General features: G+C 43.4%; 3 protein-coding genes and 1 long non-coding RNA gene across 5 annotated transcripts; 3 read left to right on the forward strand and 1 right to left on the reverse strand.

The window, feature by feature from the left end:
• The first annotated feature begins 19,000 nt into the window (after positions 1–19,000).
• Positions 19,001–23,600, forward strand: SPP1 (secreted phosphoprotein 1). Its single transcript, XM_056326583.1, has 7 exons — positions 19,001–19,157; positions 20,405–20,471; positions 20,576–20,626; positions 21,532–21,636; positions 21,776–21,820; positions 22,094–22,333; positions 22,815–23,600. The coding sequence occupies exons 2-7, from the start codon at positions 20,418–20,420 to the stop codon at positions 23,292–23,294; spliced, it is 975 nt and encodes a 324-aa protein (XP_056182558.1). The 5' UTR covers positions 19,001–19,157; positions 20,405–20,417; the 3' UTR covers positions 23,295–23,600.
• Positions 23,601–23,970: 370 nt separating this feature from the next.
• On the forward strand, positions 23,971–51,058 carry PKD2 (polycystin 2, transient receptor potential cation channel). Of its 2 annotated transcripts, none has more exons than XM_056360197.1 (15): positions 23,971–24,393; positions 30,766–30,879; positions 33,746–33,879; positions 34,236–34,486; positions 35,221–35,445; positions 35,997–36,225; positions 38,012–38,182; positions 39,351–39,532; positions 40,570–40,690; positions 43,102–43,200; positions 44,199–44,320; positions 45,160–45,277; positions 45,526–45,689; positions 46,474–46,621; positions 47,643–51,058. In XM_056360197.1, the coding sequence occupies exons 1-15, from the start codon at positions 23,982–23,984 to the stop codon at positions 47,874–47,876; spliced, it is 2,724 nt and encodes a 907-aa protein (XP_056216172.1). In that variant the 5' UTR covers positions 23,971–23,981; the 3' UTR covers positions 47,877–51,058. The 2 variants fall into 2 exon arrangements, with proteins under 2 accessions (XP_056216172.1, XP_056216180.1); XM_056360205.1 differs by having other exon boundaries at positions 45,529–45,689.
• Positions 51,059–63,426: 12,368 nt separating this feature from the next.
• On the forward strand, positions 63,427–65,036 carry LOC130143953 (uncharacterized). The gene is made up of 3 exons (XR_008819940.1): positions 63,427–63,574; positions 64,400–64,543; positions 64,902–65,036. It is a non-coding gene; the product is annotated as an uncharacterized LOC130143953 (long non-coding RNA).
• A 6,872-nt stretch (positions 65,037–71,908) lies between these two features.
• ABCG2 (ATP binding cassette subfamily G member 2 (Junior blood group)) lies at positions 71,909–85,209 on the reverse strand. Its single transcript, XM_056326746.1, is given in 13 exon segments — positions 71,909–72,029; positions 72,725–72,814; positions 73,736–73,890; positions 75,019–75,143; positions 75,778–75,867; positions 77,014–77,096; positions 79,540–79,790; positions 81,295–81,399; positions 81,843–81,994; positions 82,775–82,932; positions 83,348–83,500; positions 84,666–85,100; positions 85,102–85,209. Coding segments are annotated over 13 exon segments (2,007 nt in total). The 3' UTR covers positions 71,909–71,927.
• Positions 85,210–109,459: the final 24,250 nt, after the last annotated feature.

Here is a 109,459-nt window from a genome sequence, read left to right on the forward strand (position 1 = left end):
AAGACGGGGACAGGCTGCAGAGGGTCCAGAGGAGGGGCACAAAGATGACCGGAGGACTGGGAAGGCTGCCGGGTGAGGAAAGGCTGCGAGGACTGGGGGTGTTCAGCCTTGAGAAAAGGCCGCTCAGGGGAGACCTTATCACCGTGTTCCAGTATTTGAAAGGTGACTGCAAAGATGGAGACTCCCTTTTTACAGGGAATCACATGGAAAAGACAAGGGGTAATGGGTACAAGTTACACTTGGGGAGATTCTGGTTGGACACACGAGGAAAACTTTTTGCAGTGAGAACAACAGGAATTGTTCAACCACTGGAATGGTCTCCCCAGAGAAGTGTTGGATTCTCCAGTATTGGACACTTGTAAGATTTGGCTGGACAGGGTGCTGGGCCATCTTGTTTAGACTGTGCTTTTGCCAAGAATGTTGGGACCAGATGATCCTTGAGGTCCCTTCCCATGTGGTATTCTGTGATAGTTTTGTCGCCTACCTTACCCCACCTTTAGCCAAAAGTTACAGACAGAGGAGTTAGCATTGCTGGCTGCAACATACTGCACTGACATGCCTGCAGCCACTAATTCCGGCATTAAACACCTGACTTCTGTCTGAGCTGTGGAGCTTGCTTTGGGAATATATATTAAATGTTTATATGGTTTTCAGTTGGAGCATTAAGTCCTGAAGGTCAAAGATTTAGCAGTGCAAAGCACCACTGTAAAAAGCAACTTACTCGGCTGAAAGTCAGAGAGGGTTGAATCTGTAAGGATGGAAATAGACACTTGGCTGGAAAGGGGATGCCTGTGCTCATGCAGGATCAGTTGTGCAGCTGAGGAACACACTGGCTTTTGACTTTTGCCCATTTGTTCTATTAGAGCAGCTTGAATGCATACATTAATGGCAGCGAAGCGCTGATCACTGTTGTCTCCTGAGCAAAGTGGGGCTGAGCTGCCTCCCTGCAGGCAGTTGGGGGCACCCCGGAGGGCTGGCAGGAGGTGGCACGTCCCCAAGAGCCTGTGCAGGAATGAGGTGATGCTCCAGCACAGGGTTTGCTGATGTATAGCAGAGGAACAGGATGGGGTGTGCTGGTATGTGTGGAAAACCCCTTGGGAGAAATTGGATAAAATAGTTGCCATTGGCCACGTATTTGAGTGGAGTTTTGGTGACAGCGTGCTGACAGTGTATGCTGTACGGGCCAGTGATAGCGGGGGCACCTTTAGGTAAGTTACAGACATTCAGAGTACTGCGTGAACACCAAGATTTGTGCCACAAACAGCACTTAAGTTTACACTCCACATTTTTTATTCAGATCATACCAAGCTCTGAGGCAGAGCTTGTAAGTTCATTCCCTGAGGACAGTATGTAATTAAGTGATCTGGCTCATGAAAACAAGCTGTGCAGTAGCGTAGATGCTGGCAGACCTGCCCCAGCAGGGACTGTTGCCACAGGCTTGGGCAGAAGGTTGTGCAGCACTGGTGGGGACAGGGTGGTTTGGGGCCATGTTCTTTCCCTGTGCTTCAGCTCTGCCTCTGACTAACCAGCTCTGCCTTTTGGAGTGGATTCCGCTTTCTTATTTTGCTTTCCCTCCCTCCCTTTCCAGCTCAATTTCCTTAGCTACCTGTGCTTCAAGCCTTCTGCCCTGCCAGCCTTCTGACTTTTCTCCTCTATTTGCATTTTTCCCTTTAGGCCTTTTTTCCACTCCTGTTTCTCCAGCCTTGGCTTTCCCATTATGCATTTCCACCCTGGTGTTTAATTTCTCCCTGCTCTGCCTTCTGTCAGTGCTTGCTGCCTCTGTTCCCATCCTCAGTAAACCGGTGCTGGCTTCTTACTCCGACTGTCTAAAATCCCCAGACAAACGGAGGTCAGGGATTCCTTAATGAAATTCCTTAGATATCAATTTTGTGGAATAGTCTTCTGCTTATTCACCTATCTGGTTCTTCTATGCTTCCAAGCGTCATTTTCTGCTTTCTGAAATGAGCCAAAACAGGAGTGAATGGAAGATGCTGTGGGAGACACCCAAGAGATCCAGTGCTGCTGTGGCCTGGCAGACTCCTCGGAGCCTCATTTGCTGCCTGGAAAATATTTCCCTTTATTCCTTTTTGTTATTAATGCCTCTGATTCAAGATCATTAGTGCTAATTAGTTCTTGCTGTAAAATAGTTGCCAGTAAAAAGTAAATAACTGTTATACCGGTGAGAAGTTGGATGCTGAAGACCTGTAGGTTGGTTTGCACAGGTTCAGTCTCCACTTAGCAGGAGGAGGCTTGTGCTACAGATAATGAGGGACCTCAGGCCGGGTTTCCCTGGCTGGGCTCCCTGGGTTTCACAGACAGCTCCCATACACACAGGTTAAGGTATTATGAATGTAAATCACTAACAGGCAGGTATGTTGATCTCCAAGCTAATTGCCTGAAGCAAAGTCGCTTGAGGTGGGTCACAGGCAGCTGATGATTTCATCACCTCATTTGGACCCAGTGACTGTGCTGCTGCCTCCAGGCTTGCATGGGCTTCCTTTGGCGGCTGGAAACCAGCTCTGACACGCGCCTGGGGGTAAGACGGGATGTGCTGTGCAAGAGCTGGGGAACAGCTGCGGCTCTCAGCACTTCCCAGCAATGAGTAAGTCATCCTGGAAGCAGGTGACAGGAAACTCTGCCTTTCTCCTGGGGAAGAAGTGATCTCTGTCACCTCTGCATGCCCTCTCTTGTCACCAGACGTGGCTGTGGTGGGTACCAGATATATTTAATCTGAGATGCTGTGATACGTGAGGTCTAACATGTTCTTGCCCTCTCCCAGCTCCCTGCTTGGGAGGATGTCCCTGCTCCCTGTTGCTGCCCTGCACAGCCCCTCTCTGTAAGCCCTGAGTGCTTCCCTCACTGCCCCTACAAAAGAAAGGGGCTTTTGTGAAGGTGTGCTCGAGGGAGGTAGTTAATTTTTAGCTTCCTGTTCGCTCAACCAGGAGTAAGATTTTAACAGGGAGTGTGCTAGACCAGAGCTGTTTTGCTATTGCTTAACTAGCGCAGCCTGGCTCGGGGCCACTTAAAACAGAAGACCAGACCCCAGAAAAGAGCAGAGCATCAGGCTGGTCACTGGAAAAACAAAACCGGGCCCTTTGAGTGGCTTAAACGTAAAGAAACCTCCCCCAAATTGGTAGGTGGAGGCATTTGTTGGAGCGGGGGCTTGTGTTTCTCCACTCGGGGATGTGGAGGGGAACTGGGGGGCATCCATGCCATCCAGCAGAGCTTTGTGGTGAGAGAGAAGCTTTGAACCTCTCTGCTACAACCGCCAGCCACTGCCTCCGCTTCTCGGGTGGGGAAACCGAGGTGCTGATGCCCCAGGGACTGAGCTCTGTGGCCAGGCACTGTCCTGGGTCGTGCCGTGTGGGCAGTCTGCTCTGGCACACCTAAAGGGAGGGGATTCTAGCTGGGTTTGGCAGCAGCAAGTTATGCACCACACTTCACCCCTGAAAGCCCTGTTCATTTAAAGGAATGAATGCAGCCTGAGAGTTTATGACTAACTAGAATATCAAATTAAGTTAACAAGGTATGCATTGGGACACCAGTGAGATTAAATCTCTGGATTTTTAATGACAGCAATAAAATACTTCTGCCTCATGGTGCAAAAGCCTCACTAGTAGCTGATGTTAGCCTCTGTTTCTCTCCCGTTCAAAGACTATGCTGTCAGGGACAAAGTGACTAGTACGCAACTTTGTCAAGGCCTTATCCAGGGCACCATAAAGGAGAAAGCAAGGGAGTCCATTGCCCGGAATGCTGGGCTCAGGAGGCAGAGCTGTGCAGGGCTCTGGCATGGAATTGTTCTGTCGGGCTGTTCTCAAAACAGCTACTCTGCTTCTCGGACTCTGCAGAAGATTTCCAATAGCCATGAGGACCATGGAAAAGGCTTTTAAGGGCTCAGAGTTGTAGGACATGCAAGGGCACAGGTCAAAAGCTAACCTCTTCAGGGGGAAAATAAAGCCCTGAGGCTCAAGGGCTCAGTGTGGGACAGGTGGGTCTGTGTGCAGGTGACAACCCAAGTACCTAAAGCAGCCACTGTGGTGTGCTTTTCCAGGAGATCAGAAACAGCTGAGAAAAAGGTATTTTACTTATTTTCTGTCTCTTTGATCCTCCGCTGTTGCTAACCAAACCCTTGATGTGACTTGTATCAGGAGCAAAATGGTGATTTCTAACCATTTTTGCATGTAGGACATGCATTTCCAAAGTTTGCTGCAGGCTCTGACCCTTAGCAAGGGCCGGTGACCCATCAGCATGCCAAGCACAAGGAGAAGGTTTTGCTTGAGGTATGTGGCATGGCATGCTCTTTTTACCTCCCTTTCTTGTAAAAACTACAAAGGAATTATTATGCGGTATAGGTAGAAAAGTGCTGGTATAATTCAGTTCATATACAGGTATCTACTGAGAGCTACTTGTGTTTTCCTAACACTGCTGGATATTTAGTGTTTGTGTGCTTGAGAGAGACTTGCGGTTGTTCTTGGCCTGTGATGGCATGCTGTCATTAAAGATCCTCAGGAAGGCAAAGCTTGTACTGGAGAGATGTTCTGTTGCTGGTGTGAGCATCTTCCTCTTTCTTTAAAGACAGTGAAGCACTTCTCAGCCTGGAGCCTGCGCTCATTAGGGTGAGCAACAGAGAGCTTTAACCCCCTTTGCTGCAGGAATTGATATACTTACCTTGCTGAAGTGAGAGACAAAACATGATTCATAAGGCACCAGCCTGGCACTGGAGGGCTGCTGGAAAATCCCAGTTTAAAAGCTTTACATGTTACTGAAACAAAGCAGTCTGTCACACTTCTGGATTGCTCAGAATTGGTTTGTATTTCTTTGTGTTTGCTATACAAAGGGGCAGTCTGGACCTCAGCTCCTCCTGATGGTCAGGTTGTTTCTCCAAAACTTGCAGGTGTGCCAGGTGTTTGGTCTGAGAGGTGTGTACCTGCAACAGGCTTCAAGCAAACAGGGCCTGTGGATGGGGGTCATGGGCAAGCAGAGCTCCCCACGTGCTGTGCATGAGGCAGAACCCTTACACAAGCAGAGATATGCAACGGTTGGCTTAAACCACCTCCCTGTGAGTTGGCTGGCCCCGTGATTTGCCTGAAAAATTTCATGTGCCTTTCTCTGTTTGTTTTTCCCAATGGAAAACTCCAAGCCTTTTTGTACACCCTGACAGGCCATGGGGGTGATTGTGATCCTGCAGCAATTCCTGTGATCACGATCAGTGTTGGACAAATGCTAAATCCATGCTGTGCCCGGCACCCCCACTCTTCTCAGACCAGCTTGCCTGTGTTATCCCCTTGGACAGGCGAGGGCTGCATGGCCTGGGTCTTAACAGATACATCCCCTGCTGTCAGCACCCTGCTTGAGCCAATGTGACACACAGCAGGACCTTAAAGCCTTGCCAAGTAACAAGGCTGGTTTAGGATTTGGTGCCTTGTGTGTGTAGAAGGAAGGAAGGGACTTGCATACTTGTGATTGGATTTTCCTTGCAGGTTTGTGCTGGCAGGCAAGAGCAAAATGTGTCTGTTGCCTCAGGCTGCTTGCAGCTTGCTGGCACTTGCCCAGCTATAGGTGGCCAGAACTGGGGTGGGCAGGAGGGCAGCTGCTCGCAGCAGCACCCTGATGGTGTTGCAGGAGGGTAGGGGTGTGCATTGGCTGTGGAGAGAAACAGTCTCAGCATGTCTGTCCTTGACATCTGCTTCTGACACAAGGCCAGACCTGTCACGGGCTCTACAAACAGGGCTAGAAGAGTAATCAGGTACTAAGTGCTTGCTGGAAGTGTCAGGTCTCTGGGAAAACCCTTTCTGATCCATAGCTGTCAGTGTTGTGTTGTGACAAAGTAAGTTGCCAGACCAAATGAGCCGAAACATTATAAAACACATGGTGAGGGGATACCTTTCAGGTTCCCATCTTTCAGCAGGAATTTGGTTCAAGAAACTCTTCAGGTTTTGTCCAGTGGTCTCTGTGCAATTACCGGGAAATCAAAATATTTAATCTTCTTTCCAACTTCCCTTCTTTCTCCTTGTTGCTTCTCTTGTCTTGGATCCTTCCAGGCAGGATGGGGTTACCTTCTGATAGATATCTAGAAAATTAATTTTAAAAATAGATACTATATGCATATATTGCTTCTGCTTAGTCATGTGCACTCCTATAGCCTTCTAACACATGCCTTGACTGTTGGAAGATGCAGCCTCAATGTCCCTAGGTCACTTTGCCACCTCCCTGGGCAGTGGCAGTGATGCTGCTCCCTAAAGCTCAGCGCATTTCTCACCAAGACGTGCAAGCCTGTGTGGAGCCCCCGGGCCCTGGCAGCACAGAAGGATGGCCAGGCAGGTGCTGCAGAACTAGGGGAGGGCCACCACAGTGTACACCCCTGTGTTCAAGTGTCAGGGGGAGCAGCTTTCAGGCAAACTGGTATTGCTCCCGTGTGGTCCCTGCCAAATCAGCCTTGGTTTGTTTTACCTGAGCCACATATAATGCAAGAAGCTTGTTGCCAGCTTTTGCTCAGTGGTTTATTCAGCCATGTCATTTGTGCTGCAGTGTCTTTCCTTATGGATGGAGGCCCCTAACATTTATTTGTAAATTCCTGCAGTGACTTAAGAAAATAAGACAGGAAGCAGCAGATATTTTGTTCAGGTACATTGGCTCAGAAAGCTTTATAGTAATGACTGTTGAGCCCAAATCCAAACAAGTTCAGTAACCGTGTTAGACCTACTTATACTAGTGAGGCTTCCCGCTGGCAGAACATAGTTTTTCATTGTTGTTTAATGATTGACCTTGTTTGGAAAGCAGGGGAAAGTAAACTATTTGTTATTTCAGTCCTCTGTTTCCGTCTTGGATTATATGTCTTGTATGTGGGGACACGTTGCAGGGAATTACGCATTTGAGTAAAATGACCTCCAGCCAGGAGGTGCCTCACCAGTGCTGCTTTCCTAGGTTGTAACCATGCAGCCACATCACACTGCACTCCAATTCTCTCAACAGCTCCTGGGGCTGTTGTATGTGTCTTTAAGCGCTTTGCCACCTCGAGAGCAATTGCAAATACACAGTGAAACGTGAAAATGGTCCCGTGTTTGGTCAAGTTCTTCCATGGTTAGGAGAGGCTTTTTCAGAGGAAAGTTTGACTCATTGCTTTGAAGAAATATTCCACATCTTTGTGTGAGCTGCCCATGAGTAAGTATATGTATCAGGTTTGTCAGAACTGAGTATTTCTATGTAAGTTTTAATATTACTTGAGATCAGAACAGGATTTGCCATGTCAAACAGGATCACAAAGCATATGCATGTTGTGGCATATGTTCAGTCTTTGGAAAACTGCATTTATAGATTGGGGGAAACAAGTTGCTTTTGGTGAGCTGACCGTCATTATAGGTTACAGCAGCCCTTCCCAGACCACTGGCTTAAACAGGAAGGGAGAGAGACGTCTGCCCTGTCTTCTGTTTGACAAACCAAACTCGTCACAGTATTTTGATGCACAAACCGTTGCCCAAAATAACCTCATTCTTGTGCTTCGGTTTATATTTGCAATTATAGTTCGCAACAGGAAGAAAACTATGTTAATTACATTTCAGAGAAGAAACATTTCTCTTGTGCTTTCCTAGAACGTTTGGTAGGGAGATTACGATGTTGAAATAAAAAGAACACACAAATAAACCCATAGATCTTTTTCATTGGAGGGCCTGATTTCTGCCTTGCTGCTCATTAGAGTAGGGGTTCTGCGGGTGAAGACATTTTGGAGAGTAATAGCTGAATAACCTGCACAAAGAATTGCTCCTGCTGGGCACAGGCTCTGCATGATAACAGTGTACAGCAGAGCTGGTAGCTCCAGCGTGACAGATGCCAACCCTACCAGACCCTCACCGAGCGGGAGTGTGTATGTGGGTGAGACCCACTGAGGTGGGCACCTCGCACGGGGCAGGTGGGTTACACTGTGCTGAGTAACCTGAAAAACTCTGATGTTGCTTCCCACGTACAGAGATGCTGAACAGGTGTCAGGCAGGAAGGATCCTCCGCTTGTGGATTTCCCCCCACATGTCTGCATTAATTCCATTGAATCCAGAAAAGTTATTCTTCTGTATTTCTACGACAAAAACTTGGAACAGGATAAAAAGACAGTGGACAACAGGCAGTCTGTATTGCATTCAGAGAGGAATGGAGAGAGACTGTCAGTGGTCACCTCAAGAACGAGTGTCTAGTTTTTTTAATACCTATGCGTTTCTAATCCCTTTTCTGTCAGTGGCTTGGTTACTTTGACCATCTTGTGGTATTTCTATATATTGATCACTGGGAGGCGAAATGTTATTTGCAGAAAACCAGATGTGCATGCAGCCTAATGGAGCTGGGAAGCTCCTGTTTCCCTAGAGGGCTCAGACCTGATCACCATACAGTAAAACAAAGATTTCTTGGGCAGAAAACTCTGAAAATGGAGCAGGGTGAGAAGCCAGTGCTCTGGGGAGCCTTTCTCAGCTGTGAGCAGAAGGGTGCTGAAAAATCCTCACCAGCACCTCCGTCAAGTGTTGTCTCTGTTGAAACCAGAACACAACTTGTTAATACCAGTACTGGAGGGGCTGGAATACAACTGATAATTGTGAGCCAGCCTGCTGTGTTTGTGCATGGCTGAATTGTGTAAATGGCATGAATAATTTCTCCCCCACAAAAAACAATGGGAAAGCCTGTGCATAATTTAATTCTTGAAGTTAGATGAGCAGCATAATTAGAGTTCATCAATGTGACTTTATGGAAAACAGCTTTAACCCAGAATAACCCCAGTTCAGGAGGAATAACTGCATTTGGCCAAATGCAAGCTGTTAAGCTCAGCAATATCTGGAGTTGGTCCTTTGGTCTGATTTGTGCAGGGAGTTAAAGTAGAAGATGGTCTGTTTTAGCTTTAAAAGTCCACAAACCCTCACCCTCTGGTACGTATCATCTGTACACTGTGGTAATTGACTCTTTCAGTCTCTGTATTACAAATGCAGGCCTTTGCATTTTGTAGAGTTGTCAGCTTTCCAGGGAAGACCTTACGGGTATTGACCTGGACCCCCTGGACAGACCAAGCCACACATAACAAGGGAGCGCACAGGCCTGCTTTCACCCCTGTCAATTGCTACGAAGGGATGGGATAGGGAAGAGAAGCAGCCCAAGCAGACAGGCTAATTGTCAGCAGGCCATACCGTGGTGAAACAGGAGCAGCCCTGGTGTCTTAAGCTTCAATTTGCAGTGTCTGTGTAGCCCACGTAATGAAAAAAGCCACCCTCTTCCCCACCTCCAGTGTGCAATCTGAGTTATGTGCAAACATAGCTGTTTTCCACCAAAGTCTATGGGGAAGGCTTCCTGTTAAAGAAAGATATTTAAAACCCACATCCAGGGAATGCAAATACGGGGCCAGGTTGGGTTTTGTTGTTTGGTTGGGTTTTTTGTTTGGGTTTGTTTTTTTTTATTTTGCCTCTGTATTGTTCCTTGCTTTCCATGATGTTAATGATGGGAAATCAATGTGTTAAGAGAAATGCTAGCAGAACTGTGAGTTCAGAGTGAGATATTTAGTATCTCTTGGGCATCTATGCCTTGTCTGGTGTGTGGGCAGTATCGGTCCAGGAGCTGATAGACAAAACAGGCAAGTTATTGCATCAGGTCTTATAGTTGCCTCTTTTTAAAACATATATATATTGAATAATCTTTCCCCAATAGATGTATGATCAATAAGAGAAAGCTTGTGCTCACACAGTAGCTTTGCAAGATCAGACCCATATTTAATATTATTTTTGCTGAAAATTATTTAAGTCACATGATGCAACGTCAGCATGGGAAGGGAAGGTATGGTAGACATGGAGTTAAATGAAAGGCTACTTCAAAAAATCTCACCATAGTAGTTTGCATTTCTTACTACTTTGATGCTACTGTGTTTTTTAGTCATCATTGGGAAATCTACATTATTTCTATCATCTTGAGAGCTCAGACAAGCCAGCCAACATGCCTTGTAACTAGCCTGTAAAAGCAGCTGTGTTATATCCCAGAAATGACACTCATGGCACTGGCCGAAAAAAGCCATGGTGAATGTCCCCTGGACAGCCCACCTCCTCTCACCCTTGCTCTGAGACTCAGTCCTGAGTTTCCTCTTGCAGGAATCTGTGTCAAACGGGACTGCTGCTCTGTTACGCTGCTCCCTCTCACAAGAGCCACCACCTAGCAAAGAGGTAAGATGAATGAATCAGCTGATCAGAAAGACTGGAAGGTATAACTAGAAATGGGCAGTGCATCAGCCTGGCTTCTTTGCCCGGGGCAGAGGCAAAGGAGACATCCGTGGCCATGCATGTTTGTTGAAATTAAGCCGCCCTCCTTCATTCTTTACTGAACTCTCAAACATGGGGCTTGGCCTAGCCTTGCTAGGACTTGCCATGGTCCGCTGCTCTCTTGTTGGTTTTTTTGTGTTACTTCCACAGGACTCAGAACTCCAGCATGTCATTTGGTTCAGGAAGTAGAATTTCAAATATTAATGGTATTTGCATATGTATGTTAGTACATACGTGCATCTCTCTGTGGGTGTATTGCTGTGGCTGAGCCAGCTGTAAGCCTGTTCTGATCAGACTTTCAGCCTGGGATATAATTAGGCCTCTAATTTTCAATCAGTAAAATTCTAGCCACCTTGTGCATGGATGCAAACAAGGTTTGCTTCTGAGGGTGTCTGTACTAAAACCTGCCCCAGGGAAAGTTAGCTTCTTTTTGTAAAAGGTTACTATAGAAGAACCTGTCCTGCAGAAGTCATTCATACTAAGGAGCTTTGCTAGCCACATGCTGACCTGCAGCCAGCTGTGTTTTTTGCTGTAGCCACCACACTATTTCTTTTCCTCTGTTTAGGAGCTGGGTTGATATGCAGTTGCCATCACTATTAGCGTCCTGCAGGAGCAAGAAGTGTCAGGGATGCGGGCAGCGGTGTGGTCGTGCAGGGCTTGGACAAACAGATTCCTGTGGGCTGTCTGCAGCGGTGCCAATGAAGATGCACGTGCCAGAGTTTCTATAGTGCTTCCTTCAGGGACCAGGTGCTATAATAAATGCTTTTCAGCAGCCTGCTGAGGGCACAGTTATCTGTTGACAACCTGCCTCCTTAGATCTGCAGTTGCCAGTCTGGCTCAGCCCACGTGTCTCTGCCCTGTCACTGCCCTGCTGCCTGAGGTCAGACCAACACAGCTCCAACAAGTACTTGTGCTTCCTCATTTTGTCTAATCAATTGCTTAGATGAGATTCAGACTGTGTTTCAACATCAGTTATTTTGGGTATAGCAGATCAAGTTTCTCCATACAGAACGGATGTTGCTTCCCAAAATTGCTTGTCATCCTCTGTGTTCACATTTTCCATGGGTAAGGAGAAGTCACTTGACTTTGTGATAAACAAGACTCAGTAAGCAAAACAGCAGTTCTGGCTTGTTATTTATTGACTGGCAATGCTCTTCTTAATGCAAAGAGCCCTGATACTGCCTATGCTCCTCAAGTGTTAGTTACCTGTCCTCTGCCCCTTATTACTGTTTGCTTCAGAGCCTGTTATTTACTCAGTTTCTTAGGTTTTCCTTTCCCCTAGTTAATGTATAGCTGCAGTTTGCTTCCTGCTTTGCATCCATGTGCCAACCACAGTTTGCCGTTTATTCTGCCAAATTTATAGCTACATGCTCAACCAATAATCTGTCTAGGTAGCCAGCATGAATTATGTGCAAAATGTTATTTCCTAAATCTGGATGTGATTATCTCTCAACTGTGTATTTCCAAAAAAGCAACTCCCTTCCAAAAAGAGATGGTTAGCAAGGAAGAAGAGCAGGGGCTTGCCAAAAGCGTTGATGTTGCTCCTTTACCTCACAGGCTGTCTTTCCCCCTGGCTGGCCAAGCTCAGCGTGCCTCTGTGCAGTTCCCTTGTGTCGCAGGCTCTGGAGCTCTTGGTGCTCGGTGCTGGGCAGGGTCAGGGACTGGCCAGTCCAGGAGATGACAAATCTGGGGAGTAAGGCCACCTGCCCTGTGTATGTGAGCCGCCAGTTCAGCAGGTACTTTACAAAACAAAATATTTTTTGCGTTCCAGTCCTGTTAAAAGGGAGGCCAGAAAGGAAAAGAAAACTGACTGAACACGAGGGGTGTAGGGTGGGGTGTGGAAGGTACCTTTCTAATGAAAATAAATCTTTTTGATTTTTCCCAGACATTTGTTTCACCACATCATCTGAACTATTTCAGTATTTCAATTTATCCTATTTACTTGAAGAATTATACAATTAAGAAAATTAATATTTCCTTTGACTTGCTGATGGTAATACCTGTCAGGTGCGAGTTACTACTTCCCATTCCATCCAAACAACCCCCAATTTTTAAAAACTGAAAGGATTAATACCACTGTAATATGCAAAACACAAGGAGAAAGTGCTAGGTCTGAGTGCAACATTTATGGAACATTGTACATACGATGTACAACACTGACTGCTTGTTGTACAAGATGTGGCTACCTCAATACCAATTAAGATGAAGTATCCTGACATGCAGGAGATTTCCTGACCTTCCAAGCCAGAACAAAAGTCATCCATTGCTGCAGTGAAGCCTGGTGCCTGCAGAGCTCCTGCCTGGATGGACTTAGAGGGAAAACAGCCTCATCGCCTCCGAGCTTGAGCAAACTGTGGGGAATCTCCCTGTGACTCAGTCGAGATGGCAGAGGCCATGACTCTAGCCTGCTGGTTTTTGGTTTCCCCACAAAATCAAATCAGCTTCTCAGCCAAACAACTTCCTCCCTAAATCCAGTCTCCAACTTTTTAATTTCCCTTCATCAGGCCCACAGATGATTTTTTCCTCCCACGCCGCCAGCGGGGGCTCCACACACAGGCACACAGTGCCTGGGAGATATTTGCGTTCACACTGAGTCAGGTCTGCATCCGTCTCACCTCAGACCACAGTAGTCCTAGACTGAGAGTTAAGAAAACCGCTCACAACAAAACCTGAAGCTACGTGAAATCTGAAGGGTTTGTGGTGTGTAGCCCAGCCTGAGTGTGAGGTCAGGTTTACTGACAGGGTCACAAGCGCTGTTAGTAGTCCTGGTCGTAGAACTCATGCTTTACCTTCCCCAGACCTTCTGAAGATAGAAAAATCCAGGCAGGCTGCAGAAAACATGCCTTGTGTACAGATAACCACAGATATGCAGGCTGCAATCCTGTGTTGCGTAATGGCCGGCAGGCACCTCTCCAAATCATCTATTTTGTGCTGGCCCCTTCCAGGAGGGATTCCTAAAGTATGCCTTGTAAAAGGTTTGTCTCTGCGATTGGTAGCAACCTTTTTTTGGACTCTCTTCCTCATGCTGTGAGCCTTGTGTGGAAATGTGACATGAGCTCAGCATGGTATATGTAGGATGCAAAATCAACGCTGCTGTGTGATAAGGATTATGATGGCAGTTAGGATTCTCCCTCTGTCGTGTAGTATAGGGTTGCAGTGCTCATCTCAGTTATGCACAGAAGCAGTGTGTGGGTGACTGCAGAGGAGGAGTTGGCCCATCCTCTTCTCTGCACACCTCTTCTTGTACTGTACAGTCATGCTGTACTGTAATCTGCTCTTTTCTTGCAGCGAGAGGGTGGCTCTTCGTGCTTTGCTAGCAGAGCTTAGTGAAGTGGAGGGGTACTGGGTGTGCAGAATCATCCCTGTAATGCCCTGCCAAAAGTCCCTGCCTAGGTGGAACAAGCATCTTGTGACTTTCCAACAGTTGCACAATGCAGAGCAAGAAGATGCTGTTCTTTCCATACCCGTTCTGCATATTCAGACGTTTCCATTAGTGTCCTTTCTCACTGTGAGGATAAAGTTTTGCAGTAGGATAGGAAATGGAACTGCGATAGTAGGGGAGGGAGAGAGGGAAACAACTTGTCACAGTGTTTTTGCAATGCTTGTCCAAAACGCAACATACTGTGATGCTATTTCCTACTATCAAACTCCCCTCAGTACTCAGATTGTGAGCCCCGAGCCAACAAACTGATGATTAGTTTCTTATATACATATAGAGGATTTAAGCACATGCACCTTGTGTGCTTTGCTTCATCCTGGACCGTTATCTCTGCAGCGGTGTTCAGGCTTCAGAGCCAGCATCCTGAGAGAGTGGATTGAGCTCAGTTCCCATTGAGATGGTGAAAGTCTCGTTGTCCTGTTCTCAAACAATTGCTTTTTGAGGGTTACATACATCACAAAACTGCACAGTCATTGAAAACATAATGTACGCCACATATATTTTCATTGGTTGCTTTTGTTTCTAATTCAGGCTACTTTTGTGTTTATTAAATTTTCCAGTTGAAACAAATGCAATTATTTTTCTGTCAATTCAGAGGTGAAACACAGCAACACAACCAGCACTGGAATGTCTGGTGTTTTGCTCTTTGCACTAGTAACTACAATGACCTAAAAATAACCTAATGTTTCCGTGTTGGTTTAATTCCTGCTGCCGCTCCATGGATTTCAGTGTTAAAATATATTAATTTCAACAGGAAAAAAAAAAAAAGGTCTGGAAAATTTGGTTTCTTTAGCTGGCTGTGAAAGTCAAGAGAGAGAGGAAACATCAGCAGGGTTCTGTTTTAGGCAGCTACAGGCAGCTGGACTGTATTTATGCTGTAGTAGGAGCAACTGCTCAGCTCTGTGAAAGCTGGGATCTGACTGATGCTGTTCAGCCTCCAGGATTTGTGGGCCACAGCTGTATGGCGGTTTCTCAAAATTATTTTTTTTCTTCAGTTTCCAAAGCTGTTTCTAAAAAGGCATTTGAAATTGTGAACAGGTAGCAACTAGTGTCAGAAGTCAGAGACAAGCAAGTGGGCTCTCTTTATGCAGAGGGAGATAAAGACAGACCAAAAGACTGCGCTATCTGCCAAACACTGGCACTTTCTAACACGCTGGCTGCTTACAGTGGGGTTGTTTCCCAGAAAGTCTCTGTTCTGTCCCAATTAATCACCTACTGCAGCTCTAGGTCAATGGTCTGCCTAGTTCCACAACCCTTCCCGGAACGGCTAGGGCCAGCTCTGGGAAAGTAAGATACCATAACCCCCTTATTGCCTTAATGAGGGTGAACTAGATCTCACCTTGCCAACTAGTCATCTGAGCTGCATTGCAGGTTGGAAGTGGAAGGGTGGCTGGAAGGTCATGAGCCTCACATCACTCTGAACTGCCCTGTTTGCTCCACAAAAGGTTTTGCTGGAGAGAAACTTGCTGCTGCTTGTTTGATTGCTGCTCTGTTTTGGAAACGCTCTAAGTGGTGCAAAGCAAAAGATACACAGTTGTGCTGCACTGCATGCATTATCGGGCTGCCCTGCTCATGGGTGTAAGGAGCAAACCTCTGTTGTAAATTCTTTACTGAACAGATCTGAAACCCATATCCCTTCTGCATACCGAGTACTGTCCTAGGCCTGGACACAAACGCTGTGGTGCTCTGAGGCAGAAGGTTTTTTGAAGCCTACCAACTGCTGAGTGTAAGCTTTTCCCCACTTTTGAACCTTCAATTAGGAAAATTCAAAGGCTTTTGAGGACATAGTGTATTGGCTGACATGCTGAGTTTCCAAGGTACTTTTTGGAAGTATTTTATGGAAGCAATGCCAGAAAGTTTTGCTTTTCACCTGTTCCTCACAGAAACCACTGTTTGTACTAAGTCTGCTTTTCTTTGGGACACTCTAGATGGAAAACAGTTGTTTCTAAGAACACTGCTAAGCTGTGGCTTCTTAGGGCTTTTACTTGATAACATTCTTAATGCTGCTGAAGAAATTAATCTCTCTCTCCTAGTCTTGGTCTTTGCCACCTAAGGCTGCTCTGGTGTTACCTGAGACTTGCTTTTTGGTGAACAAGTCTAAACAAAAGGCAGCTTTCCTGAAAGACTGAGCATTACAGGTCACTGCAGGCAGGTTGGGATGTCCCACGCTGGCCAGAGATATCACCGGGCATCACACTTATGCCTCAGCTCAGGATCTTTGGTATGTGTCCAAGGTTGCACAGGCAGGCACTGATAGTGCTTCTTGACGACACGAAATGGCAGCCTAACCACATGTTTCTAAGGCAGCCCGGGATGGAAGAAATTGTGGTCAAAAGCTCTGCTTGACAGGATAGCTGAGTAGAAAATGTCACCTACATGCAACAAATTACAGCCTGTCACAGTTGTGCTCTGCACAGACCCTGACAGCTCTTGAAAGCTAAAATCATGTACCCTCCCACTTGTACAAATTTGAGTAAGTTGCTTCTGCTGTGCCACCGCCAGCCAAATGCTCTCTCCAGAATTAGGCATTTTAATGTGGGAAGTGAAAATCGTGAAAGTTCTCCCCTTTCTGCCCTGCTTGTTCCTTATATCTGAGAGGATGAGAAGCACAGCCTCCTACCAAGGCAAAGGATTTCTCAGCTAGACTAACTGATTTACAGGATGAATAACCACATAATGACAGGCATGAGACAAGTGCTAAATTTACTACAGCTTTGTACTGGCTGACCTTGCATAAAATGAAGCCATTTAGTAATAACTGTCGCTTCACATCCTGCTTCTGGGTTACTTCAAAACATCACTGTTGTTCCCTAGTTCTTACAAAATCAACCATATAGCTTTGGCGACAGTACTCAGAAACGCTGCTATCTCCCACCACACTGGAAATACCAGTTGTTTGCCAGAAACCATTCCCTGGGGGTCACATAGCATCTCCGCTGGGAGACAAGTGTTCCAGGTACTTGCAAAAACATGTCTTGAAAAGCCACAGGGATAATTGACCTGTACACAAACTGCAGGAAAACTGTGTTTCTAATGGCTCTGGGCTTCTCAACCAGCATGACTGAAGACAGCTGCTGAACTTGGTGAAACAGGTTGTTTACAAGTCCTGACATAATACGTGTTTTCCTGAAAGTCCGATAGACAGTAATATGCCATTATGCAGACTGCAGATGCTAGAAGGTTTGTTGTTTTGGCCAGACATCAGCTCTAGGGAATCTTTCAGTATAATGTTGTTTTTCAGTTCCGTGTCTCTTGATGAATGGTGGGTAGAGAAAGTAGGTTTTTGCAGGCTTAAAATTTGATGCAGTGTGTAGACAGGAGAGCAGGACCCAGCATACCCAGTCCCATATTCAGTGGTGTGAGCCACCAAGCTTGTCTCTGTCGGATGGAAGTACTTTTTTCTTAGCAGTCAGGGGAGCTGCAAGTTGGGCTATTCATTTGTATCGGTGTTTGGGATCAAAGGTACATGGCTACCTATGGACCTGTTTTGGGGTTCCCTGGAGTCAACAGCAGTGGTGTTTTGAAACAGTCCTTATTACTAAGTTAATTGTCGTGTATTACAATGTGGATATATGAGCTACTACATAATGCTTAAGCCAAAACTTCTAAATAGCATCCACTTACAGCTTGAGTCCTGTATCTGCGTATAAGGGCTTCAGTAAACTGGCTTCCAGAAGCACTGAGCTGCAGATACAGTGGGAGATGATGTAGGTTATCTAAATCTGCAGAAGATCCCACTACTGAAATGCTAGTTACTGAAGGCTTTTTTTTGCTTGAAAAGTCTTTCCTGAGTTAGTAAATAATAATGGTCACATAGCTCCAGAAATAAAAGTGTGGATAGTCCTTATTCAGGTGGATGCATACACGGGTTTAAGGACATGCAGAACTATTAATATACTATCTTATTATCCAGTTCTCCTCCTGGGATATTAGAATTCTCTATTAAGCAGACTACGTTAAACTTCTAGCTGTTGCTGATCTCAGCTCAAAAATATAGTTAGATAGGTCTGTGTGATGATGTGATGGGCAGTTGCTGAGTTTACCTGGGTATGTTCCTCAAGGTGTTTCTAAACGTGCCACAGAAGTGTTAGCAGCACAGGAAAATTGGTAACACAGGCTGGGACAACAAGGTGTCTGTTTCACTGCTGCTTGACTAAGGACACATCAGCCATCAGCTGGGCTGGAGAAATGAGGAGAAAGAGAACTTCTTTGAAACAGTTATAAATATTCTGCCTTCTAAAAGGACTGTTTGGAATGTTTTCCTGTGTTTGAATGACACCTCATTGTCATTTTAAAGACCAAATAGAAGAGGGTCTGAGAGGCTTACAGCACGTCACAGATGAGGCAGAATCTATCCAAAGCTATGGCCATCCAAGCGAGGCAGAACAGATCTGTTGCCCATCAGTAGGGCCATGCACTGCTCCGTAGCAGATATGGAATTTCATCCCATGATGTCCCTTGCTTCCTGATGCTGGTCATGGCGCTCCTTGTACTGGAGCTATAGATGCTTTCCCCACCCCCCTTCCTTTTTCTTTTTTTAATTTGAAAAATTTCTGGCATCTGATTCCTGAAAAGGGTTCTGGAGCAGGTTTGGTGAGCAGACAGCTGTAGCAGGTGACTCAACCAAACCACTCGAGACAGTAAATGAAACTAGAAAGGACCCAGAAGGGATACAAATGAATAGAAAAGAAGTGTGAATTTCTGATAACGGTGCACAAACCCTTTTAAATTACCAGTGGCTCTTGTATACTTTTAGAAACAAGTTTCTGGCTACAAAATGCCTATTGCGACACACTAATTTTTCTTTTTCTTTTTTATTTTTTGACCCAACTCAGACCAAAAAGTCAAAAGGCCATGTTCTGAACCCTGTCTTTGTGATTCGTGTTGCAACATGTATTCCCCGGAGAGAAAATCTACAACATTGTGGAAGCGTTAACACCTTTTTGGGGAATTTTGTGTTCAGATCTCTTTCTTCCTGCATACATTACATAATTCTACCATCCTACCCCCTAGAGAACAGGGCATGAAAGGTTTCTGGGAAAGCCGGTTCTGCCTTTTCACAAAAGGAGGACAGACAGGCCCTGAAGTCCTCCTACACAGTACCAAATGCTGTGCATTCAAGAGACCTGCTGGTTAATGATCTTGCCCATAAGTGATGTTTTAACCATAGAGTAGGTTTTGTTTGCTTCAAAAGCCACAAAGCCAAAGAGGAAGCATCGGAGAACGTGGGCAGGACGGCGGCCAGGAGCCTCATGACCTCATCTTTTTCCGCCACATCGGGATTGGTGGCTGTGCCTGGGACAGGGTTTAAATTCCCCGAGGTCAGAGATGTCAGGCAGTCGGGGAAGGGGAGAAAGCCAGAGTTCCTGGGAGCCAACTGGCTGAAGCTGCCACTAGGATCACTAAAAGCACTCTTGCAGCAGCTGACTCCTGCACCAGAAAAGGTAATTTTGTTCTGCTTTTTTACCTGACATGTGCCATTCTGTCTGCAGCTTCATTCAAGAAAGCGTTGGGCAGGAGATCTTTGAAAACTCCTTCACTGGACAGGGACATTTGATGTTTCTCTGTGGAAAAAGGTGTGCTTTCATAGGAGCAAAGTTGCTTTAGCGATGCAAGGTATGATACATGATCACAATTTTAAATCTGTGTGCTGATAGATGTCAGAAGGAGGTTACTGAAAAGCTGGAAACTCAAAGCTGGTACTTGAACACAGAAAGCTTCCTCCCTCATGTAACCACTACCTGGCAATGTCCCTGTTTCTCCTGGCAGGTTTGCAGTTTGTGCTGCATGCTACTGAACGGACAGGACACGCACCCTTCTCAGTGTAACCCTTGAAACTGTAATACCTCTATTAGAGTGTCCTGTCTTAGGCCCAGCCTTACTAATGCATTTTAAATATGCCCTTAGTAGCCTTTTTTCCCTGCTATGATTTACTAAAGTTTTAAATGCCTCTTTTTCACCAGTAAATCAGTTTCATTTCTCAGGAATGTTCCTTATCCTGGGAATTGGTCTGTCAGCACCAGAATTTACTGCAGCTCAGCACCCTCCTAATTTCAGCAGGAATCACTCATTTATTAAATTGCTAAAACTGCCATATGAGCAGATACTTCACTTAATCTCCTGCTTGGAGAGACAGGTTATTCTGTTCAAACTTCTGGAGGGGGAAATAAAGGTCTATCAATAAGAGCAGTTTATGTTCATATAAACGGAGGTTACTCACAGCGACTCCAGTTAATAACCCTGAAAACTAGTTTTAAAATAACTGAAAAGAGAATCCAAGCCAAATCTGTCATGTCTTGTCTCTACTGACAAAACTGTGTTAAATGATGATAAACCAAAGCTGATCTTTATAGCACTTCGTTTTTCACAAGGCTTTTCCTTTGCCAGTGCAAGTCAGTAGATGACAGAAGGAATCTGCTCACCTTCTCAGTGCAGCTATTTGCACCACGGCTCTGCACTTCACAGTACCTGCTTTTAAAATTCTTGCAGCTTTTGAGTTGCTAAGTCATTACAAAACTAGCTGGGTGTGGAGTGGTAATGGAGGACAGAGGAAAAAGATTGACATGGGTAGTTTGAATCCTTAGCAGAGAGCTAGTCTCAGCACAGTGAAGTACACCAGGAGAAAGTAAAAGCTTATGGGATTTTTGTGGTATTTTACCTTGCTGACTCACTGTTCCAAAATATTTTCTAGGTAAATCGTTACGATGAAGGTGGCAGTTCTGTGTTTATGCTTTATCAGTATCACCGCTGCATGGCCAGTGAGTAAACCACAAATGCGTATCACCAATGACTTGCATATTTTCTTTGTATATTAGAAAGAAATCAATACTGACAAATGCTTTTTCTCTTTTCTCCCTTCAAGGTGAGTAAATCCAAGCACCATGCCATTTCTGCCAGCTCCGAAGAAAAATATGTAAGCTCCTTTTGTCTTTCTATGAGTTTTCTTTAATAAATTCTTCCCCCCCCCCCCCCTCTATTACACATTAGTATCAGAATACCTGTTTTACAATTGTAGCTGCTAGCAGAACATGTCCTCACCTGGCTGTTGTGAGCCAGTTTCTCAGACAGTCAAAGCAGAGAGCCACTGATGTCAGTAGACTTTTGCCATGTTAGATGTCCTGGCTGTGGACTTTTGTCAGCAGCATCTCTGGACTAGCACTGGAAATCTTAACGAAAAAAGTGTAAGCTGTCAGTTAAAAAGAGAAAAGGACTGCAGCATGGCACAGCTACTATAACCCACATTCATTAGTGTGGATCAGATGACAATATTTGGTGTTGGAAGAGCACTTTAATACAATTTCCATGATTTTTTGGAGTGGTGTAAATGAACTCTATTAAATAGTCTTCTATATAGCTATTTGATTTATACTCCATTTCCAGCTACTACCCATGTAAAATTAATTCTTTGCTCTGCTACTGCATTTAGTTTAGAGCCTTCATGATGTGGGAGATAAATCACTCTTGGTAAAAGGACCTGAGAATTAGCATAAACAATGGTCACTAGATATAGCTCCAAATTTCACTGAACAAAAAATGAGCTAGAAAAACTGATCTGAAATTCCCCAGGCTCTGCCAGTGGGAAAGGCACATCTGTATTATATTGTTTGGGTATAATGTTCATCTGGGATCATGGCTTGTTCTGAGTCCTCTTCCTACTGCAATGAATCGCTGAGGATTTGCAATTGCAGGGGGTATTGATGGCACGTATTGCAGATGCCACCTCTGCCTGAAAACAGAGGTTGTGATGCAGACAGCTTTGCTTGCTCCTGTATGCTCCTCTGTGGATTAACCCCCCCCCTTTTTTTTTTCATCTTAAAGGATGCCAGGGGCCATCACTCACACAGGTATCGACACCACCACGTGAATTCTCAGTCTTGGGAGAGTCTGGAGCACCCACAGAATGACCTGGCATCACCTCAGCAGGTAGGGGAAACTAACTGGAAGAGAAAACAGAGCACCTTTCAATGCCAAGATTTGCAAGTTAGGATTAAGTGCTTAAAGAATAGTCAACATGCTGATCAGCTCTACTGTGTACTAATAGTGAGTTTTATGTTGTTTTCAGACTCTTTACTCTTCAGAAGAAAGTGTGGACCTCCCAGTAAAACCAGTAAGTGTTCTGAACAGCAAAATGTCAGTTGAGTGCTGCAGGGCAGCCAGTGTGTAACAGCACTCAGTTTTTCCTCAATGAAATGATTTTTTTTTATGGTAACATCTCTCCTTAAACAAACCTCTCCCTTTGCTTCACCAAAGCAGGGTGAGGCAAATTCAGAGTGATTTGTGCACATAGCCCCTCAACAGTGCATAAGCGAACAGGACAGATACCAGTCTGCACATCTCAGATGTATGTTCATTTGCCTCATGCATAATAAATGTTTTCTAGCACTTCCCTGATGTGTCAAGCAAAAGCCATGAAGATGTGGATGATGATGATGATGATGATGAAGATGATTCCAATGACACGGATGAATCTGATGAGGTTGTCACAAGTTTTCCCACAGAAATTCCAGTAACTGTACCATTCCCCCCTTTCACCCGGGGAGACAATGCCGGCAGAGGTGACAGCGTGGGCTACAGGGTGAGGGCAGTGAAGTCTAGCAAACTCCGCAAAGCTGCAAAAAAGGTAAATAGTGCTGAGCAGTGGTACCCAGGTTTTTGGAAAAGGGTAGCGAACTTGAAAATGGACATGTTATTTTGTGGGAGTCAGTTTTCAAAAGGATTGTTGAGGGGAAAATAGGCATAAGTGAAGGAATGTGTTTCCTTTCTCTGGACACTTTAAATCAGGGGGTATTGATAGCTGTCAACGTGGTGAGGCAGGACTGTAGCCTGCTGCTGCAAGCTGTGCAGTACTGCAGTTTGCACTATCGTGCTGTACTTGCACATGTGAAATTTGAGGCCAGGGTCAAACCTGAGTTCCTTGCAACATGAAATGTTCACGTGACACCATAAAAGACCATGGTGTCTCCAGGCAGAAATGAATCATGCAGGCTTTGAGTGTCCCTGCAGCCTATGCAGCTCACTTTGGTGAGGTACTGCAGCACCTGTTGACGGATCAGTTCCTCAGGAGTGACGACGGCTCTCTCTTGTTTTGCTCTCTAACACAGCTTATTGCGTATGATGCCACGGAGGAGGATGAGAGCGTTCCAGATGCAGACAGCCAGCAAGCAGGGCTCTCCCAGGAGGATTCTGCCACCCGCCACTCCCTGGGGAAGCACACTGTCAGCGGGGAATGGGCTGACAAGAGCCACGGGCAGGACAGCAGCGAGCTGGACAGCAAGCACTGTGACCAAAGTGTGGAAAATGACAGCTGGCAGAAATTCGACAGCCGTGAGGCAGAAGCTGATAGCAAGGCTAGTGTCAGAGGGGATAGCCACCAGAGCGTGGAAAGCAGGGAGAGACAGCAGAGCGTGGAAAGCAGGGAGAGACAGCAGAGCGTGGAAAGCAGGGAGAGCCAGCAGAGTGTGGAAAGCAGGGAGAGCCGCGTCTCAGCTGAGAGTCCTGACGATAACAGTAACCAAACATTGGAGAGTGCTGAGGATGCTCACGATCGTCACAGCATTGAAAATAATGAAGTCACCCTTTAAAAGGGGACGAGTGTCATGTTCCCCTTTTTCAGTTCCTGCCTAAGGGGAGGGGGTTGCAGCTTCATTTTGGGTACCTGTACAGCGTAGGGCATATGGTGACTTCCTGGGTTTGGGGCTCTTCTTTGCCCAGTGGCCTCCCCTTGGCCGCCAGCAGTGCCCACGCCCCACATGCTGTGCCGGCCTCGCGGGACGCGGTGACGGCGGTGCAGGGCGGCCAGACGACACTGTGGGCACGCTGCTCTCCGTGCTGCCAGCCTGTACTTTACTTGCTGTAACTGGATTGCAATAAAGCCACAACAACTCGTACCCGCGGGCTGCGCTGCTGTGTGCTGGGGCGGGGCGGGGGGCTCTCCCGCCGCGTGAGGGGCTTTGATGCCTCTCCAGGTTGCGTGGAACAGCCGTTCCGCCGCCATCCGTGAAGTAAAACCCCTCCACCGGGCCGACTCCTGCTCGCACCGAGGCCCGGCTGGCCTGAAATACCCGGCGGCAGCCTTCCACCGCTACCGCCGCGGTGCCGCAGGGCGTCCGCTGGGCTCGGGCCCTCAGGGGGGGCGGCGGGGGTACGCGGCCGCCGCTGGACGCTGGACGGGAGGGCGACTACATCTCCCTCCGTGCCCCGGGCGGCGCGGGAGGGCGGGCGCGGGGCGGAGGCGGCGGCGCTCCGCCCCGGGCGGTGGCGGCGGGCTGATGGCGGGTCGCGGCGGCTGCCGGCGCGGGCGGGAGCAGCTGGAGCTGGAGCGGCTGGGCCAGGCGGCGGGGCCCGGCTCCTGCCCGCCGTCGCCGCCGCTCTCCGCCTGCTCGCGGCAGGCTTGGAGCCGGGACAACCCGGGCTTCGAGCCTGAGGAGGAGGAAGCGGCGGCGGCAGCGGCAGCGGCAGCAGGGTCGGTGCTGGAGATGGACGTGGAGTGGGGCGGCCCCGCGGCTGGCGCTTCGTCGTCGTTGGGCAGCGCGGCGGCGGGCCAGGCCGGCGGGCGGCGGCAGCGCCGGGGGCCGGCGGGGCGCGGCGGGGCGGAGGTGCCGGGCCGCCACCAGGTGCCGCCGGAGGGCGCCGCGCCCCGCCGGGCGACCTGGGCCAAGCGCCTGGCGCGGCGACTGCGAGGTGAGCGGCGGCCCCGGCCCTGTCCCCAGCCCTGTCTCCCTGCCCCAGCCGGGCTCCCCGGCCTTGCTCGGCAGCCTTCGCCGAGAGGAACCGTGGCGAGCTGTTGGTAGCCCCGCCTGCCCCCTCTCCCACCCGCCCCTTCGCTGCCTGCCCGGTTTTCCCGCTCCCCGCGTTCTCTGCCGCCTGCCCGGCCCCTGTCAGGCCGCGTCTCTCCGTGCGCGCCCGTGGCTGCTCCCTGGGCTGGCCATGCCGCCAGCACACGCACCTCACCTCCTTTGGAGCACGGCGCTCTCTGCCCCCCGGGGCTTTTCCCCGGCTGCTTTTAGTGTAAGAGACTCTCCCGAGTCACTTTTGGATACATGTGGGTCAACGCCAGGTCTTCGAAGAGTTGGAGCGGAATAATTGTCCTCTCTTCATCACCCTCCCTATAGAAGAGGTGGTTAGGCTGCCATTTGTGCATAGAGTGGGGTCATTGTGGGGGTGTTTTACTCATGTTTTGCTCCTGCGCGCTGCCCTGGGCTGCCCTGGCCTGCTGGGAGCCGCCGGTGGATGCCATGAGCAAGGGACATAGCAGGAGAACGTCGGTGGGACCGTGTCAGGCGGGCACTGGGAGCATCACTCTGAGCTTGCAGCATTACCTCTGCGCTGGGCCGGGCCTGTCCGGGGCTGATTTGACCCAGCAGAGAAAATGGTAGATGGGGAGTTTGTTGGATTCAAGGGTATGGGAGCACATGTCAGGAACCCCCCCATCCTTTTCTGGGCACCTTAAAATGTCAGCATCAAATTGTGAGGGTTTTAAACGTGGGCTGGTTAACTGTCAGGCAGAATCTTTATAAACCTGCAGGAAAAGTCAACACATTTAGAAAATAAGGTTTCCTCTTCTAAAATGTGAATTTTCTAAAGTGACAGTACTGTTACTGGCTGGCACAGCCTCAGCAGAGGTGTCAAAACAAACAAGATTTTAATCAGGGACTTGTAAATTAGGCTATTGTATGTTCTGTACGTCTTCACTTTGATTTTCACGTGCATTCAAAAATCATTTGCTGTAATGATTTCTCTGCACCATAATAAATCTTTCTTGATCATTGCAGTGTTTTACTTGGATGCAAGTCAGACTTGCAGAAACTATGGAATAGGGCATGTTTTCTTTTCAGCAGATTTTATTGGGGAAGTTTTCAGTGGTCTAAGTCACTTCATAAGGAGACCAGAATGGCCAGGAAGAATATCAGTGATAATTACGTGTTATGCATGAACTGGCACTGCTCTGTTCGAAGTCTTCAACGGTGTGTTTATTTTAGTCTGTTGCTGAGATACATAAATGCCTAGGAAAGGAGCTGCTTCACATGGAGAAAGTGAAGTCCTTTTATAAAAGTTCTTATCAAAGTAGACTGTTCAGTTGCTCCCTTCGTACTAGTTGTTGCTGAGAAGGAACGTCCTGTGTGTGCTTTTAGCTGTGGTGAAAAATAGTGGTATTTGAACGTGACATGAGAGTGTCTTTGTGATGCTGTGGCATAAGTTACTACTGTTCCATCTCAGTCATGGTTTCTGCAGTAATATTCCAGACAGATTATCCACACTAGGACTGATTTTCATGTGGGTTTCTGAGCCATTTTGAACCTGAAGGCAGAGGTTAATACCAGGTGATTTCTGTAACGTCAGAGTATTTGCAGATGGAAATAAAGTCCATCAGGCAGACTTTCCCCCCACACCGCCACCGCCTTCCCCTGTGAGCTACCGTTCTAATGAAGGCTTGGTAAAACACTTTGTTGAATCATCTATAGTTCATCTGCATCTACAGCTTAGGGTTGGTTTTGGATGGAGGAAGTTTGCTTGGTTTTAGTGTGCTTTTTTCAAGTAGTTTATTTGTCTTTAAGCCTATATATGTATTTTCACCTTGTTCAGCTGAGCAAGTAGCAGAACCAAGAGGAATGGGCTTTTGGTGACACTGCAGGCTGTGCTGGGCAGAGTGAGTGCAGCTGAGCCTTCAGCAGCATCAGCAGGCAGGTGTTGCCAGAGATGATCTGGCTGTGCTCTGATAAACGGATCCCTTACCTGTTCTGCTGCCTAAAAGCAACGTATCTTGTGCTAGAATAACTAGTTTGGGAGCTGATCTGGGACCATAGCTTTAACTTTTAATTTCTGCTTTCAGGCTGAAAGATGAGGACCACCTTTGACATGGTAACATCATGCATCCTTTTGACTTGTATGGTTCTCTTTACACTACTGGGTGTGAGCCCATTAAGTGTGCACTGTGTGGAGGACAGTGCAAAGTTACACATTTTTGCAGTGCAAGAAAACGAAAATTTTCAATAATGGCTGTGGACCAAGCTGCCTCTTGCTGTTTGAGACAGTCCATATACACTGGTAGTATTCTATTTTTAGCTGTAAAATAAAAAGACTTGGTTTCATGTTCTAGGAATGTTTGGAGTGGCTTTATCCCTGTGGTTGCTATCCACAGTTTCTGTTGATTTCTCAGCTGCATGTGTTTTCTGTTTATAGGCAAGTGTAGCTACAGTTGCTGTAGTAGACAGATCCTTTCCTGGCTTTTTCATGAGAATGCTGCCGTTAATTTATAGGCACAGTAAATGGCTAGGTGTGATTTTGATGCTGTGGAGGTACTGCAGGGTGCTGTACTTACCTTCTGCGTAAGTAACTAACCTCTGAAGAATGTGATTGCTGCAGGCTGCACAGCGAAAGGGCTGATTTCAAGCCTGACATTAATATAGGGCACTTGAAGGATAACTGAGGTTTTAATACTGGGAAGAGTACTCAGTAGCTCTTTTGACGTTTCGTGGATAATTGTGAGGGTCTTTGAAGACTAGAAAATGGCATGCTCGAGTACTCAGTTTTATTTCAAGATGACTAGAGGAAATTTAACATAGATTTATTTAATAAAATTCCATTTCACTACACAGAATTCAACAAGAGGGAGTAATCCTTTGGATATCAAAAGTGATAGTGTTACCATGGCTAAACAAGTAGCCGCGCATCAGCTGAAGGATATTGAGTGACACCTTGCACTTTTCTTGCTGTCAGTTGTGAAATAAAAATGCAGAGAGGATTTAAGGTAATGGGATTTTGGTACTTCCAATTACTGGGGAGACTGTAACTAGAGTTACTAAGTGAATAGAAAGTTAACTACTTCAGACTGTCTCCACTTCAGGTTCTTCTCTTTGTGGATTCTTCCCAGATTCTAATGTGAGTCTGGAGTAGATTTAGTCTGTTTGGTTTTGCAGATCTCTACAGCAAACATCCCAGATGCTGAGAAGAGAGGAGGGGATGACTATTCAACTCTGTTAAGGAGAAAGTGATCAGAAGTTTTTAATGGGTAAGAGCAAAGTCCATTTCCAGAGCCAGGCTGGAAAGATAATCTGCCCCTCGGATCTGTACTTGGTCACCTAGTGCTGCTGCGCTCCCCTGTGCATCAATACAAAGGAGCATTTTTTGAAAGGTTTTCTTAGTTATTGTTCAATGGAAGTATCAAATATCATTTCCAGTCACTCATTAATTGTTACTTCCATGAAGAATGCATCGTGGCATTATTACTGAGTTGAACTAGTGTAGGCTCCGATTACACTTTACTAAGGAATGTGAATTAAGGATGGTGAGGCTGTGTTTCCTTGTTGTTTTGGGACAGAGCATCTTTGCCTGAGGGTCACTTCACCCTCCTTCCCTCAGCCCACTCTTTCCCCAGCATCTGAGTTTCTGTGTAGTCAGATCAGTTAGTGATAGGTATCTTGGCTTGAGGGCGTTCAGAACTTAACTCTTACATAAATCTGAATTACTTTATATGCATTCTGTACCTCATAAACTGGACGTTATGATTACGTAGGTATGTGTGTATATGTAAGTACATATACACACATTTAATACATATAATGTATATGTATGTAACACTTTATGCGTAAACTAAACAGATTTTAATTGAGTACCGAACAAGCTAGACTTTATTGTAAGATGAAATTTTATCTTTTTTTTATTTGCATTTGATCATTATTTTTTAACAACTCTTCTGAGTTCATATACTTGTCCGGTAAGCCGTTTGGGCTATAGAATGAGTGAGACAATTTAGTTGCTTATTCATTTAATAAATGAGATCTGTCAGAAAGTTGATGAATAGCAAATTTATGTAAGGAATGAACAGAAAATTATTAATAGAGACTAGAAGTGAAACATTTTTGGTGCTTGCCGTAGATGTCAACTTAAATCTAGCAGGGCTTACTGCCACTGTTCTTGATGCAGTATTATAACAAAGAAAAAAGGGAATAATGGACCTAAATTTCTAAAAACATGGCAAGTAATGAAAGCTTCAACCTAGGTGATGAGCAAATGTAGAGTTCATTTAACACAAAGATCATTGTATGATCTCTGGTGCTGGTTTGTTGGTTTTTGGTTTTGTTTCTTCACATGTAACTTTCTGCTCCTTGCTGACTGACTCCTAAAAATATTGTAATATGACAGAATTTGACCTTGCAAGCTTTCTGCTCACCACATTTCTTATTGGTGAGTAATGTGCTGACAGCCGGGACTCAACTCTCTTGCCAGCTTAGCTCACTGGCTGTTTCCAGCCTTTTCTTCCTTTCTTAATGTTTTCTTGCTTTTATTATGAGGGTTGCTAGTGCAACGTAGTGCTGTGTTAAGAGGCTGAATTTGTTGCGTTCTTTATTATTAGTGATTCTGTAAATGGTTTTGTGTTTCTGTCTTCAAGAATGACCTAACGGTGAGGATTTGGCATGCTGTGTAGTAAAGTTGCAGTCTTTATCTGTAAATTTTCAGACTTAGCCTTAAAGAACAGCTTTGGAAAAGCTCTCGTTTTGGGGGCTGACACTAGTGAAAGTTATGAGTTACTAATTAAGGAGTGTGAACAGAGATTAAGGCTAAGGGTATTAGTGCTTGCTGTGCCTATGCAAGAGAAGTTTCCTGGTTGACTGCGGTTAGGTCACAACTTAAAAATGTGGTAGTTGAAAGGCTTCTGAAAACATCTAACACATTATTTTTTTTCTGAACACACCTTGTATTGGAGATAGAGGGAGGAGCTGCCTTATTCCTCTCCCTTTGTTAGGGAATGAAGTTCTGCAGCAGGCACATTAGCCCTTTGTCTTAGTCTTACAGCAGTGGTTGCAAAGCAAGTGAACTCTCTTCGTTGTCAGCTTTATAATGTGTTTTGGCTATCCCTTGTTGCTGTTCCATTTGACTTTGAATTACTGTGATACGTTTGATGGATTGAAGATTTTTACTTAGGGAGATTGAGGTTACTTAATTTCCATCTGCTGAGAACATAAAGGTGTTACGAAAGGTTGGCTGTTTAAAAAACCTGAAAAGGAGAAGAGTGGAAGTTTGGTGTGCTTCTGTAGGAGTGAAGTTTTATTTTTATATGCTTTGTCTCCCACCATAAACTAAGGTCAAGTCACTTTTTGTTTAGGATTAAATGGAGAAGTTCCCTGAAGGTAGCAATTATGGTCTGAGCATCAGCAGCCATTCCCAGCTTTTTTTCCTGTTCTGTATTAGGCATGAGAAATAAGTATGGTTACTAACTGCTTTCTGTTCTCAGACGGTTGTTTCTTTTAGAGACTCCGTTTAAAAGATCCTTTTGCTTTTCAGTTACCCTTTTAGAAAGGATCACTGAAGTCCAGTAACTGCTCTTAGGCTGTCTTCTTGACAATGTCAAGTACAATGTGAAGCTAGTAACAGGCAAAAATGGTTAAGCTAATGCAGTTCCTCAGTTTAACAACCAGATGGTGGTTGCTCCTTTAGGCTGCTACTAAAGTGTCAGTGATAATTCTTTGTTGAGCAGGGAAAGAAATCGTGTAGATGTACTTACCAAGATCCCTGCTGCATCTCTGTTGGACAAGCCTTGCCTATTTGAGAAAGGAAAGTTACGATTTGTTTTCTTTAAGAATGTTTGATGTATGCTCCTTTCAGGTAGAAAGTTAGTTAAGACTACTAATATAGGTTCAATACTGAATATCCGTTTTCATTCATCTAACAATGCTTTTCATATTTAAAAAAAGCCCCAAACACTGCACTTATTTCTTAAAGGATGGCTATCTGTGCATGTATTTGTATACTTACATGTGTTTTCATACCATGTGGTTTTATGTGACAGCACTTCTGGCAAATCTTCAGCAGATTCTGTTCTGCTGAGCTGTTACTAAATTATTACCGTGTCTCATGAATAGCTAATACTGCAGACCCCGTTCAGGCTATGGAAGAAGTTGTTCTTGCTTGAACTTTGATCAGGTTAAAATCCATAGAAGAACATGAAGCAGACATGACATAGGTTAAGCTTTCAAAACCACTGAACTTACTGTGCCATTTGTGTATGTAGTGTCAGACATCTGTGTACATCATGATGTGTGTTTTCCTTTTAAGGTCTGTGGGGGACAAGACTCATGGAAGAAAGCAACACCAGCAGAGAGCGCTATCTGAAAAGTGTTTTACGGGAGTTGGTCACATACATGATTTTCCTTATGGTCTTGTGTGTCTGTAAGTACTGCTTGGCACTACTGCATCCAGTTTTGTGCAATTTGCTTACTCTCTGTGATTCCAGAGTGAAGGTTGTTTCAGTGATGTGGGAGGAAAATTAATTAATAGGCAGGTGTGTAGGCAAATACTTGGAATTAAAGCTTTCTCTTGTTCCTGTGCTTGAATTGTTGCTTGAGATTTGAAAATGCTGCAACATTCTGTGCCATAACAAGTTTTGAACCTTTAAGCAGGATGATGATATACTTATTCTTTGTTTTTAGGGAGCATGTTTTTTAACGTAGTACTGCACTGCAGCGTAATGCTTCCGGTGTGCATTTTGAATTGCTGAACAGAACTGTTAAATGTGAAGAGTGGGAGTTAGTCAACTAGGACAGAAAATGAAATCACCGAGTTCCAAATTTATCACTGAGCTTATATACACATCGTTCTAAGAATAAAAGTTCTTCACAGTAACTGGAAAGGCAGAGATCATGCTACCTACTTAGAAATATCTGATAATTTGTGTTTGCATGATGATGGATATTTTAAATGCATCTGCAGCCTATATATACTCAAGTGTAGATGGATCACAGCTGGAGATTTCCATTATCTGTGTCATTTGTTTTGTTGCCTGTGATATCATGTGAAGTATTGTAACACTACAGAACACAGAATGGAGTAACATTCAACCTACCGTTTTTTTCTTTTTTTTTTTTTTTTTAATTTGGCTTTTAAGAAGGTGACTGATTTGAGTTAGGTGCTCTAGAATCAACACTGAAGGTAATATTAGCAGATTATGCTAAATACGGACTGACCAGAGGTGTGAGGAGCTTGATGGATCTTCAGCCTCCTGCACAACAATATTCCTGGATCCAAAGTTTAAGAAAGCAGCCTGAACTGAGTTTGCTGTTCTTTGGGTGAAGAACCTTAGTGATGCTGGAGCACAGATAGTATGGGATGTTTATCACAGGCCTCAGACAGCCCCATGAACGGCTGTGGCTGGTGTAATGTAATGGTTCTGAGAGCAGTCGTCTTTTCTGGCCTTGGGAACTTGAAGCTGTTATACAATTCAGTTTCAAGATCCCTAGGGTTCTTTAACAGTCAAAAGAAGTCGTGTTCATATATTTGCATAAAAATTAGTACGACAATGCAAAATAGAACTTACTATGGAGTTGTGAAGTAGATATTTTATTTGGTTACTACGGAGAATAACAACAAAATCTGTGTGCATTAAGTTAGTGTATCTTTGGAAAGCTGGTATGTTTCAAGCCTTCAATATTTAGCGTGGGCAGTTCTGTTCTAAATGCCTGAACTGTCAGTGACACTGAAGTCGTCATTTATGATCACTTGTAATAGAACAAGGTGATGGTTTTGCTTTTGGAGAGAGAGAATCTTGGAGTGGAAAAGAAAATGCAAAACTACATTGGTAGACTGGCTCTGAGAGCAGGTCTGCCTTGCTTGTCTGGAGTAGAATTACTGAAAAAACCCCCAAACTTTTAAACCACTGACACAACTGTTTTGGTCTTGTACTGCAAGCATGGTTATATACTAAATATCATGGGGTTTTCCTTCCTGAGTCCTTTAAGAATGTGTAGTGCAGGTTTATGGACAAAGTAGCATAAGACTGCTTGTGGCTGGTGTGCTTTACTACAAGGGGAGGTGTAGCAGTGAGAGACCTGAATTACAGTAAAGTGAAATTGGTTTCAGCAGAAAAAGGTTGATTGCAGGCTATTAACAATTTGGTTTACTACAGAAAAAGACTTTTGGTAACAGAATAAAGGAAAAGTATAGTGTGTTAAAGACCTACAGATACTGCTAACTCGTTAGTGGGATGTTTTTAAGTATTATCCTTTTTCATTTTAGATGTAAGCAGTAGCTATGGGACAGGCTGCTCTGTGGCTTGGCATGTCCTAGGAGAGAGATTTCCAGTGCAGGCTAAATGTTATGGACTTTTCTTGTGCTCTTGTATTTTTGAGAGTATGTATTTAGCGAGAATCCAGGTATTGCACAGTCATGTGATACATTCCATGTGCCACAGTAAAAGTCCATTAAAAATAGTTCTTGTTCTCTAGTTACTAAAGAGAACAGATTTTCTTCCCTGTTATAAGATGTTTTTATAAAATTGTTCAGTGTAGACTTAATCTTTCAGGCTTGTCTCAGTTTTACCCATAAAACAGTTTAAGTATTTATAGGTAGTAACAGTGCCAGAGACAGTTCTCTTAAGCCATCTTGGCTTTGTACATAATTTTATAATTTATGCTCTGTGTTCCTCAGCCAAATGCTTGGCTCAGTGTGAGGAAAAGTAGTAACACACAGTCATTTATTTTTTTGTGGGGAGACTGTCTTGGAAGCACTACATGTCTTGGGTAGAGTTTCATTGTCTAACCATAGGTGGCTAATGTCATTCACAGTGCCCTGTGATGTCCTGGTGACCATCATTATCTGCTCAAGCAGGGCATAGTTCTTCTGAGGTCTTGCGCCATCTGTGCTAGCTCTCTGGGGATGCTTGGATAGCACAAGTCACCTAAAAAGGCACTAGCTGCCTCTCTTCAGGCTGCTCAATTGTGCCTTTGTTTTTCTTGAAGTTAGCTTTTGTAAAAGCATTAATAATAGAATGAGGTGTGGGAAGGAGAACTTGAGTATTTTAAACTGATTGATCTGTCTATTGTTCACTGCTTTTTGTATTTTAATCACAGTTGACAGACAAATGATGCTTGGTGTGGATTTTATTTTGTTCTGAAGCTTAAACTTCTCAGTGCAAAATCTATATGAATGCAACTGGATGTATTCAAAACAGAGTACTCTCTCTTCTTGTTCTCCTTTCTTTTCTTCTTTTTTTCCCTTCTCTTACCTCTTTACCTCTCACCCATTACCAAATCTTTTGCAGTGACTTACGGGACAGTGAGCTCCAGTATGTACTATTACACAAGGGTTATGTCGCAGCTCTTCCTGGAAACACCTGTATCAAAAATGGAGAAAACTGATTTCAAAACTTTGTCCACAATGGATGACTTCTGGAAGGTAATCTAAGCCCAATTTTTTTTATATCTTTGTTGCTCTGATTTGTTTGTCCTGTCATGGCCTGTAAATTTAACCTCCAGGACCTTTTTGCTAATGTGGTAGGGGTTGTGCATGAAGATCTTTGTGCATGATGTCAAAGCTGTGGAACGAAGTAGGCCTTTAATATGTGACATTTTAAAACCCAGGTCATGCTAGTGGGGCAGAGTAGAGCCAGGTTGCAGGATGTTGTTGGAGAACAGGTAACAGTAAGGTCTTATGTCAAAAAAATTATCAACTGCAGTTCTAACTCGTCTACAGAGTGAAGATCTATGAAAACAGTGCTGACAACATGCAAACTAAAGTTCTGTCTTCTCCAGTTTGCAGAAGGACCTTTGCTGGATGGTCTTTACTGGGAGATGTGGTACAACAACAAAACTATGGCAGAAAACAAAAGCTTCATTTATTATGAGAACCTGCTCCTAGGGGTGCCTCGCATTCGGCAGCTGAAAGTGAGAAATGGTTCATGCTCAATACCTGAAGACTTAAAGGATGAAATCAAAGACTGCTATGATGTCTATTCTGTAGCTAATGAAGATACTGCTCCTTTTGGACTTCAAAATGGAACAGCGTATGTAGTATTCCTGTAGATACGCATTTTTATTTCCCCGCCCCTGACCTGGGTTATGCTGAATTGCACAGTAGGTCACTTGGCAGAAGCGACTCTGCATTTGCTGTATGTTCTGTCTGTAAAGCCAGGTAGATCCTGAGCAGCTGCCAGTTCTGCTCGTGGAGAAACCTTACTGAACTGGGAGGGGACTGTCCTCTGTATCCACTTGCGTTTAGGTGCTGTCATTGTGCCACTGGTAGCTGTTATGCGTATGCTGTGCGTACACTGTGCAACTCGGGAGCACCTCTGCTGTGATTCCGGATTGTATTGCTGCAGTGGGTTTTACCAACTTGTTTTCCCTGGCTAAAAATGGGAATAACATTGCCTTTCTTGGAGGCCAATGTGCGAGTTGAACTGTAACAAGGTGTCGGAGGTGGAACGTAACTATGTAAACGCCAATTTTCTTTCTTTCCCTGAGGATAGAAATTCTGTGTGAATGGATTTATGTGTTCTCTTTTCATAATCAATATACTTGTGACCCAGCTTTCCATCTTAATTTTGTTGTGTTAGTCAGAGGAATTTTGTAAGCTCTTTCCCCAGGGTACATCAAAACTTGCTACATGTACCTCTTAAATGAAAGTAGCTTTAAGTAACTGATACTTTTTTTTGGTCAGGTTTTATTTCTGTCTCTTTTGTTAATTTTAAGTTGAAAGTAGAAACACTTAAGTGCTCCCTCTGTTTCACCTCTGAACTAGCTGGACTTACACCAATGAGAAGGATTTGAATGGAAGCAGCCACTGGGGCTTGATTGCCACATACAGTGGGGCTGGCTATTACCAAGACCTCTCAAGGACCAGAGAAGTGACAGCTGTGCAGATTGCTAGCCTTAAGAAGAACCTGTGGCTGGACAGAGGGACCAGAGCAGCTTTCATTGATTTCTCTGTATACAATGCAAACATCAACCTATTCTGCGTTGTCAGGTATGAACAGAAGCGTGACGGCCTTAAGATTGCACAGTGTAGGTTGTAGACTTGGGGTTGTCTTGTGATTGCTTTGTTTTGAAGACATGGGTAAGCGTATGGTTTGTATAAAGGAGACAAACAATGGAAGCGGCACATCTCCCTGTCAAAGAAGTGGGAGTTCATGTGGTGGCTGCACTCGCCAGCTGGAGGCAGTTCTGACTTTCCTGATGCCACAACGCCTTGGTTGCAGTTTGCAGGCAACTTTTCTGGCAATCTGGCTCATTAAAATAAATACATGGATATAAAACATCAGTCTTTCAGACAGTGTGAAACAGATGCAGATGAAGACTGGTCTTTCTGTTCCTGAAATGATTTGGGTTTTAGTGAAAATGGACTGCGGTAAGGTTTACCTTCTGTTCTGTGTCGTGGCTTCTCTGAATCGTATGTGGGCTTTTACCTGTTTCCATTATTTAATTAATAATGTAAAATAAAACCATGTGTCTTTTAGTAGTGTTTTTCATCAGCGCTGTGTAAATATTTTTTTTTCTTTGCTTGTTTTTTAAATGCAGGCTGTTAGTGGAGTTTCCAGCAACTGGAGGCCTTGTTACATCTTGGCAGTTTCAGCCAGTGAGGCTGATTCACTACATCTCCACTTTTGATTTTTTCCTGGCAGCCTGTGAAATGGCATTTTGTCTTTTTGTTCTTTATTATATGGTGGAAGAGATCTTAGAAATTCACATTCATAGGCTGCGCTACTTCAGAAGTCTCTGGAACTGCCTTGATATCCTTATCATTGTGGTAAGTAATCTTTATAATAAGGCTAAAATTGCTTTCTGAAATGTTAATGACAGTATTGCTGTGGTGGGTTTAAGGGATAGACCCATTATTAGGGAGGATGCTTCCAGACTATTGGGCTATGAGTTTGAATAAGACAATTTTAATCTGTGTTGTAGTGTTGGTGTATTTTGCTAACTTGCTTGTTCTGTCTTTAGTGGTTTCGACCTTTACGTCCTGGTGAAAAGTTAGAGTATTTGTCCAGTATGCTTTTTCACAATTTTTGTCTATAAAGGCACAGCCGTTTATGGAAGGTGACAAACTTGCCCTCATTTCTATTCTAAGAATCTGATACAGACTATTACAGAGGCTTTCAAGAAAGAAAATCATTTGCTTTCAAGTAGTGGTTTGCATTTGGAGGAACGTGACTGGAATTTGAATATATTTGCGAAGAACCACAAAGAAATTTAATGGGAGTATTAAAATACCAGCTAATACCAAGTTTGAAGAAGGGTCTCAAAATTGTAGAGTGCTAGCAGCTGTCAGGGCTGCTTTCTGGGTTAAGCAGACAGTGTCGCATGTCAGTAATCCTGGTATAGCAGAAAATCTGAGCTTTGAATTTGAACTATGTAATATAATTCACTCTGGGCTTACATCAGGCTGTGCTTACCAGAAGTATACAAAGCCAGCAGTGCTAAAACAGTTCCAATCCCACACTTGTTTTGTGTCTTCAAGCTTGGATGAATCAAAGGTTTATGCCTAGAAGTTAGTATATGCAGTCTGGAGAAATCATACTTGCATCACAGTGCTTTGTAAATGAAGGACCATTTAGGAGGATGTTTACATGAACTGTGCGCTGTTGGTTATACGTAATGGCAGGGGTGTGAGTGTAAAATTCAGTTCACAGAAAGAGTCAAAATTCTATGCTTATACCTTGTCTGAAGGACATTGTTCTAGTTTAGGATTATGTACTTTATGACTCTGTATACATGATGAAGTGTTCATTTATGCTAATAAAAAGCATGTTTGCAGAGGTCAAAGCAAGAACCTTACCTGTATGGTAAAACTACATCTTTTCTGCTGTTGCCCAGAACAAGCAATATGGTTCAGTCTGTACTCCAGGGAAACTCTAGTCCCTTTTTGGCTACTGCTGGCTTTCTGCTCTTTACTCTTTCATCTTTACTCTTTTGAGTTGCTGTCTTCTTTCCTTATATTTCTTTCTCTGTGACAGCTTCATTTTTCTGAGCCTGCTAGGCTTCACCATCACGCTGTTCTTCAGCTGTGGTAAGGAAAATATTTCTAAATCTTCTTACTCCCAGGCTATTTGTCTGTAGTCTAGGACTGTAATGGTTCTGTTGTGAAATGCATTTCCTGATGTGTCCAGAAGTTCTAGTTTGGATCCTATTTCAAATAGCAACCACTGGACCATTACATTACTCCTGACTGAAAGGTGGTGAAACCCAGCCCCCTCTAGTCCTCACAACTGCCTGGCCCTAAACAGTAATGTGGTCAGTGACCAGCAGGGTTGACCCTGAAGGACTGTGAGAAGTTTGCTCCAGTGATTTATTTTTTTTTTTTTTTCCCTAGGCTCTGTGCAATCCGTAGCTGTTACTTACCTGTTTGAAACTAGCTTTGTAGTTAGGACACCTTGAAAACAATGTATTTGCTTTTACTTAAAGCTCACATCATGCTATTTGTAGCGCTACCATAAGGTTCCTCGTATCTTAACTTTACGATGTATGTGGCTAAACCAAGTTATTTTAAAACCCTAATCATCTTTCATGAATGTGTATGTTTTTTTTGTCCTCAGCTTTCTGTTGTAGCTATAGGAATTAGCATCTATAGGACATCAACCGTTGATACACTCCTGAAGAAGCTACTGGAAGATCAGAACTCATTCCCCAATTTTGAACCTTTGGCATATTGGCAAATGCAGTTCAACAACATTGCTGCAGTCACTGTGTTTTTTGTCTGGATTAAGGTAACTCCAAGACACGCTTATTCTAACATTAGAATGTAAGCAGCATTGTGAGTTTCAGCTGATATATTATTTGAGGTTTAGTTGTTTCTCCTAAAATTGGTTATGCCAGAAAGTCAAAGCACAGGAGTAACTTCTTGCAGATTAAAAGCAAGGTTGTAATTTGCCACAGGTTTGGTCAGCCCTTGTTTAAGCCTAGTAGAGGTAGTCAGTGCTAGTGCTTTGTCACAGCAGACGAGTAAAGAAATGTTTTTATTCCTGAGTTGATAAGTCAATAATTCTTACTGAGTACTGCTTTTTCCTAGCCTGGTTTAACTGTGCCCATTTTATCTATTCAAAACTTCTGAATCATTGGAAGGATTGGTAAAGCTAGTCCAATTAATTTGAAAATATATTTGATATTTGATTGATATATGAAAATAGATATATAAATTTAGTTAAACCTAATTTCTCTGTTTTACTGCCTCCTTTCTAGTGATACTTCTTTTCATGTCCATACTAATTTTCCTGTCCTCTGTATGTATAAAGCTGCAGAGGAGCACTTAGTTATTAATCTGTCGGGGGAAAATGTAAGACCAATGATAAGTGAATTTCTACTCTAGTACTCCAAAAGTGATACTTAGGTTTATCAAGGAACTTGGCTAATCTCTTAGTTTTTTATAAGACAAAACTGATCTAAATTTAAGAAATAAAGTGGCTTATAAGAAATACAGTAAACTGCAGAGTAACAGAATGATGTAGGTTGGAGGGTACGTCAGGAGGCCTGTAGTCCAATCACCTGCTCAGAGCAGTCAACTGTGACTTCTTCCATATTTTACTACTTCATAGCTGACATCTTCGTTGAAGATGAAGATAAATAAATAGGCTTTTGGAAGCATTTCGGTAACATTGCTCTGAAGCCAGGATGCCAGATAGAGGAGGGGAAAACAAACGGGCAAACAAAACACTACACCCAAACAAGAAGTTGGTGCTCCGACAGAATTTTGCATTTTGCAATCCTCAGCATTTTTAGGAAGTGATGTATTTTTAAATGTAAATTAACTGACTTTGTCTCCAGTCAAATACAGTAAGACATCTCATGTGTAAAAGGCTGGAGAGCAATTGTGTTAAGAAATTTTTGTCTTCCTTGTCTTTACAGTTGTGGATTTTTTTGTGTGTTTTGTTTTAACAGCTTTTCAAATTTGTTAACTTCAACAGAACAATGAGTCAGTTATCCACTACCATGTCTCGCTGCGTCAAAGATGTCATTGGCTTTGCTATTATGTTTTTTATAATTTTCTTAGCTTATGCTCAGTTAGCCTATCTTGTCTTTGGCACTCAAATTGATGACTTCAGCACTTTCCAGGACTGCATGTAAGTACAAGAAAAAAAATGCAAAGAATTTCTCAGTATATTGGTAAATGGATTTGGTTGCCTCGTCAGAGACCAAAAAATTCTATGACATCCATCTAAACAGATGTAGATATATCACTGTTGATGGAGCTCAGTAGCAAATACATTTTTTTTGTAACGTTTTTAGTACACAAACTGTCATTGCTGTGAGATTAAGGATATGCTATTGTTAGATCAGTGAGCTAAAAATGGCAGTTTCTGGTTGACATGGTTTTTATAACAGTTGGTCACATTCCTAGACAAAGCAATAACTGTCTTTAGCAGTTGAATGATCATATGCTTACGTATGTTTGTAATGCTTACTGCAGTGCTGTATGCGTGATAATGCTGTGTTCCCGATCGTATGTGTAGTTGGTTGACTCACAGAGTCCATATTAGACAGCCAACTAGTAAATTTTAAGTATCTGCTAGAATCCAGGAGAGAGAGAGAGGACTTAATACTGGGTTGGTAATCAGTTTTTTCCTTTATTAATTTGGTACAACATAACCTGATTCTGACTGAGGTAATTACCGGGTAGTTCAGTTACCAGTTTCCCCCTGCCCCCTTACACTGGGGCAGTGTTGCAAAAAGATTTTTATAGAGAAGCAGAGGAACTTGAAATATGCTGATGGTGCCGTACAGTGCCGAGCCTCTTCCAGCCTTGGCACTGGAAGAGTGCCGGAGGAGAGGGACAGGAGTGTGTCTTAAAGCTTCACAATGGTAATCACTGGTTTGCTCTGCTTCTTCCTGTTGCCCCCCATTATCAGTTGTAACTGAAAGTCAGAAGTAACCATCCTATGGCTTTGTTCTGTGCACGTGGCATCTGACTGTGAATTTGGTTATTCCTAGAGATGGGCTTGAGGAATTGCCTATTGCAGTGCCTGATAAAGTATTACAGTAGTGCAGACCTCTCTGCTGCCCATCAATCAGCCTGCTAGGGTAAAATAGTTTGAGAATTCTTGTACAGCTCCAGAAGTGTGTTTTTTTTTCAACTCCTGGATGTGTTTTGTTTTTTAAGATTTACTCAGTTCCGCATCATTTTGGGAGACTTCAACTTCACAGAGGTTGAAGAAGCTAATCGAATTTTGGGACCAATTTATTTCACTACATTTGTGTTCTTTATGTTCTTCATTCTTTTGGTATGTACGCCTTTGTTTATGTGGGGTGGGTAGGTGGCAGTTTTTGTATCTCTTGGGTTCTTAGTACTACTTGGGGCTTTTTTTGCTAATGGTGAGTGTGCAGCCCATGTGGGGGCCTGAATGTTGCATGTGTTGTCACTGCAATTATTTTTTTTTCATATAAATTTGCATTGTATGTTTGTTGTCATTCCCATATAGCGCTCCACATTGTGGTTTATTTTATTTTATTTTTTTATTATTATTGTAAAGCATTTTTTGTCTCTTAAAATCTGATTACTGCCTGGTTGGCATCCACAGCAAGCCCATATCTTTTGGTGAAAAGTAGCTGTAATGTTCCATGCAGCCTCTTAGTTTATAAAGTGCTCTAATGTGTGGCTGGCTGTGTTTACCTCAACCTAATTCATGCATGCAACACATGGCTTGTCTGCTAGAAGAGCCTAATTCATCAGCAGTACAGCAGCTTTCAGGTATGCAGGTTTGTCTGCAAAGGCCTCTTTTCTATCCTCTTTTCCTTCACCAGGGCACAGTTGAGCCCTGTCTTTCTCACCTTCCCAGTGCAAATTACCTGTACACTTTTTGACAAACAGTATGATAAGAAGCTTAACTTCTCTGAGAGGCAGGATGTAGATGTGATTGTCTGACAAATAAATTCAAACAGGGAGTGTATTGTGAGCAAGTACTCATCTTTTGTATGCTCTCTGTTAATACTAGTATTGAATTCATATTATAGTCTTACTAATAATTTATAAAGCAACGTAGAGGGAGGAGACCTGTCTCTTAGAAACCTAGGAAACCAAGTAAATTAGGGTTTTTTATGTCAGTATAAGCGAAGACCTCTAGTACCTTCTACCTGGATGTAGTTTTCAGTTAGTTTGGTGCTAACATTAATATGTAGTAATTTTGGTTTTGATGATACCACCAGACCAAAGCTGTTACACGAGCAAGAAATGCTCAGATTATTCCCCAAATTGTGTGTCTTTTGGTGACTTGATAAGGTGGCAAGCATTAAAGCAGGATGTTACTAACCTTAAAATTGTGCATCAGTCCTGTATCATCATAACTTTTTGAATTATTTAATGACCCTTGTACTTAATGAAGCTTTTTATTATTCTTTGACATGAGGAGAAATGGCATTCAGATAAAATTTGTGGGAGAAGACTTCATCTTGGTTATTCACTAGTAAGGAAGTGGAGAAATTTAATTGTTCCATCTGAAGATAACACAGGAGTCACTGTGGCCAAAGAAGCATGTGAAGCAGGTTTCATACTTGCTTTGAAGCACCTCACAAAATCTGTAGGAGCAGAGGCTAGTGTATAGCAAGGGAAAGAAATATTTTTTTTCTGAGGCATAGCAGAAAAGCACTGGGGTGTGAAGACACAGCAGGTTATCCAAAACACTCGCTATAATTTCTGTGCTTATTAATATCTGCACATCCTGTCATTTGGCTGTAAGCTCCTTGAGAACAGTCTGAGACCTGGCAACTAAGTTAGGAAAGATGGGCGGAAAGCACCAACTCTTAATGTTGGACAGTTGAAAACAAAATAGTAGCCAAGTGACCTCTTACTTCTCTGGTGTTGGGCAAGAATGCATAAAGATGCAGCATTGCAAGATTGTTCTCCTGAAGTATTAAGTCCATTTTTAAGTCCATGAGGAAACAGGTTAACACTGCCTTTCTGTATGAGAGTGGCGCATTGAACGTGCCAGTAAATTGAGTAATTCTTTTTGAATTTGAATGTCCAGCTTGCAATTCAGTCATGTTTACTCCCTGTTTAGCAGGACCCTTTCAGTGATGATAGTGTGTCTCAAGTAAATTACATGATTAGTACAGGGTTAGTGAGACCAATTTTTTCTCTTTTGTCTGAACAAGTGACCAAATTCTGAAAAGAGTTGGTGGCATACATGCCAAGTGTCTGATTTTAAGCTTTTTTGGGTTTATCTTTAGTCTGAAATGCAAGTAGAGCTCTAGTAGAGGTACGAATCATGTGTTTGTGCTGGTTATGGGATGAATAGTTAACTTGATTCCTCAGGCATTTTTGTTGCCAGCTGTGTTGCCTGTAATTCACACTGTTATCTGTGTAAGTTTGGCCTTGCAGGTAGGAGGCCAAACTTACATGTGTAATGTTAAACAGGCATGGTTTATTGCCGCTACTGCGTGTAAGTGTGAAACCTCTCTGGAAAGTAGTTCTTCAGTTATTGTTAGTAATAAGTAGTCGATTAAAAATTGTATACTGCAGTGCATCATATTTTGATATCTTAAGCTGTTGATGTTAGTGCTTTATAAACAGCCCACCATCTTCTCCTGGCCTTTTTTAAAAAATTAATGTATAGGCCTGGACATGGAGGTCATGGGGTAGTAGGGCTCAGACTTGTTGAAGTTTCAAAGTGGGCTTTTTCATTTTTCTCATGAACAGAACATGTTTTTGGCTATTATCAATGATACATACTCCGAAGTCAAATCGGATATGGCTCAACAGAAGGCAGAGATGGAACTGTCTGACCTTATCAGAAAGGTAAAAGTAACTTTTTGTTTGACATCTCATTCCTTGCATCTGAACTTACTCCATAAAATGCTATATAAACAGTACAAAATAAAACTGGCAGCAGCTAACAAAAATACACATCTCTTAGTTAAATGAATCTGAGCTGAGTTAAATTAAACGAATGAATACTTTCCGTCACAATGTATTTTACTCATCTGAGACTCTGCATTGAATCGTTAGCCTAGTGCATGCAACATAGGATTTGTCTGTCTAGGCACATACAGAAATATTTGAACTGATGAAGCTAAACTGCTCTTTGGTTTGGTGACAGAATTCAGAATTACCTCCTTTCAGGCAACAAGATGAGGCAAGTCTTGGATAATGTGATGAGAGCTCCTAGGGGCAGCTGCCTAGTAAGGTTGTTAAATACAAAGTTAAGAGTTTGACCCAAATCCCAGTTTAGGGAAAAACATGTGTTCGTGCACATGCTGTGGCATGGATGCAGTGCTGTACCGTGGTCAGAAATGTCTAAACGCATACTCAGCATGACCAGTAACTCAGAGTTTAAAACTTGAAACTGGTTATTAAAACAGAGCAGAGAAAAATGAAAAGTGCTTTGTTGGGATGAGGACTGTTTTTTTAAAAAAAAGGTCATTCCTACAACTGAAGAATAAGAGATAAGCAAAATGACCGTAGAAAGCTGTACCCATTTTGTCAGCAGTATTTAAAACTGTCACTTAACTGTCAGTAACTGCCCGAGTTCTCTTACTGGGACAAAATACTCCATTCCTATTGACCTGCAGTGCAAATTGAATCATGAAAACCTTACCTCTAACTGCAAAAGTATTTGTATGTTGTCCACTTAAACACTGAAATAAAAGGCAGATAAACTGGGGGAAAAGGCAAATTCTTGGAACACACTGAATGACAGTGTACACTAGCTGATTTGTGTAATCAGAAAATTTACTAGAAATCAAGTATTAACATTTCATAACAAGTAAAACACGAAATTTCACTTGTTCTTTTAGGGCTACAACAAAGCCATGATCAAACTTAAATTGAAGAAAACTACTGTTGATGACATTTCAGAAAGTCTGAGACAAGGTGGAGGAAAACTAAATTTTGATGAACTCCGGCAAGATCTAAAAGGGTAAGGAAGCTGTTACTTCTTACCTTGAGTAATATCCCCAGAGACATTTGATGTTAAGTCTTTAATGGAAGTTTCTCTTTCTGTCCTTTCTGTGATATAGCGAGAGTAGCTGATATGAATAAAGACAAGACAGCAGTGCTGCTCTTTTGGTTAGTGGGTGAGGAAGCGTGTGCTTTTCCTCTGTCTGGTGGGAGGTTTATGTAAACAAACAGATGTGTGAAGGTAAATGATCTTGGCATATGGGTCTGCAGGCATTGCACAAAGGAAAACTTGAAACTGTGGGATGGAACTGCAGAAGAAGAGAGGAGTGGGAAGAGAGTGGTCGGTTTGCAGTGGAAGAGAAGCCTTAACTAAGCAGCCCTGCTGAGCTCTGGCCCCTGGAGTCTGCCCTGTGGCTGGTGTTGCTGCAGTGGGGTGAACCCCACACCAGAGTACTCTGGTGCTCAACCTCCTTGAGTTGCTGTGTTGTGGGGGAGAAAGGGTATGAGGAAGCAGAGATCGAAGGCCTTTGAGGAAATGGTAATGTTTCCGTCAGAGCCACTGCAGGAGTTTGTGAACAGGTGGGAGTTCAAGGAAAGGGAACGAATCAAGGTCTAAAACAGATGGTTGTGAAGGAGCAGAATGCAGTCCAGGGGAGATTTGTGCTATTAACTAATGAAAAGTGAAGGTTGAGCTTTTTGTTGTCATCAGTGTTGCAAATTTGTAGGCAGCATTGGGATCAGTCATGCCTTTGGCTTGGGAATGAAAGTCTATTCAGAGTGTTGTTCTAGCAATTGAAGTTTGTTCAGCATCTGAAAAACGTGAAGTAAAGGAACTGGTTTTGCTACTACTTTTTTCAGGAAGGGGCACACAGATGCAGAGATTGAAGCAATATTTACCAAGTATGACCAGGATGGGGACCAGGAATTGACAGAACATGAACATCAGCAGATGAGAGATGACCTGGAGAAAGAGAGGGTGAGCTCAGCATTGGGAGTGGTGTGCCACCAGTGCCATCTGCCAGTTTTCTTCCCCTGCTGGTTTGCTGCCCCAGAAGACTCCTTTTATTTCCTTTCATATTTGCTCTCATCCCTGGCTGTCTGAGCAGAACTGTAAAAAGGCAAGGGGGAGAGCAGGAGGTCTTTGACCGTGACACCTACATCCCCTGTGTGCAGGTGAAATTCTTTATATCTTCTTCTCTGTCTGTGGCTTCTGTTTTCACAAAGGAGGACCTGGACATGGATAGGAGTTCTCTGCCACGTCCTCTGAGCAGCCGCAGCTTCCCCCGGAGCCTGGACGACTCAGAGGAGGATGAGGATGAAGACAGTGGACACAGCTCCAGGAGGAGGGGCAGCAGCTCAAGTGGGGTTTCCTATGAAGAGTTCCAAGTGTAAGTTTATCCTTCTGAGGGGAACAAACCTGCATGGTGGGATTTTTTTTGTTGATTTTTTTTTCTTGTGAGTTTTTTTCTTCTTTCAGTTACATAGTAGTCTTTCCTAGAACTCTGAATATTAATAAAATTATTCATAAAAGTAAATGTTATGTTTTTAAGGTGCTTAAGTCACTCCTTTTTAGTAGCTATCTGAACTGGAAATACTGTATAGAGGCTCATGGGAACCAGTTAGAAAACCAAACCCAAACCAAAACAAACAAAAAACCAAAACCTTCAACAAAAAAACCTGTGTCCTTAAATCCCGGTCATAGAAAAGACAGATAAAATGGTTACGCTACAATAATGCCAGGACACTTTTCTGGGTTTTTTTAGTAGTAAAACCTTGAGGTTATTTTAGTTTCTTCAGCTATTATTTTTAATAAGATCAAGTTATTTGTGACTATGTATTCTGTCTAAAATGATAGATCTCCATATTAATTATAGCAACGCTTGCTGAATGAAGAATTTGTGTAACCAGAACCAACAAATTTTGATGAGGATGCCCTAAAAGCAGAGAAAACAGTGGAATATGTGCTTCCCCTCCATCTGCTTTACCCTGTGTTACCTTCTCACTCTTGTGTACCTTCTCCCTTCCTAGACAGTAGGATTCGGTTGTGGAAGGTCAGATGCATGCTTGAATTAAAATGCTGTCTCAGCCTTACCTGCTGTGTGTGTTGACGTGGGAGAATGATAGTGACTCGGAAATGTGAGAGTCACTGAAGCTCACGCTTGTTGCCCTCAGACTCATGAGGCGGGTCGATCGCATGGAGCATTCTATCGGCAGTATTGTCTCCAAGATTGATGCGGTCATTGTGAAGCTGGAGGCGATGGAGAGAGCCAAACTAAAAAGGAGAGATGTGTTGGGAAGACTGTTAGATGGAGTGACAGAGGTAAGAAACTCCCGGTCTCCTGCCTGATCACAACCTGCATGGCTGGCTTACTGTTAGCACTTTTTCCTGCTGCTTGGCTTGGGAGTTGAGGGAGTGATGGTAAAGATGAGGTGGGTGTGTTGGCATTGGCCAAGTGCTTTCAGTTTTGCATTAGGAAAACAGGAGATTTAAACCGTGAAACGTTAGGGATGTGATGCAAGTTCCAGATATGACAGCTCATCTTATAGCAGGCCTGTGTCACACTGAGGGAACAGAGCACCATTTAAACCACTGAACTGGACAGCAGCGGTGGTCAGTAGTTGCTGAAGCAGCTTGTTCGTTCCTTGGTGTCTGTTGGGATTAATACAAAGATTTTATGGACTAGGCTGTTAGAGTCTGGGAAATCCAGCCCAGCAGGCCACGCACCCTTGTCTTCTCCCATGTTCCTTCTGGGATTGTGTGGCAGGTGGAAGCAGGTCACTTCTGTCACCAGGGTTATCTGGCTTCTATTGCCTGCTCTCCCACCCTCTCTTTCTTGAGGGCCCTTTGGAAGTGGCTAGTGGGACAAACGTTATGTCTGTGGATGCTAAAACCAGTTGGCTTCATGATGTGGCAAGACCAGCCAGAATAGGGCTGTTGAGGGGTGGGCGAGATGGACTGTCTTGGTGGGTTATACAGGTCAGACTTGCAGCTGCCCTGTCACGGATTCGGTGTTCCTGGCTATTACTGTTGTTCTAGCCAGTAATTCTGCTTGAGTCTTGAGACGGGGCTTTCTTGTGGGTGTGCTCTCCTCGTTGTGTTCTACGTTTCTGGAGATGGATTTAATGTTAGAAACTGTATTACAAATTGTGCTTTCCTAAGAGAAGGTGACAACCTGGTGGTGGATCACTGAAAGGAGAAGATTTTAATGCAGTAGCTGTGTTTCTCCACTAGCCTATCGAAATACTTGAGTGGTATAAGAATTTCCCTCATTTGTATAGGGTTTTGCTTTGACTGCAGTTCAGAAGCTGCACTTCCAGCTTGTGTCTTTTAATCTGTTTAGGATGAAAGACTGGGTCGTGACAATGAAATCCACAGGGAACAAATGGAGCGACTTGTGCGAGAGGAGTTGGAGCGATGGGAATCAGATGATACAGCATCCCAAATGAGCCATCGATTGGGAACACCCCTCGGACTGAATGGCCAGCCTCGTTCGAGGAACTCTCGGCCATCTTCCTCCCAGTCAGATGGTATTGATGGGGGAGGAGGAAATGGAGGGAGTAACGTCCATGTGTAGAATTAACTTTGCAGGTGGTTCTAAACATATCAGGTCAGTATTAAGCCAGCGAATACACTACTCCACTGTTGCCCAACCTGAGGTGATCATCCTGATCAGACCACTACAGGCCATTTTCACTGTAATGAAGTAAATATTCTTTTCATTAGGCATTTTCAGACCTATGTAAGCCATAGAATCGTTTAGGTTGGAAAAGACCTTTTAAGATCATTGAGACCAACCGTTAATTGAAGATAGCTTTTCACATCTCATCACATTAGTGAAGCAGAACAGAGGTATTCTTGGACAATCAATAACAAATGTAAAAATTCAGTTATGTGTTACCAGCAGTGAGACTGTCAGCCTTTGGAAATGAAAATGCAGGAGACAGGATGGACACTAGGTGTGACAGAATCTACCTGCAAGGAATCTTGGTTCCATAAATGTATTGTTATGAACACTTTCATGATGGCAGCAAGCTTCAGACAAAATAATGTGCTGTTACTAAAGCACTCAAATGAAAGGCTGTGAGTTTTCTGCCTTCTATTGGAAAATAGGATTTATAAATGCTTTTGAAAGCAGTTTTTAAAGGAAGATGGCATCAGGTTATTGTCTCGTTCATTTTAACAGCGGACGCTTTTCAAAGAGATAAAACAGCAAGCACTTTTTTTTAAGAGTTTTTCCTTATTCTGAGTTACTCTTGGTGTACTAAGATATTTTAATTAACTTAAAATGTTCATTTTTTTCTTGTCTTTGAGAAATACTGTTTCTTTAAGCAGAAGAAAGTGCACTTAGTTTGTACAACTGTAAAACACATTATTCCATAATAGAAACTGTACACATTGCATGTTTTTGCATTCCAGTAGCATTTCAAAAGTAATATTTGAGAACTGCCTCTTCGCACCCAACATAATGATTTTCAGCTTTGTTGCAAAGTGACCATTTTTTAGTGTTATGTTGTCATTATCTAAGTGTTACTGTGATAAACATTCCACAGGTTCTTAATTAAGTATGGTTACTTTGCAGAAAATATATTATTTAAAAGCACACAACATTGAAAAACGTTAACTTATCCTTGAGTGTGACAGAGAGGGGGGCAGAGAAGTTGCTGACAGTTGGGAAAATCTGATCTTATGCTCTATCAAGTTCTAATTACATCTTGAATATGTAGCCTGTATTTACATTTAACAGAACTACTTGTAAAATTATTGGGTATTTTTCTACATAGGCTTTTCTGCTGAGGGGCAACGCGTGATTGCTTTGGAAAGGTGTTTGTAGTATAATCACTGATTTTTAGTATTTAATTTTCTCTGCTTTCTGTGTCATAGAAGCTTTGGTTTTGAAAAGAGATGCAACACTGAAATTGCATTAGTTTCCTATACAACACGTAGAGGCATAGTGTTTGTAGTTTTGCCTAGCAACGTGTTTCCATATGTGGAATGCCAGTTTAGGAGGGAGGTTGTCAATTGTGCTTGTTTTCCTGAAGATGGCAGTTGCCTTGGATTAAAAGACTTGGAGTTGATGTAAAGGAAAATGGAAAGGTACATAATCACATCTTAGCTATTAGTAGAGTGTATAGAGGAAAAAACGCCTATTTAACGAAGTAGCACGTATATGTTATGTTGGTGCTTTTCGTTTCAAAAAACAGTTGTTGCCAGGGGTTAGCATCTCATTCTTGTGGTAGTACTGCTTGGGCAAAGCTTACATCTTGTATATGTTGTTAATATTGCATTGTCTGGGTGTACAGTGACTCAGAATGCCTTCCCTTTAACTAGAGAACTTGCTAAAACTATACAGACTTCATGCCTTTCCATATTTTTAGGTTTACAAGAAACCGTACGCACAGAAACTTAATTAACATAAAGGTGGAGAAGGAGGAAGCTCAGTGTGAAGGTTGGAAGTTCTTAGTAGGTTTGGCTGGAGAACAGAACGACTTAAGGAAACAGGCTGTGATTCTTGTGAAGTATTTTTTCTTTCTGTTGGTTATTTTGTCCTACACTAAGAAGAAATTCATAATCTTTCAGAAAAGACCCCGTCAACTTCCCAAAACGGCGCACAGCACAGTGGTTAGGGCGTTTGTGTGAAATGAGACACTCAGACTAAGCTCTGTCTTGCCTTGATTGAAAGTTTTTGGATGTTAGAAACCTTCCTCAGGAAGGTTTTCCATGTTGGACTGGCATTTCTGACTAAACAAACAAAGCAAAAACCCAATACTATACACATGGCCAGCTGATATGCAAGGAAAATAGAAAATAAATCCAAAGTAGTTTAAATATGAATACGAAAACAAGGCTATGTATATCCAAAATGTGTAGTGTGTTGCTATGTGACGTGATTTTCGGCTTGAACTTCGATGCATGCTAACTAATTACATGTGTGTAACATGTAATTGATGTTGGGTTTGTAGGGACAAGTGTTACCTAAATGCTAAGATAGTATTTAAATAATCATGTACTTAAAATCAATTACTTTGGCCAAATGGCCCAACTTGTGTTGTCCAGCAATCAGCTGGAACCTTGCTAAGAACACTTTGTGTTGAGGTTTGTGTCTGTGGCCTGTAAAGCATGTGGCGTGCTGAGGGTTATGGCAGCAGGGACCCGGGGAGTGTGCAGAAGCGATCTAGTTGGCGAGGCAGGGCCTTCCTGAGGGAAAGAAAGAAAGAAACCAGACCTATCAGTCTGGTTTTAAATAGGTTTCCTGTAAAAAAATTATCTTTCAAAATGTAAATTCAAGCAGGCAGTTTATCTTTTATGTGTAGTATATGTTTGTTACGAAAATACTTGCATTCGTAGCTCTATTTGTTGAGGTATATTTCTGTAACGTGTCGTTACTTAATAACAAACTTCATCTTGAAGTGCAGTGAGTTTTCATGGGGTACCCGTGTATGTTGACAGTGAGCCTTGCAATAGGTGCATGGCCACTTAACGAATGTTACAAACATTTTATTATTTCATTTTCCAACTTTAGATTATAATATCATTTGTCACTTATTACAAAGGTAAGATTTTTCCATAGTAATATACAGTGTTTGGTCTTATTAGGAAGCTTTTAATTATGCAAGTCTTCTACAGTGATCAAGAATGTATTGATCTGTAAAACTGAGCACTTTACTTCCTAATAAATGTTTTATATCATCTATTAAGCAAACATTGTGCCATACACTTGGTTTGTTTATAACAGAACATTAAAAATGCCACGTATTATTTGTGTGTGTCATTTCTATCTCGTACCTTATTCTCAGGTCTCCTAAAAGTGTAAAAGGGGAGTACAGGATGTAAATGAACAGAAAGGGCTGATCCTACTGCTTTTTTTTAATACTTTATTTCACATTTGTGTTTGTGCAAATGCATAGATCTATTTTTCTATTTCAGGTAGCAGCTCCGACTGCTAGTAACTCTGTCCCTTTATTACTTCACTGTTGCTAAGTTAACTGCTCTATTCTCGTTCTCTATTCCCTTGTGTTTTTTCCATCTTGTTTCAGAGAATCCTACAGCATCTGGAGGGTATAATGGTCCTTGGAAGTCCCAGGCTCACATATAAGCCCCATCATTCTGTCTGGGCAGCTGTCTCACCAGATCAAAAGTATACTATATTAATGAAAATGGAATGCTTAATGTAAATCCACCTCAGTCTTTAATGAAATACATACTGAGTTCATTAAGTACATTAAGCCTTTATCAGTGTGCTATAAAAGTCAGTGTGTGGGAAGTGGGAACCTTTTTTTTATTTAATACTGTGTCTGTGCTATAGTGTTGCTGACTTCTGAGAATTTCTTCAGGAAGTGCAGTTTGAGATGCATGGTTGGAATAGGAACCACATAATTCTGCCACATCCCGTGAGCATCACTTAGATGCCTTGTGTATCCAAATACCCTTCTCCAGTAAATCTACATCTGAAAAAAAAAAAAAAAAAAAGAAAAAAAAAAAAAAGAAAAAGGGAAAAAAGGAAAATTATGATAAAATGTCCGCAAGCAATTGTATATTTAGGCATTGATGGGGCTTTTTTTGGTTCCCCACTTAGAATGTGCAATGTGAGCAGAGAGGATGGTAACTGGAGGTGGAGGACTCCTTCTTCAGAGTCCGTTCTGCAAACACTCCTTCAGGAGAGGGTTTATGCTGTTTGTGTCCCTGGCCCCCCTCCCCATACAGCATCTCTGTCCCTGCTGGGGTCCTCAGGGCAGTGACAGGCCCCCTAGGAAACTCAGGTAACTGGTGGCAGGAAGATACATAATCTCCCTGCTTTCAAGAGAGAAGACAGAGTCAGACATTTCAGAGACACTTAAGTCATATCAGTCTGTTTTCCACGCTGAATTGCTGGAATTCTGTTGCTTGCAAACCATTCTTCCCTTTCTGCACACAAACAAATTAATTCAGAAACATGGCCGTCTTCTGTTTTGCTAAAAGTTTTTTAGTAGTAACTTGGATTATACTCTGGGTTTTTTTTTTTACCTGAAAGATGCTATGGATGACTGGAAGAAAAATCGCCTCTCAATTGCTAGCAAACAAATGATGAAGTATTATTTAGTGAAGCATGCTAAATAGAAGAAAACATTACTGCTGTATACCTCTTCAGTAAGAGTTTAGTTCGTGCTCTGGGTCTTCCAGAAAAGATAGAAAATAATATTTCAAAAGAAAATAGTTTGCAAAACAGTCTTCTACAATGAAGAAATGCAAAAAAAAAAAAAAGCTGTCAAACTTTTTCCCCTCTGTGCAATCTTAACAAAAATAGCAGCTTGTGTTCTGGCTTGTTTTCAGGAATATAGGAGCGCATGAGAAGATTTCTGATTCTGGTGTCACAGTAAGTCTGTGTACCTCCTGTGCCTTAAGGATCCTTCCAGGTTTTAAGCGCTGATTGTGCGAAGTAGGTACAGAAAGGTGGACGGACAGAGGCGGAGGGACAGCTTAACAGTTCGGGCAGTAGACTGACGTTCAAAAGGGTTGTCCCTCTTTTATATGTGTTGCCTCACCTTGATGTGCTAACACACAAACTCAGCCAGTCCCACCTCGCTTCCAAGGACTGTCACAAACATGCTAGTCCTTAAGTGTCAGTAATGCTAATATAAGCAGTGAGATCACAACAAGTCTTCCTCAGACTCAAGATTTCTGGCAGCTCTTTGCATTGCTTCTACTCCAAGGAGTAGTCGGGGAGACTGAAACTGCATCCCAGAAGGCAAAGAGCGGGCCTGAAGGCAGCAAACCTTGTGCTTTTTGTAACAGATGTGAACATGGACTTGGTGTGAGCAGCTTCCCTGCAGCCAGGTGTTGCGGTGTTTTGGAGCTGGCCTACCAGGAGTGGGATGCTAGGAAGAGAGCAAGAAGTCTTTTGAGACTGAAGGAGTGTACTGGGTTTCTGTGGCTCTCAAGAAGTTATCGGTAATAAATGCAATATTTAGCTTGTCAAAGGACTGGTGGTGACAATTTGCATCAGCCACAGTTTTGCTGGTGATATTCTGACAAAAGTATAGACCAGTAAACTCATTTGTTTGTGAAACCTTGAAATGAGTAAAAAAAGATTAGCAGATATTCACGGGGACTAGATGTTCACTGAAATACTAGTTACGGAAAACAAGTAAGTATTAAACTGTTACAGAGCTGGAATTTGTTTAACTGCTGTCCAGATTTTGAGACTTCTACTTGCGAAAAAAATCCTTCCACTGGGAAGAGCTGAGCTTTGTTTTCAGGTAAGTCATATTTAAGGTATTTTCAAATTGCTCTTAACAGTACCTTGACTGCCAAAAACATCTGAGTGTGCCTGCACAGGCTGCTGCTTTTCACTGTTGGATGAAGAGTGGTACAATGAAAACTCCGACAAATACTCACAAAAAAACCCTTCTTCTTTTGGGCTAGACTTGCAATTGCCAGTTCATTCTAGTGTCTGAGATAAGCACGCTTTCCCCTACTGTGGTCAGCTTTTCCTGCAGCAGGGATGGACGCTGTAAGGCTGAGTTCCCTGACTGCCCAGTTACAGATGGCTGTATGCCGAGAGATGCGCTCGTGAGGAACCTCCAGCTGCGGAGGAGCAGACCTGGCGAGCAGCATTTAGCTGTGAACCACTGGGGGCCACCGCTGGGGACCCCGAGGGACAGCCGGGGGCTTCCTGGGCACTCTCCTTCCCCAGCTGGCAGCACCCAGCCTCCCCGCTCCCTCCCAACTGTCTCCTGACGCAGGAGGAGGCAGCCCCAGACCTGAAAAGCTCTCAGCTGAAGCAGGTTTTCATATTTATCATATGGAAGAGTCATTTACCTGTTGTGGTTTGAAAACTGTTACATGTTACTGAGCTTTGAATACCGTCACTGTAAAGATGCTGGCCACGCTTGGCCGGTTAGTCCTGCTAAGCCAGGTAAATGTCAAGAGGAGATTCCTTTGGCAGGAATTCCTTTCCCAAGATGACCCATTTCATTGTAGTGACACTTCTGAAGGACTGAGGTGGATTTACTGAGGCATAGATTTAGAAATTTTAGAAACAGGTAATTTGCCTAAAAATTTGGGGCATTTCTCCCCCTTTTTCTAAGCAGGCAATAAGTCCCCTTGCAAGAGCCTCCAACTTCCATTTTGGAAAAATGGTTGCTTCGCCATCGCGACCCCCAGAAAGCGGGGACGAAATCCTTGTGTGAGTCATGCGTTTCTCCTGGTAAGAAATTTCTATTTCTCTCAATGTTCTTACGATGTTAGAGCTGTGTAATAAAGGCCAGTTGGGTGTCCTGGCTTAGTCATTTAAAACAATTAAGTGAAGAAACAGGTTTCACCTGTTTTAACTGTCCAACTGGCTGTTAATTCATGCCCAGCAAGCCATAGGAGGGAGGCTTGGACTGGGAGAGAAAAAGCACGTGTGTGACATTCAGAAGACATTTCAGAGCCCTTTCTCGATGGCTAGCAGCGAGATGAATGTGGGCTGTATCTGGCAGGAGAACACATTTGAAAAAAGGAGGAAAGTATTCAGACTGAAAGAAGTTGTTTGTGTCTGTAAGCACCAGAATCACACAGACTGAGATTATTTAGAAAATAGAAGTGTGTCACGTGGAGGATCCGGGGAAGCAGCTCCAGGGGTCCCTGTTGGCATTGCTGCTATTTACACGATCAGATTGTACTCTCTGTGCTGTGTCTTTTGTATAAAAATATACAGCTAAAGACAAAGTGAGTGATTGCACTTTACTGAACGTTCAAGAGACAGAAAAGTGATGTTTATGAAAATAGCATTTACCAGTTAATATTAGAAAACCGTTGCCCTTTTTTTTTTTTTTTTCCCCCAATTAAATTATGATCTCTTTTGGAAGATTATTTGAATAAAATGCACAGAAAACCTAGCACTATTAGGCTGTAGTGAGAAATACTGAAATTTTTCATCCAGGGAAAAAAAATAATAATTGAATACTTGTAATACTTACCAGTGTTCCAGAGAAAATCTGCCAACAGAAAATATATAACTACAAATCCATAACAGGGATTGTTTGAAGAGATTTGACTCACCTTGAACTGATGCCACTGTGTGGTTTAGAAACTGTTTTCATCACGTTACCTGAGGTGCCTGCCTGCAGTCATACAGAGCAGGGTATTGCATCCTAAGCACTTGACTCTGTGCCCACTAGGTCAATGGAAATATAACCAATGCCTTACAGGAGGCAGGTGGCTCTTTCATCATACTGGAGAGTGAGGGAATAATTGCAGTGTCGTATTCTTTGAAGAAGGAGAGTGCCCAGAATATTGGCAAGTCAGCTTTCTTGAGAATGAAATGGTCTGCTTGGACAGCATGACTCAAAGCGTTATGGAGGTAAAGATTATTTCTCTTAAAATATGAAGGAAATATATGAGACTGGAGAAGCGTGATTTATTTACTTATTTTAACAGACTAGGTTAGTCATTGGTGAGGTTTGGATTTTGCAGCAGGCATGTAGTCAAAAACCAGGGACAAGAACTGATAGAAAGTGTCTGGGTCCATGAACACGTTTTGACCTGCCTGTTCTTGGGTTCATGAGCTGTATGGGTTAATCAGTACGTCTGATAATGTTTTACCCTCGTTTTGTGATTATTTCAATTTCTTTTTGGATAAGGATGGTTTTCAGCAGCACAGCAGCACTTCAGTAATTGTGCAGCCTTGATGATGCGGTTGTGAAGCGCTTTCATCAGAGACCTAACTGCAAAATGACAGAGACTGCAGAGGCAGTAACTAGGCTGAGCATCAGATGTAAGTTTTCTGTAAGTTTTTTTCTGCAGAAGGCACCTTTGCCCTTTTGCCATGCTCTTTTTCAAGTATTATAGGCATCAGGTTTGGGGTGTGGTAAATATGACAATGTTGTCGGACATTGTACCAAATAATATTGTAAACATACTGAGGTTTGGGGTGTGGTAAATATGACAATGTTGTCGGACATTGTACCAAATAATATTGTAAACATACTGCAAATTTCCAGGGGTTGCACCAAGTTGTTTTAAAGTGTATGTTAGAAACTATTCTTTCAAGTAATCTAGTTGTGTGCCACATCAAAGACACAGGGGAAGAAACTGAAAAATCTTTTAGCACTCACAAATAAAAACCAAACGTTTATCAGGAGGTTAGCAACACTCACCACATTTTGTCCAGTTGCTTTTGCTAGAGCCATGAAATTGGCTGTATAGGTGCCAGGATGGCAGTAAATCACCATGGTGAAGAAGGCTGCAACTTTGGCTTGAAACTTTTAAAATAAAAACATCAGTTGGTCTTTCACCAGGCCAGAGCTTTCTGGTTTGCCTGGCAGTGTTGCATGTTTGTGTTGTAGTTTACGCTCAAAAAATTCTTTATAGCTGAAGTTTGTTGAGAGACAAGATAAAAATGGGAGGAGAACTGCTTCTGCATGAGGAACAGTAATTAGAGTAGTGTGTGGTTGCCCACATGGACTGATGGGTAGGTAAGGATTATATTCATGCATATTACTTTTGCAGAATACTTGTCTGTTGCAAAATAATTTATTCATGTGAAGATGATGCTTGGCAAAGTCCTGCTGGGTATTGAATCAGCCAATACCTTAGAGAAGAAATAAGCAGCTGCTCTGTAATATCCACATATATACTTATGCCTAGAACACAAAAATATGTTAGGATCATATTTTAGTAGCAAAGTCAGTATACTATATCCACAAGGACAGTGATTCTGGAAGAAACAGAATCATTCGAATCTTAAAATATTTTTAAAATTACAGTAACTATATTAAAAACCTGTTAAAAGAACTGCCGAGACTGATCCTACCAGGTAAGCGTAAAAATTAATTTATATTCCCAATGCTGCTTAATAAATGCATTGGGACTGAATCATCCCAATCTGTTCAGTCTATTGGTATATGTCTTAGTCCTTCCATACCTGAAATTCTATCGTTGTTACTCTTGCACTTCTGAAGCCGTGCATTTGTTTTCAGTCCTGCTTATTATAGCCATCTGTTCAGGCACTACATTGCCTTCCTACAATTTTTAATTTCCCTTGTAACCTTCTGTGGAATGCCTTGAAAATAAGTAATTTCAACTGTTTTTTTCAAGCCAGGGATTTGTTGATACAGAGTCAGAGAATCACAGAAAATTTGCAGTTGGAAGGGACTCATGGTTAAGGAATTCTGAGAAGAACTGGACAGAGATGCTTTTCTTCCATAAAGGTGGTTTGGACTTACTAATGGTTTAGACTCTAGAGGTTCATTCATTCAGTTATAGAGTAATAGTAAGTAAAGTAATAGAGGTATTACATTCATTCAGTTGAAAAAAATGTCATTGATCTGTCATTTCCAGAAACTCTGTAACTTCTGGGTTAGCTATCTGTGCATCTCCATTATCTGCCTCTTCCTCTTGTCTTCTGGCTTTTGGTAGTAGTCCATACATTCTGTCATTAAAAATACTTGGCTGACAATATTTTGTGGAGGCTACTTGCTGCCCTTGAATTCATCCAACTGTTCCCACATGTAAAGAAACTGTCATTTTGAGCTCTTAATCTGTAACTACTTAGTCTCTGTGATGAAAAGAGATGGACGTTCTTTTTTTGTGTGTGTGTGTGATGTTGCTATCTTAATTATTTTCTTTATTCTCTAGTCGATGTATTAATAAACTTTATTGGTTGTCAACGCCAAGTGTCTACCTGACATAAATTCCTCATGGCTTTTATATTTTATTTTTAATCCTTGCTCTGTAATGGAACAACCTCCTGAATTGCAAATCTCTTTATTGATTTTTTTTTTCGGGGGGGGGGATAAGCATACAATCACTGGTAGTAAGGAAGCATAAAGCACTGATTTTTTTAAAAAAAACAATTAAAAGTCACAAATTAGTTGTGTATGTTTGTTTTGTTGGGGTTTTTTTGTTTTGGTTTTTTTTTTTAGTTGTTGATGCAGAAAATATTGCAGTGGGACATGTTTACAGTAGAATAAAAATACAAGAGGTAACTGTATTGGTGATAACAAAAAGATCTCTTTTTCTTGTGGTAAAAATGTGTCCCTATCCTGAAACCAGACAGTGGCCAGCTAACTAGTTCTGTACGTTGTGTTCAGATCTGGCTTCAGTGGCTTACATGCTTCCTTATGCTCCACATTCCTTGCAGAATGGGTTGTCACTCTGTCCCTCAGTAGGGTGCTTTTCTACAATTACCTCGGTGCCTTCTGGAAAACTCAAATTAAACAAATATCTTTCCTCTCAGGTAGCGAATGTATGGCCTGCAAGTTTTTTATTGTATCTACCAGCACAGAAGTCAGGAAAGAAGATGACGCTTCTTACACAGCCCAAAGCAGCCAGACGGCCATAGTGACTTTGTCAGCAAAACATGTAAGTCCGTAGCAAGAACTACCAAGTCACTCAGGCACTTGCTACATCTTTGGTTGAACCAACACGATTTATAAAGCCTACGGACCCTGTGAAAAAGAACAGACCCAACTCCTGAGTCAGCGTAACTTGTGGGCCTTTTAGATGTGTCATTCGAAAAGTCAGTCGTATGTATCATGTAGGTGTCCAACTACATGTAAATATTTTGCAGAATCAATTAAATAACTTGCTTGCTAACAGCAGTTTTGAAAACAAGGCAGCAACTCTGAAAATGAGATTTGCTTTCTGTAGTGTCTAGCCTCCTGCTTGCTTCATCAAAAGCCATTCAAATTGTTCTACCACCAGGCTGACTAACCCATTTAAAGTTCCATTGGAATAATTCTTTATTCCAACAAAATTGTTCCAACAACTTATATTCTTGATTATTAAATACTTTTTTAGCTACTTCTCTGTGGCTAAAAAATAAGAACTGTGCCTTTCGTTAAAGGAAATAGCTTGTTGAAAGCTATATAAAGACATATAAATACAAATATAAACAAGCAAACAATTAAAAGGGAGTTATGAAATTTCAAATATTTTCTTCCTTGACGGAAGTAGCATAACAGTGTAATCTTAAGGTAAGTCACTCTTCAGTTAGTCTTACCAGACACATGATTTGCATAGTCAGTGAAGGCTATTTTTCTCTCTTTCATCATTTGTAATTAGGACAAAGTGCTTTCAAATGAATAAGCCTCCTTCCTTTGTAGCAAAACAAAACCCCTGTAGATAGTAAGCCTTGTTACTGTTTTCTGCGTGGGTAATATTTTTGAAGCTTCGCGTATTTCCTAAGTTTAAAGAACTAAAATTGTGAAAACTCAGTCTGAACTTCCACGCGTTACCCACAGTCTGTGACATAGTAAATCCTTAACAAAGTTTGCTGATACATCACAAATAAAATGTAGTTTCAGAAACGTATGCAAACTGGATGTATAAGTTTCAGGGCAATGGGAAATCCACTAGATCTTTAGCTACTTGTATAGTTATTGTAGTTGGTTTTTATTTTTGTTTTCTTTTAAACTGCATTTATTTCCAAATTGGATACCAATTATTTCAATTTTGTCAGTGGCCTTCTGCACACTGAAAGCTCTCATTTAATACAGGTTTTCTCCTTAGGCTGCTATCAGTACTTAGGTTACCTTTTACTTTTTTCCTCTTCTTAATAAATAAACGGAGCTTTTCCAGGCTTCTCCCAAGTGAGGCATTCAGAACCTGTGTAAGTTAAAATATTTTTCCTAAAATGTGAACACTTGAATTATGTATGCCAACACTGACTAACCGTTCCATTTTTGGGGTATTGTGTATGTAAATTCACAGTAAATTTCTTCTGTAAATGGTCTTAAGGATTATTCAGGCCATTTACACCTTCTGATGAGTGAGCTGCAAGACTACATCCCTACAGAACCAAATAAATAATTCAGTTGAGAGCGGTGTTATCAAATCTGTCACTAGTAATCTGTTTAGTAGGTGCTGTAATTGCACCTATTCTTCAACTGCAACAAAGCCTGTTACAGAAGTGAGAACTCTGATAGAAGTCTTAGCATATTGAACCCATCTTTATTTGACAAATGTATGTGTTTGTCAATAGTACTTTGAATTCCCTTGAAAAGATGCAGTTTTCTATTTAAAAAACCCACCTAATTGGATGTCTTTCCTATAATTATTTAGTACTTTGAAAACGGCACTGCAGTCATTTACTGTTGTAAAATAAGCCAAAGAGGAGGAAGTTGCTTCCCAAGCAGCACTGGGCAGAACGCTTGGAAATATTAGCTGTGTCTAGCCAGTTTAGTATCTGTTCTTGCCTGTTAGGCAGCGATACCATTAGGTGCTTGCCAGTAACAGAATCTATGGCTGGGAGATTGTAGCAGCTGATTAAACAGATTGAAAAGTTGAGCTTTAGGCAAGGAACAAAAAGAATGTTCATACTGAGCAAGTCAGAAATCAGTACCTCACCTGACTTATGCAGGTATTTGGGGGAAAACCCCTTCTCACTAGGTCCGTGGTTTGCTTAGGAGGAACAAGGGTTAATGAAAACATAACCCCCCTGCTATTTAGCAAAGCTATGCTATTAATTACAGCAAATGGAGCATTCATTACAAGGAACAAGGAATTACTTTCAGTTACTGGCACTGAAAATATAAAAACCTTACCTTCTGTACTGAAGGCAATAAAATTTAAAAGCATAAGCTTGTAAGATTGTTGTTATCTTAAAGCTTCCTTCAAACTAATCAATTCAAAGGAATTATAGTACCTCTTTAGAAAATAGCAACCCTCAGCTTGTGATTTATTTTTAATTATTTTAAGGTAGTTCAGACAGAGGATTTAAAAGAAAAATCTTCAACCAGATTGAGTAATTTCACATAAAACCTAAACATAAGTAAGTCTTTTTCCTAAAGTCCAGATTAAATCACTTACTGTTAAATGTAAGCAAACTGAAACAGGAATTTTCATATGCAGAAACACGTTTTCTGTCCAGTTAGTGATATAATCAGAATGATTAAATTCTGTACATCATGATTGTTTAAGGCTAAGTTCAAATGACAAAAATCTCAGGAAAACAATGGTATCAGGCAGTTCTGTCATTTTAAGCCCGAGCAATGCCTGAGTCTTAACACTATAAACCACTTGATCCACGGTACCCTATCGCTAAGGTCCTGCCAAAAGGAGCAAATGTCAGGGATAATTCAGCTCCTAAGCCAATTGCAGTGGAAACCAGGGATCATATCAAGACCAATTTGGAGCAGATTAATGAAAAAAGGGCTTAATGAGCCGTGTACCCCTAAAAGAATGCTTGTAAAATCCACCCCTAATGAGGGTGGGGAGATAGCCGAGATTGTGAGAAACAAGTCAGGACCATTAACCTTGGGGTATTACGAGATCCTTGGGACTCTAATTCTTGTCACAAGGTCAAGCTTTTACAAAGCAATTATTAAGGATCTTTATAGTATCAACATACAGACACACACACATACTCAAAGCCTTTTAACGTCGGGGATTCTGGACTCATTTCCCTTCTCCAACTAATCACATTTATTATTTTTTTTCCTGCTTTCCTTGTTCATAAAGGTACCTATACAGGTGATGTATCTCTTGGCTTGTGCAACCAGTATAATTGTACTATTCAGTGCCCAAACAAAAGCAGGGAACCAAAGTTTTATTTATTATTTCACTTCTGCCTTTCTCTCAGCTTGATTTGTATGCCTTTCTGTTGGAATGAATAAAGAAACGAAAATTCTCACCTCTGCCATGGTGGGTCTGCTGATCTAACTTTAATTTTGAATGAGGACAGGTTGGCATTAGTGCCCACTGCCAATTTGAATTTTTCCAAAGTACAAGAAAATAGTCTGTCATGAGTGATCACATTTAAGCATTTCATTAGTCCTACTACTTCTGAGCCAGATACATATGGAGAGTAGAACGTTAGATAAAAAGAGAAAAATATAACTTTAGTGTGACAGTGAAGTCTGGTATCACTACTACTGTAATTTCTGCTCATGCGACTAAGGTATAAAATGTTATAAATCTCATTATGGAGTTGCAAGAGCTCAGCTAACAGTTTGACGGCTAGATTGGGCTGCTGTCAGTTCGTTAGTGTGGGGGCATTCTCATTAAAATCGTTGGGAGCAAATAAGCTAAAAAGTGATGCGCTTAGGAGTAGCAGAGTCTACTTTCATTGAGATGAACAGGAATTCTTCCTGGGCAGCAGCTCTTGGGTTTGCTCTGGCCATATGGGCCACTTCAGTGGAAATGCAATCATACAGGCAGTATTTTAACTTCTCTGCAGAGTGAAATACAGAGTTGAGTATTGGACAGTGCAGGAAGAAACATTTGTTTTGCATAAATACATTCTTATAGATGGCCAACTGCTAAAATGAGTAGTGTAAAGCAAGAATAGCTTAGGAGTTGCCAAGAAACTGTGAAAGTTTTCAAAATGTATTTTAACCTAATTTGATTATTTCATTTCTCAGAAGCCACCATTGTATGCTGAAATTTATTTTATTTTCAGATTGGAACATAGTCTCTGTGATTACATTTATAACTCTTTAAACATTGAAATGTTAAGGACCACCTACAACTACCTGGACTGTAGAGTTTTACAGTTTTAAATCCAGGCTGATCAAACCCCCACCCTCACCCCCCACCCCCCCAGGCAGCTTTTCTAATTCCACTTTAATGTCTGTGTAGTACTGGGCCTGGAGTAGTTTTTCTGCCAATTTCTTTGCAGCAACCACATAGCTGTTATCTCCTCACTGTTTCTTTCTGCTTAAAAAGGAAAAATGTGTCAGTAAACTAAAGGTACAGAATACTTTTTGTACTTGAGGCTTTCATTTTCCCCAGCAGCACTTCATCTCACTATCAAGGCAATACAACAATTAGTGATTAGGTCAGCAAGAATCCTGAATTCATGTGTATCCGAATGTGAAGGTTAGAACACAGTGGCTGTCCAAAAGCTTAGATCCTTTCATTTCCTCATAAGTAGCATCCCAGCTCTGAATGTTCTGGAAAGATAAAATATGAATTGAGAACAAAGATTAATAAATCTGTTAATGCGAAACACAGCTGAAATAGTTGAACAAAAAGAGTTGAATTTTACAATCCACATTTTACCACTAAGAATGATGGGGCATTCTCAGAGGTATATGTCTCAGCATTCTAACCATTAGTTAGAATTCTAACTAATTTCATTCTCAAGAAAACAGTCACAGCACAAAACTGTTCCCTTGAAAGTTGTGTTCTTGATTTGCATCTCTGTAGTCTTCTGCATCAAGGAAGGAGTGAAAGGAGAAATTCACACTGGGGCAATTCCATCAGACAGAGGCTTAAATGAGGCAGGAATAAGGAATTCATAAAGCCACATTATCTTCTCTGTATGCTTCATGGTTTGTGATCATTGCCACTATCAAGGAAGCTGCACGGGTAAGTAACAAAGTATTTTTATTTAACACAGCACATATTTCTTTTGGGTTTCATATTTAATGATGCTGGATGTAGCTGATAGGATGAGCACTGTGATTCAGCTTTCAGAAATTTAACAAAGGACTTCCTATTTTCAGGATGTGAAGAAGTTCCCCTGAGTTCTTTAGGAGGCTAAAATACAGTATTATGTTACAGTCTGAGCAGTTCTGAGCCAAGCAGCAAAGTGTTAATTGTATCCACAAGCACTTATGGATGCAAGCTGCGAAATGTCAGCTTGAATATCTGCTTCAGTTTAATTATTTTAATAACGACTGACCTAATTCTTGAATTAGTCATCAAGTTTTAATATATCGAAATATCACGCAGTGTTTCAGTAGAACACTGAAATGGCAAGGTGAAGATTTTTTCAATTTTTTTAATAAAAAAGTTGGGGTTTTGAAGAAAACACATACAAAATGTCAAGAATTTCAAATCTCAAATGCAAACTTTTTCATTCTTTGTGAGAAAGATAGCAGAAGCTGGGAGGCTTTTAAACACTTGCAAACATGGAGAGGAGAAATCTTCAAAAATAATTCTGTGGGTCTTTTATGTATGATACCTGCCTGCTCTGACAGTTTGTTTACAGCTGTCTATATAAATCTCATACAGATTTTTAGACGTATCCTCTAAATCTGCAGTAAACCTAATTTAGCCTCAGAGATTTTTAACAAAATATTATTATAATTATACTGGAAGTAGATTAACATCTTGCAGATAACATATTATTGTTGGTTATCCTTAAGCTGTGAAAAGTTTTGTCATAAAGGAACCATCTTGTCTTACCAGAAGGACTGCCACGTGTGTATATTTCAATGCTCCAACAGTTGCATCTTCAGTAGTGACACTCTCCAAAAATTCAGGATTGTTGTGTGGCTCACATTCGTAACCTGCAAAACCCTGAAACAATACTGGGCATCAAAAATTCCTAAGGTAAGATTTAATAAAAGGGTACAGAATGCTCTAAGACTATGTTCTATGGAAAGTCTTGGAAGAGCAGTAACACAGGTACTATTGATAACAAAACAAAAAAGCCCTGGCACTGCCAAAAGGACCAAAGGGTGAAAGTCTTCAGGTTAGGACTTGATCTATGGTTCAGCGCGTTGGTTCATTCCATTAGAAAGATGTAAAGCGAAAAAGAGGACAGTTCAGTTATTACCAAGTTTGGATTTGAACGGAGATGGTACACTCCCCACATATTTTTAAAATTAATGTTAAAATAGGCCCTTGACTCAGAAACTGAACTATGTATACAATGAATAACATACCTGTATATATCTGTTCCCAACAGCTGCAACTCGATGGAAATGGTTGGCTGTTAATTCTAACCAGGGTCCCACTAAACCCTGAAGACGGAGGAAGGGCATTCGGACTTCAAAGCACCATTCACCAGGCCTTTCCTAGCCTGGGAGCAAGTGCCAGCGTATTTAGGTAAATTATTTCCTGCAAACCATTTCATAATAGACCTGGAAGATCTGAATTAAATGAAAAAAAAAAAAAATGTTGCCATTTAAATCGAAGTAGTCACATGGTAATGAAAGCAGCAACTTCCCATAAGCTGTATGGGAAGCTCTTGCCTTGAGGGATAGGTGTTTTACACAGCAGGGTAACGTCTCAAACGTTAGGGAGCCACAGCTCATTTAAGCAATATTTTATCTTTTATAACCAAATGGGGTCTAATTAAAATATAATATTTTTTTTCTTTACAAACACAATCAACATAGTGCAAAGGGAAAGTTTAAGTCTGTGTTAGTCAGTGCCTGTTGCTGTGACCAGGACCCCCAGTTGCTGAAGGCTCACCAACCTAAAGTACTGTAAAGCATTATGAGCAGTGCCCTGGGACACCTGGCCTGCTGTCAAACACTCTGAATATGGAATGGCAAGGTGAGGGAATGGAAAAGATGATTGTCCTCTCTTGCCTCAACATCCTGCATGTAAAAGCAAAACCAGAACTGACATTTGGTTTCTGCATATATCCTTCCCACCCTCCCTTCTGTGAGAAATCGTGCCGTGAATAACTAACACGCATGCAAATCTAAGAAGTATGAAGCATGTCAGTAGGAATCCTGATGTCCTTTTCCATGTCTAAATAGCTTTTATGAAATACATTACCACTGACTTTAAATGCTTATGTAAAATCTGAGGAAAAGAGTAGGTTAGGATTTAGTGCTCACATGATATTTGTCGAGGATAAATTATTTTCCTGGCAAGCAGCTGAATAAAATTTTTCCTGTTGGTGGTTTGATTGCTAAAATAACATTATAAATATTGTCCCAAGGAAGACTTGCAGAAAATACTGCTGAATCTCCAGCTTTTTTTCTTTCCAGAAATAATTGGAATCTCTTTATTAAAATATTATATATATTATTTATAAGTTCTAATGGTGTAAACGAAGCAGGTGAAAACAGAGGTTGGTTAACTCCTAAAAACAAAGCAGAGAGAAAGCTGTAAGGTAACACTTTGTATAAGGTAATACTATGACCTGTACAAGGTATTACTATGACTATTCTCCTGAATCTCAAACAGAAAAGACACTTTGAAGAAAAAGCAGATAAGCAAAAACTTCAAGATATAGCCAACCCGATGAAGCTATCCTAAATGGGTTGTTTAAGCCTCAACCAAATCGTTTCCATGGAATTACGGTATGGGAGATAGGACAACAATTCCATGTACAAAAATTATCCATAGATCAATATACAGAAATATATTCAATATATATTCATATATATTGATACCAACACATGGAAAATGTTATACAGAGGTTTTATCACAGTAAGCTTAATACCTGACATGTCAGTGCAAGTCTGCATGGAATGACTCATTTAATTTTAATGCAGAAGATGTCCCTTAGGGGACATAAACAGCAAAGGCAGTTATTTACCTCTACTGCATATCCAGAGGTACGCTTATCAAAATGTTTCCAGAAAGCTCATGTGCATCTTCCATTGCAGCCAAAATATCTAAAAGCCTAAGAATAAACAAAACCATTCTGAAAGAAGTCTGGAGAAGTAAATGAAATGATGTAAAAGCAAAGTAAAAATTGGCTTGCTTATCTAGATAACATAGATACTGTGCAGAGCGTGAAGTGAAATTCTGTCCAAATTAAAGATTTATTCAGTCACTAAGTACAGCTGGAACAACCATTTTGAGAAACCTGGTTTTCATTTTGCCAGTCTCTTCTAATTTTCTACCATCTTGGAAAAGTCTTGAATTTAAATTTATACTACAAATAATATTTCTGCTCTACAAAGTATGTCACTGAACATCAAAGTGCCTAATCTGAGCAAAGAAACGCCATGAAGATGCAATGTACGTGTCCCAAATTCTGGGCTTGATTGGTAGCCATGTAGAATGCTTAGGGTTATTATATCTATTCACCCATAGCAAAACCGTATAGTCATTTGCTGCTTGCTGACGTGTCCATAGATGGTAAATACAGCTGATGTGGAACAAATCTTTTGCTTGAACACTTTGGAATATTTGCCATGCCAGTGCATCCCACAATTGTGTAAAGGCTGCGTCTCGTAATCCCACGCAAAACAAAACCAGAATTATTCTATTTGTGTAATAATTTTGTTAATTTGAATGTCTGTCCATTTTGATATATTGTAAAATGAAAATCTGCCAAGAACTGATGAAAGCCCTGAGTACTAAAAAAATATGATTTCATATTTGGCTCTAATTGTTAAGTACATGCACAGAAATACGTGAGGTCAGGCTTACAGTTCAGCCACGCCAGTGTGAATGTAGAGAATGTCTGTAGAGTATTAAGGTGACTGCCTCCTGATAATCTAAGAAGAAATTTTTATTTTCAGAAACTTAAGTTATTTTACCAAAGTATAAATTAACAGCCAACTATTTTCCAATGCAAGAGTCAGGTAGAAGGATTTTAAGACTTACTAGTCTCATAACCTATTTTCTAAAAACTGAGTACATTTAAATAACTAAATACAGAAATATTAATGATCAAGCAAGTTCTGTACTTTCCTCAGTTTTTCAGGACTCTTTGTAATGTTGAGGATCTCTTTAGCGTTACTCTGTTTGTGCCTGTGTTCTCAAAGTCGCATGTGTGTTTTCCCTAAAATTCAGGTCTATGTCAACACCTTTCTGTACAAGGCCCCCTTCTAGCTAAACTGGAAGTTGAAAATGTCAGGTGTGCTATTGTGTCTGTGAACCTATAATTTTATCTCTATTACACTATTTCAACTTTTACTTTTCCGTTTGTTTGTTGGATGCTTATGTAGAGTTGTAACAAAGCTGAACAAAAAAGGGTATGAAGCAATGTTTTTTTGAAAACACCTACTTGATGATATCTGTTAAAATATCAGCTGATTTTTGACAACATCAAATGCCACTCCACAAATCTGTAGCAGATGCTGTGGAAAGTAACAGTGGCTTCTGCAGAAAATTCATGTCTTGACTATAGAAAAGCCACATCTTGACTACTGATTTGTGGGAAAGCTGTTGGTGCTGGGTCCCAACAACTGGCTGCTGCTGCTGTGCCACAGCTGGGGGCCGGCACTGCTGGCTGCAGCAAAAGCCCATGAGAGCATGGCTTAACAACCCCGCTCAGGGCAAGACATGTCTTTGTTGAGATGAGAAAACTCAATTTGCAGTTATGTTTGGGATGCAGTTCTACAGCTGTTTCCTTTCAGGCAGTTCAACTGTGAATAAGAGTGTTTGATTAATGTTATTCCACAGGAACCTGCGTCACTTGTTTCAAAACTCACAGCGAAATATTTCAGAGCGCAGCTGTGGGTTGCCCTTGCAGAAAGTCTCGTTCCATGGTACCCATCGCAAGGGTTGCAAAGGGAGGCTAGAGAACAATGTAGGTTTTTTTCCTATTCCCCTTCCCCCTCACTCCTCTGCCTGCTGCCATTGCCCTAGGTCTGCACTACTGCTTCCAACCCGAGTATCTCTGACAGGAGAGAGACGCGTGCCTTCAGACTGCTGTTCCAGTGCTGCCGTTCAGCCTTGAATCATTTTTGACTACAACCATCCTGGAAAGAGAGGTGTAAGTCTCATGGAGAAAGAAGATTTTGTTAAGTTTCTCGAAACTCTGCTCGAGGCAAAAGATGAAAAGTACTGAAGCGCAGAGAGAAAAAGGCAGAGGGACCTCGGCTGTCCTGGGTGTGTGACAGCAGCTTGTCCTGCGGTACCTCAGCACTTGCTGCCTTCTGCAGGAGCTGAGCTCACTGATGTTGGTGTAGAAAGAAAACCTGCAGGAAAATTGGCGGGACACCACGCTTCACCGGGCGAGTGACTGACTTTAACACACTGTCATTTAAACGCAACATTAATACATTTGGAGGTGGAAATGTGTAATGCTAATTTGTGCTATGGTTTACTTTATGTTTTCTATTAGTAGGAGAGCTGGCGCAGTTAACATTGGTTGATATCAAAACGAACCAGAGCCGGACAGTGCTAAGGCATTTCCATCCGCGGCTGTATGCCACCCACCCAGCCCAGGGCAAGTCTTGCGGCAGCAACAAGATGAACAGCGGACACCCAAGGAAGAGCTGCGCAGTTGGCCTCTGTGCATTTCTATGCATTTGCTTTATGCGTAACTAGGCAGGTAAAACCCGTTGCAGCACAATCACTGTTTTCCAGCAGTTTAATTCCATGTCAGATGGCAACGCCATTGCGGTCCTGCCCTTCCCCCTCACCTGCCTGAGGAGCAGGGGCGGGGCATAGAGCAGGCAGGCAGGCAGTGATTGGTTGCGGGGTGCAGCTGCTGAGTGGTGATTGGTGGCTGGCAGGCACCAAGGCTCTGCCCTGCTGCGTTATAGCTGAGAGCAACTGGGGTGCAGCAGGCCTCACCAGGCCTCGTCCCCTGCTCCCTCCATTCATCTCACAGGGCAAAACCTCACCTCAGGGCCACTGATGTAGCCTTGCTGCAATGTGCAGGCTGAGCTGTGTACAAGGAGATAACCAAGATAACCCCTCAGCTGTGAGGGGGAGGCTAAGCCCCAGGTGTGGGCTTGTCGTGGCAGAGGGGAGGAAACTGGTGAAGAAGTAGAGTTAGGCAAGTGTTCCCCCATGATGGTGCTGTACTGCCGACCTCCTAAACAAACGCAGGAGCAGGGATGTCCGGCGAGGAGTCTGTAGACCACAGACACAATAAGATGACAGGTCTTCAAAATAAAGCAAATTTTATTGCATGAAGTGACAAGGGGGAAGAGTGATAAGGGCTAAGATCCTTGTTGGAACTGCTGCTGCATCTGTGCCAAGTGGAAGGAGATGAACTACCATGGCTTGGGGGAAAAAGCTGCCCTGCCAGGAAAGGGTTACTGCAGCCTACAGACCCTTACAGATGTGGTAGCTGGTGGTAGGTGGCTGTACACCTGAAACTGGTCACCATAAAAAAAAAACAAAAACAGAAACAAACAACACCTTAAAAACTCACAGCAGCAGCAATAGCAGGACAGTGAAGATGACTTGCTGTTACACAGAGAAAATGCATGTTTTGATACAAGGGTTATGCAAACTGGCTGCGTAAGAAAGCACACAGTCACTTTTACTTAAAAAGTAGTATTTTTACCACTCGAGCTTGGTAAGAAAAAAACTTTCAGCATTAATCAAGTACACTCTAGAGCAGTAACGATTCCTAAATAGGAGAGGGCATGAGATGTGCACAGGGATGGAGAGGATGGTTTTGTTACTGTCTCACACGGACTGTGACCACGTTAGCAGTTGGGACTGCATCGGTGTCCTGATAACCATCACTTTGGACTGAATTACTTGCCAGCAAATGTAAGTGCTAATTAAAGTATGGAACCATTTTTTTGGGAGGGGTTAAGCTGTTTAACAATGAAACTAATATTTAACTAATTCATAGCTAGCACATGCAGAAAGAATGAGTAGTCTCTTGAAGAAATAAATAGTTGCGTACTTCTTATGGCAAAGAGAGCTGAGGCATGCTAGACATTTCAGCAAAGTGCATTAATACTATTTAATATACAAGGATGGCATTCACATTGTTGACTTGTGCAATCAAAAGTACAAAGGAAGGTCTCAAAAAAGAGTAAAGTCAATTGCACAGATGGTTTATCGAACTACTGAACAGTAGGAAATGCATTTTTCATTTTGGTTTTAAGAGAACTTCTTCATGAAGTGCAGTTTCAGGTATGCAATGGTAAGGAATATTACTGTCATGCAGGCAAGAGCCAGGTGGTTCTGCCACAGGCCCCAGCTACTCGCATCAATTCCTTGATTTTTCAGATATTCATCTCCAGTACACAACCTATGGATAAATACACATGCATATAAGCTTTGTCAGTCTGAAGTATCTAGGAAGATCCCTAGAAGTTGTAGTGTGATTTCATGTCTATAGTAAGCCAGGCAAACACCAGCTGTATGTTACTATTTTATTTTCTGTTTGTAAATGTTTCTTGTAGCTACAATCAGTTTCCTGTAGGAAGCTGAAATGGGGTTTGTGAGGCTGTATAATTGTAGTTTGTGTGTCTGTGTTTCAGTAAATGCAGTTTAAAGAAAATGGGAGGCATAATGCCAGATATTTCTAGTGTTATAAATACTAAACATGACAATAAGTAGAATAAATAGAATGTTCTCTGCAGACAGAATGCAAAAACCCAGTCAAAACTTAGTTTTCCATAGAAGAACTCACAGATTCTGCTGGTCTTCAGTGGGTATCTCACAAACAGATTAATTACTGGTGGTGGTATTATCATGGTTTAACCCCAGCTGGCAAATAAGTACCATGCAGCTGCTTGCTCATTCCCCACCCCTCCCTCCAGAGGGATGGGGAGGAGAATTGGGAAACAGGTGAAACTTGTGGGTTGAGATAAGAACAATTTGATAATTGAAATAACATAAAATAACAAGAACAACAATTACAATGAAAAGGAGGGAGAAGGGGAGAGGAACAAAATCCAAAGGGAGGGAAGAAAAGAAAGCAAGTGATGGACTATACAGATTCTCCTCACCCACAGACTGATGCCCAGCCAGTCCCCAAGCAGTGGTGGGCAGGCCCCAGCCAGCTCCCTGCAGTTTATACACTCAGCATGATGTCCCATGGCATGGAATACCCCTTTGGCCAGTTGGGGCCAGCTGTCCTGGCTGTGCCCCCTCCCAGTTTCTTGTGCCCCTCCAGCCTTCTCACTGGCGGGGCCTGAGAAACTGAAAAGTCCTTGACTTAGTATAAACACTACTTAGCAGTGGCTAAAAACATCAGTGTGTTAGCAACATCATTCTCACATCAAATCCGAAACACAGCACTCCACCAGCTGCTATGAAGAAAATGAACTCTATCCCTGCTGAAACCAGGACAGGGATTTATTTTAATATACCAAAATACTTACGACTGGTTTATCTGTTGATAGTTGTAATTGCTGATTAGGTTTGTGTTGCTAGTGATGTTGCAAAAGTTCAGGCCAGCCAATTCATTGATTTGTAAAGCCTTTTCAAATAAAAGAAACAATGACAACAGAAATTAGTAGGTAAACCGAAAGATACATGAACAAGAGGAGATATAATTACATTCAAATTTATTCTAAAAACATGATGGTATCACTGTTTATTATGTTGGCCAAATCCCCATTTTTTTTAACTGAGCAGCACATTCTTTTTCTTGTAAGAGAGGAATGTGTGCAGTCCACACCCTGTAATGCATGTGTGGTGCATCACCAGCCTTTAACACCTCCCCCAACTAGACTACTTCTGCATAGACATGTTAAAACCCAAATTTCTCTGTGAAACATCGCCCTGACTTAAATTAGCAAAAATGAGGAGAAAAGTTTTAGCTTGACAAGTTTTTGTTTGAATGATGGAAAAAAGAATTGTCTTTTAGGGATAACATTGTTCTTTACTCAGTATCAGTTTTGTCCAGCTGCATTCCAACGGATGTAGTTATTTAGTGTCGCTCATATTAGGTGTTTCCAGGTTACAGAAATGAGCTCTTCTAAGGAGCAGTGGGTGCCGGCTGATGAGAAGCCTTTCTTGTTCCAAGATACTGCACTACATTCTGAGGTTGCCGAATTTAATTAGCTTATCTTTTTTTGCCTATTAGCCCATAATGTTTTCTTTATCATGAGTAAAGACATCCTTTCTAGCAAATCTTTTCCAAGTCTGCACACAGGAACACACAGCACTTACTGTCATTCCGTATTGAGGGATGCTAAAGTATTTGAGCCAGGAGAGCCAAGACACGATGCTTGTGAGATTGACCAGCAACCCAGAGAAAATCTAGAAGCAAGGATTACAAAAAAGCCCCAACAACAACAATTACAAATTACATGCTGTTACCATGTGTTCTTTAGCTCTTGACTCTGCTTCTTCAGATTAAAATGAGTGGGAAGGCATTTCTAGAGGAAGAAACTCTTTCAGTGGAGGAACAGGGGAGAGGGAAGGAGTCATTTGTTACCCAGCTTTGGGCCATAACCCCATGTGGTCCTTCTCCCAAAATGAGTAACTAGGATTGCTTTAAATCTGCATTAAACAGATAAAATTTAAACATGCATTAAACCTGGATGCTTCCCATCTGTGGGTCTCACATGAACTGTCTGCTGTTGCTGGGGTGTGTGGAGCTGCAGGAGGTGTGCACTCAGTTTTGCTTGTGTGCCCCAAGTCTGAGGCAACGTGGGTTTGGCTGTAAGTTCAGCGCTGCCTCATTGTTTATGGTGCCTGCCTTCCAGCCGTAGCTCTTTGTGTGTTGCCTGTTGCTAACATGCCCAGTGGCTGGCTCTGCAGCTGAGGAGGGCAACTACGGTCATGGCCTCAGAGAGCAGGAGGCTGCAGGTCATGTCCTCAGGCAGCCCAATTTGTCTTTGGCAAAGCTAAAGGAGAGTGAACAAGATGTAGCTCTAGGCTGTATTTCTGCTTTCCAGGCAGTAGGCTGGCTGCCAGAGCCACAGAGAAGGGGGCAGAGGAACCACCATCCCTCCCCCTCACACCCAGCCCTCTGGTCCTTGTAAGTTAAAAGGACAAATCAGAATATTCAAGCCCAGAATATCAGAATATTCAAATCGGACAAATCAGGATGTTAGACATGCTTGACCCCACAGTCTTTTTGCAGAATTCAGCTGAACTCTGTGCTGTAGGGTTTCTAGATCTCAGCATTTCTAGGATTTCAGGATTCAGTCTAGAAAACTGAATAATGCTACTCACAATCATAAAAACAAATGTGATAGTCATGAGCAGGTTTGCTACAGCGACCACGCTCTGTCCTGCTGCAATGGCTAGCGCCATAGAAGTGGCTGTGTAGGACACCATCATAAGGGTAAACATCATTGTAAAGAAGGCTTCTACTGTTGGTTTCAAACCTTAAAGATCAGAACAAGAAGGGTTTCAGTATGATCCTTGCACAGCTCTACCCTAACCTGAACGCTATCCTGACTTACGTAGTGGATCCTGCCTACCGAGCACCTTTTGTCTGACAGCACAGGCTACATCACTGAGACGCAAGCCTGCAGTGAGGCTTGTGACAGCCCTTATGTCTATGCCCTGTCAGCAGAGGTGAGGATGAGTAAGTAGTCTGCCTGTAACCACCGTAACACTGGAGATATCAGAATGGGTATAAGTTACAGTACTGTACTCCCCACAGTCCAAGGTGAAGGCTTCACGTTGTCTATCAAAAGAGAAATCTCTCATGCACTTGCAGTAGTTGTACATTTCACTTGCTGGCAGCAGAGAGCTCTCCTAATGGACTTAGTGGCCTTTTGGTGGCTATGGATTTGGTAGCAAGGTCTGTCTTGCTCCAGTCTCCCAATCTGAGAGCCTCTTGCTGATGCAGCCTTGTTTCCTACTCCTTAGGGAAAAAAACTCAGACCAAAGCAAACCGTGATTATTTTAAATTTTGCTTGCACCTTCAAGCTTGTGGATTATCCCAAAAGGATGGAGTGATCTGAAACCTTACCCTAAGAAAATGGTCTGCCCCGGGACACATTTTAGGGATAACATTTGAAGGTGTTCTAGGGTTGTAAAATTTGGTGCCAGCAGTTTTCAAATTCTGCTCACTAACCAGAAGGCATTTCACCAAAAAGAACAGGCTGATATTAATTTACACAATATTAAGTTCTCAAAACAAAACTTTTCCTTTGATGAGTGTTCTTGCAAGGATGGAAAAAGTGTCTTGTTAAAGTGACCAGAAGCTAAGATGGCCATAAATGAAAAGGAATAAATCACACCTATGCAGTAATGATTATGACACACTTGCTTCTGGGGACAGTGGAGATCAGACATCACAGATTCTGGCATGAATGCTTAAATCTTTGAAAGTGTGTCTTTTCAGTAAACAGCATGGTGTGCTAAAAGCATGCACAGTAACCACCGCCTGCTAATAATAATAGTCCTTCAGCCTATATAAATATAGCTGTATACATGCACATCTATATGCACATGCCTTGTTGATTTATTCAGGTTGTAATGGGGCTGTAGGAGACCATACTTGCCTAACATGAAGTAAATTATGCAGGTGAAGATGATGCTTGGTAGAGTCCTCATGGGTATTAAATCAGCCAGTAGCTTTGAGATGAAATACACAGATGTTCTGTAGTACCCACTGATATATTCATGTCTGGAACAAAGAAACATGAACAGCATATTACAAATTTAATCACTTAAAAACAGTAAGATTATTTTCAGCTGGAGGCAAACAAATTTTAGCTCAAACTGGGTAAAAAAAGAATTCTTCCGTGGTTAGGTTGTAATGCAAATGTCCAGTCAGCCACATACTATAGTAACGGTGCCATCTTCATATGCAAATGAATATGGATACTTGTGCACATAGTTTTTAGTAAATATATGTGTCGAATCATCAAAACAGAGAGCAAGGGTACAACTTAAATAATTTTCCTTTTCTGTACAGTGTAATCTGCATAGCTTTAAAGAATCCAGTTAGATAGTATTTACTGTCCTCACTAGCAAGTCACAAGCTTATTAATCAATACCTAAATTGACTATTCAGGGGTTTTTTACTACATAAGTTAATAATTTTCAACCCTGAGCCGTCTGCAGTTGTAAGCACCATTTTAGGGATTCGTAGACAATTTACTAACAGACTAAAATAGTACTTTTGCAATGAGGACTAACAATGAAGTAACTTGAAAACTCTGTAGTAGGTACATTTAAATGACAATTAGGTACAGCAGGGCAAACAAACAAACTCTCTAACAGCAGTCCCTGACAACCTTTTTGTATGTTTTACTTACATAAATATCTTTTTTTCCACTACAAAGAGTTCAATAGCTGAGATGCTGCTGAAACACTGGTTGGTGGTCAGAAAGAACATTGCACCCACTCTACAAAAAGCAAACCAGCAAGCTGTTATTAAAAATGTGATATAAACGTAGTTTCCACTGCAGCATACAGAAATCTAACTTTAATGCCTGGAGCTGGGCAGTATGTGACCTCCCATCCCAAGTTCCACAGGAAAAGGCTTGGCTACAAGTCTGACTCCGTAACAAGCCTGAAGCAGATGTGGTACAGGCAGTATTTGTTATTTGCATGCAAGAATAGCATGTTCCTGATGCAAGGAATAGCAAGTTACCTGATGCAGTCAAAGGACAGAAAATGAACAGATTTTTCCTTATTTTTTCTAATGTAGTTTCCTGACAAGTTGAAAATTCTTAGTCTGGGAGGCATGTTTCTGATGCAAACTATGAGGAGCTGAATAAGCAATGTAAGAAGTTGTTTTCACCTTTTCCACTAAAATTTAAGGCTTTGACTTCACACTTTCATAGCCAGTTTAAAACTGGGCCGTTTTTAAGTAAAAGGTATGAAACGTTTCAAGACTAAGAACCCAGAGCTTTCTTAGTTGCATGACTCAGGTCATGTACATACAGCTGTCAGAATGATACATAGACAAGGATAATTTTTAAAATCTAGCTTTAGATGCACCTTCTGACTTACTGTTGGTAACTTCAAGTGTGTATGTAGAAGCAGTTGCAAGATCAAAGCTTTAGTTACCCAGGTTTATGTAGCCAAGTGTGTACATTTTAATCTTTAATCTTTTTATCTTGGGGAAGTCTTTGCAGAAAAGAAGTTAAAATGCTGCCATGCTGAATTAAGCCTTTTTAATGTGATGTCTGCTGTTCAGCATGTTCAGCAACCTGACTGGCACTGAATAATGTCATCCTACAGTAGTAGTGTTACTCACTTCATTTAGACTGCTTGTCTAGGTTACAGCATGGCAGGGCAGAGCTGCATCCCCCTCTCAGTTCTGCAGGGACCTTCCTAGAGGCAGAAGAACATCCTCACTCTGAAGTCACTAATATAGGCTTGGCCTTACCCACTGATGCGAGGAAAAGCACTGGCTTTAAAGAGGTGGATATATTTCCTAATGAGCTTACGGGTTCCTTCTCAGCCTCCAAGCTGTTCATCACCCTACCGCAACAACAAGGGATCTGTATCAAATTTTTTGGTATCCATTACCTAAACTGACTAACCTGTTTTGTAGTCCAGCAGAGTCTTCTTTAAGTCCAAAGAAAATGGCACCTACAACCAGTCCCAGGAAGGCTGTAACACACAGCTAAACGTAAAAGAAGAGGAGAAGTGTTATTCTTACTGCTTTCAAAGCTTCAATAGGTTTTTTAAATGTGTAGCAGGTGAGTGTAGATTGATAGGAAGCATTTTCATAAAGGAGAACAGCTATCCAGGCTGAGAAGGGAGTCGATGGGCCGGTTAGCAACCTGCAGCATAGCAGTACTTTGATTCTTGTGCCACAGTATCCTTCAAGAGGCGTCTGTGAGACACAGCAGGTCCCCAGAGCCACCTGCCCTCGGCGGCGGCCAGTCGCTGCTGCCTCACGCAGGCATGGCACTGGGGTGGCTAGAATGGAGGGACAGTACAGGAGCCTCAGCTGCTGCTCACTGTTCAGTGGGGGCACTGGCAGGAGGCACACTCTTGCAGCAGTGTCACAGCTTTTCCCAGACCTTCAGCCTGGCCAGATCTATGACTGGAGGGAACTGTTCTGGCAGTGCCGGGAAGGTGCTGGCACCAGTAATAGGAGAAGGATGATAGCAGGGGCTTGGTGGGGCAGGTTGGAAAGAGGCAACAAAACCTTTCCCCAGAGGAACCCCAGCATCATGTGCACCTCAGCCAAGCTCCTTCCCCCCACCACTATTTCAACCATGCTTGGATATCATGAGTAAGTTAACTGATGATGTATTGCAACATCATTCCTCTCTCCTTAACGATACCCCCCTCCGTTCATCCTCCTGGAGACAGGATCTCCATCTGCTGTCAGTGACAAGGGTCAGCTCTAGGGCAGACTGCAGCTCTTCAGTGCAGCACTTCTGCAGGGGTTTCTCTGGTGCCATCTCAATGCTATTTTATTTATATTTATTTATAACCAAAAGCAGTCTTTCCTGACTGCCAGGTTGGGGTTGACAGTTTATTTTCATGCTTCACAGTCTATCACACATTTTATTTATGGGATTCTTTTTAACATGAGTGAGATACTACCATCGGGCTATAGGTGTACTGAGATTTGCAGTCTGTAACACAATTTAAAAAGCAAAGATACCATCTGTCCCAAGGATATAATTTAAAAGACTGAAATGTGAACATCACACTTTTTTAATGCTAAATGCAGATGACAAAAATCTCAGCAAAACTGATGGTGTCAGGCAGTTCTGTCATTTTTAAGTGTGAGCAATGCATGAATTGTAATACCATAAACACCTTGATCCACGGTACCCTATCGCTAAGGTCCTGCCAAAAGGAGCAAATGTCAGGGATAATTCAGCTCCTAAGCCAATTGCAGTGGAAACCAGGGATCATATCAAGACCAATTTGGAGCAGATTAATGAAAAAAGCCTTAATGAGCCGTGTACCCCTAAAAGAATGCTTGTAAAATCCACCCCTAATGAGGGTGGGGAGATAGAAAAGATTGTGAGAAACAAGTCAGGACCATTAACATTGGGGTATTACAAGATCCTTGGGACTCTAATTCTTGTCACAAGGTCAAGCTTTTACAAAGCAATTATTAAGGATCTCTGCAGTTTCAACATACAGACACACACACACACACTCAAAGCCTTTTAACATCGGGGATTCTGGACTCATTCCCCTCCACACTGGCCATTTGTTCACTCTTATATTAACCATGATGAAGATAATTTAGACCCCTGGCTCTAGACCAGGTTTTCTATTGCCTCCTCTAGAACTGCTGAGAATTGCAGTGGGAGTTTTGGTGTTGCTGGGACAGCAGAGTTTGGCCTGTGAATTAGGGGATTCCTGAGGATTAGTCATTCTGCAGAGGTCAGCCAGGCATTCTTTATTTTTGAAGGCAATGTACAGCTTTGAAGAAATCAACAATTTTGGCGTTGATTCTTCTGAAAAAGCAGCCCTAACAAGGCCAGTCATGTAGAACATGCTCATCTTTTGTGGCAGGTGTTAGACCCTATTGGGGCCTTCATCACACCTCCGGAAGACATCATCGCCATTATGAACAATCAAGTGACCAAATGACACACACCTTCCGAGACTGTGAAAATATTTTTACACTTGAGCCAACTGCCAGCACTTCATTGTGTGCTGAAGTTTAATTAAGTATGCAAATGTAGTCTGTTAATTTTCCCTAGTAGGGAAGAAGATTTGAGGCCAAACCCCACAGCCAAGCCTGGACAATTAAAGCCAAATCTGAAGAATGTTCTCGAGCAAATGTGTGAAACTGCTCGGGAGGTAATCTGCTCCTGGCCAGGAGCAGCGGAATACCTTGCTGGAAAAGATCTTGCCTCCCAAAGTCTTTCAGTAGTCCAAAAGTAATTGCTGAACGGTCCCTCATGCTACTCATTTGGGAGCATTCAGGACACCTTCTAGTGAATCAGATTTCTAGACCCCAAACACTTTTTTCACATGCTTACTGCAGTCAAAATATCAAGAGACAAAATCATCCCAATGACTTATCTAATACAGGAGTGAAATAAATTCGACATACACCACAAAAGGATAGATACAAATAACGTCACCTGAGCTATGGAAGCTTGAGGGTTTCCTACCAGATTTTTGAATGTGCGCTTGGACACCCATTTCAGCTGATGAAGGAAGGAATTGGCGTACGTGATTTGTCGGAAAACTGCTTTTGTTTTCTTTCTATTTCCCAAAGAAATATTTTCCAATACTGCTTTTGTTTCTTGGTAGCAGGCAGAGTTGGAATATTTTTCTGCTAACTTCTCAGCCAAGGTTTTATCATATTCAGTGCATTCTTCAGTGCTCTCTGCTGAAGAGATTAAAAAGAAATACAACCATTTCTGTAACGGATGGGAAGACTGTTTAGGAGTTAAGCCAAGGAGAGTTATGTTTGGGGTGGGAGAATTACTAACAAACCAGAAGAATTAGTACAAACATTTAGTTCCAGTGATTCATTGCACTCAGTCCTGTAGCGTGTAATTCAAAAGAGTCAGTTATAAATAAGACCAAACCTCTGTGTTTGTCTTTGCAACATGACCCGCAGGCAGCAGCTTCACAGCAGACTGACTAGGTAAACCCTTGTCTGCCGGTGAAGTTTCAAACTGGTGGGAACCTGACTTCTAATCAAAAAGCCATTTTTTTTCCCCCTAGGTTTCTGTAGGTGATCTGTTTTGCAGATCTGGTGAGATAATCCTAGGCCTCCCAGACTTTTAGATCCAGGTAATCCTGCACATGTCTGCTTCAATCAAACTTTTGAACCAGTCATAAATTTCTAGCAGGAGTTCCTTTTTTTCTCTCTCAACTGTAGTCCAGTGTGTGCTTTTCCAATGACAAATACAACGTCTGTTGCCAGCTATAATATTATTCAGGCCCTGAACACAGTTGGCATTTCTGTAAAATGCTGGTTGCTTTTTTGGTAAAGATACAGTGAAACTTTAGCATATTCATTTCTTCATTTCCCTTTTCATTCATGTGAGAAGAGAGCGTGCCGTTAATTAGTAGCAACAGACAGGATGAAAAAGCATGCTACTGAATGTAGGTGAGATTTGATTTGTTAGTTTGGGGATAATTTCTGCCTTACCACAACTTCAGGGAAGCATCGGGAAAACACTGGTCCCCTATCTCTACCCCTTCCTCCCGTACTACTCGGAGGAAGGAAAACAGTAATTTCATAACAGATAAACCATTCCATTAGGTAAAAAATACAGGTCATAACTGCATCGAATTATGTCCCTAACTGGAACAATGTCCTGCTTTAGCGTCTCTGCTTACACAAGACTTCAGTTGGTTTGCCTCAGAGATGAAAGAAGCTCTTTCTCTGTGCTGAGAGGTAACAAAATAGTTTCTTATATTCCCAAACGTTATAACTTCAACACAGGAAAATATTATTTCACCTGTAACATCTTGTGATTTTATTATGTGACACAAAAGTATGCAGGTCCATTTATGTAGAAATGGATAGCAATGATAAATTGCTAAATACCCATTTATGAGAGGCAAACTATTCTTGCATAGACAGGAATATTTAATATAGTAGGGCTATAGGTGAATCTGGTACTTATTTCAGGTTATGCAAATAATTTTCCATGTTTAAACTAAAAGGATTTAGGAATGGTGTGATTTTGGGGTTCTTTTCCCCTCTAAAGCAACATGGATCAGCAGTGCCTAATACTCTCATACATACAAATAACCATACACTTGCACACACAGGTATTGGTTGTTTGACACCTGTGAGTAATTTTTCTGTGTTGTGCTGGACACCTTCTGGCAAGATAACATGTTATGGTCATTTCACTCACCTCTGCTTTTCATACCTGTGTTAATTTCATTGGTCTTGCTCATTGCCACCGCAGTGGAGTCTCCATTAATGATGTCCAGGAAAAAGTCAGCAGGGTTGTTGTATGGCTCACACTCATAGCCTGCAGTGACAGCATTACAAGCCCTAAATGGTGGTTGCGTGACTGGCAGACGGCCGTCATGAGCACAGCCACGCCACTGTGCCCATTGAGCACCCTGCACCATAAGCATTGCGGGCTTCACAAGGTCCGTGCATACCCAAGAGCTGAACGGCACTGCCAAACAGCTCTGTCAGTGAAAGCAAGGTGATAGCTGGTGATGTGCCCTTCTCAACCCTAGCCTGAGCTTTGTCTCCTTAAGATGCACTCAGGAACAGTCAGCTAGAGGTCAGCCCTCTCATCCAAACCCACATATGGGTTCAGAGGTGGAACACCAAGAGAAAAGCTTAGTCTGTTAAAATAATGCTCACAGTGTCACATTCTGATCAAGTGCTTTTGGCATTGTATTCAGGTTAGGGTGAGCTAGAGATGCTGCTGTAGTCGGCCCCGCTGCGAGCTGTGCTCACCGATAGACTGGAAGTACTCGATGGCATGCTGAGCAGGCCCGTGGTACAGCACCCTCCCCGCAGCCAGCAGCATTAGGTTGTCAAACAGGCGGAATATGGAGTACCGAGGCTGGTGGATGGAGAAGATGATTGTTTTCCCTTGTTTTGCCATCCTGCATGTGAAGAACAACAGAGGCGTTAGCTTTGCAAGTCGACTCAGTATTTAGAGAATTTAAAACAAGCATTTAAGAGAATTTGAAAGTTCAGTTAAGCCTTGGTTAAGTTTGATTAACTTGGAGTGCTAGAGAAAGGAGAGGGAAAGGGAAAAGAAAAAGAAAAAAAAATTATTCAGGTCATATTTATAGTGTTTGTGTGAGAAAAGGAAGTTCCCTCTCGCTGGGAAGGTTGTTGGAGGGGAAGGTCCTCAGAAGACTTTGATGCAAACAGAAAGCCCTGGAGAGAGGCATTTGAGTTCTCTCTGCTTGTAGTCAACGCAAAATTATGTGAAATTTGTGAACAGTGTGTTGTGCTTGTTTTCCTAAAGATAGGCCTAAGATTTTGTTATGGGGGAACAGCTAGCTGTGTCCTATCTACCATCCATATTAAAATCAAGCCCCTTACCATACTGCACAACAGAGGTTTCTATCACTTTTCTGGCACAGGCAGGGATGCCAGTAAATGAAGCTGTCTCTGGCAGCCATCATGGACAAATAGCAGCCCTGGCACGCACACACTTCGTGCAAGCTGCTCTGTGTACTGCTGCGAGCAGCTGCTTTGAAGCAAGAGAATGCATACAGCCTTTTTCCTACCCCTTTTGCAGCCTTGGCTCGCTGGTAAACAATTACATGTCCGATTTCCCTGTCTGCTCCTTTTAACTGTAATGTAAGTTAGATACAACTGAAATGTGGCAGAATTGAGTGGTGAAAACAGGAGGCTGTTTCCAAGGCCATCACCTTTTCAGTAGCAGTAGAACAGCATTAGCAGTGCTGGCATCGAGTCCTGTAGTTGGCTCATCCAAAAACAAGATGTCAGGATCTGTGATGAGCTCCATCCCAATATTGGTCCTTTTCCGCTCTCCTCCGGACACCCCACGAGTGAACTGGGTGCCAACCTGCCACAAAATAAGAAACTTGTCTTGTTTGGCCAGATAACAAATACTTGAGTGAACAACGTCCTACAGATGTGGCAGCATTTGGGAGGAGTTGTAAGAAGTTTTGACCCTACTCTCAGGTACAGATGTAGATGTTACCTCACACATAGGCTGGTTTGTAACATTATTATTGCTTGAGATGTTCTCTTTTTCTCCAACCACAGACTACTTTTCCCCTTCCCCACAGTGTAATAGTATATTGCAGTATCAGTGCAGTCTGTACAGATCCTCATACAGAAGTTTTAATAACTGTTGTATTACTGAAAGTCTGTTTGATTTTACTTTTTTTTATATCTGTCATGCTAAGCCATTTGGTTAATTAAATAAAGCACTTAAGATTTGTTCATGATTTAAGGATCATATTTGCAGGCCTTACCTTGGAATCTGCCACTTTGCTTAAACCCAACTCCTTGATGATCTGATTCACACGTTCATTTTTTTCCTGTTCCTTCACTGACTTCGGCAAACGGAGTGCTGCTGAGAACTTCAAATTTTCTCTTACAGTCAGGGTTCCCATCACCACATCATCCTTAATTTTTTTTTTAAAAAAAGAAAAGTAGATACTTGATGCTTAGTTAGCAATTTCTGGTTTTGTCCTCCGAGAACTGCATCTACCTGTGTTTTATGTTGTCCTTCCATGCAGAGGGACAGTAGCAACTGCCAGAACATGTGGTAAGGCACATCTTCAGTGCCCGTGTCAGCAGAGAGTTGATCTCATGCACGTAATTATATTTACCTTTATTCATAAAGCAACAAAATATAGGCACATCCTCCATCATGCATGATACCAAAAATGCATAAATAGCAACATATTCAAAGCTATCACTCACGTATTCTTACCTTATTCAGTTTTTTGGAGGTGTTGAGTGAGATACTGAAGGGCTAAAGGGACCTAAGGAGCAGCTATAGCTCAGGTCACTATCACTGTGCATTTGTTAATGCAGTCTCAGCTCACCGCGGATAAGAGCAGGCAGAAGAGAAGGAGGGAAAAGAGAGGTTAGGTCCGTGTGGGAAAGGGCAAACGTTTTCCAAGCTTTTTTCAGCAAAAGAGGAAGGAGACTAGGTTTTTCAGATATTAGTTGTTTGCCTCTTTCAAAAGAAATCTGTCAGATGTAGCAAGTTGAGAGAGTTATGTGTTTTAAGACACTACCTTTTCTGTAACATGCTGACTGCGCTTTTATAAGGGTTTTTCATAAGTGCACTTCTTCAGGTCTCAATAAACTGCAAGCATGCTGCTGAGCATGGGTAGTGGCAAGGGGAAAGATATGAAAAGAGGGATGCATTTTCCCTTTTGTCTCTACATGTCTTTCTCCCTAACCCACCCTGGCAGGAAAAAGGTTCTCCCAGAACACAACTAGTGACATTGTCTCTGGGCAAGCGGAGGTGCAAGCTGTGTATCACCAGAAAGCATCATACTTGGAAAATACTCTATGTGTATTGGTAGCCTACAGCTGTTCCCCCAGGTGGGGAACAAGGAGGGGTCCAAAGTGCCTGCTCCCACCAACTGTAGAGCATTAAGAGGCTCAGATACAAAGCAGAGACTCTTTCCCAGTGAGGGTGGATGTGTGGAGAGTTGCTACTGCATCAGCCTTGGTTCTTGGATCAAAGCAAGGTACTTGCAACACGGCAGCAACTTCTTACAACTGCAGTCAGAAGGGGACAATAAAATCCATAAAGTGATAAAAATTACCTACCTGTACTACATATCCAGAGGTACATTTAAAGTTGGCAGGCTGAGGAGCTCCATTGATCAAAATGTCACCAGAAAGCCCATGGGGATCCTTCCTTGCAGCCAAAATGTCAAGCAGACTAGGAGAAAAGTTGGTTACTTTGTCAGATGAGCATGCAGGAGGTAAGGTCTCTGAACCACAAACCCAGTTCATGGAACGAACACCTACATGAAACCACCTCATGTTAAACATTTGCAGTTTAGAAAACCCCCAGCAACTTTCAAGGGCTGCGTTTCTTTTGTCCTGGTCTCCTAAGGAAGTGAGATCTGTGCAATTTCATAGGGCATTTATGTCCATTCATTCAATAATTTAACCTAGAATGATACATAAACATCATGTATCAGGAAAGTGCAGACTATAATGGAATTACATCTTTGTCATGTACGCTGATTGTCTTTTTTGAATTCAGGTACTTCTCAGAAACCAGGGAGATTTGCACAGACAGAAATGAAAAAGAAATCTTTCCCTGAAAGTATTATCCCTTACTGCTAAATACGCGCAGGTTCATTTTCTCCTTGGTGTAATTTCTGTGTAGGGCAAAGGGGGCACTTACGAAGATTTGCCACTGCCAGTGGGTCCCAGAATTGCATTCAGCCCTGGTCTCATGATGCCACTGTAAGACAAAATAGGTTTAACAAAATAGATACGGTGTTTTTATCTCTCTTACAGTTTCATCTGGTAGGCTAGTGTACATTATCTGTAGGGCTACCTTCCGCATCCCATTGATTTTGGAATTAATGAAGCTGCCTGACTGCAAACAATATTTGTGATCAGTCAAATTCCACCTTAATTTTTATTCCTAATTCAAGAAGGACTAATCTATATAATGAAGACAACACAGAAACTGGAGCAAAATATAGCAAAACCTGTATGCATGCTTTTGCCCCCATGGATCTCTAGAAGGGAGGCACACACTTGCTTTAACCACATTCAGTTCTAAAGGTAGTATTCTCTTAGAAACATTAATGTTCCCTGTGGAAAGAACATACTAGGGATTTCTTTTTCTTACAGAAACTGCCGTTGATAGTTTCTCAGTGTCTGGTTTTAAGCCACGGGGGGAAATCCAAAGTCAGATAGAAAAGGTTTTGAAGTATTTGGGGAAAAGGTGCTATAGAAATGATACGGTATGTGGAAATACTGCTGCCTGGGGGTTTTATCTTTTTGCTGGAGCATGTGAAAGCATCGCTGCTATTTTTCTTAACTAGCCCCTAAAACCTGCACTCGACAAGCTTTGGTGTGCACAGGAATTGCACTGCACATACAAATGCTGACCATGTGTTATGATACCAGGTTTACCTTGAACTGCACTCCGGTACAGGTTGTTATCAGCAATCCAGGTATCAGCAATCTGAGGACTTGGCTGTGGGTCTGGCCCAGTACAGCTGTTATTGTGGTCTAATGACATGCAGCCTTGGAGGCTCGGTTTTGCTTTTCCTGATGCATATATTTATTCCTTCAATTTCTTATTGTGGAAATGTATGGTTCCACAGATTAAGAAGCATACACATTATACATATGTTATATGTGATTTTAATATGAAAAACCAATATGTAACAAAAAAAATGCAGATGTTGCCTTTTCTACAAGGGAAAAGCATCACGTGTGTTAAATGTTGGTCTTCACAAAAGGGGCCTTCTGCTCACACCACTGCAAGTGACCAGCGTCAGTCAATTGAGTTACCATAATGTATGGCTCTTGAGGAAAGTAGAAAAGATTTTAAGAACTCATGTTTAGGAGGTGTGGAAATTGCATGGGCAATGAGCAGGACAGACAGAGCAACACAAAAGGGTGAAAATTTATGGTAGAAATTGGAGTTAGGGAGGCGAAAGTCACAGGTGACTTGCAATGGCATATTGTATGAGTACTTGCCACTTAGCTTAACTACTGAACTATGAATGGGCAAACCTTATGCATAGATTATTGAACAAAGGCTATAACGATGCGAGTCCTTTACAGCAGTAGCATTCAACATGGGGAAAAAAGCAAAGAGAAAACTTTACATCTCTTCAGAATTAACCTAATCCTCCTTTATATTACCATCTTAAACATTTTATGTCAAAACACCTGAAACTAACCTTCCCAAAGGCCACCATAGTGAAGGAGACGCAACTATTGAGGGCAGGCTGTTGGTACCTCAGCTGAACATCATGGCACAGCGGGAGACTTGCCAGGCAGGGTGAAACGACCGCAGCTGACTCGTGTGCCCCTGTGCTGTAGCCAGGAAGGCTGTCTGTCCCCCCCCGGGTCGAGGGGAAATGGCACCCAGCAGCATCACCTGTCACTTGCACAGGCTCAGCGCTAATGACTGAGGACCACTGGGGCCAGCAGGAAGCTTAAGCACAGTTGATAGCAAACACAAAACAACCATACATACATACAATTTTTCTAAATCTTGATCAAATGCTGTATATTGTGCTTAGTGGCTCAGTGACATCAGTGGGCTCAACTGTCTGGACAGAAACAAAACATACACGTACTCTGAAGAGATGTTTAAATACCTACTTGACTTCTCTCAAGACTTCTTTATCGGTTGTTTTTTGATGACACAGGAACCCAGTCTTCATCTTCACATGGTAGCAGATGTTGTGGAAAGTTAATATGCTTCCTCCCCTGCTGGCTAAGTCTGGAGAAGACTGATTTCTGCTGGGGATGCCATTTGTATTCAAGTCTGACATCTGAATACTTAGGTGTGGCTGGCCTTCTGCCATTTTCCCCTCTATAAATGAAAAAAACAGGAAGGAGAGAGATTTGTAGGTATGGAGAGGTAAGATGTGCCTGTTGGGTTCAGTGTTCAGCACTGGACCTACTTTGAGCCTTGCAGATGTCCATCTATGTCTCCCTCTTTCAGATAGGAAGTTTGGGTCCTGTGGGCGCCGACCTTGGGGTGACCAGATCTGATGGGGAGCTGGGTCTGCCACATTGCTTCACACCACAGGCAGTGTTAGGGAGATAGAAGAGTCTCCCTCTATCCTGATGGTCTGTTGTGGCAGGTTGACCTTGGCTGGCCACCAGTTGCCCACCCAGCTGCTCTGTCTGCTGACTCTCTGCTCCAGAGCCTGGAGCACCTCCTCCCCCTCCTTCTTCACTGGCCCTGCTGACTTCAGGGCTGTTTCTCCCACATTTTCTCACTCCTCTCTCACAGATGCTGCGCAGCGTCTTTCACCCTTTCTTAAACAGGTTTTGAGAAAGGCACTACCAGCCTTGCTGACATGCTTGGCTTTGGCCAGTGGCAGGTCTGCTGGCATCAGCTGGAGGCAGCTGAGTCTGGCGTGGGGCAGCTGCAGGTCCTTTCTCACAGACACCCCCCTGGCAGCCCCCTGCAGCAGCACCTGGCCAAGGGCACCAACTGCATCTGTTCTCCCAGTACGAGGAAGTAGGTACTTCTCACAGCAGGCATTAGCATGGCATTATGCTCTTTCTGGAGGACTGCCCCTGGCAGGGAGGCCTGTACATAAACTGCACGCTTGTTGGAAACCACAGGTACAACAAGTGACTCATTAAAAGATCAGCTCAAAAGTACTGAGGTCCAAAAGGACCTGGCCTTCTGCCCAGCCGCTTTGTCAGAATTCTTTTGAGTTTTGACTGCGCTTAGAGTTTGCCCATTAGATATTCTTTAAAAGGTGTACACTGAAAGTGAAGATACTCCTACCTCTAGGGCTCCTGCACAACCCTAACAAAAGCTGAAAATTGTTGGGTTATTTTTTTAATCAAAACACTTTTGCTAAGGGTATAGGAACATGGGAACTGACACTGCTGCCCAGTAATTATCTTCCTTGGATTTGCTTTCTACGTAAAAACTAGAAGGTTGTTGTGGAATAATTAAAGTTATCTCACCTCCCTTGTCAGCCAGGCTCCTGCCTGTGAGCCATCCACCTGCACTGTTGGGGCATCCCCAGCTGTCCCTTGGGCATGCAGACCTTTGTCCCCTTTGTGCTTCCTAAGTGACACAAGGGTCATTTAGGTGGGAGGTAGGAGCTGTAACCTCTCTTTATATATCGTGTTGACTCATCAGAGCCTAATTACTTTGTCAATAGGGGAAATGTTAGTAATGCAGTAGTTCATGGGAACCAAGAGGCGAGATAAGCAGCTAGGAGCTCTGGGATGATCCCTCCCGCACCTTAACACAGCTATAGTGCTTGCAGCAAGGAACAAGGCAAATAACGAGACTGTTTCAGACATGCTGAATGAATTTGAGAGCAGCTAACAAAAGGACCCTCGCAAAAAAAGCCGTTTAAACTAACACAGTCATATGGTCACATAAAAAACCCAAGTCCTTACCTTGTCAGTTTGCTGAGGTTTCTTGACAGCCAGCTGAACTATCCTTTCTGGCTATCAGTGCAGTGACACTGCTGGAAGCCCTACTCTCAGCAACAGGCCTATCTGCAAGTAAAGGCTGGTTCATCTGTCTCCCCGCGATGCTACCCCAAATCTAGCCCGAGCTTGCCTCTTCTGACAAAGCTGTAGTCTTCTGTGCTGGCAAAAATGTCAGGTCTTAACGTTTTAGTAATCAGTAGTAATCTGGGCCAAATTTTTCTACACTTAAAAGAAACCGTTGCAAATATAGTTATAATGGGACTAGCTTTAATTTAAGCTAAAATGGATTTTAAGTAAGTTGAACATCAATTAAATGTGCAACATTTAGAGTCTGGAGGCCTTTTATTGAGAAACTGCCTATGCTCTTCTCTGCTTGTGCTAGAGAAGACCTGCAGGAGGACAGCTAATTTTATAAGGCTCTTTATATAGTAGTTTCTGGGCTAATCTGGCTGCACATCAATCACTGCCATTTGAAAGGATGGTTTGGTAAAGTAGAGATGTATGTTCAGAACCACAGTGGAAACTTTTCCCTTCAAGTCTCACAGTACACTGAGCAGATGTTTGCTAGCATTCCCAGCAAGGTACCAAATACTCAACCACTGAGTCAACACCACAGATAGACATTACAAAATCCCTTAAATTGTTGGATAACCAGCAGCATGATAGGAGTGCAGAATTCTTCAGAAGACAATGTGGCTCTAACCTTGACATATCACTGCATCTGTATTTTACTTAATCAGATATTTTTTTTCTCAGCTTAATGTTTCAGTATTACTGATGTAATGTTATGAGCAAATGGGGGAGAGTGAGGTGGAGTATGACCTCAGGCATTATCAACAGAATAGTTAAATTCTTTGTTTCGTTTGGGTTTGTTGTTTTTTTTTCCAAAGACTATCATAAAAACCTAGCATAAAAATAATCATAAAAACTCAGCACTTGCACTAAAATTTCAGAAACGCTCTTTAGAAAACAAACTTTTCATTGAAATTCAAACTTGGAATGAAACATTGTATCTTCCAGACTGAATTCAACTGGCAGACAATAAGCCCAGGATCAGAAACTATTTCCATAAATACAGATTCACACTACCTTTGTCCTTAAGAGCAGACAGTATGCCAAAGTTAAATTTAAATTTACCAATCGAGTTTTGATTAGATTGTAAACATCTTTGCAAAGAACACTGCAGAAGCTAGATAAAGAAATCAGCTGTGAGAAGGATTAACCATATCCATAGATACAGGTGTATCCAGAGACAGTCCCTCAGTGACTATTTAACAAGCTTTCAGCAGGAAACCTCCGGTTTAGGGAGACCTGATACCCACCGGGTGCCCAAATCTGCCAGAGAAAAATAGCATTCTTTGATGCTGCCCCTTGCCAAGGCGTTGGTTACTGGCAGCTGTGAGTAGAGGCTGGGTTTGGTTCTAGCTGGACCTCTGGTGTAAATTGGCATGGCCCCTTGTGGCTGCAGCACCTGTGCTACTGGCAGTGACAGGATGGGATGCTGTAGGTGGAAGACACAGGTTTGTTCCGTTACTCCTGATGGTTGCCCCCTCAGGGAAAGGTGTATTTGTGGGCGCACCCCATTTATCAAAGTAAAAAAAAAAAAACTATTTCAGATATTAAGTTACTACTGAAAATAGCGTTTTACACTTTCAGAGCTACTAGAATGTATGGCAGAAAGAAACTGCGGAATACACATTCACTTGAAACTGGAACGGTTACTTATCAGTTGCTCTAGGAAATGTGTTAGCTGTCTCCCTTCTCAAAGGGCCATAGCTGTCGCAAGGACTCTGTCACAGCAGCTCCTTGGGATGACAAAATGACAGGGCTCTGGACATGTTGGTGGGAAGGAGCCTTGGGAAGTCCCATAACCCAGAGCTTCTCCCTCCGAGCAGAACTGTTGCCAACATGAGGCTGGGGAACACATGGCTTTGCCTGGGTGGCTCATGGAAACCTCCCAGAGTGCCGATTTGGATCCTGGCTGACAGCGTGCTGAGAGAAGATGAAGCGTTAACAGCAGAAATAATGCCTGTGTGCTAGAGTTAGGCTTTTGATTTGCTTTTCTTTTTTGGAAACCTTTTTTTTCCCCCCACTGTGGGGTAAGTACTTGCAGTGAGATAAACAGTTTGGTATTTTACAAACCAAACTTTCCATTTCTGATCTAGCAATAAACTTCACCTTAGGAATACAGGTGCATGCTCCTTTACAGCTAATAAAATTGTCAGCTGTTTGCAATTGCTACTTGGGAATGGATTTTTTAAAATATTGCTTTAAGCCTTGTTTAAAAAAAATAATGATTGCATTTAATGTGACATACAGCAATGAAACATTTTAAGTCAGAGCATGTGCAGGTCAAAGAAACAACCATGATGAATGTTAATCAAATAAATTTCTATGCAGACTACAATTCTTTAAATGAAGTTTCCTAGAATTCGTTGTGAATGGCACAAAAAGAGTATTTGTATATCTACTTCAGATCAGAAATGAGCAGAAGATTCAGTGACAATATGCATTGCCTTCTGTATTCAGAAATATTTGTTAATATAAAATATTTCATATCCTCATCATATCGACTCTGGGTACAATATATTATTTTTGCATCAGCTAAATATAAAATTTATGAAGTCTTTGGGAATTTTATAAGTTTCATTTGTTTCCCAGAATCTTTCTAAAACATTTTTATTGCCACTGATTTCAGCATCAATTTCAGTTCAAGCCTAATAGAAAAACCTTTTCTTCAGAGAGAGTCTCAGAAAATTTAGTGAGGACGGCAAAGTAATGGATCTTGAGATTTAACCTTTTATTAATGGCAAAATGAAACTCCTTTCTTAAAAACTATCATGAAATCTCTTTGCCCAATGTTTCAATGCACAGAAAATGAAGCTCTCAACACAGCCACTTTCCTGCGTATTCTTCTGAGGCTTGTAAAGTAGAAAGTCTCATTTTCTCTACATACACAGAGGCACTGAACAAAACCATAAAATGTCAACAACATGTACTACAGAGTTTCATTGACTTAAACATACTTGAACCACAGAATATCATACCTGGGGTCTTTCAAACTTATTTGTATGCCTTAAGTTGTATTGTCTATATAAAATGCTAAGTAACATTCCTGCCAGTCTTCCTGCAAAGCTTTTGGCACCAGAGGGATTTGCAGTTCAAATAGAAAAAACAATACTATAGGAGTGGTAGTAAAATTTTGAATGGCAAAATTCAGAAGTGCATTTCAACTGATTTTTTGAAATGCGGGCAGTTTTTCAAAGTATAACATCTCTATAGAAAAGAAGTGTTGAAATTGCATAAGGAGAAAGAGTTTTAGAGACCCAAGGAGCTTTCAGCAGAGTTTTCTAAAAAAGCTGGCTCAAACCCTTTTAAAAAAATAGCTTGTTTTCTTTTTTCTGAATACTTGAACTTGCCAGAGAAACCAAAATTAAGTGAGCATATTATGTCTTTTATATTCAATGGGTACCAAGTTTAGTCTTGCAACCTACAAGCTGAAGCAGTGCAGCTCGTACTACAAATGTGCATTTGGGGCTTTCGATACATAAAAATTCACAGAAATTTTTAAGTGTACCTGTTTTTTGCTCTTCAGTCACTTGCATTTACAGGGGTGTAGACTGGCCAGAGAATGGATGTGGGCACACAAAAAGAACAGTACTGCCAGCCCAGGACCATACAGTCCTCTTTCTCAGGAACACACACAGGAAATTAAAACCATTTCGGTAAATAAGGATAATGAGATTCAGGCAATCTGTAAGTTAATTGCCAACTGATTTACTGGGGATTTGTAACCTGTCTTCTCTGAAAAGAGCCCTGTGTGTTAATTGGGGACCAAGTAAGCAGTGCTCTGGGTGTGCTGGCATTTGCACATGTGTTATCTGCAGTGCATTAACATGCACAGGCAAACTCTAGAGTGTGATAGTTCCTGCAAAATGTTCTTTTTTTTTTTTACCTTTTTACAGGTTTTACTTTAAGCCTTGAGCCTTTCATCCCCCATTTATAAAACATATTTCTCAATAAAATCCCTTGAAAAGCTGGGAAAAGGTAGGCAAGTATTTCACTATGTTTTCCTTGGCTGTTGGAGGAAAACAGCTGCTGAATCTAATTCCTCAGCAATAACAGCATGAGCAATTCAGGCACGAGGAAGCAAGCCACTACACTGCGTTAAATCTATCTCAGCGTAAGGGCTAAACTGCTGCTAGAGACTCACTTACCAGCAGCAGGTCTGGGTCAGCACTGCAGGGCTGCCGAGGAGGTGGAAGGGAAACAGGAGCCAGGGAAGAGAAGAGCGTGGTGTGCAGGAAGGCAGCCCCGACGGCCGGCTGAGCTCGCGGGGCAGGGCAGTTCCACCCGTGTCATCACGCCTGCTGCAGAACGGTGAGGAGCAGGTGCCGGGCTCCTCCAGCGCTCCGTCACCCCGGGGAGTCTCCACCCTCTCCCTGCGTGCCGGGGAAGCCAGAGGGCTTCGTGGGGAGGGCAGGGCCAGGACTAGCACACAACTTGCACCTTGCTTTCTCTTAGCTGAACAAGGCGTAAGCCAGCTGCAGCGCAGCACCTCATCGGGAGCCACCCCAAACGAATCGCTGGCAGTAGCAATGGCATTTGAACAAAGCATCTCCACCTGCCAGAGGCTCGCAGCGATGGCTGAGGCTGGCAGGGCCTGGGGATTGCCGGCATGGCATGTCAGACGATGCACAGCTGGTTGTGAAGTCTTCTCCCTCAGTGGCCTGCAGACAGGGGCTACCTGAGCATGCTTTCCTTCAGTTCAAAACGCCTACAATAATGCAAAGGCTGTACAGAGCCCATCAGAGCGGGGTCTTCACAGGATAACACGTGGGCATGTAGTTGATGTTATGGAGGGAACAAAAGCTGAGGCAGCCTGCATTATAGGAGGAAGGGGCACTGGTCCCTGGCACATGCTGTCTGCCCAGCTGGGCCTACCGGGCAGGACAGGCCACGGCTTTCCAGGAGCTGCACTAACATCTGGAGTGGCACCAGAGATGTGCACATCACCTCTCACATTTTCTCTGTGACTCATTTTTGCTCACCAGTACAGCTGTAGCTTGTGAGTCCAGTAGATGAGGTTGGCCAGGCTCTGGGGATGCTGAAGGAACTCTTCAGTTCATCTGGGCTGCCTGTTCCTGGCCGTCATCCCAGGTACCATCCTGTGGGAGGGCTCTGCCAGTGCTTTGACAAGAGCACGAACCCATGTGGTCATAAGCATTCTCCTTGGCAGAAGGATGCAGAAAAGCAGACGTTACAGATGGTTTCCAGTTAAAAGCACGAGTTTTACGCTCTCATTTTCCTGGCAAGACTCATCACTGATTAGTAAACAACAAGGCTGCCTGTAAGAGCTGTCCAGGTCAAAACCCATCGCAAGGACAGGTTTTTTAGCTGGCTATAATTTGGGATGGATAAGTATCTCATCATTCAGGAATAAACACTCCTGGGATCTTGTTCTTTCCTTTATCAGCAATTTTATCATCATTAACTCTGTATTTATACAAGACTTAGAAGCATCCTAGCAGCTAGTGAAGACCATTGCATAGTCCCAGTAGCATTTCAGCAGGGTCATTTGCACATATGACCAAATAGATGCAAAACTACTGTTGTAGATATCCTTGAGATCATTTCTGAGTGGGTCAATAGACAGCTGTGTCTGTCTTCAGACATGGAGTAGTCTATCTAAAAAAAAAGCCACAGCTCATGCTTGCATTACAGTCTGAAACATTGCACGACAAGTATTCAGCCTGTCTTTTTGCAGTTTCAGGAGTTGGCCAGGATTAATTTAAATTAAATTAAGTTAAATTTCACTCTGAAGTTTCTTCTCTCAGAGCACATGTACTAGCGAGGCTGCTGGGACTGTGTTAGCAACTCCGCTAGCTGCTGAGATGCTTGGTAGTCTTGCATAAAGTCACTGTAGACCTATTTACATCAAAATTAGTAAAAAAGACAGTGTAGGAATGTGATTCCTCAGTGATAAAACTATAGATTCCAACAGAGATAGTGCAGCCTCTGATATTTAGTCAGCTTTGTTACTGCAGGGCTCCCAAGGGGATGAGGTGAATCCAGGGTTCATGTACTGCTGCAGGGCTTGAAACCTGCGTGCACAGGAGTGCAAAACTCACTTAGAAATTCTACCCTAATAAATTCTTTATCTTACTGGTTTCAAGGCCATGACTGCTTATTTGTCACATGAGAATTCATGGCAAGTGTTCATAAAGCTTTCCTCATCTATCTCTGGACAAACTTGTGGCCATATCGTAGCCCTATGTTTGGGATAATACCTAGGTTGTAGCAATCAATAGCTTTGTTGCGCTATGCCTCACTAACAGCTATGCCCCTGAGGAGGAACTGAAAGACTGATAGAAGGGGAACATCCTGCACTAGAAGGTGCTGGCGGCTAGAAGTCAGCAAAACCTGCAGTAACTACGGGAAAGGTAGAAGCGGCAGGGGGAGATCGCAACCACCAACTCAACTGATGACTGGAAAGACTTGCGCCCCCACACCTGCAAGGAGCATGCATGCTAATCTACTTTGCAAGCGAGGCCAATTTGATGTAATTAACCAATAATCATGAATTTAGGTTTTGCTGATCACGTAGCAAGATAAACACACTGTAGTTCTTTGGTGTGGTGTGCTAGCTTTGTGGAATTACCACCTAGCACCCATCTGCGAGCAACATGAAATAAGTATCTAAGCTCTGTGTGTGAAATTGGCTTATTGCACACTGGGTACCAGACCCCACCTGTGGGACAATATCACAAAAATACTTACTGTTGATAACTGATTAAACATGGAGTTCAACCTTTCAGACTAGTGTTTTGCGTTCGGTCAGATGCATGGCACACCCGTATCAAGGAACTGACCTTTGGTCAATTCACAATATATAAACCCTGAGGTGTTATACACATCGCAAGTGGGGTATTGCCTTATCAGACAATGCTTCCCAACAGCTTTCATGCACTCGCTTGTGCAGTTTAATATTAAATCTGGCAGATCACCACCCCAGCTGGCCATTACCCAGGACAGAAGCTAGAATCAGTGCAGCTGCCACACCAACCATGTCCCTGGGTCTGCCCCTTCTTTGTTTAGAGGTGAAAAGGACTCTGCACCTTCACCCCAGCAATTGGTGGCAATGTTTAGAAACCATAATAATTTATTAGGAAGAGGAGACTAGGATGCGTTTTGTATGAGTAATTGCTATGAAAAAACTTTAAGTGATGAACGCTAGGAAGGGCTGTGGAGCCTGAATCGAATGTCACTCAACACAATGTTCACCAGGAATTAGCCCTGAGCTGTGGATCAGGCTGGCATGGTACCATACAGTACTTACAGCGTGGTATCAGATGCAAACCCCTCAGGAGTCCCTTCGGTCTGTCCCATTAGCCCTGAAAATAACATGATGGGCCTTTCCCCTGTAAGGCTCAACATTCACACATTAAATTATTTCATCCATGCCCCAAAAAAGTTCCAACTAAAACACTGTGATGTTAACATCACACCTTTTACTTGAGCGGCAGGTTTCCCAGCAGGTTCCCTGCTCCTTGGAGTGGGCTGGTGTGTTCCCTCCTTCTGAATTTAAGCTGAGAACTTACACTCCTCCACAGCCCTTCTGTCCTTTGTCTTACAAGTGTCTTGCCTATACTTTGCTTTTTAGACCGAAGCCCTGCATACTTACAAATTGACATACCTAGGAAATATTTATGACCTCTGTTTCCTACCGGCGAACACAACAGTCCCTAGAGCTCTTACCACCCGTGCAAGTGAAATTAAACCCAAGCGCCCCCTCGGTTGTGACGGCCCCACTTGGAGAAAATGGGCACCTCAGAGCTGTGCCTCCAGCAGGCTGGGGTTCCCTCACGCTCGCTCAGCGGCATGCATTCCTACCAGCCCAGGAAGAAAACAGTCCTCTAGGAATTGTCCACAGCTGAGGAGAGAAAAGAGATGCCAAAGAGCCCGACGCGTGTGTAATCCTGTTTGCTGGCCACATTGGAGATGGTGGGCAGTACGAGCACCGGGAGAAGTTACTTCTACCTGTTGTTCTGTGTAAAAATGCTGCTCTTTTATCAGAGGGGTCTCTCCCACAGTGTCCTCCTGACTACCCTGCTCCACGTCTGCTGTAGTACTTTGCTTCCCAGCCGTCTGACTTCCTTGAGACGGCAAATCCCAGGGAGGGAGCTGAAGCACCACAGGTGGCAAAGACTGCACTGACTGCAAAACGTCACAGACGCAAATGAGTAAAGGATCAAAGACACCTTGATAGATACGCTGCGTTTTTACATCCATTCGTTGCTGTTCTAATATGTACCAGGGACTGACACGTTTCCTCTCCACTGTTAAACTGCTGTGCCAGTGCAGAAATGTCCTGTCACAGGGCGGGGGGGGTGCCTGTGGGTAAAGAGCAGCAGCAGCAGCACAGCGGGCGTTTCTGAACTCTTTTCTCCTTGGTATGCTGGACTATTCAAAGAAGCAAGCGAGCCTCTTCAGCATCCTTCTTCCCTGATGCCCTCTAGTGTCTGACGCTCTGCTCTCCACGCTCATTCTGCGCAGAGGATTTCTAAATTACAGAGCTGCCAGGGGAAGAAAATAAGTAGTATTGAGTTTGTCCATTAATAACAGCGTGGGGTGCAAAACTGGGCAGTCTGGTTTAGTTGCCTTCACTTCGTGCAGGCACACCACCACTGCTTTGCCCCATGTAAAACAAAAACGAGGGAATGGCAAAGGGCCATCTTGAAAGTCTAAGGAACCACTCTGGAAAAGCAGGAAGACTGTTCCAGAAGGAGCTTGCATTAGCTGCGCTTTTGCCACTATCCAGCATATTAACAGTCACAGTTCATTAACTTTTCATTAAAAGACCTCCCCAACAGAACTGAGCCTGAAGCTGCTGCTTGGGGTCGTGCCTTGCAGCTTCCCATGTCCCTGTGGGACGGTTGTGCTGCGGGACAGGTGGCTGTCCTTCCATCGGCTGCTCTGCCTGCACGGGGCACCCCACGCCCGCACCCTGGCTGAGCTGCAGCCCTCCTGCCTTGGGTGCTGGATGAGGCTTTTCCTCTGGCACTGCCTGGAAAATCCCCTTCCATGCAAGGACTCTGTGTCTTTGTGCCGGTGCAGCTGCCCTCCAGGGCTCCTGGGTGAGCTTGCGGAGCCTGCGTGTGACTCCCCTGTCTGAAACAGCCTCTCCAGGTGTGCACAGCATCTCTGTGCGCTCCTACTGCTGCTTCGCCAGCTTCGGGGCGCAGGGCAGTGCCAGCAGCACGGCACAGGCTCTGTGTGCGAGCACACAAGTAGGGGTGGCACTGCCCAGATGCCCCCCACCCCGCTGCACAGGGGCCCCGTCTGCACAGCCAGGGTTTTACCCTCCCCGGCCTCCAGCAGCAGCTCAGCCGCCCCCGACCCTCCGTGAGCACACACCTGGGCGGGCTGTCCCCCGTTTGTGGGAGCCCCTCAGGCTGTTTGCAGACACCCCCCTGACTTAATTCCTGGGGTCGGGCTGCTGTCAGTCAGACCTGTGTGCGCTTCGAGCGGCTTGGGGACACGGAGGGGGCACTGGGGGGTGGGAGCAGCCATGGCTCTGTCCCTGGCTGTCGGCAGCAGTGACGGGGCAGAGAGGGCAGCTACGGACCCCCCCCACCCGCGGGGTGACAGCGGCTGCCCCTGGCACCTTGGCGGGGGCTGCTGTCAGGCTCCAGCTGCTCAGCTGGCACTAATTGCCCTGTCCGTGGCTAATTGCCCCCCCCTCCTTCCCCCCAGCAGGCTGCGCCGGCCCGGCCCCAGACCCACAACGCGGGTACCTGTCCCTTCTTTTCCTACTCACCCCGGGCGCACGGTGGCCCGGCTGCCTCTTACTCAGGCTGTGCATGGCAGGGTGGGGGTCCTCCAGCCTGGGGGGCTGCAGCTGTGTGCCCCTCCACAGCCGGGGGGACATGCCCAGCCTGGCCCCAGGGAATGCGCCAAGGACAGGTGTTCCCAGCCTGGCACAGCACAGCTGCCAAGGGGGTGCAGCTGGGGACCCCCGCAGTTCTCACTCCACCTTCCATGAACTCCCTTCCCAGTTCCAGTCCCCCAGAGGCGAGGTACAAACCTCCCGGGCGGGGCTTTGGTAGCTCCCCACATGGCACCATCCCCCATAGAGCCCCCCGCCCCATGTTTATACAGTGCCAAGAGAGGCAGTAGGGGCAGCCCCACAACCCAGGCAGCCCCCAGAGGGGATGGAACGCTTACCCACCACCCTCCTTTGCTGTTGGTACCTGAGGCCAAACCCTGACCTGCTGCCCAGGGAGCCCCCAGCCACTGCTGAGCTGGACCCCAACAGCTCTTGCTCTACTCAAGCCCCTGGCTGCAGGGGAGAGGGACCCTCAGCCCGGCTGTGCGAGCAGCCACGGAGTGATGGACTGGACAAGAGGGACAAATGCTGAGCTGGGAGCCCCAGGCTTCCCTGATGAGCTTCAGCAGGGTGCTGAGGCGTCCTTGTGAGCCAGCACAGAAACCATGACAGCAAGCTGGCCTTCCAGCAACAGCTGCCCTGGGAAGTGGTGTCCTGCACCCCGTTACGTGCCTACACCAAAAAGGTATAAAAGTAACATGGTACCTACCCAAGATCAGTTTCTCTGCAAGAGCTGCTGTGTGGAGATCTCACAGGTGGAATGACCCTTATCAGGGACACCCAGCTGACTCTGAGCTCCATAACACAGATCACCTGTGATGAGGCTTCTCCATCATCTCCGCTCCTGGCAGTGGTTTGGTGCATTTTGTGCCAGTAACACCTTAAATAATACATATAGGTGTGCCTGTAGGCAAGCGATCTGAAGTACGTACTTGCTTTACTAGTGGTGATTTGTAGTAACTTGTAACAAATGCACAGAAACAAAACCTCCATGTTCTTGTGTACTACAGCATCCTACAAACCTGCAGTTGTGACCTTCACACACCTGTGGGCCGTGATGTCCTCACAGGTCATGGCAGTGATACCTGCACAGCCCAGCATGGGGCTCCCACAGGGATGCACCCCCCCAGGCCGGTATCACCCAGCTCGGCCCGGACCACCCGTGCCAACACCGCAGCCCCTGCACGGAAGACAGGGTCCCCAGCAGAGCCAGTTATGTGCCCAGAACCCCCCTCCAGAGAAGGGGGAAACTTGCTCAGGGTAATTCCACACGGTGCTCAGCACCAGCCAGCCCAGGGGAGGCACCTGTGGATCCCCCACCTGCACCCCATGCAGCGCCACAGGCCTCCCACCATGCCACACAGCCCCCAGCCCAGCCCCCACAGTGCCAGCAACACTTGGGCTGCCCCCCAGTCAGGACAGCAGCCACAAGCACCACCACCAAGCACAACGAGGTTTTCCTGAGCAACAGCTGGACACAGCCCCCTCGCGTCTGACCCTGCCAGGCTCTGCCATGGGTGCAGCACCACCAACCTCCTGCCCCTGTGGCATGCCACCTGAAAACCCCATGCCCTTGGCTGCGCTGGGCATCTCCCACCCTTGCCAGCAGCTCTGCCCTGATGGCACAGGTGGGTGCACAGCCTCTCAGTTGCCACTTCAGGCACTTGCCAGGCATTGCCTGCAGCTCCTGCATCTCCTGATGGTCCTTGGACGAGGTGGGTGCTCATACCCCTCACCGAGGCTCAGGACTGGTTGCTCCTGGCACCTTGCTGCGCCACCACAGCGTTGTCTGTGCAAATAAGAACCCCTTGGAGACATGAGGGCTCAGCTCAGCGCTAACAATATTTTCCTGGTGAGAGAAACCCCCAGCTTGCGCCCCATTCCTGCTCCACACGTGGCCTGGCTGCTCCCCACAGCATTCCCAGCAGCATGAGTACAGCTGGCACAGAGCACTGCCAAGGGGCACCTCCTCCTGCTTTCAGCTGAAACGCCGGTTTTCATGTTTGCTTTAAAAGCAAAAGCAGTACCAGTAGATAACAAGCACAGACCAAGGACTGGGAAAGAACTGACAAATGTACCTTAGCCAAAAGACTGGATCAACTAAGGGAACAGCAGCTCACTTGTAGGCTGGCAGTGTCACCCAAAAGGCCCCGGGGAGGAACGTGGCAGCCCAGGAGCAGGAGTAATGCCTGCCCCAAGGTGTGAGCAGCTCTGCCCCGCTCCACGCCGGCCTCTGGGGTTTAACTGCCACGGCTGCCTGCGTGAGGCAGGGAGGTGAGGTGCTTGCTCTTGGGGAGACAGATGGCCATGGCTGAGGGCTCAGGCTGAATACAGGAGAAAACTACAGACAAATTAATCAAGACTGACAGATGCAAGTTAACAAGATCAGTTTCCCCCCAGAGAGGGGAAAGCTCGTTCCCTCAGTGGGGATGGCTGTACGCTCTGGTCTTTACTGTGATGGTGAGAATAACAAATGGCTGTACCTGTGCGGCTGTAGCCATTACCCCAGAAACAGAGTGGCGGTGGCCATGTCCTGTGTGCTGGGAGCATGCTGCGTCACCTGAGGGGTGGTGGGGGAGCACGATGCAGGACCCCTTGAGTCAGCTGTTCACCCAGTCACACAAAGAAGGTTTAACAACACCACCAGAAACACGTCAGAACCAGAAAAATATCCCTGTCCCGGCCATTGCCTGTGCCACACGCAGGTGCAGGGCATGGGGACTGCTGCCAGGGCAGGGCTGGCGCTGACAGAAGGGGGTTCCTGCCACTGTGGTGCCTCACCTGGGGGTGCTGTGGGGCACATCCACATCCCCCAGCGCTCCTCAGACAAGGTGGCTTCTGGTATCCCTTACCCAGGCTCAGGGCTGGCTGCACTGCTGCAGCATCACCTGTGCAGACAAGAACCCTGTGATGACATGAGGGCAAAGCAGTGGCAAGAAGGACCCGGCTCAGCATCAGCAAGGTTTCCCCAGTGGAGAATCCCCTAGCTCAAGGTCCATCCCTGCCCCATACACATCCCTGCTGCTCCCCACAGTGTGCCTGGCTGCCCACAGGGTTTGGGGGACAGAGATGCCCACCAGAGGGGGTGGGGTGACTTGGAGCACAGGTCCCCAGCACAGTACTGCTCTTTGGGCACCACCAACAGCCCAGGGGAACCCTAGAAGAGCAGCCTCACACAAACCCACCCAGGACTGATAACAGGGATAACAAGTAAGAAACCACTCTCATCCCACAGATACAGGTGACTTGAAAAGCCACAGTTACCCCATGACACAGGGCTGTCACAGATGCCTTAAAACAGCAAGCTTGTGAAAGAAAAAAGGAAGAGGAGAACAGCAAAAACCTATGCATAAACATGGGAACTGTTGATCTGAGTTAAAATACAAATCTTGGGTTTGTCTTAAAAGAAAAAAATAGACCTGGTTAGGTAACAAGCATGGACAGAGGATTGGGGAAAGTTGTTCGCAGTATTTTAGCTAAAAGATTGCATCAACTTAAGGAAACAGTTACTCAGTTGTGACATGCTGTCAGCATCACCCCAGAGGCCCCAGGACAGGGACCCCATCCCAGCCATCACTCGTGCTACGTGCAGCCATGGGGCACAGGGCCTGCTGCTGGGGCAGGGCTGGCTCTGAGATGGGCTTCCTGCCACAGTGGTGCCTCACCTGGGGGGTGTCGTAGGGCACATCCATGTCCTTTGATGTCCCCAAGATGTGCTGCTGCCCTGATGGTGCTCATCCTGAGGGCCACGGTGCTCCTGGTGCAGGACAGCTGCAGCGGTGCAGAGCCCTGGCATGCAGCACTGGGTACAACAGCTGGTTCCGTGTCCTGCTCCGGTCTGCAGGGATCCCACAGGAAACATGAGATCCCTGTGGAAAAACAAGGTAGCCACATCTCTCATTGATGTGAAGAAGGTGAAATGCCTGGAGTATCCTACAAACCTGCTGCTACAACCTTCACACGCCTGAGGGTCATGTCACCCTCACAAGCTGTAGCAGTGGCCCCTGTGCAGTCAAACCGGGGTAGCCCAGGGCTCCCACAGTGCCACTGGCTGGCATCACCCCGCTCTACCTGATGCAGCCACCCCACAGCCCCTGCACCAAGGAGAGATAAACCTCTGCACCTCCAAGCGCCAGCAAGGTGCGGACTGTTCCAGCTCTTCCACCACAGGGTGTTACACCCACACCTGCCAGGCTCCTGCACCACAGCAGAGCAGCTCCCACACGACGTGCTCCTAACGAGGTTTGTGTGGGAGAAGCTGAATGGGGCTGTGATCCCCCACCCTCGTTGTCAATAAAATGTGAGTCCATTCCCAGCAAATTCAAACAAACAAACAAACTTTAGAATTTATACTTATTCAATACAACATCTCGATTTTAGCATCGCCCCTTGGAGACACTTACAGCCCAGCAAGGGAGAGGAATCCATGGAGCCCCCAACCACCAGGAACGCTGGGGTCCGACCGTTCCGCCTGCAGCTGGGCACTCCGGGCAAGGATCTTGGAGAGGTCCCAGCTGGGTCACCAGGGCTGTTGTTGCTAAGGTGGGGGTCGGTTCCCAGTGTGCAAGGAGCAGCCTCACACACCGAGGGGAGGTACCAGACTTGCCCAAGCCTGGATGCTAGCAAACGGAGCCAGCGCACCGCAGTGCATAGTTACAAATGTTATATACAAAAATCTTACTGCACTTTCCCTGCCCAGAGGGCAGGTCCATATAGATGATCCATTTGCCTATCCATCCATACATTTGCATCCATATAAATGACACAGTTGCATATCCATTACCTACCTTTATTTTGCTGCTAGGCATGCTCTCTGAGGAAGGGTCTTTTAGTGGGCCAGGGTCTTCGCCTTAGGGCGTGTGATTTTTTGGTATTACAAAGGGGATAGGTCACTTCTAGGGCAACGCTAAAGACCATGAGAGCTCATTAATCAGAATTTAACACAAACGGCGCAGTCGAAGTTCTAAGGCTTATGTTGCAAAGACAGAATATTCTTTGTTTTGCCTTTCCCAGGGCTGACTCCCTGGATGAGAAGTCCCTTCATTTGCCATTCCTGACAACTCTAGAGGGTCAGCCTGACCCAAGCTTTGTGCACTTACAGTTAAACACTAAATCAGAGTTTAGCACTACATCAGAGATCAAGAATTCGGGAGTTTAGACAATGATTCTCCCGCTTTAGAACTTACATTTATCTCCATCTATCAATGAGTCCCACTCTCTCTGAACTCCTCTCAGCTGTAATGATACAACACCTCACCATACATTGTAATAAAACATACAAGCATACAAATATAACAATCACGAGTACAATAACTACTATTAACTTCTTAATCCATGGGTGTAAATCAGGAAACCAGGACATTAGCCGGTTCCAAACTTTCTGAAATCCATAAGAGGTGCCATCTTTCTGGATCTCATGCAAGATTTTGTTTTTCCAAATCTCTTCTAAATCAGTAGCAGCTCTTCCAGATTGAGCCACACAAACACAGCAACTAGTATTATTTATGTTGCAAACTCCACCTTGTGAGACTATAATAGCATATCCAAGGCCATGAGATTTTATAAGGCTACTTTTCCTGCTTCCAAAACTTCTTCTTGTAAAGCTAATATAGCACCAGCAAACCAATTTTCAATTATTTCTAATTCTGCTATGTTTACTCTTGCTTTTTCTAGTTCACTGGCTTCTAACCATGGAGTAAACCATCTGACAAATGGGCGGAAACTATTATTTCTTTCCACAAGGAGGTTATTGATAGTTCATTTATACACCTTCCTATAAGACTGCATCCAAAAATTCTTGTCTAACTTCTCAGTAATTGTTATATTTGGGACTAATGCACCTGCAGTATAAGTCTCTCTCCACTTAGAGGGTAGGGATTTTCTCTCTTTGTCTCCACATAACCAAACCCAGCCCTTTCCTGCGTGTCCAGGTCCTTACGCATAATTTTGACCTGATGCGGTTCCTACAGCTGTAGCTTTTTGTTTTGTGTGTGACTGATTTTCTGCTGAGGTGGTTTCATTCATACAATCTACCTTTGCTAATCCTTTTAGAGGATTATGCTGTGGGATACACTGTGCTCCCAGACCAACTCTGAGAATATCCATGTTCCATTCTTGCAGGTCTATCTTTGGATCTCTTTCAAAGGAAGTATTTTCACAAAAATGGTTCCAGGATTATGGAACAGGAAGGAGTATTCCCAATATAGGGATCTCCTTATCTGAATGTTCTGGGAAGTGTGTACATACCCAACAGCTCTTTCTTACTGACTACCTGTATGGCTTCCTAGATCATCATTAAGTGTCTCGTTTTGAGCCCTTGGGTTCTCCTGATCCCACCGAATTTGAGAATTTACCATACCACATAACAGGCAAAATCCTATACATCTGTAAAACATGCTTAAACAAGTATCTACAAAGAAAACATGCTAATATTAAAGAGGCAGTTACTTAACTCAAACCTCTCTGTATACAATCCAATTCTATAGAGGGTCTTACTTCAGTCCTAAACCAGTTCATATTAAAATCTCTTGTTTTTTAGTTTCAGAGGAGCCAGTTCTGATTTCCACTTTACTTCAGGACTCCTCTTAATCCTGGTGTAATGGATCCAAGAATATATCTCTTAAAGTTTTACTGCAGTATTAGTTATCAGTAAGACTAAATATGGTCCTTTCCACTGCTCCTGCAAAGGCTCGTCCTTCCAAGCTCGAGGGCACACTTGATCTCCAGGTCAGAAAGGATGCACCAGCATGTCTGATGGTACAGTCGCTCTCTGTTGGATACACCTGTACAATGAGGAAAGAGTCTTTCCCAAAGACAGTATATATTTGGTGAACACCTGACCACCAGAAATATGCATTTGGTCTTCCTCTCCTGTTAAATTTACAGCACACGGTCTTCCATATAATACTTCAAATGGAGTCACCTTTTCCCTGAATTTTGGGGTGATTCTGATTCTCAAAGCGCTAGGTGAAACATCCATCCATTTTAAATTAGATTGTTGACACAATTTAACCAACTGTTTCTTTAAAGACCTGTTCATCCTTTCTGCTTTCCCACTACACCTGGTCTCCAAGGTGTACGTAAATCCCATTTTATTCCTAAAAGAGCAGAAATTGTCTGTATTACTTCTGTTATAAACTGTGAGCTTCTGTCTGATGAGATCCCACTTGAAACTCCAAATCTCGGTGTAATCTCTTTTAATTATTTCTTTGTTACCTCTCTAGCTCGGTTGGTCCGGCATGGGAAAGCTTCAGGCCATCCTGAAATGATGGAATACCAATACCAAAAGATATCTATAATTATTGCATTTTGGTAATTGAGAAAAATCAGTCTGCCAGTATTCCCCTGAAATTTTCCCTTTTTTTACCTCTCCAGGTGGAGATTTTAATTCCACTTCAGGATTTTTTTGACAACATATCACACATTGTTTTGCTATTTGATCAACACAGCTTTGCATCTTCGGCCCTATTGCCTATCTCCTAACACTTGCAATTACAGCATCTGCTCCTGCAGGAGTTTTGTCGCGTCTGCTGTAGCTACTCCTGCATTACGGGAGCTGTTACCAAACATCGTCCAGTAGATGTCACCCACCATCCGTCCGAAGTCCTCTCACATTTTAGCATCTTCGCTAATTCGTTTTCTTTCCCGTTGTGTTTGGGTGCTCCAGTTCCGACCACGTTTTGAGGACTCAAGGCTCCCATTACTGCTTCCTCGGCCGCTCCCTTCGCTATTTCAACACCCTTACAATTCCTTCTTATGACTTCAGTATATTTAGGTCTGTAAGCCTTACAAGGAATTATGGCCTCCTCCTCAGATTTCGGAACCACTTCCAATAATTTCAGTATTCCTGATCCGTGCTTAAAAGGTGACCCTTGCAAGGTTAGAAGTCCTCTTTCTTTCTGTATTGCCCCATGTGCACGTATCAGTCCAAAGGCATATTTAGAGTCAGTATATATATTGGCTTGTTTATCCCGTGACAATTCCAAAGCTCTAGTCAAGGCAATTAATTCAGCTTTTTGTGCTGGAGTATGTGATGGTAAGGGTTGGGATTCAACCACATCCTCCAAAGCTGCCGCTGCACGCATGCATCACTGCTCTCCATTCAGGGTAAAACTGCTTCCAGCTGTGCAGAGGGTCCGCTCCGGATTTTCCAGTGGAACACCCTTCAGATCCAGCCTGCTGGAAAAAGGCTTCTTCAATAGTGAATAGACAATCGTGCTCCAAGTTTGTGTCATCAGATACCAGCCACAAAGTAGCAGGATTCAAAGAGGTTGTTAGCTTTAAACTTACATAGTCCAGTTGCAGTAATACCGCTTGATATTGGACAAAAGTCCATATTGCATGAATTTATTTACCAAAGTCTCTAATCCAATTTTTGCTTCCATTTTCATAGGATGTTGGTGCTTATCTTACTGGTTTGGAGTTCTGTTTTAATTCTACCTTTATTGGTGTGGTGTTAACTTTCCCCAGTATTTCAGTTGGCAATAGCAACAAAAATACAGCATCCAGGATTTCTTTGGAGGTTTCTGGTTCACTTCATCATTCCCCTTGCAGCAGCCAATTTGCACCTTCCAGCCATTTTCCAATGGGATATGCAACTGAACGGAATTCTCAGAAAATGTTATTTAGACATATAGTTTACTAAGTAAATCCCAACCTAAGAGAGGTATAGGGCATTCCGGCATATACAAGAACTCAAGCGTTAAAGCTTTACTTCCAATTTGACATTCAAAAATGGCCTTAATTCCCTCTAAGTAACCCCAACAACCAGCATATTAAATTTACTGAGAGGCCCCTTGCGACTAGTTACTACAGACTTAGTTGCTCCTGTGTCTATTAAGGAATCTACAGTTTCATCCCCCAGCTTTATTGGAACCAGGGGATCTGATTCCAATCTGATTCCAGTTGGAACCCCTGGAATCTGGGGATGCCTCTAAGTTCACCCCCAGTCCCCTTGACTTTGTATCATAATTTTCTAGCAGTAACAAATCTACGGGGGGGGGGGGGGGGGGGGGGGGGGGGGGGCGGGGCGAAGGCCCCCTTTTGTTGATGTCTGTGTCTGCCCTTTTAATAATGAGCAGTGAGCTTCCCCGTGCCCCTCCTGACAGCAGGCACACTGATTTACCCCTATGGGAGTTGCCACAGGACATGGCGTGAAACCCCTACCTCTAAAATTTCCTCCTTTACCTCTGTTTCCCTCCACTACAGCAGCTGCCAGCAAATTAGCTTGACGTTTTCGATCTGTATTTATTTTCTTTTTGCTTCTTCGTTTCTATTCCATCCCTACTACGATATACTTTATGTGCAATTTCAGCCAACGGAGAAGTGGTCAACCCTTCAGCCCCGTCTACTTTCTGTAATTACTTACGAGTATCAGGAGCTGACTGTCCAATAAAAAGCATGTTGAACATCATTCTACTGTTTGGATTCTCCAGATCCAGATCTGTTCATTTCCTTGCAGCCTCACACAGCCTTTCCCTACTTCACATGCCACACAACATTTTGACTTCTTTTCTCCAGTTTCTGCTAGGACATATATTCCATTTGGATCAGTATTTAGCAGCTTACATTTCTTTCTTATCTCATAATCATTACAGAGATTACATTACACAAATCAGTCTATGGTACTTCATCCCATTTTTTGAATCTCCTGCAAAACAACATCAATTGCAATGTAGTATTGTAATTTAACGTTCCGTTTTCAGGCCAATTCTCCTCATCCTCCAATGTATACATCGGCCACCACTGAGTGCAGTATCATTTCAGATTTTCTTTTGTCATGGGGTCTCCCTCAAACTTATTCCAATGGGTAATGGCGCATCCTAAAGGGGTACAGGGTGATATTTCGGTAGAGGAACCAGTTGCCATTTTATAATAATTTCCCAGCACAAAACTTTATCCAAGCCTGCATACTCTCAGCTGGAGTTCATCAACTCACCACAATTATGTGTACCAGTCCTTTCAACCTCCTACCACAATCCTGTGGAGCAACTGATGTAGAAATTAATTTTCTAAAAAATCAAAATCAAACAAACAAATTCAAACAAACAAACTTCAGAATTTATACTTATTCAATACAACATCTCGATTTTAGCATCGCCCCTTGGAGACACTTACAGCCCAGCAAGGGAGAGGAATCCATGGAGCCCCCGACCACCAGGAACGCTGGGGTCCGACCGTTCCGCCTGCCCGCTGCCGGCAGCTGGGCACTCCGGGCAAGGATCTTGGAGAGGTCCCAGCTGGGTCACCAGGGCTGTTGTTGCTAAGGTGGGGGTCGGTTCCCAGTGTGCAAGGAGCAGCCTCACACACCGAGGGGAGGGTACCAGACTTGCCCAAGCCTGGATGCTAGCAAACGGAGCCAGCGCACCGCAGTGCATAGTTACAAATGTTATATACAAAAATCTTACTGCACTTTCCCTGCCCAGAGGGCAGGTCCATATAGATGATCCATTTGCCTATCCATCCATACATTTGCATCCATATAAATGACACAGTTGCATATCCATTACCTACCTTTATTTTGCTGCTAGGCATGCTCTCTGAGGAAGGGTCTTTT

This window comes from Falco biarmicus, chromosome 1 (assembly GCF_023638135.1).
Source record: "Falco biarmicus isolate bFalBia1 chromosome 1, bFalBia1.pri, whole genome shotgun sequence".
In the NCBI taxonomy this organism is placed as follows: domain Eukaryota; kingdom Metazoa; phylum Chordata; class Aves; order Falconiformes; family Falconidae; genus Falco; species Falco biarmicus.

What these genes read in the sequence shown, in the direction of transcription:
- SPP1 (XM_056326583.1), top strand. Translation starts at nt 20,418, where the DNA reads ATGAAGGTGGCAGTTCTGTGTTTATGCTTTATCAGTATCACCGCTGCA. An exon ending in TGGACCTCCCAGTAAAACCA is followed by an intron (nt 21,821 to 22,093) that starts GTAAGTGTTCTG and finishes AATGTTTTCTAG; the next exon opens with CACTTCCCTGATGTGTCAAG. An exon ending in TCCGCAAAGCTGCAAAAAAG is followed by an intron (nt 22,334 to 22,814) that starts GTAAATAGTGCT and finishes TCTCTAACACAG; the next exon opens with CTTATTGCGTATGATGCCAC.
- PKD2 (XM_056360197.1), top strand. Translation starts at nt 23,982, where the DNA reads ATGGCGGGTCGCGGCGGCTGCCGGCGCGGGCGGGAGCAGCTGGAGCTG. An exon ending in CAATGGATGACTTCTGGAAG is followed by an intron (nt 33,880 to 34,235) that starts GTAATCTAAGCC and finishes TGTCTTCTCCAG; the next exon opens with TTTGCAGAAGGACCTTTGCT. An exon ending in TGTTAGATGGAGTGACAGAG is followed by an intron (nt 46,622 to 47,642) that starts GTAAGAAACTCC and finishes TAATCTGTTTAG; the next exon opens with GATGAAAGACTGGGTCGTGA.